Consider the following 118,138-nt stretch of genomic DNA (forward strand, 5'->3'; position numbering starts at 1 on the left):
TAGTATGATAGTACTATACTAGGAAGTATTAATAGTGGAAGTTTTAATGACTAAAAAAGATCTTTATTAAACACTTTTAAAGAGGGTTTAAAGTATTTTAAAGTTGCTGGAAATTTTTTAAAGTATTGATTTATGGTTATGTTGATATTTGGTAGACGGTGAATTCTCTTTAGGCGACTTTTAAGCTTGTTAAAGTGACCTTGCATTTTATCTACACAAGGTACGTACATATACCTATGTGTTGGTTAGATTAGTATCATGTCCTAAGGATGTGATTTATGTAGTATCATGTATAGGAAACTATTTATAGTTTCTATGTGATTTATAATCAAGTGAAATTGCATGTTTTATGTCGTTGTGTGAAACATGTTGATTTTGATGATTATATTATGTTTGTATGGATGTTGATGCAAGCATATGGATTAAGAGCTTAGTTATATTAATTCACATGAGGGATTAATAATTATGTTATTATTGGATCATGGACTAGATCATGATCCCTTTGGATTATTAATTACTTTATGAGGACCGATGACCTTATTTAGTAAGTTGATTATTCACCTATGAATGGTTGGTTAGTTGTTGACTTGGATCAACAAACAAATATGGTTATAGAATTAACATTGAAATTATTCTTTGGTTGTAAGTTGATGATCACCGTATTATCTAGTCCTAAGATAAAAGTGGAAGTTTATGTATCTTTGATGATTATATTGTTTGTCTTACTTTGTGGTCATAACAACTAAATAATTTAAGAATCACTTAAAGTGGGAAGTGAATAGTAATAGGCTTTGGACTTGTGCACGTCTGAAGTGTTGGACTGATATGAGTTGGAGTACATGGTGGTAGCCCATGACTTTTCTTGGGACCGGATTGGTCATCATGTCTTATTTTTATTTAAAAGGTTCCTCGATATCGTAGGTCAGGGAGAACGGAGTCACGTCGTACTTCATCTTTTAAATTGAGGAATGGTTTGGTTTGTACAATATATATATATATATATATGTATATATATATATGTATATATATATATGTATATATATATATGTATATATATATATATATATATATATATATATATATATATATATATATATATATATATATATATATATATATATATACAGGCCCGTAGCAAGGGGTGTGCAAAGTGCCCCTTTGCACAGGGCCCCAATCTGAAAAAAATTAAAAAATCGTTTAGTTTAGAGGGCCCAAAAGAAAATTTAGCCCACTACTTTGTCATCCTCCGCGCTTCACTATTCACGGGCCTTCAATCTTCAGATTTCACGCTTCAATATTCCCTCCACTAAATTAAGCAACTTTCTCCCTCTATCTTGATTCACGCTCTATTCTTTAATCTTCATGATTCACCTTCCTCAATTTTCAATTCTTTCAAAATTCTGTGATTCTTCTTCAATTACTTCTCAGTTTCTTAGAGCTTTTCATCAATTATCTCTACTATATATGGAAAGTTGGGGGTTTTTTACTCACTCTAATAGGAAAAAAATTATTTGTATCCAATTTGAGATTTTCATTCATTATCAATGGCAAGCAACAATTAATTTTGATTTCTCCTAAATTTTTCATCACAAACGGCTAATATTTGAGAGGTATTTTCAAGGTTCTTAATCATCCACTTCCCAATTTTCAATCGGGTTCATTGAAGATTTAAAGTAAGTAGTTTTTTATTTTGATTTTTCTGCAATTATGTGTGCTTATGCTTGAATTTGGTTCAGTTTTGAGTCGATTATTTTTCTGCAATTAGTTTTGTGTTCAATTATGTGGAATATCCTTATATCCGAATATGCTTGATTTAATTTCGATTTTGATTAGTGTAAAAGTGAAATATTACATTAATGTAGAATCAGGGGAAGTATATAACAATAATTTATACAAGACACAAAAAATTGAACTATTGGGCATTGGCAACATGAAATTTGTGGTGGTGGAATCTTATAGCTTCTTGTATGTTTGTGTTCTCGGAGCTTTAGATAAATTCATGAATTACTTGGTTGTTGAAAAAAATATTCTTGACACATTGTGGATTATTGTTCTGGGAGCAGACGAGTAGTACCAAAGTGCTTATGCTTGATAATTGTTGCCTTGTTGGTTGACTATTGCTCTACAATTGTTGCCTTGTTGCTCGATCTAATTTCTGCAATAAATTTTCGATTTTTTTTCTGCAATTATAAATCCTTGTTACAGAAATTAGTAGTTCATTATTCATATATACTTGATACTTCATAAGAATGAAATGTTACAGAATTAGATGGTTTTTAGATATTCAAGATCATGTAATTCATGTTACTATTATGTCATTTACTTATTTAAAATGCATCACATATTGGTTCTTTAACTTAAGAATAACTTGTTCCGAGTTCTGACCCTTGTCCCTGATTTTGAGTTATGCAGATGAGATAAAATGATGAGATGATTAAATTTACTTTTTCTACAACTTATATCATGTTTTGCAATAATGTGTATGTGTATTCTTAGCTATAACTATGTCAATTCCAATTTCAATTAGTAACTATGTCATGTATGTGTATTCTTTTCAATACAACTTGTTGATTTTAATTAGTAACTACGTCATGTATAGGAGTCTAGATCTTGATATGTGCTATATTATGTCGACCTTTGTAATTCTTCTAATTTTCATATTATTGAATTGGTAAAGTTTAAATTGTATTGATTTACTACTTTTGATTTGAAAAAAAATTTGAAAATTTTGGTGTTTAAAAAGATATTTGTTATGTTGAGAATATATATATATATAGGGCCCAATTTCGATTTTAGAACAGGGCCCCATAAATCACCAAGACGACCCTGTATATATATATATATATATATATGTATATATATATATATATATATATATATATATATAGGGTTGGGTTCCAGTGAGAACCATCTTATGGTAAGAACCGTGAGAACCACTTAAAATGATCAAAAATTTCCTAAAATGAGCAAAAAAAGTAACAAATGAGCAGAAACATAAAATGAGTAGAAAACATTAAGTTATCAAAAACATAAAATGTACAAAAATATAAAAGAAGAAAAACGTAAAATGAGCATAAAAAAGTTCAATGAGAAAAACAAGTAAAATGAGCAAAACGTAAAATGAGGAAAAACGTTGACAAATGAGCACAAAATTGTTAAATGAGCAAAACCATAATATAAGTGAAATAAAAAATGAGCAAAAATGTTATGAAATGATCAAAATCTTCGTACAATGAGGAAAAATGAGTGGTTCTCACGGTTCTCACCATAAGGGTGGTTCTCATATGAACTTAAACCTATATATATATATATTATATATATTATATATATATATATATATATATATATATATATATTATATATATATATATATATGCGCGTGCGTGCGTGTGTGTGTGTTTTTAGTACTTTATCCGTTCTGTTTTAAATGAAACGCAGGGCTTTGGTACGGGATTTAGGACTTAGGAGAGGAGAGAGATATGGAGAAAGAAAAAGAGGGACTCATGTGATTAGGAGAGTGATAAAGAGAAGTGAATACCAAATAAAGTAACGTTTTATTTATTTTGTAAAGGTGTAAAATAGCAACTGTTTCATTTATTTTAGAACCGAGGAAGTAAAAAGTAAAATTACATGAGATGAAATACTTCTGACCTTCTTTGGCGCCTCCCCCCTCTTTCTAAAAAGAACCTAAAAATCCCTAATTCCTTTTCCAGCCGCAAGGGGCTGCCATTATCATTTGTTTGTGGTGGTGAGCTCCTTCTTTAATTCCTTAGTTTTTAAATTGATTAGTTTTTGATAATCCTACTTCTCTTCTCTTTATGAGTGTTTTCTTCTCAATATTTGGGTTTATGCTCTCTTTTAGTGGGAGTTTGGAGTATGACTTTCTTCTCTTTTCTTATGGAAGATTAGAATTTGGTAATTGCAGTTTGCTTGAAAGATTAATCTCTTTGATTGCTCGTGTGGCGAGAAATGAAGGTTTAGGGTTTCATAATCAGTGTAAGTATCTAGAAGATCACAAAAGTATTTTCACCTAATGGATTATACATCAGTGAATCTTAAGCAGAAGTAGTGCTAACTCACATATTGTATTATTTCAAATAAAGTTTTTTTTTATCAAGGCCAGTGTTGATCAAATCTGCGATATAATTAGTTCTAACTTCTAAGGTATTATGTATCCATGTTGGAATACTAGGTTTCTTTGGAAATATTTGTAAGTCCAACTTTCTATTATCAATAAACTCTATTTCTGTAAAAAAAAAAGAAAATAGAACGGAAGAAATATTATTTCTTATGAGGTATTATGTATCCGATTGCAAGGAGGCCATAACTTCCCTTTCCATCTTTGTTTGTGTGTCTCCTTCATTTTAAGCCGGAGTTCACTTTTTGTGTTTTCACCTCAAGCTCCCCTTCTTGACTCATAACCAACCTATACTGATTGAGCTAAGAACTATGTATTTCATTGCTCACCAAATTGAATAGGAAACAAATTCCCAAACCCTTCTCATTCTCTTTTGTATGAGACTCTCTCTTGGGTTACTTCGTTCATCGGCGTTGTTGTCCTCGACGGAGTGTCTTGGCCATGTGGGGTTGCGGTTGTGCTACCTATGTTGTTGTCCAAGTTCAAGTGAGTCACCAACGTCGCTGCTCCACTCTCCCTTTTTCTCTTCTCTACGCACGTTGTTGATGCTGTTTGTGTGCTGATGGTGGTTGTTGGCGGTGCTACTACCCGTATCTTCTCTGTGCCTTTATTTTGGTTTTACTACCCGTATCTTCTCTGTGCCTTTATTTTGGTTTAAGTAAAACAATTAGGGTAAAGAAGAAGAAAACAAGAAGGGGGGGATGAAAAATAGTAACAAAAAATTACCCGTAGCCCGTGAGAATTTCAGTCACCTACCTCATTTATGGTATAGAGTGCACCTTGTTCTGGCTACGAAAGTAATAATTGGTGGTGTTTGGTACACCCGCGCTATAATTCAGGGTGTTGAGGTCAATTTTACAAATAAGAATAGTTGTGGTTAGGGATGGCAATGGGCAAGGTCTGGGTAGGGTAAGACTAGACGCATACCTATACCCTAATTTTTGGATGTAGACCCATACCCATAAGGTAAAATTTTTAGGACCCGTACCCGTAAGGTCCGATAGGATCTGGGCAGGGTCTAGGATCTAAAATGGGCCCAACACAAAAAAAATTCCACGTACATTATCACATGTATATATAATCGTTAAGCACAATTTTATATTTTAATTTTGCAATTAGCTTTTACTAGTTCTACACTTCTACTTCATTTAAAAAAACAACACAGGCAATTAGTTCTACACTTCTACTTCATTAGTTCGCTGGTGGAGAGTGAGAGACGGAGAGTAGAGCAAGAGAGTGAGAGTAGTGCGAGAGAGAGAGACTCTGAGTCTGATAGACGTGAGATTTGCGATTAGTAAGTGAGGGAGGGTCAAGATTTTAATTTATAGGAAGTCTGCTAGAAGTTGGAAGGTTATGTTTATATCTATATTTATTTTAATTTTAAAAAATAAAAAATATATATTTTATATAGATGGGTCTCTGGTAGAATCTGGGTATTTGAGGAGTGGACCCATACCCTACCCTTACCCGATAGGACCAAGACGGCAAGACCCATACCCTACCCTTACCCATAGGGTCCAAAAAATTAAGACCCATACCCTAATTTTAGGGTAGGGTCGGGATAGGGTTCTGGACCCATTGCCATCCCTAGTTGTGGTCTAATTTTGTTCACAAGGGATGGTAAAAAAATCACCTAGAAAATGGAAAATAAGACAGAGTGAGTAATTTTCATAAATTTTGGAGTTTATGGTCAATTATACTAAATAACTTAAGGCCAAGCAATACGTACATAAGTTTTCTTATGATGTTCAATTTATTGAGTTGTGTAAGCCATTAATAAATAGAGGATGTTTAAGCAAAATATATAAAATACCACAGAAAATTAAAGAGATGTATGCTATGAATCTGTATATAGGAACTTCTATTAACAATTTGTGTATATATATGTACAAATCTGCTCTCAAAACTTAGTTACTAAGGATGTTCAGAATAGTTGCTCTAGTCTTAACAAGATGCCTAAAGGAGTCTAATGTTTCATCAAGAACTTGAATTTCAGACTCCAATTTCACCATCTGACTCGTCATATTCTCTACTTGTAACATATTAACACCATTTCTGTTCTTTTGGCAGATAATTGACTCAAGAGTAGCATCAACAACATCAAATGCACTGTTTGTTAACTTTGCTTCTTTGTCACCAGTCACCACCCTGGTGCATTAACTTGTTCACTAAAGACCATTTGCTTTTCTGGGATTCGGACTTTGCACCACCAATGTAGGACAACACGGACTTAAAGATATCAAGGGTTACCCCCTCTACATCTTTCAACGCGCTCTTGATGGAAGCATCCTCTGTAGTTCTTTGGTTTGTTTCCTTGATAGTGTTTTTCAGGCACTTCTTGATCATCTTTCTTGCACTTTTTCGAGTGTTTAAGTATTGAACGATTTCATTGTTAATGTTAAGTTCACCGCTAGACCTTCTTCTTAGTACCGATTGTATGTCTTGGAGGCGTTCCTTTGACTGTACCAAGACATCTCTTGATGTGGTACACATGTCGAGAAGTCTTAGAGATCCATCCAAGACCTCCTCGACCCATTTTGAGGGTAGATTTTGTGAAACAGCTTGTTGATTAAGGGGAAGTTGAAGCAACTCATCAACACAACAATACAAATTTTTAAGGTTTGTAAGTGTTTGGTATAATGATGATGAAGTAGAGGCAGCTTGAGAAGATCTCAATCTGCTCAATTGTTGATCAAATTGATCAACAACTGGGTGTGCTATTGATGGACAACTAGAAGAACGAGCGTGGTAAGAAGCCATTTCTAGTAGTTTTTGCTTAGCTTGTTGATGCGAAGGTTAAGAAGTTGAAAAGATATGCAAGTGCTTATGTTGATGACTTCTTATCTTTGCCTTTCTGTATATATATATTAGGGTAAGAGAATGTATAAACAATCTCATAATAATTAGTGCAGAGATAATAGTGTCCCTTCCTACCCAACTTACCAGCTAAATTTAGCTAGAACTACGCAACAGAATATCGAATTTTAGATCTGATATTCGATGTTAATATATGCTGCACACTGTATGCCTGTCATGATCCTAAGAAAATGCTACCCACGAGTGGAATTGACACCATTTTTTTGCACCTTAAGCTAACAAATTAACTAATGTGCAAGATCTTTACACAGTTTTGGTGACAGTACAGCAATGTGCATCAGTTGTTAAGCTTTCTTTTCTGCATAATGCAGAATAGTGAGAATGAAAGTTTGATTATGATCATATTCTATTACTTAATATGATACTAAATGATTTCAAGTGATCATAAAACTGAAAACTTGCTTGATTGTAGGAGACAACCATTAAGAATATTATGCATTCATGCATGCATGCCCTTTGCTCCTACCAATATATCAGTTCCTACAGGCACATGGAATCTTGACAGAGTGACCCACTATATGTATAGCATGGCATATTCAGGAAATAATTGCATCATACAAAACAAAAAATATACTCCATAATATGTTTTTCTTTTTTGGAGAAATTTTTCATAAAATTATCAGTCTAAATATGTATTTTTCTTCTTTTATCCAAGTTAAATTTTTAGAGAATTTTGTTTATTGACATATCTCTTGTCTCTTCATGAAAAAGAAAAGAGAATCGTGTATTTGCTGCTTCTTGAAACTAATATAAGGCCCTGTTTTTTCGGACTTAATCATGCATTTCAAATTGTCGCGGTTTCTTATTCAATTTTGGGTGTTGAGAAATATATGTCATATTTCAAGATTATGAACTTGCAAAATAATAGTACTATATAAGAACACAAATTAGAGAAAAATGCCTATGTATATAGAACTTTCATTCACAGATCAAAATTTCTGTACAATGTTGAATTTTTGTACTGCTAGCTAGTTACTAAGGACATTGAGAAGAGTTGCTCTGGTTTTAATTAGATGTCTAAACAAGAATTCTAAAACTTCCTCAATTTCTTGAATATTCTGATTCTAATTTCACCAGTTGTGAGATGTCAACATTATTTGCTTTCTTTTTCTGGCAGATCATTAACTCCAAAGTAGCATCAACAGCATCGAATTCGCTGATGGATGCTGTTGAATCCTTCTCAGCTTTTGGCTGATAACTTTTGAGAAAGACCAGCTACTTTTTGGTGATCCACTGATATAGTATAACAATGACTTGAAGACATCAACTGTCAATGCTTGCACATCCTTAAGGACATTGGCCTCGTTAGTATTGTCGACTTCTATGATATCTTTCAAGCACTTCTTGATTATCTTCTTGGATGTTTTCCGGGTTTTTAAGTATTCAACGACTTCACTAGTGATGTTAAATTCACTGCTACACCTTCTTCGAAGCCTGATTGAATGTCTTGGAGCTGTTCCTTAGAGTGTACCAAGGCATCCCGAGATGTGGCACAATATCAAGAAGCCTTAAATAACCATCCAAGTATCCAACATCTCCTCAGCCATTGAGTTTGAGACTTTGAGTGATGGTTTTCTGACGAAGAGGCAGTTGAAGTAACTCATCGACAATCCGATACAAATCTTTAAGGCCGGTAAGCTTGTTGGTCAGGGATGAAGTAGATGTGGCTTGAGAAGACTTCAATCTGCACAAATGCTCATCCAGTTGATCAGCAATTGGGTGAAGTTTTGATGGAAAACTGAGAGAACGAGTGTGGTGAGATGCCATTTTTTCTTGTTCTTTTTAGTTTGTTTTAAAGGTAGAGAACCTACAAGATGCAAAGTTTTGTTTGATGGGTTGCTCTTCCTTCCAAGTCTGTTTATATATCAAAGTAATAGAAGACAGAAGGAATCTTATAATTAGTAATAAATAACATGATTTCATATTTCTTATTAACATTGTTTCTTCTTTTCACCTGCCAAATAATTCATTGTAACTTCTTTCCAAATGTATGTTTTTCTCTGTGATATTTCAACACCCAAGTGATTAGCTTTCATGTTTGTTTCCAATCTTAATACAATATTCTGCTACGAATTTTGTTAGAGATAAAGTACGATACTAAAAATATGATATATCCTACAGATATTTATCATATCTTTAGTATCGTACTTTATCTCTAACAAATTTCGAGTTATCTCTGATCTCTAGTATATACTGCAGACCGAGTTCTCAATGATTAGCCAGCTCTGCTGTTCATGAGCATCTGATATGAATGATTTGCATCATAAGCCCTTCAATGCAGACAGATGATTCTTATGTGGAAGAAGGTATAATTCAGACAAATGTTTCTGATGTATAATGACTTTCATCTGCTATGTAGCAAGATGTTTTTATGTCGACAGGCAATTTTCAGTTTTTTGTTTGTGATTGAAGCATGGTAATAAGTAAACATCATGCCTTAATGCCTTTGTATTAATCTTACAAAGTTCTATTAGGTAGATAGAAACTTGATAGCAGGCTAATTATGTTCATAGATGGATCTATTCTAGTCATTAAACTTTCATCACAAACACACCTGGACATAATAGATAATTTATTGCATTTGTTTTGGAGAAAGAACTATTAACCTACATGTTCACCATCTTGTTTAATTTTTTGATATAAATAGATAGAATTATTACAAGATACTGATAAAGCGAAAATTAAAAGGAGAAAATATAGATTCAAACTTGAATAGGTTTTTTCAGCAATGACTATAAGTCTAAGATGTACATACTGTGGGGAAGTTTGGCTTATGTTGGTCTAAACTCGAAAGTAAGTTAACTTCATTTATTATTGTCCCACATTGTTGGTGAACCAAGTTATATCCCAATAAGTTTAGAGGAATGTTCCTTATTGGGTTAAATGGAAGATATAGTGGAAAATCATCAGCACACCGCTGCCATTCGTCGTTGCACGCGCGTAATTTTGTCCGTTTTAATTACCTTGGTTGTCACTAGTTCCAACTAGAGCTAGTAAAATGGACCCATATCCAACCTAAGAACCGTTTTGCACACAAAAATAACAACGCGAGATAAATCTGAATCTCGAAATAACATGTCCCAATCCGAAAGCAAACAGACGCAAATACGACCCGCACCCAAAACAACCCGACAAAAAATTGAGCCAAAACATTATAATATGACCGGTACCCAACCTGTATGACCCGTTTGGCACTTCATTCTATGTCTCATATCCTATTTAGGTATGTGCCTTTTCGGAAATCTGCCTTATTATTTGTTATACTTATACTGTGCTGCCGATTGTGCCCACTAAGAGCAATGTCAATGGTGATGGGTTTGATCACCAAATTTCCCTACTTACTCATGTTTTATTCATTTTATGAATAAATGTATCACCTCCACTCCACTCATGAACAAAAAAAATCATCAAACTCCACTTTATCTCTACTACTTTTCACTACCCCACCTCAACTTTCTCTCTCCTATTTCTCTTTCCTACTTCAATAATAATATAATTTATATATTAAAAATAAAAATAAATCATCTTATGATTACTTAAAATTATAATAATTAATTACCAAAAATTAATTATCATTATTGGGTAATTAGTAAAATAATAATTAATTACAAAAAATTAATTATTATTATCGCATGATGGGTAATATAATAATTACTTACGATAATGTAATTATCATTATCGCGTTTTTTTTGTTCAGAAATATATTGATATGGGTATCATTTTATAGAGGGGAAAAAAATATGAATTTTGGTAATTTTTTTTGAAATAGGGATTTTCTGGGAAATTCCGTGAAAATTTCCATGAAATTTCTCAAAAATACACAGCAGCAGCCACGTGGCAGCTTGCCATTGGCTGACTGTGTGTCATTCTTCCCCATTTTTCTTCAATTGCACGGTGAGTTTGTTCACCATGTGAACAATGACATATTTTGTCATTTGGTGAACACTTTTATGTCACCAATGGGATCCAAGTTTTTTTTGTTCAATCCAAAATTTCTGATTTTGGTGATGGATTTGATCACCATTGGCATTGCTCTAAGTATCAGCATTTGCCATCTTTTGGAAAACATATCATACTATTAAATTATAAATTCTATCGACAAGAATTAAGTATAAACTTTACAGTAGAGGCTATTAATGGTCACTGCCCATTGTGTACTACATTACATCATTACTCACTAGTCACTACTAATGGAGGCTATTGCCAGATTGATCACTGGAGCCTGGAGGCTTACTACTTCAATTAGTTATTTGCATATTTGCAATGAAAAGAAAGCCCACTTTATCCAAATTGACCACACCCAATCAACCCGAACTAATTGAAACAGATCTGGTTTAACCCGAACAGATGTTGACCTGAGTAATCAAACCTACACATGACCCGGCCCGAAATTTTATGGACATGACCCAAATACGAACACAAAGGCGACATGAATGTGAACCTACACGAAACGACCCAACGCGAACCGACCAGTATGACCCGTTTGCCACCGACCTGTTTGCCACCGACCTGTTTGCCACCGACCTCTAGTTCCAAAACATACAAGTTAAGACAAATCCTAATGGTTTAAATTCAATTAAATAGAACACATCTTTAGAGATGAAAAACTACTATTATCATGAACATTGTCATAAAATTCAAATTATTGACATATTCAAGTAGTATTTATCCAAATCATTAGATTCAAGAAAACTTCTTATATATTAAAAAAAAAAGGCAAAAATTAATTGACATCGACTAATAAAATTGAGTGACACTGATACAATTAACTTATACAAAAGATCTTTTCCATATTGTAACATCTAAATTACGTAGTATCAAACGCGGGTGAGTGTTTCAGTCTTTTTAGATGGACGCCATGTATTTCACCTCTTTTATAAAAGATCTTTGATAGCTTGCTAGCTTTCATTATCTGCCCCAACAGGAAAGGCAGAGTGCTAATACTTGTGATTCTATGTCTCTCCACTTCAATCATGTGATTCTCATTCAATTACCTCTTCCCTTCTTTTTCTTCTCTCTTTCTCAAAAAAGATCACCGCTCTTTCTTCAATTGATTCACATCTCTATAATCTCACAACCTCCAAAAGTCACACATTATCACTTTTCTTATAATGTCCCTTTATACACTTTCTTACCATAATACTCTTACTTACTCCATAGCTAACTTCTTATCTTCTCCATTACCTCAAAACCCTCATGAAAGACCTCTCTTTCCTCTTCCTTAAGAACTTCATGGGATCGAAAATGAGGCGAGGCTTTCGCAACGTTTGCAACGATGATAACTCCACTTCTACACTAAATCAAAAACAACCCACCTCAGAAGCTCCATCACAACAACCATCTTCTTCTTATTACATGGAAAATGACATTACTAGTACACTCAACGCCGCGCCTCCTAGGAAGAGCGTAACCTTAGAAGAAATGATACTACAACTTGAGCTAGAGGAAGAAATGGCAAGAAAAGAAAAGGCTGCAATAAACAAACACACTGAAGAAATGAATTTCCATCGTAGGATGTCCTGTGTTAACAACTCTGACATCTTACGATCAGCAAGAAATGCATTGAATCAGTACCCTCGATTCTCCCTAGATGGAAGAGATGCGATGTATAGATCTTCCTTTCGTAGACATAATCTTACCCCAAGTGCATTTGATGGGTTAAAACTAGGAAGATTGTTGCACTTGCCACATAGTGTAGGAGGTGAAAATGTTATATGGTGTAAGCCAGGGGTGGTGCCGAAGTTAATGGGACTAGAGGCTATGCCTTTGCCTATTAGCAGACTTTACAGTAGCAAGAATAATTGTAATAAGGAAAGTAAGCAGAAGTTGTGCAATGCTATTAGAACTCAGAATTTGAAAAGAAGAGAGAAAAATGAGTTTGACAGACGACAACAGATGAGTAGGCATGCTATGGATTCGAATGGCTGTTGTGGCCGCGGTGGTGGTGGTGTTGGTGGTGGACGTCATTCGACTTCTTCAGTTGGGTATGGTGTTATGAACCCACTTGCTGTTGAACATGTCATATGTGGTCTAGGAGGACCAATAAGTGATTTAAGATCCTGATGAACTTGGAAGAAGACCTTATTATTAGAGTAATAGTGTAGGTAAGAATATAGTATGTACTTTTACTAGTCTTAGGTCTGTATTGTAAACACTATATTTATGAAATGTCAGGGTTAACCTAATCAGGTTAACATAATTATTCTCCACACTTGTACCCTTATAATCTTATTGTAAAAATAAAATTCAGTAAATTAGCATCACCAAATTGTAGAACTATATATGGTGCTTGTCAAATTTCACCTTTTTCAAAATTTATTGATGTCAATAGGATGATATCTCTATGTGGCTTGTAATAACTTGTAAGCTTGCTAAGGTTAGTTCAACGAAAAATTTTCAGAGCTGCGGTACCTAAGGGATAAGAGTAAGGCTTGAAATTAAATTGATTGTCCTTTGCCTTTCTCTATAATCTAAATTGAGAAAAAGAGATGCACTACAAGAAAAACATTAATCTACCACCAAAATTAACGACCATGCGGATTTCTCGTCATAAATAACAATATATTACAACGAGAACTTCGATAAACGTTACACGATTCAACAAATTATTGGGCAACATTGATAACTTAAAGAGTCCATCCTTATCCTCTCTTTTTTTCTTAGGTGATAGGTCCCGCACATGTACATATTTCATGCTCGTTCTATACCTGAATTCGTGCACTTGTATTATCTGAACTTCTTTTTTTCTTTCTTTTGATTTGTTTCGCCTCTTATTAGTTTTCACTCTTTTCATTTTATATCTCTCTCAATTGTTTATTCCTGATTTTCTCTCTCCCGAAGTTTATCTACAGAGATTGTATGTTCAGTCTAGGATAAGTTGTTGTTCATAGTATTATCGACTGAAGTTCATTTAGAATGATCATATGTTAAGGCCGCTGATTATATTAAACATCAGATTATATGATAGCAAGTTTATATATGAACATTATTTTCTCTTGTCTTTTGTATCTCTTTTTTGTTTTTTTGTTCTATACTTTTATTTCCCTCTCATGATTTGTGTCTCCACAATTTATTAGTCAAAGTGTTCATTGCATGTCAACTAATGTTTATACATAAAAGCTATATGATTTCAGGATATTTAGCGTTATGTTTCGCTAATTAATATAGTTAATTATAAGGTGGCCTTTATTCTATTTTATCACATGTTCCCCATAATTTCTCACATATTCAAATTTAAACAGCTTTTATCTATATCGTATTCAATATACTTAGTATTACATACCATGATGGCATAAAATCTTGGTGTAAAATGATTTAAGTAAATGTTTATTGAAAGTATTTAAATGTTGTTACAAACAGCTTTATATTCATTACTAAATTAGTTTTAGTGTAGCGATTATTTGATGAAATTGAACTTGTCGTTAATATTTGGTTGTTTTTTAGATGTAAATTTGTAAAAATATGGTTTTTAGTGAAATAAGCATTGGAAGTTTGAATTACTATACTCAAATCTGCATAGGAAAAACATCACATGGATTATATGATCATCTATCTATGGAAATACTTTAATGATTAATAAATATATATATGAATGAATATAGAACAATATCAAATGAACACTCTTTGTAGGTGAATTTGTGTGTTTAAATTGAACATGTATATTAGCTATACATATGCTTTGTGTCTCCCCCAATCTATGAGTCAAGTGTTCATTTTTTTGTGAACTAATGTTTATACGTAAAGTTTATATTCTCGAAATATTCAACATTGTTTATCAACGTAGTTGATTATAAAGTGATGTTCATTCTATTATTTTATCACATGTTCCCCGTATTTTCTCGCATATCAATAACTTTTACCATGATGGGGATAAAATTTGGTTTGGACTAATTAGGTTAATGTCTATAAAATGTTTTCAAACGTTGATACAAACTACATTTATGTTCTTTACTATTTTAGTTGTTTTAGTTAAGTGGTTAATTGTTAAATTAAACATGTACATTATTTTTTAGTTATTTTGAATTATAAATAAAAACATGCATTATAAGTCAAATCGCCAAGTTTCTACAAATCTGTAAACACACAAAACACATAAACAATTCGAAATACACAAAAGAACATTAACCAAGTAAACATGAATAACAACGAAATGAACAAGAGTTGGGCTTAAGTGAACAATAGTTAATGAACAATAGTTCAAATCTCTAGTTGATTTTCGAATTTTTGCATAATAAAGTACGTAAATAAGGGTTACAATTAAAGAAAACATCAAACAACAACAAAAGAAAATCAATTAAAAAAAACATGAATTATAAGTCAGGAGAATTAATTATAACCTTTTCCACCGCCACCAGTTTGGCTTGACCGCTGAACCACGAGGTGGTTGTGGACCATTTTCGCCACCAAAATATTAATTCTAGTTAAAAAACTAATAGTCAAGGGGAAAAAAAACCAACCTCATTACTCATTAGTCATCTCCATTGATAGCAAGAGTAATCCAAAAAGCTTATAAGGTGGTTTAGGGCGTTTTCGGCAACAGTTGTGGACTGTTGTAGTGGTAGCTTTTAGCTGTGAGAGTAATTGTTAGTTGTGCTGGTAGCTATTAGTAGTTGGTGTGTAGCCGTTAGTTGTTAGCTGTCCAAGTAGCGATATAAAATATTGATGTTCGATAAAAGAAGCTGTCAAAATAGATGTTTAAGAATAACTGGTTAAAAACTCAAACAAAACTTTAACAAAGTCTATACACCAGTAAATGCTACAAATTGTAGCTTTTGACGTACAAACACTACTTGTATCACTAAAAGCAACTCACACCTAAGGGTGCTTATCGAGCGAGCGGAGCCCGAATAGCACTGGGTTCGGCTTGAGCTCGTTTAGCTTTTCATGGGATCGACTCGGCTCGTGAGCTCGCCGAGTTTAGGGGAGCCGAGCTCATGATTAGAATTTGCGGCTCGAGTCGTGAGCTCGTTTAGGCTCGTTTAAAATTTGTTTTCTTTTTCTTTGTAATTGTTTTTACCTTTTCTTTTTATCTTTCTTCTATTACATACCTTAGTTAATATCTTAAAAGAAATACTTAATATAAATTTTTAATATATATAAATAATTTTTAAATATAAAATATGTTTTTTAATATAAAATATTTTTTTTAATATAAAATATTTTTTTTGTATAAAATAATAATCAAGCTGTTCACGAGCTTTGCCTAGCTCGGCTCGTTTAAGTCTCGAGCCGAGCCCGAGCTTCAACGAGCCGAGCCGAGCCCGAGCTTCAACGAGCCGAGCCGAGCCCGAGCTTCAACGAGCCGAGCCGAGTTTTGACCGAGCCGAGCTCGAGCTGCTCGCGAGCTTATCAAACTCATTATCACCCCTACAGTTACTCCACTAACTATTATTTTTTCTAATTAGTATTTTGACCAAGTCAAAATAATAAAAACTACTTTAAAAACTTATACCGAACAAATTTGGAGTCAATCCTCCTTTTCCTGGGACACTCACATGTCGTAATCGATTAAATTCAACAAACCACCATGAGTGTGTTTTTCTCTCTCTCTCCGCCTCTTTCCCCCTCCAAAGCCCACAACCACCACCTTCTAGTGCACAAACGGTTGTTTCCTCACTGCACTTGCCGCGTGCCGGCGTGAAATGGCGTAGCTGGAAGTTCTCATATTTCTTGCTTTCAATCTTGTTTAATTTATTCTGCTCGGGTATCAAATGGTAAGCTTTGCCATTTCCTTTATTTTTTTGTCTTCAAATTTTTCAGTTATTTTTGCCAAAGGTTGAACTTTTACATACCCGAAAATGTCCATTAATAAAATCAAAGAAAACCCAATATTCAAAAGTAATTTAACTTCTTTAACTTCAGAATAATTGTGGAGGGGAAGATACAGAAGAGAGGTAGCACTTGGCACCCATGTGAAAGGGAGAAACACTTCTCTTAAAAAGCTTTCGACAAGTATTTCACTTATTTTAAAACGGAGGAAGTATGATTTTTTTTACTAGTGGAAATGGGTCCCAAGTAATTTAACTTCTTTAAAATTTGATTGGTGAGTAAGTTATACTGAATAAGGAATGATCAAAAGAAGGATTTACTTTTAGCGGATGGCTTAAAGGTTAACTTATTTGTGACAATTTTTTCGTTTATGTGAGCCATTGTTTAATATAGGATGATTACCCAAAATATGAACTAAATTTAGTATATAAAGTACCACAAAAAATTAAAAGAGACAATGTATGCTTTGAATCTGTATATAGGAACTTTCATTCACAATTTGTGTATATATATGTACAAATCTGCTCTCAAAACTTAGTTACTAAGGAGGTTCAGAATAGTTGCTCTAGTCTTAACAAGATGCCTAAATAAGGAGTCTAATGTTTCATCAAGAACTTGAATTTCAGATTCCAATTTCACCATCTGACACCTCATATTCTCTACTTGTAACATATTAACACCATTTTTATTCTTTTGGCAGATAATTGACTCAAGAGTAGCATCTACAACATCAAATTCACTGTTTGTTGATTTTGCTTCTTTGTCACCACCTTGGTGCATTAACTTGTTTACCAAAGACCATTTACTTTTCTGGGATTCCAACTTTGCACCTCCAATGTAGGACAACACGGACTTAAAGATATCAAGGGTTACCGCCTCTACCTCTTTCAACGCGCTCTTAATGGAAGCATCCTCGGTAGTTGTTTGGTTTGTTTCCTTAATAGTGTTTTTCAAGCACTTCTTGATCATCTTTCTTGCACTTTTTCGGGTGTTCAAGTACTGAGCAATTTCATTGTTGATGTTAAGTTCACCGCTAGACCTTCTTCTTAGCACCGATTGTATGTCTTGGAGGCATTCCTTTGACTGTACCAAGACATCTCTCGATGTGGTACACATGTCGAGAAGCCTTAGAGATCCATCCAAGACCTCCTCTACCCATTTTGAGGGTCGATTTTGTGAAACGGCTTGTTGATTAAGGGGAAGTTGAAGCAACTCATCAACACAACAATACAAATTTTTAAGGTTTGTAAGTGTTTGGTATAATGATGATGAAGTAGAGGCAGCTTGAGAAGATCTCAATCTGCTCAAGTGTTGATCAAATTGATCAACAACTGGGTGTGCTATTGATGGACAACTAGAGGAACGAGCGTGGTAAGAAGCCATTTCTAGTAGTTTTTGCTTAGCTTGTTGATGCAAAGGTTAAGAAGTTGAAAGGATATGCAAGAGTTTATGTTGATGACTTCTCATCTGGTGCCTTTCTGTATATATATTAGGGTAAGAGAAGGTATAAAGAATCTCATAATAATTAGTGCAGAGATAATAGTGTCCCTTCCTACCCAACTTGCCAGCTAATTTTCACTAGAACTATGCAACAGAATATCGATTTCAGATCTAATATTCGATGTTATATATGCTGCAACCTGTATGCCTGTCATGATCTTAAGCAAATAATACCCACGAGTGGAATTGACACCATTTTTTTCACCTTAAGCTAAAAAATTAACTAATGTGCATGGTCTTTGCACAGTTTTGGTGACAGTACAAAGTGCATGAGTCGTTAAGCTTTCTTTTCTGCATAATGCAGTGGTTATGAAAGTTTGATTATTATCATATTCTATTAGTTAATATGATTCTAAAGGATTTCAAGTGATTATAAAACTGAAAACTTTCATGACTGTAAAGAAGACAACCATCACTACTATCATGCATTCATGCATGCCCTTTGCTCCTACTAAAATATCAGGAGTTCCTACAGACACATGGAATCTTGACAGAGCGACCCACTATATGTCTAGCATAATATATTCAACAAATAATTGCATTATACCAAAAAAAAAAACTCCATAATATGTTTTTTTTGGAGAAATTTCCCATAACATTACCGGTCTATACTCTAAATATGTAATTTCCTTCTTTTATCCAAGTAAAATTTTTAGAGAATTTTTTTTTATTGACAATTTGACATATCTGGTCTCTTAATGAAAAAGAAAAGAGAATCGTGTATTTGCTGCTTCTTGAAACTAATTTAAGGCCCTGTTTTCTCGGACTTAATCATGCATTTCAAATTGTTGCGGTTTTTTATTCAATTTTGGGTGTTGAGAAATATATGTCATATTTAAAGATTATGAACTTGCAAAAAATAATACTATATAAGAACACGAATTAGAGAAAAATATCTATCTATATAGAACTTTCATTCACAGATCAAAATTTCTGTACAGTGTTGAATTTTCGTACTGCTAGCTAGTTACTGAGGACATTAAGAAGAGTTGCTCTGGTTTTAATTAGATGTCTAAACAAGGATTCTAAAACTTCCTCAATTTCTTGAATTTCTGATTCTAATTTCACTAGTTGTGAGATGTCAACGATATTTGCTTTCTTTTTCTGGCAGATCATTAACTCTAAAGTAGCATCAACAACATCGAATTCGTTGGTGGATGCTGTTGAATCTTTCTCAGCTTTTTGGCTGATAAGTTTTGAGAAAGACCAGCTACTTTTTTGTGATCCACTGATGTAGGATAACAACGACTTGAAGACATCAACTGTCAATGCTTGCACATCCTTAAGTACATTGGCCTCGTTAGTGTTGTCGACTTCCTTGATATCTTTCAAGCATTTCTTGATTATTTTCTTGGATGTTTTTCGGGTTTTCAAGTATTCATCGACTTCACTGGTGATGTTAAATTCACCACTACACCTTCTTCGAAGCACTGATTGAATGTCTTGGAGCCGTTCCTTAGATTGCACCAAGGCATCCCGAGATGTGGCACAAATGTCAAGAAGCCGTAAAGATCCATCCAACATCTCCTCGGTCCATTGAGTTTGAGATATGGTTTTCTGACCAATAGGCAGCTGAAGAAACTCATCGACACTCTGATACAATTCTTTAAGGCTGGTAAGCTTGTTGGTCAGGGATGAAGTTGAGGCTGCTTGAGAAGACTTCAATCTGCACAACTGCTCATCCAATTGATCTGCAATCGGGTGAGGTTTTGATGGAAAACTAAGAGAACGAGTGTGGTGAGATGCCATTTCTTTTAGTTCTTTTTAATTTGTTTAAAGGTTGAGAACCTACAAGATGCAAAGTTTTGTTTGATGAGTTGCTCTTCCTTCCAAGTCTGTTTATATATGAAAGTGAGAGAAGACAAAAGGAATCTTATAATTAGTGAGATATAACATGATTTCATAATTTTCTATTAACATTGTTTCTTCCTTTCCGACCTGCCAATTACTTTATTGTAACTCCTTTCCAGATGTTTTTTTTCCATGATATATTAACATAACTGATTAGCTTTCATGTTTGATTCCAATCTTTATACAATATTCTGCTACAAATTTCGTATATACATGAGTGACATTGTAGCAATGACGAATTCTCTCTCTTGTATATACTGCAGGGTGAGTACTCAATGATTAGCCAGCTATGCTGTTTATGAGTATCAGATATGAATGACTTGCAGTGTAAGCCCTTCAATGCAGACAGATGTTTCTTATATGGAGCAAGGTAAAAGATGCCTAACCATTTTGCTAATACACTGATGTAGCAAGATGTTTTTATGTCTACAGGCAATTTTGAGTATTTTTCTGTGCTTGAAGCATGCTAATTATGTAATTCTAATTTCTTTTAGCTATCATGTATACATATAATGGCAAGATGTTAACCAAATGAACGTATACTATTCATAAAATATCTGCATGTCCTACAGTATGCGCCTCAGTTTTGATATGTGTGGTACGAACAGCTTGAGGTAAAAGCAATTAACAGTTCATCTGAAGTTAAAAAAAAAGATTAGTCTTCTCAGATATAGAGCATAATAAGGTGAGCTTAAATTAGGTTGATTAGTACAATATATCATCAGTTTCTAAAAAGAAAAAGGAAATGGCGTAGTAGAAGCAAAACAAGAAGAATAGGTAGTACATATTCCCTACATATGATATAACCAGCAAAAGTAAAGAAAACAGAACCAGTAGTGATCAAAAGGTACTAGTTACCAATTTCCTTATCCATGAAGCAAACAAAGGCGCATTAAGGACATTTTAACAAAGTCGAGGTTATAAGTCTGCAAGTTACAAGATAAATTTTAACATCATGTTTCTTTCTCTTTGTCTAAACTATAGCCAAATTTCATCCAATAACAACTAACTCAATAAAGCTACAACAACACAAATCAGACCACACCAACTAAACATATCCGCTTCTTTTTCTAGCCCTTCCTTTCTTTTTGCTGAACATTCACTTGCTGCACATATATGACACAATCCACAGTTTGTGGTACAAACACGAGTGGCAACGGCAAGTACTTGTTTGATTGCACGAGTGACTGTTTTCAAATTTTTATAGAAATGTCATTGCCTTTACATGATCCTAGAATGTAGGCAGCTGCTTCATGGTTAAAGATCAGTAAACGTCATGCCTTAATGCCTTTGTTTCAATTTTACAAAATTCTACTTAGATAGATGATTTTTTTTTTACTCTGGCTGAAAACAATTACAAACTAGTACTAAAATTAAACATAGTAGAGAGACATTTCTTTGCTAGTGAGTCTGCAGTTGCAATGTGATGACGAGGAACTTTGATGACCGTACAACAAGAGAAATTATTCGCTGTTTCTTGAATTGCATTAATGGTCCAAACCACATTAATATAGGGAGAGGAAATACCCTGCAAGATGTCCAAGTTAGTTGAATCAGTTAACGTAAGGTGCTGATCCAAAGCCCAATGCATAGCATGGAGACAAGCCTTGGCTTCCGCATGTAAGGCAGAAGTAGCAATACCATAAGCACCACCACCTATGTATGCCATATTATCCCCTGCACCTGTATCCATTATACACCATTCAATACCCATTGTTTTGTGATTTGAGTTCCAAGCACCATCAAGAGCTATAGTGTGCTGAGAAGCTCCTTGTTTGGGTTGACCAAGATTGGCCGAGCAAAACCCTGGCGGAAAAGTATTGCTAACTTCTGGTGGGTGAAGAAAACTGAGGCCCAGTAGGTGTTGCTGGGTACTCCACTTTAGGTGGAATGATTGTAGAGTTGACTAATAGTCATATTGCTCCCTGAAGCTCTGAAAATAGCTTCATTTCTGTGAATCCACGAACTCCACAAAGCTGTAACAAAATTTACCAAACGAGTGCTGGAAATACCATCCCCGCTTCTATAAAGCAGGATATGTTTAATGATCCATTCAATCTGTGAATCGGAATCATATGAGATTGATGGGTTCAGAATAGAATTCTGATTCCAAAAGGACGAAGCTGTAGCATAACACTTGAAGATATGATTTTGATCCTCAATAGAATGAATAAATTTGTAACAGTAGTGGTTCAAGTTGATCCCTCTTTTGCCCAGATTGAGCCTAGTTGGAAGTCGTTCATGAAGAGTCTTCCATAAAAAAACCTTCCAATTAGGAGAAATAGAAAGGCGCCATAAAATTTGAAGATAGCAGAGTTATCAGTTATAGACGAGGATCCCTCAGATAACAGAGCATAGGCAGTTTTAAGAGTAGATGAAATTTTGATGACAGGCTAATTATGTTCATACATGGATCTATTGTGTACTAAACTTCATCACAAACACACCCGGACAACAGAGAGAATTTATTGCATTTTATGTCACTGTTGTGGAGAAATAAATAATAACCTACATGTTCATCCTATTCAAATTTTTGATATTAATGGATAAATTTTATGATAGTTACAGAATACTGATACTGATAAAACGAAAATACAATGGAGAAAAAGTTAGATTATAAAGGATTTTCAATGAAGGTTCATACTTTATGATTCAATGACTAAGACAAGTTAAAGCTAAGCCAAGTAATATCCACTAATTTCTATATTATGATTTTCAACTCTTAGTTATATATGAGCTTGAAGAAGTATTGATAAGAACACAAGAAAAATACAGAAAGGTGTATTATGTATATATTCCTTTGTATATAAGAATTTCAGTTTACAAATTCTATTTATTTACAAAATTGATTCTTTTCTCCTTGTCAATTAATTACTAAGGATGTTTAGAAGAGTTGCTCTAGTCTTAACAAAATGCCTAAACAAGGATTCTAATGTTTCATCGAGAACTTGAATTTCAGACTCCAAATTCTGCATCTGGCTCATATTCTCTACTTGTACCACATTCATGCCTCTTTTGTTCTTTTGGCAGATGATTGACTCAAGGGTAGCATCAACAGCTTCAAATTCACTGTTTGTTGTCTCTGCTTCCTTGTTGCCATCCTGGTGCATTAACTTGTTTAGTAAAGTCCATTTCCTTTTCCGTGATTCCAAGTTCACACCACCTATGTATGACAGCACGGATGTAAAGACATTAACTGTCATCGCTTGTGCATCTTTCAACATGCTCTCAATGCCATTGGCCTCGTTAGTGTTGTCAAATTCCTTCATATCTTTCAAGCACTTTTTGATGATCTTCTTGGATGTTTTTCGAGCTTTTAGGTATTGAACAATTTCATTATTAATGTTAAGTTCACCACTACACCTTCTTCTTAGGACCGATTGTATGTCTTGGAGGCATTCCTTTGATTGTACCAAGACATCCCGAGATGAGGTACACATATCAAGAAGCCTTAAAGATCCATCTAAGACCTCCTCAACCCATTTTGAGTGTAGATTATGGAACAAAACTTGTTGATTAAGTGGAAGTTGAAGCAACTCATCAACACAGCAATATAAATCTCTGAGGTTGGTTAGTGTTTGGTTTAATGATGATGATGAAGTAGATGCAGCTTGAGAAGACCTCAATCTGCACAACTGTTCATCAAATTTATCGGCAATTGGGTGAGCTGTTGATGGGAAACTCAAGGAACGAGCGTGGTAAGAAGCCATTATTATTAGTTGTTTTTTGTCGAAGAAAAGGCAGAGAAGCTGAAGATGTTATTCTTGCTTTTGAAGACTTCTCCTTCTTGCTATCTCTGTATATATATTCTGGCAAGAGAAGACATAAGGTAACTCATATTATAATGCTATTCAATTTTTTTTATTATTAAGTTCTTCCTTAGGCTATGTTTTTTGCTGTCTTTTCTAACCAAACTTGCCAGCAAATTTGAGCTGAAACAAGCAATAATTATTTGATTTTATCAGATCTTATGTTATGCTTCTACTACACATCATATATTCATATATCTTATATTCAATGTCATATTCTGCTAATCTGCTCTTGGTATCTTCATCATGATCCGAAGTAACCGCTGTGCACGGGTGGAAATGGCACCATATATATTTCTGTTAAGGCATACACAGTACTGCAACTTGTTTAGTTTTTTAAGCTTTCTTGTCTCTTAAATTCAAAATTTATAGGTACCTTCATTAGTCCTGCAGTTTGGTTATGCTAATTCAATTATTTGCACGAGTGGCATTGAATGGTTGATGATTATTGAAACAAATTTAAAACAGACAAGTAGCCAGCATGATCCATGAAGGTACGTTAGTGCTGTGTTAAAGGACATTCATTGAACACATGCCCTTAACTTCATTTTTCAGAATTTGAAAATGGAATCATATCTTTATGTAGATTCATTCTGGTCAAAGTCCACCCAGACATGCCCTTATGATGTAGAAAATTCACCCGGTTTCGGAGAAAATACAGATTATATTACTACAGTCGTTGATGATAATGGAGTAAATTCTTCTACAACAGCAAAAAATGTAGCAAAGGGAAAATGGAGTTTATATTGGGAAACAAAAAACAACTGTTTACTAATTTTATCTTAGACTTTCAAGTCCTGAGATGTGTAGTCATAGTTGGATCATGGCTGGTTAAGAACTCAACTAGTTATATATAAGATCATGAAAAAATTATATGTAAGGTAAGATCTACTGTTTCATTAATGTAATTGAGTGTATAAATTCTATTCACGAATCGTACAAAATTTATTTTTGTCTTAGTTAGAATAATGAGAAGAGTTGCTCTAGTCTTAACCAAATGCCTGAACAAGGAGTCTAAAGCTTCGTCAAGAACTTGAATTTCGGACTCGAGTTTTATCATTTGGCTCCTCATATTCTCTACTTGTAACATATATCTACATTTTGGTTCTTTAGACTTTAGGTGGATAACTAAGTCAAGAGTAGCATCAGTAACATCAGATTCACTATTTGCTGCCATTGCTCTCTGTCACTACCCTGGTGCATTAACTTGTTTACTAAAGACCATTTACTTTTCCGTGATTTATTGTACCTTTGTTCCTCCGATGCAGGACACCAAATACTCCAAGATATTAAGGGTTACTGCATCTACATCTTTCAACATGCTCTCAATGGTATTGTTCTTGTTTGTTCGCTATGTTTCCTTCATTTCTTGATAGAGTTCCTGGCATTTTTACTGTCTACAGATGTTTAGATATTGAGCAGTTTCATTGGTAATGTTAAGTTTACCATTACACCTTCTTAGAACTGATTGTATGTCTTGAAGGCGTTCCTTTGATTGTACCAAGAAATCCCTCGACATGCTACATATGCGAGAAGCCTTAAGTATCCATCCAAGACCTCCTGAACCCATTTTGAATGTACATTTTGGGACACAGCTTGTTGATTAAGCGGTAGTGGAAGCAACTCATCCACACAACAATACAAATTTGTAAGGTCACTGAGTTTTTGGGTTGCTGAGCAAGGATGAGGTAGAGGCAGCTTGAGAAGACCTCAATCTGCATAACTGTTCATCAAACTGATCAACAATCAGGTGAGCTTTTGATCAGAAACTCAAGAAACGGGTAAGACGCCATTTTTAGTTTTGATCTTAGCTTAGCTTGTTAAAGAAAAGGCAGTAATGACTTTGATTTTTCTTCCAAGTTCGTTTATATATGAAAGTAAGAGAAGACATATATATCTTATAATAAGCTAGAACATGATTTTATGTTTCTATTAAGACTTTCCATGGTTATTTTCTATTCCAACCCAACTCACCAAGTATTAACAACACGAATGATGTTATATGCTGCTCCCTATATGTTTGTCATGATCCTAAGTAAGCGCTGCACACGAGTCGAATATTACACCATATATCAGTAGGCTTAACTAACAAATCAATTTATGATTTTGTATTGAAATTAAAGCTCACCATATGAATTTCAATGAAATAAGGAGATACAGGAAACAGATTAGCTGTTAAGTTGGGTGTTAAAAAACACAGAACAAACAATTTGAAAGGAGTTAACATTATTTAAATAATGAGCCAACATCATGTAATTAACTATTGTATAAGTTGTTATAGAACAGAATATTTCTACATATAATCTCCTCAATTGGTATACAATATGAACGAAAAAATTGGATCACTGACTAATTAATTAGTTGGCAAGTTAGCTAAGAAGAGACAATGAGGAAGAACCCCAAGGAAGACCATGTTATCTTCATTTATTTTAAGATTCCTTCTGTTTTTTGTTAGTCTTGTATATATAGAGAGGTTGAGAAAGGTGAGAAAGTCATCAAAACAGAACTACTTGTATCTTATAGCTCTTTGCCTTTAAACAAACTAAACGAAAACCTTAAAATGGCAGCTTACCACACTCGTTCTAACAGTTTCCCCTCAAAATCTCACCCAGTTTCTGATCAATTGGATGAAAGTTTGTGCAGATTGAGGTCCTCTCAAGCTGCCTCTACTTCATCAGTAACCAACAAACTTACCGACCTTAAAGATTTATACAAGTGCGTTGATGAGTTTCTCCAACTGCCTCTTAATCAGAAAAACGTATCTCAAACTCAATGCGTTGAGCAGGTGTTGGATGGATCTCTAAGACTTCTCGACATCTGTAGCACATCAAGGGATGTTTTGGTACAGTCAAGGGAACGCCTCCAAGACATTCAATCAGTGCTAAGAAGAAGGTGTAGCGGTGAACTTAACATTACCAATGAAGTCGCTGAATACCTTAGAACACGAAAAACATCCAAGAAGATCATCAAGAAGTGCTTGAAAGACATCAAGGAAGTCGACAACACTAACGAGGCCAATGTCCTTAATGAAGTGCAAGCGATGACAGTCGAAGTTTTCAAGTCAATGCTATCATACATTGGTGGATCACAAAAAAGTAGTTGGTCTTTCTCAAAACTCATCAGCCAGAAATCTGAGAAGGAAACAACATCCATCAGTGAATTTGATGCAATTGATGCTACTTTGGAGTTGATCTATCATAAGAAGACGGCAAATGTTGATATGTCACAATTAGTCAAATTAGAGTCAGAAATTCAAGAAATTGATGAAGTCTTAGAATGCTTATTTAGGCATTTCGTTAAGACTAGATCAACTCTTCTCAATATCCTTAGCAATTAGAATGTACAAAAGTTCACTATTGTACAAAATTTTGATCTGTAAAATGAAAGTAAATATACAATGGATACACAATTTTCTCTAATTTCCATTCTCCAATTTATTTTATCAAGTTCATATCTTCATATATGCATGATCACTAATTAGGCTTAAACATCAATTTTATTTTTTGTATTTCAATATTCCTTTATTTTTCATCAAATTCTCTATTTCTTTAATATGAAATTATTGGTTTTTTTTTTGGTTTAAGAAATAAGAAAAGGGTATAATTGAAATGTGATAAACCAAATGATAACTCCATGTGGAGGTATGCATAGAAATTACCCTTGAATTTGTTGCTGATTAGTTGTGAAGATTCCTTTTGTCTATAGGAGCTATAATGCATGTTCTCCTACCTTTCCTTCTAATATAATTCAATTAGTTTAACTACATAATGCATGCATTAATTGAGTAGTTAGCTTAATCGTGTCATTTCCACTCGTGTGTAGCACTTGTTTAGGATCGTGATGGACATGCAGGGAGCAGCATATAACAACGAATATTGGATTAATATATACTTCCTCCGTTCCATAATAAGTGAAACATAAGGATTGGGCACAAGATTTAATAAACATCACTTTCAAAAGCCAAAAAGTCATAATATACCCTTTTCATTATCAAAAGGAGGAGAGAGAAAAGCAAACCACACAAGTTTTTGATGGGTATTCTTGTCATTTTATAACTTTCTCTTTTCCATTTAAGGTATGTTTCACTTATTTTGAAACGTTCTAAAATAGTAAGTGTTTCACTTATTATGGAACGGAGGAAGTATATATATATATACTATAGTATAATATCAAATATCTGATAAATCTGAGCATGGAAGAACATTATATGTGGAGGTGGAGCATAACCCAAGAAAGACCTTATTGCATATCTTCTTTAGCGGAGTGCTTGCCTACCTTTTTGGATCATGTTGGCATTTGCATGTTTAATGGCCTAGTGAATTTTAAAATATCAATGTCACTCGTGCAAACTTTTTGCATGAATGCATTCGATTCAAGACAACTTACTTTCTAGATGATCCCTTTAGAAGAGGTGATTCTAACAATCTTTCTTGTTACTTCGTTTTCTATTTCTATTTGAGAGAATTTTAAGGAAAAGTATTTTGTTTTTACCGAGCTAAAACAAACAAAAAATAAAATCATTAGATTAGCATAACCAAATTGTAGAACTAAGGTGCATGTCCAATTTCACTTTTTTTTCAAAATTTATTGATGTCAATAGTGTCAAAGGACCAACTCAACCAAAAAGTTAAACTGATAGTTGGAATCCCTCATATTTGAGAGTAAATATTCCACTTAGAAAAGAGGGGGTGGATGAGATTTGAACATGTGACCTTTATATCACGCTGACTCCAATAGCATGTCAGAGGACCAACTCAACCAAAATGTTAAGCTGATGGTTGGAGTCCCAGTAATAGTTTTATACTCTATCAAATAGGATGATATCTCTATTTGACTTGTATGCTTCCTCAGGTCAGTTTTATGAAAGAATTTCAAAGTCGTGGTGGTACCTAAGAGAAAGGCTTTTTTTTAAAAAAAAACAAAGCCTTTCATTTCTTAATCAATATTGTTGAGAATATTACAATATGAAATTAAGTGTTTACTGCAATAACGGGGTGGGGAACATCCTAGTTACAATACATTCTGCATCTATGAACCTAAGCCTTGGCCAAACTATCTGATGCATGATTAAAATGCCTATTACGATGCTTAAGCAGAATCTCCGGGAACTTCTTGAGCCACCGCCTGTAAGAATTTGATACACTGAGACATAAATCAGAAACACCCTCATTAATAAAGGTCCACTGCATTTTTACAATCAGAGTAAATGATAGATTTCTAAAGCTTCTGGGTTTCCACACAATACATAGCCTCCAAAATTGCAAGTAGTTCCACTGTAAGCGAATTATTAGTATAGACTCTGCAACAAAAGAAGTATCAACAGAGAGGATGTGACAAGCCATCTCTCGCACTTCCCGAGGCCCGAAAGTTAATAATCTTGATAGGAGAAGGTTCTCTTACCTTAAAGACGCAATTATTCCTATTCTTCCAAATCTCATGGCACATATAAGGAAAGACACTTGATCAGGGGATATCCCTAAACACAGCTCTAGAGGACACATAACAATAAGATGAGCAGCATCCTCAACAAACTGATGACACCAAGGACAAGACCCATCAGCAACAATACCTCTACTAGAAAGAAGCCTCCTATGAGGATTACGATCATGCCATAGCAACCACCTCATACCATAGCAACCACAAGAGTAAGACTTTAAATTGGATGGATTGTCCTTTACCTTTCTCTACAGTCTAAAACTGAGAAAAAACGAAAACATTACAATTATTGGGATGACATTAATAAGTTTACAAATCCACTGTTATCCTCTTTTTTTCCTGAGTGATATGTCATGTACATGTACTTGTGCTCGTACTCGATCGTTGTATACCTGAATTCGTGCACTCGTATTATCTGAACATCCATCTTTCTTGTTTTCGACACATGCATCATTTGAACTATAATATACAGTGGTTTAATGTAATAGGATGGGAAGACACTTTGCTAGAAACTGTCCATGAAATCCTGAAACAAGATGGCTTTGTGGTTTACTATAGCCCAACAGGTTACTTTGTTTCGAATCGAATTCATCATGCTTGCAACCTACAGAAGCATGGTGTCATTTCCACTCGTGCATAGCGAACACTTAGGATCATGATGAGCATACAGGGTACAGAATTAAGAATATATGATACATGTAGTAGAAGCACAAGCATGTTATCTCATGAAATTACAGGAATTGCTATTAAGTATGTATATTGATTAACCCAACATCATGTCACTATTATAATGATGGTTGTCTAACACAAGATTCTTAGTTTTTCTCTTTGATTTATATAACTATATGGACAAATGCTGTGATCTTGCACTGATATATTAGTTGGCAAGTTGGGTAGAAAGAGACAATGTGTAACAAGCCCAAGAAAGACCTTCATATTATATATGAAACCATGTTAGCTCTCACTTAATTAAAGATTCCTTATGTCTTCTCTTACTTTGGTATATATAGAGGCAAAGAAGGATGGTAGAAGTCATCAAACCAAAACTTCTTCTAGCTTACAATTCTCTGCCTTTGAACAAACTAAAAGAAAAAAAAAATCTTAAAATGGCATCTTACCACACCCGTTCTTACAGTTTCCCCTCAAAATCTCACCCAGTTTCTGATGAATTGGATGCAAGTTTGTGCAGATTGAGATCGTCTCAAGCTGCCTCTACTTCATCAGTAACCAACAAACTTACCGACCTTAAGGATTTATACAAGTGCGTCGATGAGTTTCTTCAACTGCCTCTTAATCAAAAAAACGTATCTCAAACTCAATGCGTTGAGGAGGTGTTGGATGGATCTCTAAGGCTTCTCGACATTTGTAGCACATCGAGGGATGTTTTGGTACAGTCAAAGGAACGCCTCCAAGACATTCAATCAGTACTAAGAAGAAGGTGTAGCGGTGAACTTAACATTACCAATGAAGTCGCTGAATACTTTAAAACACGAAAAACATCCAAGAAGATCATCAAGAAGTGCTTGAAAGACATCAAGGAAGTCGACAACACTAACGAGGCCACTGTCCTTACAGAAGTACAAGCAATGACAATCGAAGTCTTCAAGTCGATGTTATCCTACATTGGTGGATCACAAAAAAGTAGCTGGTCTTTCACAAAAAAGAAGGAAACAACAACATCCACCAGTGAATTTGATGTTGTTGATGCTACTTTGGAGTTGGTGATCAGCCAAAAAAAGAAAGCAAATGTTGATATGTCACAATTAGTGAAACTAGAATCCGAAATTCAAGAAATTGATGAAGTCTTGGAATGCTTGTTTAGGCATCTGGTTAAAACAAGAGCAACTCTTCTCAATGTCCTTAGCAACTAGAACAAAAAAATTCATTCTTGTACAGAATTTTTGAAATGTACATGAAAGTTATATACAGATACTACCTCCGTTCTCTTTTAGTTGCAACGTTTGACAAATTGCACTATTCATGTTCTCTTATTTGACCACATTTATTGATTTATATGTTAAACAAAATATAGTCATGTGGGGTTTTGTTTGATTCGTTTCGATGTAAGCTTTCATAATATCAAATTTTTATAATTTTTACTTACATACAATTAGAGATAAAACGATTTGAAATTGTACATTGGCAAGCGTGAAAGTCAAAACGTTGCAACTAAATAAAAACAGAGGTAGTACTTGATAATATATGAATATATACAATATTCTCTAATCTGTCTTCTTCAAGTTCATATCGATCTCAAATATGCATGATTCACTAAAGTTAATTAGAAGCAATTCTATTATGTTAAAATTTTCAAATAAACCTTCAAACTTATCTTTTAGTTCTCTGTTTAATGGCATATTTCATATATGCCAGGAACTTTTTTTTTTTTGCCTTAAGAAATAATAAAAGTTATAATAAATAGAGAAGATCCTTATGATTTTCCATTGACATTGAGTATGGTTGAAAGAAAGGTGATTGTAAGAAATGCAGAGTTTGTCTTCTTGTAAGAGATCGTCTACTTTTAAATTAAAATTAGGCAATAGTAAATCCAATATTAAAAAGAGAATTAACCCAATAGTAACTAGCTTAGTTTCTTTCGGTGACTAATTTAATTCATTTAGTGACTAAGTCTACTTTTATATTAAAATTAGACCGTCTTTTTTAATAATTTTTGAAAATATAATTGTCTCGATGTGAAGGTATGCATTAAGATTCCATCTGTCTATTACGTGATCTTTAGAAAAAAAATATATTAACGATGCATAATATTACATGGTCGATGGCGACGATCTCCTACCTTTCCTAATATAATTATACAATTTGCTTATAGAGTTATAGTGCATGCATTAATTAGTTGGCCAAATTGTATCATTTTCACTCGTGTGTAGCAATTACAGGGAGCAGCATATAACATGAATATTGGAATAGTATATAGTGGTATAATTAAGAATGTGAACATGCATGGTGCGTTGTACAATTAGCTGGTAAGTCGGATAAGAAGGGACTTGGAAAGAATAGCAAATTCAACCCCATCAAGACTTGCACATATATATATATATATATATATATATATATATATATATATATATATATATATGGGCAAGATCACATGAAAATGCTCCGAACGCGGTCAAAGTTTTCACCCAAAACCTTCCTATGGGGTGCGACACGACTTAGAATGCATCTCTCGTGCTTCGCACCATCTGAATTGCTCTTGGATGCCACAAAACGACTAATTTATTATGTTGTCGTGCAGCTACGAGATGACCCCGAAAGGGTCGTAAAAACTGTTTTTATGCCCGTTTAAAGTCGTGAGAGTCCGTAATATACCATCCTATGTCCCCTCAAGGCATCCCACGACTTCGGTGAACTGGTCCCGTGGACGTCTAAAAGCGTCATTTATTGCCTTCAATTCTGACCGTTTTATGGTTCCTCCGGGCCCGATCATAATTTTCGCCAAAAACTTTCCTATGTGGTGCGGCACGACTTATAATGCATCTCGGATGCTTTGCACAATCTGAATGGCCCTAGAATCCTATCAAACCACCCATTTTTGATTTTATGGGCAAAATCAAATGAGAAAGCTCCTTACATGATAAATGAGAATGAATCTCAACTACACGATTAGATTAGAGTTACAACACTTGTTCATTATATAAAAGTGAGTTCATATAAGAATGCATACTTACATGAGAAATCAGAATGAATTGTACGCGCTATAACTCTTACGAATAAGTGATGTAACGTTAATGAAAACTTGATGTAACGTTAATGAAAACTTGATGTAACTCCAAAAAATAGAATATTAGAAGAAAAAAATTCAAATATTTTTTAGGGGGAATATAACTCTAATGAACAAGTGATGTAACTCTAATCTAGTCATGTGGTTGAGATTCATTCTCATTTCTCATTTAAAGAGCATTCTCATGTGATCTTTCCCGGAATGACCCCAAAACGGTCCTATGGGGTGGGACATGACTTATAATGCATCCCGGGTGCTTCGCACCATCAGAAACCCTTCCTATAGGGTGCAACACGACTTATAATGCATCTCGGGTGCTTCGCACCATCTGAAATACCCCAGAATGCCATCAAACCACCCATTCGTGATTTTATGGTGCAGCCACGGAATGTCCCCGAAACGGTCGTAAAAGTTATTTTTAAGCCCGTTCAAAGTCGTGGGAGTTCTTAATATACCATCCAATGTCCCCTCGACCTGTCCCACGACATTCGGTGCACGGGTCCCGTGGACGTCTAAAAGCATGACTTATAACCTTCAATATTGACCGTTTTAGGGCTCCTCCGGACGCGGTCAAAGTTTTCACCCAAAACCTTCCTATGGGGTGCGACACGACTTAGAATGCATCTCTCGTGCTTCGCACCATCTGAATTGCCCTTGGATGCCACAAAACGACTAATTTATTATGTTGTCGTGCAGCTACGAGATGACCTCGAAACGGTCGTAAAAACTGTTTTTATGCCCGTTCAAAGTCGTGAGAGTCTGTAATATACCATCCTATGTCCCCTCGAGGCATCCCACGACATTCGGCGAACTGGTCCCGTGGACGTCTAAAAGCGTCATTTATTGCCTTCAATTCTGACCGTTTTATGGTTCCTCCGAGCCCGATCATAAATTTCGCCAAAAAATTTCCTATGTGGTGCGGCACGACTTATAATGCATCTCGGATGCTTTGCACAATCTGAATGGCCCTAGAATCCTATCAAACCGCCTATTTTTGATTTTGTGGTGCAGCCACGGAATGACCCCAAAACGGTTGTAAAAGTTGTTCTTATGCCCGTTGAAAGTCGTGGGAGTCCTTAATATACCATCCCATGTCCCTCGAGCCATCCCAAGACATTCGGTGCACGAGTCCCTTGGACGTATAAAAGCGTGACTTATAGCCTTCAATTTTGACTGTTTTAGGGTTCTTCCGGGCCTGGTCAGATTTCTCGCTGAAAACATTCCTATGGCGTGCGGCACAACTTATAATGCATCCCGGGTGCTTTGCACCATCTGAATGGTTCCCGAATGCCACCAAATGACCTTTTTATTATTTTGTCGTGCAGTCGCGGATTTGTCGTAAAGGCTGTTCTTATGCCCGTTCAAAGCCTTAGGAGTCCGTAGTATACCATCCCATGTCCCCTCGAGACATTCCACGACATTCGGTGCACGGGTATCGTGGACGTCTAAAAGCGACTTATAACCTTCAATTTTGACGTTTTAAAGCTCCTCCAGGCCCGGTCATATTTTTCGCTGAAAAACCTTCCTATGGGGTGCGGCGCGACTTATACTGGGTGTTCTGCATCATCTGAATTAGCCCAGAATGCCACCAAACAACCCATTTATTATTTTGCCGTGCAGGCACGAAATGACCCCGAAACAGTCGTAAAAGTTATTCTTATGTCTCGTTCAAAGCCGTGGGAGTCCTTAATAAACCATCTCATGTACCCTCGAGGCATCCCACGATATTCGGTACACGGGTCCCGTGGACGTGTAAAAGCATGACTTATAGCCTTCAATATTGACTATTTTATGGCTCCTCCGGGTCAGGTCAAAGTTTTCACCCAAAACCTTCTTATGGGGTGCGGCACGACTTAGAATGCATCTCGCATGCTTCGCACCATCTGAATTTCCCTTGAATGCCACTAAACGACTAATTATTAGTTTGTCGTGCAGCTACGGAACAACCCCGAAACGACCGTAAAAGTTGTTTGTATGTCCGTTCAAAGTCGTGGGAGTTTGTAATATACCATCCCATGTCCCCTCGAGGCATCCCACGACATTCGGTGAACGGGTCCCGTGGACGTCTAAAAGTGTGACTTATAACCTTCAATTTTGACTGTTTTAGGGTTCCTCCAGGCCCGGTTATAAAAGTGAGTTCATATGTGAATGCATACTTACATGAGAAATGAGAATGAATTTTACGCGCTATAACTCTTATGAATAAGTGATGTAACTCTAATGAAAAAGTGATGTAACTCCAGAAAAAGAATATTAGAGAAAAAAACTCAAAAAAGAAAAAAAATTGGGCTCAAAATTTTTTAGGGGGTATAACTCTAATGAATAAGTGTTGTAACTCCAATCCAATCGAGTGGTTGAGATTATTCATTCTCATTTCTCATGTGATCTCCAGCGCAATGCTTGCCTACATTCCTGGATCATGTTGACAACAACTTGGGTTTTTTTATATTTACTCTAATAATATGAAAAATATTAGTGTTACTCAGTGCAAATAATTAATGAACATCATGTAGAACTAATAAGGACATTAGACCACAAAAAATTTGTTGGTCATCATCTTTCTTTGGTAAAATTCATTGGGTCTAATACAAGCTTACGCAGAAGGAGATTTGACCACTTATAAGGTTGGTAGGGTTTCATCCTATATGTGGAGTAAACTACCAATTTATATGTTAGTCATTCTCTCTCTATTTCTTATTCTATGTAGGACAATTACTTTCTAGCTCATATGTGAGTTAATATTATTTTTATTTTGTGATGACCATTGGCCATTATCTCATAATATCATAGAACTCAGGCATGCTCAGGTAGAAAAAAAACCATTACCAAAGTAAAAGAGACTCATTGCACATTTAACACGTAAAAGTATTCTGTCTAAATTTTTAAGCCTGCAATATCTCAAATTATCTTTGACAACTTTATATTGGTATAATGGTATGTGATAGAATATTAAATTATATATGGGACTCCAATTATCAGCTTAAAATTTTGGTTGAGTTGGTCTTGTGATATGGTATCAGAGCCAGTGTGACATATAAGTCACATGTTCAAATCTCATCCACCCCTCCTTTAATTTCTAAGTGGTGGAATATTTAGCGTCATGTATGAGGGAGGCATGTGCTACATCCACCTTCAAGCTCAATGGGCTCTCACGTTAGTGGGAGTGATCGATAGAGTATAAAATTATTTTCGGGACTCCAACCATCAGCTTCAACTTTTGGTTGAGTTGGTCCTTTGACAGTAACAAATACATGTGACAAATGACAATAATATCTCTATAATATCTTCAACATGTTTTGAATACAATATATATCAAATAGATTGATCTCGATATATACCACTCCTCGTAGCATATTATTTAATTTTTTCTCGTGTTTAGAATAAATTAAACATACCTAGACTCAATTCATGTTCGAAAATGATTTCTTCATGTTATTGTCTTTTGGCCGAGATCAAAGAAGCATGAGATATTGAGAATGAAACCCTCACATCCAAGCAATCAATTCCTATTATCTATTCTCATTAGTTAGTTCTTAATCTAAGCAAGATTTCTTAACCCAAACATATACCAAACTCCTGCTGACAATCAAGCTTATATGATCCAACACAGGCCATCTATTAATGCATGTAAAGAGACCGACAACAAAGGGTCTCTCATTTTAGAGGATCATAATTTTGAAATTTGTTGTTTGTTTTAGTCGCATGATCCTAATACTCATGCTTTAGGTATTATTTTGTAGAAGTTAATATTATATGATAATTTTATAATTAATAAATACTTATATTTATAATTACAAATAATTTTTTTAAGAAGAATTATACATAATAATTTTTAACTAAAAAACTTATGTCAATTATTGCATAGGACCTCCATCCTTCTTAAGACGATCCTGATCCAACCCCTTGAAAATAGCGACCTCCATCCTTCTTAAGTCATCCAAATTAAGCGCTGCACACGCGTGAAAATGCACCATGTATCAGTACCCTAACTTACAAATCCATCTATGATATTCAACTGGCAAAAAAATATATGGTTGGCGTGACATTTCAAACAAATTGATATAAATGAGAAGGAAATAACCTCAATCCCCCCCAACCAATAAGAAAATAAAATACTAAATTAAAATCTTTAAGAAATTGTGTACATGAATGGTGATCCAATAATACAAGCAAATGTCTGAGTGTAGGAGACCATGCAATATCATCCATGCTCTAACTATTTTATTTTATGGAGCTTCTGCAAACAAATGGCATCTTTACAACTTTTAAGCTTTGAATTCCACGCATAACTTCACATGGAGTCATTCTCTTAATCACTTATCATTCAGACTCTTCTTAATTAATAACAAGTTTTATATGCACGCAATAATGTATATTTGGATCATTAATTCTTAAGTCGATAAAACTTTTTGTTTGCAGAAGAGTCTGAATGATAAGTGATTAAGAGAATGATAAATTAATTGTGTATAAAAATTGTCTTTCTATTTAGTTTTTAATAATAATCATATTTTTTTAATCCGTGTTATAATTTCTTAAGCGATAAAACTTTTTTTACCCTATGATTAGGTAATTATAAAACAGATAATTACTTTTTGAGAAAAAAAATTATCTTGCTTTCAGTTTTTTCTTCTCTTTTCAATCTTTATAATTTCAGGTATTTTAGATTTTAAATTTAGACGCTTATGGTATATTTGGATCATGATGTAATGAAGAAAATAAGAATAGACAAAAGCAAAGTTAAGAGAATAATGTATATGAATTGTATATTTGTATATAGCTTTCATTCACAGATCAAAATTTTTGTACAAGATTGAATTTTTGTTCTAGTTACTAAGGACATTGAGAAGAGTTGCTCTAGTCTTAACCAGATGCCTAAACAAGCATTCCAAGACTTCATCAATTTCTTGAATTTCGGATTCTAGTTTCACTAATTGTGACATATCAACATTTGCTTTCTTTTTTTGGCAGATAACCAACTCCAAAGTAGCATCAACAACATCAAATTCACTGGTAGATGTTGTTGTTTCCTTCTTCTTTGTGAAAGACCAGCTACTTTTTTGTGATCCACCTATGTAGGATAACATCGATTTGAAGACTTCGATTGTCATCGTTTGCACTTCATTAAGGACATTGGCCTCGTTAGTGTTGTCGACTTCCTTGATGTCTTTCAAGCACTTCTTCATGATCTTCTTGGAGGTTTTTCGTGTTTTAAGGTATTCAGCGACTTCATTGGTAATGTTAAGTTCACCGCTACACCTTCTTCTTAGTACTGATTGAATGTCTTGGAGGCGTTCCTTTGACTGTACCAAAACATCCCTCGATGTGCTACAAATGTCGAGAAGTCTTAGAGATCCATCCAACACCTGCTCAATGCATTGAGTTTGAGATACGTTTTTCATATTAAGAGGCAGTTGAAGAAACTCATCAACGCACTTGTATAAATCTTTAAGGTTGGTAAGTTTGTTGGTTACTGATGAAGTAGAGGCAGCTTGAGATGACCTCAATCTGCACAAACTTGCATCCAACTGATCAGAAACTGGGTGAGTTTTTGAAGGAAAACTGTAAGAACGGATGTGGTAAGATGCCATTTTAAGAATTTTTTTTGTTTTAGTTCGTTCAAAGGCAGAGAACTGTAAGCTAGAAGAAGTTTTGGTTTGATGGCTTCTACCATCCTTCTTTGCCTCTATATATACCAAGGTAAGAGAAGACATAAGGAATCTTTAATTAAGTGAGAGCTAACATGGTTTCATACTTTCATATATTTTTTTTTTGAGGCGTCATACTTTCATATATAATATGAAGGTCTTTCTTGGGCTTGTTACACATTGTCTCTTTCTACCCAACTTGCCAACTAATATATCAGTGCATGATCACATTTTTTGTACATATAGTTTATCAACGAAAGAGATAAAATTAAGATCCTTGTGTTAGACAATCATCATTATAATAGTGACATGATGTTGGGTTAATCAATATATACTTAATAGCAATTCCTGTAATTTCATGAGATAACATGCTGTGCTTCTACTACACATGCATCATAACACTCGAAATACGTACTGTACCCTGTATGCTCATCCTGATCCTAAGTGTTCGCTATGCACGAGTGGAAATGACACCCATGTTTCTGTAGGTTGCATGATATATGTACATACTACTATATGTAAACTTATTGAATTCGATTGGAAACAAAGTAACCTGTTGGGCCTTAGTATTAACCACAAAAGCTATCTTGTTTCAGAACTTCATGGGAAGTTACTATTGATGTATAGCAAAGTGTTTATTAGGGCCGGATTTTGCCATGTGCATAAAGGTTTACGGCATAGGGCCACATCTTCTAGGAGCCCAACATTAAGGTTAAACCCGATTGGAAAAGAATCTAATATTTTTCTCAATCACACTGAAGTACTCCTCTCTCTCTCTCTTTGCTATTACTGACACCTCTTTCCCAAAGCTTTCCAAGTCACGCATCTACTTACAATAAGGACCTCATTTAGTTATAAGAATATGGCAACAAGAATCTAAAAAACTCCCTCATGCATATTACAGTTAAAAATGAGACTTGTGACGAAAACCATAAATTTAGCAAATAGATATAGAAGTTCAGATGGTACAAGTGGATGAATTCAGGTATAGAAAGAGTACAAGCACAGAACATGGTCAGCTATAGGACATTAAATCACTCAAGGAGAAAAAGAAAAAGAGGATAACTGTGGACTCTTTAACTTAATCCAGAGTACCTTTTGTTCTATGAATGCCCTTAGGAAACTTATTGCTATGATGTAGTTTCCCAAAAACACAGTGCTCAAAACTCAATATTTTTGACGTTATGGCCACCCAAAAGATCTGCGTAGAGAGGATTTGCTTCATCTCTCACTCATATGCCCAAGTCTTATGTGCCATAGCTTGGTCATATCCTCATTCTGAATTTCGGATGAAGCAGCAACAGCTAAACCTGATAGTAGAACCTTTTAAAACATACAAAGTACCACACTTGACCCTCTTCAATACATCATTTGAACCCTTGCAGACATTCACAATTCCATCCCCACCTGTAAAACTGAACCCCTCTTATCGTCTAACAAACTAAGTGAAATCAGATTCTTGGTCATCTGTGGAACATGCCTAACATTGTTCAATGTGCAAAATGTACCATTATGTGTCCGGATCTTGATAGAGTCAATTTTAACTATCTTGCAAACTGCACTGTTAGCCATTAAAATATTACCCCCATTTACCTGATCATAAGTAGTGAACAACTCCCTACGAGGACTCATATGATATGACGCTCCAGAATCTAAAGCCCACACATCACTGTAATGTGTTTGTTCATTAGCAACTAAAGCAAGATCATCCTCAGAATTCGAATTTTCTACTGCAACATCAGTAGAAGCATACCCAAATTTATTTTCCTGATTCTTCTTTCTAGGACGTTCCTTTTTCCAATGCCCCTTTTCCTTACAATAATTACAGGTATCATAAGGTTTAGGACCCCCTTTGAAATTTTTGGATGTCCTGAAATTCTTTTTCCCAGAATTTCCCATACATGTCCCTTACTACTAGTGGCCGCTAATCCAGAGGCCTGATTATATGTACATGTACTAACAGATGTCTTATGGCGCAATTCCCTAGTATGTAAAGATGATTTGACCTCTTCTAAGGACACATAAGCTTTACCAACAATGAAAGTGTAACAGCCCCCGTCCTAGCTTATGTTAAATATTAATTAAAAACTATACTTTCTAGCAATAGTGGAAGCAAGAGCATAATCAAACGTTACGGAGGCTGTCACCTGCTGTAGTCAACCCATTAATATGGCTGGATTGACTCTACGAGCTACACTTAAATCAAACATTCATCACACATGAAAATTAATTTAGTTATTACAAACCCAAAATAAGATTTTAATCATAAGTTTAAACAGTATTCAACGTGTAACAGCCAGTAAATAATAAATAATTAATGCATGATTAAGTAGCTTAACTCGAGAAATTTAAATGTGATCGTACGTAAGTAATACGTATGATAAGTTGTGTGTAAAAATAATTTGTGCTTTTGTGTAATTAGTATTTAGAAGGAAATCAAGGAATTATGTAAAGATAATAATACTATCAAGTTATGTGTAAACACTTAGGATCGATATATTATTTTAAGAAGTTGAGTTGTGAAAATTGAGGGCTATTGGAAGATAGAAATTATGTTCAACTATTAAGCAAATTAACGGTTACGCTTAATAGAATGGACTTTAGAATTTCATTTAGAGTATGAGGTTAGATATATCAAGTAAATTTTATGATGAGGATTATAATAAGAATAATTTTGGGGTCTTAGAATACTAACATATGGTATATTATAAGATTTGGAGTCATATTAAGACAAATGAGAAGAGCTGGAAAATTCAGAAATACAAGGTGGAATGGAACCACATTAATCAAACCAAATGGGTCTAACAAGTCTGAATTAATACACCCATACCTTCCCCACATATACCCTCACATCCTACATAAGTTTCATCACCAAACACAAACAAATTTCCTCTGCCCAAAACCTTTCTCTCTCCCTCTTCCAACTCGCCAGTTCAGGCGGTAAGAACCAGAGGTGGTTCTCTGCTTCGTTTCTTGGATTTTTGCTTCTGAACCTATGCATGCAAAGCCTGATTATTATTCACTACATATAAGAGCATATTGGGAAGAAAAAGATCACCATTTCGTGGCCAAGAAGTTCAAGAAAAAGAACCATCTTCTTCAACAGAAAACAGTAGGTATGTTGATTGTTTGGGTAAATTGAAGTACTTTCCTGAAGTCAATTCTTATGAATTTTTGTGTGGATATAAATAGGTGTTTAAGGATTCCAAAGAAGTAAAAATCTCGTCCAAAGGAGAAGGAGAAGTCGGATTCTTGCTGTTAGAAGTGAAGGTACACATAAAACAGCCCCATTTGGAAATCTAGTTTATACAAAATTTGGTAAAATCATTGAGAACGATTTTAAGGATGATTTTCTTGGTTTTAGGTGATTAATATCTACTGTATATTAGTGTTTGATAAGGATTAATCATTGAATATTCAAAAATCAAGTGGAAAAACATGTTCATTCACTACATTATAACTAGTTATGTGATTTTTTGTTTTTTTCATGAACTTTTGTTGTGATTGGAATTTGAATTGTTTTGGAATAAAGTTGGATGATGGAACAGTAGGTTAAGTGATTGTTAAGAGGTTGCATGTGTAGGTATCATGATTTTTAAGAACATCCTTAATTGATAGTTGATTTTACACTAAAAAGGTGACTAAACTACCCTAGTTTTCCATGTTTTTATGAAGTTATGTTTAGCAAATGATAAGTGGAAGTTTTAAAGGATTATCTCAAAAGTTTTTATCACTAATCTACTGTATTTTAGTATTAGAACTTGTTTAATAATCTTTCTTATTTAATGTCATACCAAAGTAGAAGAATTTCACTTAAAAAACCGCATTTTAGACACGAATGTACTTTAGTGTTGCGTGAGAAGTTGTTTAAATAATTTTCTTTACAAATGAGGAGATTTCCAGTAGGTTTAAGGTTGAAGAACTCCACTTATTAAGTTAATGTTCAATTGAGATTCAAGCTAAGTACATCTTTGCTTCCGAAACCATTCTTTTTACTTAACATAACTTAAGTTCTTTACAAAAGGGATTAGATGAGCAACTCTTGATTTTGATATGATATATTGCACCTCAAATTATCACTTAACTACTGTTATAACCATATTCAACCATTCTTATTAAAGTAATTAACAGTTTTCTTCAATCACCGAACATTGGTGACTTGTTTCGAATTTGGGATAAATGGTTTTGAACTCTTTTTGCGTATAGAAGAGGAATGTGTGTATATGTGTAAGGACATGTCCTATTAAAGCTTGCAAGCGAGTAAAAAGTATGAGTTCAACTCCGAATTGTGTGGAGGTTTGCACTTAGGTGCACCTCAATGTGTGAACTCTTCTTCTTACGCATAACTAGAAAACCGTTTTGACTTGGTGCGTGTATTGAGAAGTTTGTGATTATCTTTTAAACACTAAATTGTGGAAATTCATGATGAGATGGTGTTTTTTTAACATGGATTTTGCAAAGTAAATTTGGATTGTGAATACATTTTATTCTCAGCCACCATAATTATCTTTGGGTTGATATGTGTACCAGCGTAAGCTGATTTTTATTTCTTCTTTTTGTTCTATGAACCTGTCCTGGTGGGGGCAGATTTTTGTGCAGGAACTAGCAAACTAAGGTAATATGAGGGAAGAGCGAATATGAAGTCATGTCCCAACTATCATAGCAGATGCAAGCTTGAACATGATCACCTTTTGAGATTTACTTCTGTTTATGAATACTGTTTAACTTATGATTAAAATCTTATTTTGGGTTTTTAATAACTAAATTAATTTTCATGTGTGATGAATGTTTGATTTAAGTGTAGCTCGTAGAGTCAATCCAGCCATATTAATGGGTTGACTCCAGCAGGTGACAGCCTCCGTAACGTTTGATTATGCTCTTGCTTCCACTATTGCTAGAAAGTATAGTTTTTAATTAATATTTAACATAAGCTAGGACGGGGGCTGTTACAGAAAGATTGCACAAAAATTTCATATGACAATGGTAAAGAAGTAAGCAAAATTAAAGCAACAACGACATCCTCATCCTCCACCTTAACATCAGTATTACGCAATTCTAACAAACTCATATTTAATTGATCTAGGTGATCTCTAAGAGGTATACTTTCATTCATGCGCAGACTGAACAGACGTTGCTTCAAAAGCAAATTGTTGGTTAGCGATTTTATAATATACAAACTCTCTAATTTCAACCACATACCAGATGTGGTTTCCTCCTCTGCGACTTCAGTGATTATGTCGTCAACAAGACACAACAGAATCGTTGAATGTACCTTCTCCTCCAGAACGGTCATCTCAGCGGAAACTGAATCTGTTAATTTCTTTGCCAAGGTGTCCACAACCCTTGTTGCGTCATTAAAGCCCGCATCTTGATTTGCCATAGACTGAAATTGTTTCTTCCAGTGAATTCATCAATTTTCACATTCATCCCAGACATCTTTCTCACTCAGATCGAAAACCAAAGTTCTTGATACCAATTTGTTATAACGGATTTGAGAAAAAACAAATAATGAACAAAGAAAACAATAAAGAACACACAGATTTAACGTGGTTCAGCAACGGAGTGTTGGCTACGTCTATGGGCAGACAGAAAGAAAAGTTTATTTCTGTTTGAGGAATTCCATATTACAAATGTGTAAAAATACTAATGACGACTTTCAAACGAATTAGGTTAAGTATATATATAACCGGATACAAAATCGTCAACCTGCGTCGAAAACCCAGCCACCGGTTACCCGAGCCAAACTGTCTGGTCGGGCGTGCAAGCATATTTGACGATCTTTATACTCGGTCATTCGCCGGCCGGTCTCTAAGTCAATCAGGCCGGTCGGGCGAGACTTGCCCAGTTGACCGGGCGAACACCTGTCTCCTCCGTTTTCGCCAGATTCAAGGCACTCGATCTTACATTCTCTTTGTCAGTTTTAGATTTTAGAGAAAGGCAATTTAATTTCAAGCCTTACTCTTAGATACCACCTCCCTGAAATTTTTTCTTGGAACTGACCTAAACAAGCTTACAAGTCACATACAGATATCACCCTATTGACATCAATAAGGTAAAATTGTACAGGCACCTTAGTTCTACAATTTGGTTATGCTAATTTAATGATTTGCACGAGTGACATCGATATTAAACATGCACATTACATTACATACATGATCCAAAAAGGTAGGCAAGCACTCCGCTGAAGAAGATATATGAAACTATATAATAACATGATTTTTATTTCTGTAATAAACTCTTACATAGGTTATGCTCCATTGTATAAATTATATGTCTCTTCCTATCCGACTTGCCAGCTAATTATAACAATAACCATGCTCAGATTATCAGATATTTGATATTATGCTGTAGTATATACACTAATCCAATATTCGTTGGTACATGCTGCTCCCTGCATGTCCATCACGATCCTAAACAAGTGCTACACACGAGTGGAAATGACACGATTAAGCTAACTTCTCAATTAATGCATGCATTATGTAGTTAAACTAATTGAATTATTACAAGGAAAGGTAGGAGAGCATGCATTATAGCTCCTATAGACAAAAGGAATCTTCACAACTAATCAGCAACAAATTCAAGGGTAATTTCTATGCTTACCTTCACATGGAGTTATCATTTGGATAATCACATTTCAATTATACCCTTTTGTTATTTCTTAAACCAAAAAAAAAAAAAACCCCATAAATTTATATTAAAGAAATAGAAAATTTGATGAAAAATTAAGTATTATTGAAATACATAAAATAAAATTGATGTTTAAGCCTAATTAGTGATCATGCATATATGAAGATATGAACTTGATAAAATAAATTGGAGAATGGAAATTAGAGAAAATTGTGTATCCATTGTATATTTACTTTCATCTACAGATCAAATTTTTGTACAATAGTGAACTTTTGTACATTCTAGTTGCTAAGGATATTGAGAAGAGTTGATCTAGTCTTAACTAAATGCCTAAATAAGCATTCTAAGACTTCATCAATTTCTTTAATTTCTAATTCAAATTTGACTAATTGTGACATATCAACATTTGCTGTCTTTTTATGACAGATCAACTCCAAAGTAGCATCAACTGCATCAAATTCACTGATGGGTGTTGTTGTTTCCTTCTCAGATTTCTGGCTGATGAGTTTTGAGAAAGACCAACTACTTTTTTGTGATCCACCAATGTAGGATAGCATTGACTTGAAAACTTCGACTGTTATCGCTTGCACTTCATTAAGGACATTGGCCTCGTTAGTGTTGTCGACTTCCTTGATGTCTTTCAAGCACTTCTTGATGATCTTCTTGGATGTTTTTCGTGTTTTAAGGTATTCACCGACTTCATTGGTAATGTTAAGTTCACCGCTACACCTTCTTCTTAGCACTGATTGAATGTCTTGGAGGCATTCCCTTGATTGTACCAAAACATCCCTTGATGTGCTACAAATGTCGAGAAGTCTTAGAGATCCATCCAACACCTGCTCAACGCATTGAGTTTGAGATACATTTTTCTGATTAAGAGGCAGTTGAAGAAACTCATCAACGCACTTGTATAAATCTTTAAGGTCGGTAAGTTTGTTGGTTACTGATGAAGTAGAGGCAGCTTGAGATGACCTCAATCTGCACAAACTTTCATCCAATTGATCATAAACTGGGTGAGATTTTGAGGGGAAACTGTTAGAACGGGTGTGGTAAGCTGCCATTTTAAGGTTTTCGTTTAGTTTGTTTAAAGGCAAAAAGCTATAAGATACAAGAAGTTCTGTTTTGATGACTTTCTCACTTTTCTCAACCTCTCTATATATATACAAGACTAACAAAAAACAGAAGGAATCTTAAAATAAAGGAAAAATTGACAATAGAAGTCTGAACTTTGGGTGATAATTTTTAAAAGGTCTGAACTATTGATTAACCTGTGTAGGTCCCAACTTTAAGGGGTCTTAACTTTTAGCGGGCCTTAGTGACTTAAAACAGGCTTAATAGATTATCACTTGTAAAACTTGGGTCACATCAGAAGGGTTAATTGAAGGAGGGATGTAAAAACTAGGTGAGATTTTAAAAAAAATCTTCAGTTTTAAGTTGTCGAGGCCCGCTAAAAGTTAAGACCCCCTAAAGTTGGGACCTACACAGGTTAATCAATAGTTCAGACCTTTTAAAAATTATCACCCAAAGTTTAGACCGCTGAAGATAACATGGTCTTCCTTGGGGTTCTTCCTCATTGTCTCTTCTTAGCTAACTTGCCAACTAATTAATTAGTCAGTGATCCAATTTTTTCGTTCATATTGTATACAATTGAAGAGATTATATGTAGAAATATTCTGTTCTATAACAACTTATACAATAGTTAATTACGTGATGTTGGCTCATTACTTAAATAATGTTAACTCCTTACAAATTGTTTATTCTGTGTTTTTTAACACCCAACTTAACAGCTAATGTGTTTCTTCACTTCTTGTATCTCCTTATTTCAGTTGAAATTCATATGGTGAGCTTTAATTTTCAATACAAAATCATAAATTGATTTGTTAGTTAAGCCTACTGATATATGGTGTAATATTCGACTCGTGTGCAGCGCTTACTTAGGATCATGACAAACATATAGGGAGCAGCATATAACATCATTCGAGTTGTTAATAGTTGAAAATAACCATGGAAAGACTTAATAGAAACATAAAATCATGTTCTTGCTTATTATAAGATATAGATGTCTTCTCTTACTTTCATATATAAACTGACTTGGAAGGAAGATCAAAGTCATTACTGCCTTTTCTTTAACAAGCTAAGCTAATATCAAAACTAAAAATGGCGTCTTACCTGTTCGGCTGTTCCTTGAGTTTCCGATCAAAAGCTCACCTGATTGTTGATCAGTGATAGAGTATTAAACTATTCCTGGGACTCCAACTATTAGCTTAAGCTTTTGGTTGAGTTGGTCCTTTGACAATCAGTTTGATGAACAGTTATGCAGATTATGGTCTTCTCAAGCTGCCTCTACCTCATCCTTGCTCAGTAACCCAAAAACTCAGTGACTTTATAGATTTGTATTGTTATGTGGATGAGTTGCTTCCACTACCGCTTAATCAACAAGTTGTGTCTCAAAATGTACATTCAAAATGGGTTCAAGAGGTCTTGGATGGATCCTTAAGGCTTCTCGACATATGTAGCATGTCGAGGGATTTCTTAGTACAATCAAAGGAACGCCTTCAAGACATACAATCAGTTCTAAGAAGGTGTAGTGGTAAACTTAACATTACCTATGAAACTGCTCAATATCTAAACATCTGTAGACAGTAAAAGTGCCAGGAACTCTATCAAGAAATGAAGGAAACATAGCGAACAAACAAGAACAATACCATTGAGAGCATGTTGAAGGATGTAGACGCAGTAACTCTTAATATCTTGGAGTATTTGTTGTCCTGCATCGGAGGAACAAAGGTAGAATCACGGAAAAGTAAATGGTCTTTAGTAAACAAGTTAATGCACCAGGTTAGTGACAGAGAAGCAATGGCAGCAAGTAGTGAATCTGATGTTACTGATGCTACTCTTGACTTAGTTATCCACCTAAAGAACCAAAATGTAGATATGTTACAACTTACAAGTAGAGAGTATGAGGAGCCAAATGATAAAACCCGAGTCCGAAATTCAAGTTCTTGACGAAGCTTTAGGTTATGTTTGGCAACACTGGTTGAAATGGAGTTGAAACTGATAAGGTGGCTGAAACTGATTAGGTAGTAGCTGAAACTGTTAAGCTAGCTGATTGCATAACCGATTTGATAAAATTATTTATGACTGTAGCTGAAATATTTTTTTAGGCTTAAAAAGAAAAAAAAAATTATCTTTTTAGGATTAAAAAGATAAAAAAAAAAAAATGTCAGCGCTTGATCTCAAACGCTATATTTTACTCTAACTCAATTTCAGTCAAATTTTGGACTTAAATTTTATTTAAGTTCCTCCACCAAACACCACTAATCATATAAGGTGACTTAAAATTGTAGCACCTTATCATTTAAGTTACCTGAAATGCTTCTCCAAACAGAGCCTTAGACTCCTTGTTCAGACATTTGGTTAAGACTAGAGCAACTCTTTTCATTATTCTAACTAACTAGGACAAAAAAAAAAATTGTACAATTTTTTTTTTGGTTAACTTTTTTTTTTTTTTTTGTGAATAGAATTTATACACTCAATTACATTAATGAAACAGTAGATCTTACCTTACATATAATTTGTTCATGATCTTATATATAACTAGTTGAGTTCTTAACCAGCCATGATCCAACTATGGCTACACATCTCAGGACTTGAAAGTCTAAGACAAAATTAGTGAACAGTTGTTTTTTGTTTCCCAATATAAACTCCATTTTCCCTTTGCTATATTTTTTGCTGTTGTAGAAGAATTTACTCCATTATCATCAATGACTGTAGTAATATAATCTGTATTTTCTCCGAAACCGGGTAAATTTTCTACATCATAAGGGCATGTCTGGGTGGACTTTTTTTTTGGTGAACCATATCCGGTTTTCGAAATTCATTTTTGGATCCCGACTAATTCGGATTTGAGCCGGGTCAGGCCCCAATTGGGAGGGAAAACTCTCCCAACACACTCTGCTGCGTTCCCAAGGCTCGAACCCGAGACCTCTGGTTAAGCTAGAACAACTCTCTTACCAATTGATCTAAGCATGTGTCTGGGTGGACTTTGACCAGAATGAATCTACATAAAGATATGGTTCCATTTTCAAATTCTGAAAAATGAAGTTAAGGGCATGTGTTCAATGAATGTCCTTTAACATAGTGCTAAGGTACCTTCATGGATCATGCTGGCTACTTGTCTGTTTTAAATTTGTTTCAATAATCATCAACCATTCAATGCCACTCGTGCAAATAATTGAATTAGCATAACCAAACTGCAGGACTAATGAAGGTACCTATAAATTTTGAATTCAAGGGACAAGAAAGCTTAAAATACTAAACAAGTTGCAGTACTGTGTAAGCCTTAACAGAAATTTATATTGTGACATCTAAGAAAGCTTAATAAAGTATATATTATTGAAATACATAGAATAAAATTGATGTTTAAGCCTAATTAGTCATCATGCATATATGAACTTCATAAAATTGATGTTTAAGTCTCAATTCGGCCCGAATTCAGGCCCGGCCCGGCCCGACCAATGGGCAAATTTTGTTTTGCCGCGGCCTGGCCCATGATCACCTCTAATATGAAGATATGAACTGGATAAAATAAATTGGAGAACGCAAATTAGAGAAAATTGTGTATCCATTGTATATTTACTTTCATTTACAGATCAAAATTTTGTACAATAGTGAAACTTTTGTACATTCTAGTTGCTAAGGATATTGAGAAGAGTTGATCTAGTCTTAACTAAATGCCTAAATAAGCATTCTAAGATTTCATCAATTTCTTGAATTTCTGACTCTAATTTGACTAATTGTGACATATCAACATTTGTTGTCTTTTTATGACAGATCAACTCCAAAGTAGCATCAACTGCATCAAATTCACTGATGGATGTTGTTGTTTCCTTCTCAGATTTCTGGCTTATGAGTTTTGAGAAAGACCAACTACTTTTTTGTGATCCACCAATGTAGGATAGCATTGACTTGAAAACTTCGACAGTCATCGCTTGCACTTCATTAAGGACATTGGCCTCGTTATTGTTATCGACTTCCTTGATGTCTTTCAAGCACTTCTTGATGATCTTCTTGGATGTTTTTCGTGTTTTAAGGTATTCAGCGACTTCATTGGTAATGTTAAGTTCACCGCTACACCTTCTTCTTAGCACTGATTGAATGTCTTGGAGGCGTTCCCTTGACTGTACCAAAACATCCCTTGATGTGCTACAAATGTCGAGAAGTCTTAGAGATCCATCCAACACCTGCTCAACGCATTGAGTTTGAGATACGTTTTTTTGATTAAGAGGCAGTTGAAGAAACTCATCAACGCACTTGTATAAATCCTTAAGGTCGGTAAGTTTGTTGGTTACTGTTGAGGTAGAGGCAGCTTGAGATGACCTCAATCTGCACAAACTTTCATCTAATTGATCAGAAACTGGGTGAGATTTTGAGGGGAAACTGTTAGAACGGGTGTGGTAAGCTGCCATTTTAAGAAATTTTTTCTTTTAGTTTGTTCAAAGGCAGAGAGCTGTAAGCTAGAAGAAGTTTTGGTTTGATGACTTCTACCATCCTTCTTTGCCTCTATATATACCAAAGTAAGAGAAGACATAAGGAATCTTTAATTAAATGAGAGATAACATGGTTTCATATATAATATGAAGGTCTTTGTTGAGCTTGTTACACATTGTCTCTTCCTACCCAACTTGCCAACTAATATATCAGTTCATGATCACATCATATGCTCATATAATATATCAATCAAAGATAAAAAGATTAAGAATCTTGTGTTAGACAACCACCATTATAATAGTGACATGATGTTGGGTTAATTATTACTTATATATATTGTATTAGCTCCTTTCATGAGATCATATGCTATGCTTCTACTACACATTATGTTATTCTAAATTCTGCACCCTGTATGCTGATCTTGATCCTTACTGACCGCTATGCACGAGTGGTATGATATATATGAACTTGTTGGCTAATAGTAAACCACAAAAGCTTTATGGTTTCATAGATTTATGGACATTTTTCTTTGAAAATTGCCTTCTCATCATGCATATTATAGGTACAGCCGTATAGGCAGAAACCAGAAATTTAGCAGGATGAAGTTAAGATAATAAGAGTGCTAACAACCCAAATTAAATCGGCCAGCTTACAGAAGATTAAGCACAGCTAATCTAACGATCAACACCGGTGACATTAGTATTTTGATCATTACCTTAGCTATGAAACAGACAAATTGCTAACATGATTTAATAAGGTAGGCAAGTACCGCGCAGAAGAAGTTTCACAAGTCCTGGTATGGTGATTATGTTCTTATTTCAGAATCTGTTTATGCATCACAGTATAACACAAGATATAGGGAATAAGTAAGAGATGATATGATTGGTGATTTTATATTAAGGTCTTCCATGGGTTATGCTTCATGTATAATATAATGTCTCTTGCTATCCGACTTGCCAGCTAATTATAACATGAACCATGCTCAGATTCATTAAGAGAATGCTGAAATATCATATGTATAACTAATCAAATATTCATTGTTATATACTGTTCCCTGCAAGTTAATCATGATCCAATACAAGCGCTAAATACGAGTGGAAATGACGCGATTAAGCTAATCGATCAATTAATGTATGCATTATTATTTGATCAAATTGAACTAAATTAGAATTAAATGTAGGAGACAATATTATGTAATATCATGCAGATGCTTGTTATAGTACCTGTAGACATATGGAATCCTTAACAACTCATCAGCAATGAATTCAAGAGAGGTTCAACGCATAGTTTCACATGGAGTCATTTTGATAATTACCTTTCATTTAAGCTTACTCTTAAATGGAAATTACTTCATTTTATTTTATTATACCATTATGTTATTACTTATGAACAAAAAGGAAAATCCCATAATTTAATATATCGAAACAGAGAACTCGATAAAAGATAAAGTATATATAAAAGAAATTTGCTTAAGCTTAGTTAATCATGCATAATTGAAATATGAACTTGAACAAGGGAAATTAGAGAAAATTCAAAATTGTGTATCCATTTGTATATTAACTTTCATTTACAGATCAAAAATTTTGTACAATAGTGAACTTTTGTACGTTCTAGTTACTAAGGACATTAAGAAGAGTTGATCTAGTCTTAACCAAATGCCTAAATAAGCATTCAAAGACTTCATCAATTTCCTGAACTTCTGACTCCAATTTCATCAATTGTGACATATCAACATTTGCTTTCTTTTTGTGACAGAACACCTCCAAAGTAGCATCAACTACATCGAATTCACTGGTGGATGCTGATGTTTCCTTCTCAGCTTTTTGGCCGACAAGTTTGGAGAAAGACCAACTATTTTTTTGTGATCCAACGATGTAGGATAACATCGACTTGATCACGTCAACTGTCATCGCTTGCACATCTGTAAGGACGTTGGCTTCTTGAGTGTTGTCGACTTCCTTAATATCTTTCAAGCACTTCTTCATCATCTTCTTGGATGTTTTTCGGGTTTTTAGGTATTCGGCGACTTCACTGGTAATGTTAAGTTCACCGCTACACCTCCTTCGTAGTACTGATTGAATGTCTTGGATGCGTTCTTTTGATTGTGCCAAGACATCCCTTGATGTGCTACAAATGTCGAGAAGCCTTAGAGATCCATCCAAGACCTCCTCAACCCATTGAGTTTGAGATACGTTTTTCTGATTAAGAGGCAGTTGAAGAAACTCATCAACGCACTTGTATAAATCTTTAAGGTCGTTAAGTTTGTTGGTCACTGATGAAGTAGAGGCCGCTTGAGATGACCTCAATCTGCACAAACTTTCATCCAATTGAGTAACAATTGGGTGAGAGTTGGAGGGAAAACTACAAGAACGAGTGTGGTGAGCTGCCATTTTATGTTTTCTTTCTTTTTCTCTTTTAGTTTGTTCAAAGGGCAGAGAACTGTAAGATAGAAGAAGTTTTGGTTTGATGACTTCTACCATCCTTCCCAACCTCTATATATACCAAATTAAGAGAAGACATAAGGAATCTTTAATTAAATGAGAGATAACATGGTTTCATATATAATATGAAGGTCTTTCTTGGGCCTGCTACAAACTGTCTCTTCCTACCCAACTCGCCAACTAATTTATCAGTTGATCATCACATTCTTTGTTCATATAATATATCAATCAAAGAGAAAAATATGAAAAATATTGTGCTATGCAACAACCATTACAATAGTGACATGATGCTGGCTTAATCAATACTTAACTCATTTCATGAGATTATATGCTATGCTTCTACTGTACATCATATATACTTCTGCACCCTGTATGTTCATCATGATCCTTTCTAACCGCTGTGCACGAGTGAAAATGACACTATGTTTTGGTAGGTTCCATGGTATATTAATATTTGTTGGCCTAAAGTAAACCACAAAAGCTATACTGTTTCAAGAATTCGTGAACATTTTCCTTTATCCTGCAATAAAGAACTGACTATAAGATGAAAGGAGTTCATTCTTCAAATTAACTAGCTTTATTTTTAGCTATGTTAGACTCGGCTTTCCCTTCATCATCAGAAGTAACAGCTACCCATATCAATTGGCCAAGTGTTGAATGAAATTCTGAAATTCATAATCTATTCAGAAGCAGAACATCGCCTCACTCTTCTCTAAATCAAAACAACGACACATCAGATATCTCTTGTTTATTACCAATGGTTTTTCATCAGACCCGCCGTTGTCTCCACATCGCCTCACTCTTCTCTAAATCAAAACAACGACACATCAGATATCTCTTGTTTATTACCAATGGTTTTTCATCAGACCCGCCGTTGTCTCCACATCCTTGACATTGAAGTCCATACTCCGTGTTAGTTGGACAATCGTACTCCAAGTGCTTGTCTATCCAACCCCTTCCCTCCTTTTTCATGTCATCAGGTTTCTTATTCTCTGAGTGGTTGATAAAGAATTTTTTTGGCACAAGTAGTTTTGAACTTACATCTTTGAAAAGGTAAAATAGTTTGCATTATATTTATCAATCTTGCTCTTGGCAATTCTAGTGTCAAATGCTTCTAAAACTACTCAACCATTCAACCTAGCTCTTGATCACTTGTAAGTCCTCTTCTAGTCAACAATTCAACCTAGCTCTTGATACCCGTTCTTGATACAGCTTTTAAGTCCTATTGACTATCCCATCTAATAGAGCATAATGAACAACCATATTAAGCACAAAAAAAAACAATAAGAAAAGGACCCGATTATTTAACGTGAAAACCCGTGAACAGGGTTGAAAAATCAATCTTGTATTAGAAATCAAGATGTTCAACGATGGAGTGCAAGATCCCTCTTAAGATTTCTCTATCTTAATTTGAAAAAAATGAGCATAAACGGCTCTGCAAGCTTTTTACTAGGGCACAAATACAATCATAACTCGAAGAAGAATCATAAATCTGCATGCAACAGCGCCTAGACAAGGGAGCAGGCACTTTGTTGCCTTAAGCGGAGTGGACACTTCTAGCCTAGGAGTGAGATCTTCAAGGGTAGTATCCAACTTGCTGCAATTTGCCTCGATAGAAGCAGGCACCTCCATCATACAATGAAGGAGGCCTGCATCTGCTTTTGCAATCCTTACACCCATCATGAACTACCATCTGCACACCCTATAATACCCAACATGGGGAATAACACTAGATTATATGCTGGTCATTCTCCTGCTTATTTTTCAATATGTGACAAACTGACAACTACTCTATAACACACATGCGCGATTTTCTCTCTACCAAATTTAGGTTTGTGTGTGAGTCCTCACCTTTTTATGGATGTGGACTGCTGGGACCATGAGACAATGGGTGAGTATTCTGCTGTAAAGTTGGCATATGATTTGATTTTTGGTGCTAACTAATGTGATGTAGTGGTGGGTATTCTGTAAGTCAGCATATGATTTGATTTTTGGTGCTCACTAATGTGATGAAGCTGCTGCCAGTACCAATGGAGCTCATACTGTGTGGAACAAAACTTTTAATTCACGTGATGTTCCTCTACGCTCTGAAAATTTCTTTTGGCGTGCGTGTTCTAATGCCCTCCCAAGTCCCATCCAAGCTTGCTTTCATGTTCGTATGAAGGCTATTGATAAGGGGAGTGATATTTGTTGTTATGTAGAGGAATATGTGCTCCATGATATTGAGGAGTGACCTTTTGCTTGAGACTGTGAGAGTTGAGTAGTCTAGCAAGAGTTGCGGAGTTTAGTGGCCCTAATTCTATGGAGTAGGCTGAGAGATGCTTGGTGAATATATATGAAGGTGTTGTAGCTGAATTTTCGCCCTCGTGTTGGGTCATCTGGGGTAACAATAATGGCTGGCTTTCTGAGTCAGAGAAAGACGAGGCTGTGGAGTCCATCTCATATATTGGGGAGCTGCTCGGCTTGATGCTGCTGGGTGAGTTGCAGGGGTCTGCTCGAGCAAGTATTGTCAGCACAGTTGGTAACCCCTCACCTGCTGGTTTTATTTAGCTCAATGTTTATACGGGACAGCTGGGAGATGTGAGCACTAGTTTCAGTGTTGTGGCATGGGGCCATGGGGGGAAGATGGCTTGTGCTGTTTTTGTGCTTCAGTTCAGTTGGCTGGCTGCTGAGTGACATAAACGGACACTAAGACTATCAGGTGAGGGATGACTTTTTCTGTGGATGCAGGGTTTCGTTCCACAACCATCAAAAGTGACTGTCAAGTGGTCATTAATAGTATTTGTCTAGGAAGGAAGGTCTAAGCTCCTCACAACTGATTCTTGCTGATAAATGATATCTATGCTATGGTCTGTAAGATTCAGTCTAATTCTTTGTTTTCTGAAAGAAGTTAAGGGAATAATGTGGCCCATGAGCTTGCACATTGTTTGTCATGGGTTGAAGATTGGAAAATTTGGGATTCTGATTCCCTGCATGTTTAAAGCTTAGTTCTGTCATCTAGGACTTTCCTTTGGGAAAAACATTTAAGGTTTGTGTCTGTTGTTAGATTATAGCGAGACCAAGACGCAAAGGAAAATAATGGAGATTACTTTTAAGCCTTACTCTTAGGTACCATCTCCCTGAAAATCTTACTAGAACTGACCTGGGCAAAGTTTAAATTTCAAGTATATCCTCTTACTTTGATCATTAAATCTCGAAAAAGGTGAAATTTTGATAAGTACCTTAGCTCTGCATGCTGTTTATGCTAATTAATAGATTTGCACGAGTCACCTTGATATGCAAGTCTTGGGTGTGCTGTAAATTGTTCGCAAAATGATCCAACAAGGTAGCCAAGCACTGCGCTGCAGATGATATATGCAAAGTCTTGGTTATGCTGTTGTAATGATTTTGCTCTTCTTTCGAAATCTGTATATATCAAATAATCAAAGTATAATTAAGATAAGTTAACATATAACATCTCTTCCAATCCCACTTCCAGCTATTTATAACATTAATTATGCCCAGATCATTGATTATTTCATACTATACTATAGTATAATACTAGTCCAATGTTCATTGTTAAATGCTGCTCCCTGAAGACCATCATGATCCTATACAAGCGCTAAACACGCGTGGAAATGACACGATTAAGCTAAATGACCAGTTAATGCAAACTTTATATATTTGAACAAATTGAATTAAATTAGAAGGAAAGGTAGGAACCAAATCGTATAATATCATGCTTGCTAGAGCTCCTATAGACAAATGGAATATTAACAACTAATCAGCTATGAATTCAAGAGCGCTTCAACCCATACCTTCACATGGACTCATTTTGATAATCACCTTTCATTCAACCTCTCTTAATGAAAAATAATGATCTTATCCCTTATACCATTTTAATACTATTTAAGACACACAAAAATTCAACAATATATATTAAATAAAAAAACAGAACTGGATGGTAAAAAAACAAAGTATATCAAAAGAAATAAAATAAACTTGCTGGTTTTTTAGGAGGGGGGGGGGGTAATTTCGCATTTTTTTAGGGGTAATAAATTGCTGCTATGTTTAGTGAATCATGCATAAATTAAAATATAAACTTGAAGAACACAAATTAAAGAAAATTGTGTATCCATTTGTATATTAACTTTCATTTACAGATCAAAATTTTGTACAATAGTTAACTTTTGTACGTTCTAGTTACTAAGGACATTAAGAAGAGTTGATCTAGTCTTAACCAAATGCCTAAATAAGCATTCTAAGACTTCATCAATTTCTTGAATTTCTTACTCCAATTTGACCAATTGTGACATATCTACATTTGCTGTCTTTTTATGACAGATCAACTCCAAAGTAGCATCAACTGCATCAAATTCACTGATGGATGTTGTTGTTTCCTTCTCAGATTTCTGGCTGATGAGTTTTGAGAAAGACCAACTACTTTTTTGTGATCCACCAATGTAGGATAGCATTGACTTGAAAACTTCGACTGTCATCGCTTGCACTTCATTAAGGACATTGGCCTCGTTAGTGTTGTCGACTTCCTTGATGTCTTTCAAGCACTTCTTGATGATCTTCTTGGATGTTTTTCGTGTTTTAATGTATTCAGCGACTTCATTGGTAATATTAAGTTCACCACTACACCTTCTTCTTAGCACTGATTGAATGTCTTGGAGGCGTTCCCTTGACTGTACCAAAACATCCCTTGATGTGCTACAAATGTCGAGAAGTCTTAGAGATCCATCCAACACCTGCTCAACGCATTCAGTTTGAGATACGTTTTTCTGATTAAGAGGCAGTTGAAGAAACTCCTCAACGCACTTGTATAAATCTTTAAGGTCGGTAAGTTTGTTGGTTACTGATGAAGTAGAGGCAGCTTGAGATGACCTCAATCTGCACAAACTTTCATCCAACTGATCAACAATTGGGTGAGAGTTTGAGGGGAAACTGTAAGAACGAGTGTGGTAAGATGCCATTTTAAAGTTTTTCTTTTAGTTTGTCTAAAGGCAAAGAAGTGTAAGATACAACAGGTTTTGGTTTGATGACTTTCTCATCTTTCTCTGCCTCTATATATACAAAACTAACAAAAAACAGAAGGAATCTTAGACTAAATGAAGATAACATGGTCTTCCCTGGGCTTGCACGACATTGTCTCTTCTTACCCAACTTGCCAACTCAAATTTGACATTCCTACTGTATACAAATTGAGGAAAAAATATGAAGAATATTATGTTCTATAACAACTAATACTATAATTAACTACATGATGTTGGCTTATTAGAAAAAACTAATCCTTTCAAATGCTTTCTTTTTTTTTTTTGGTGAAAACCATTCAAATGTTTGTTCAGTGTTTTTTAACACCCAACTTGACAGCTACTGTGTTTCCTGTATCGCCGTATTGCAGTGAAAATCATGTGGTGATCTTAAATTTTAATACAGAATATTGTATCATGATCCTCAAAATATGCTGTTTTATTTTTGCCATTCGAAAATCATAAATTGATTTGTTAGTTAAGCCTACTGATAGATGGTGTAATCACACTCGTGTGCAGCGCTTAATTAGGATCATGACAGATATACAGGAAGCAGCATATAACATCACTAGTGTTGTTATTGGTTGCCCAGTTGGGTTGGGAGAGACAATATCCGTGGAAGAGCTTGATAGAAAAATGCAATCGTGTTATCTCTTACTTATTATAAGATTCCTTCTGTTTATCTAATGACTTGTATATATAAACAGACAAGGAAGAAAGAGCAAAGTCATCAGACCAAGACTTAGCTTGTATCTTGAACTTATCTGCCTATTCTTTGACAAACTAAACTCAGATCAGAACTGAAAGTGGCTTCTTACCTCACCCATTGATCGAGTTTCCCATCAATAACTCATCCGGCAATAAGTTTGATCAACACTATGCAGATTGAAGTCTTCTCAAGCTGCCTGCCTGCCTCCCTCTACCTGTTCATCACCGACCCAAAAACTCGCCAACCTTGAAGTTTGTATTTCTCTGTAGATGAGTTGCTTCACCTTCCGCTTAATCAACAAGCCATATCCGAAAATCTACACTCCAAATGGGTCAAGGTGGTCTTAGATGGATCCCTAAGGCTTCTCGATATTGGAGCACATCAAGGGATGTATTGGTAAATCAAAGGAACGCCTATAGGACATGCAATCAGTGCTACGAAGAAGCCACAGCGATGAACTTAACGTTACAAGTGAAGTTGCTCAATATCTAAACACCCAAAAAAGTGCCAAGAAGATTTCCAAATAGTGCTTGAAGACCGTGACCGAGACCGATCATGCAAAAAGGACACACCTTTGAAAGCATGTTAGAAGATGTAAAGCTGGTAACCCTTGATATCTTCAAGTCTGTGTTGTCCTCCATTGGAGGTACAAAGGTGGAATCGCAGAAAAGTAAATGGTCTCTGGTAAACAAATTAATGCACCAGGATGGTGACAAGGAAGTTATGAGCTATGACGACAAGCAGTGAATTTAATGCTGTCGATGCCATTCTTTGATTCAGTTATCTACCTTACGAGCAAATATGGTGTAGATATGCTACAAGTAGAGAACATGAGGAGCCACATAATGAGACTAAAGTCTGAAATTCAAGTTCCTTATGAGGCTTTAGACTCCTTGTTTAGGCATTTGGTTAAAAGAAGAGTATTTCTTCTCAACATTCTTAGTAGGTAAGACAATAATCCTTATGATGGAGGTGCCTGCCTCTGCTTATCCAATCCTTACACCCATCATGAACTACCATTCGCACACCATATAATACCCCACTGGAATAACACAAGATTATATGTTGGTTATTCTCCTGCTTATTCTTCTATATGTGAACTAGTCTATACCACACGTGCGATTTTCTCTACCAAATTTAGGTTTGTGCGTGAGTCCTCGCCTTTTCGTGGATGTGGTGCTATGAACTAACATAGCTTAGATACCAATAAATGCATAAATTGAGGAAGAAGATGAAGATTTGATTGATAAACTGAAAATTACAGTAATAAAGGATAGATTGCCAAGTATTCGAGTGACTTGACACACTCCCAAATGAACTCTTAAAAGCTCCCTAATATTGTCAATAATCTTCAACATACCTTCTTCTCTCTAATTAACCCTATATATAGAGTAATTTTCTTAACAAAACTACCTAGCTTATTTCCTAAGCTACTCATTAAGATAATACCTAAATTACCCTTACCCTAAAATATCAGTTCATAGCATGTGGATTGGTGGGACCATAAAAAAATGGCTTGAGTATTCTCTAAAGTCAGTGTTGAACTATGCCTTGAATAGATTATCTGGCGCCAAGATTAACCAAGCACGGCGTCTCACTGACTCGTCAGCAAGTCGGGGTCCAGGGGTGAAACAACGTGGTGGGGGCGTGGAGGCGTTGCCCCCAAAGCTTTTCAGTGTATATTGTTTAGTTATCGAGTTTGTTTTATCTTCGGATTGCCCATCAGTTTAGGTTGATTAATAGGGTACTATATATAAACCCAGTAATTAACTTCTGCCTCCATATTATGTATCTGTACTCTCTCTCCTAAACCTAATAACAATTCAGTTCTCTGTGTGGGCGTAGCTAAAAACCTAACACATTGTTAGTGAACCAAGTTAAATCCTTGTGCCAATTGTTCATTAATTTCTTTTTTTTATTGCATTCGTTATAACAGTAAGCATATTATTTGAATTTTGGTGCTAAACAATGTGATGCAGTGGTGGGTATTCAGAAAATCAGCATATGATTTGATTTTTGATGCTTACCATTGTAATGAAGTTGTTGCGAGTACGAATGGAGCTCATACTGTGTGGAACAAAAAAATTATTCACGTGGTGTTCTTCTACGCACTGAGGTTTTCTTTTGGCATGTGTGTTTTAATGCTCTCCCCAAGTCCCAACCAAGCTTCCCTTCATGTTCGAGTGAATATTGAAGGTTATTGATAAGGGGAGTGATATTTGTGGTTCTGTAGAGGAATATGTGCTAGCTATTAAGGAGTGTCCTTTTGCTCAAGACGTGTGTGAGTTGAGTAATCTAGCAAGAGTTGCGGAGTTTACTGGCCCTAATTCTATGGAGTGGGCTGACAGATGCTCGGTGAATACATATGAAGGTGCTGTAGCTGAATATTTGGGCTAGTGTTAGGTCATTTGGGGGATCAAAAATGGCTGGCTTTCTTAGTCAGAGAATGAACAGGCTTTGGAGTCCATCTCATATATCAGGAAGCTGCTGGGTGAGTTGCAGGGGTCTACTCGAGCAAGTATGGTCAGCACAGTTGGTAACCCCTCACCTTCTGGTTTTATTTAGCTCAATGGTTATGTAGAAGAATATGTGCTATGCTATTAAGGAGTGTCATTTTGCTCGAGACGTGTGGGAGTTGAGTAATCTAGCAAGAGTTGTGGAGTTTACTAGCCCTAATTCTATGGAGTGGGCTGACAGATGCTCGGTGAATACATATTAAGGTGTTGTACGCCTGTACCTGCATTTTTGGACTAGTGTTAGGTCATTTGAGTCAGAGAATAAAGAGGCTTTGGAGTCCATCTCATATATCGGGAAGCTGCTGGGTGAGTTGCAGGGGTCTGCTCGAGCAAGTATTGTCAGCACAGTTGGTAAACCCTCACCTGCTGGTTTTATTTAGCTCAATGGTGATACGGGGCTGCTGGGAGATATGGGCACTGGTTTCAATGTTGTGGCTTGGAGGGAAGATGGCTTGTGCTGCTTTTGTACTTTGGTTCAGGTGGCTGGCTGGCTGCTGGGAGGTGGCAGACACAGACACTGAGACTATCTGGAGGGGGATGACTTTTGCTCTGGATACGGGGCTTCGTTCCATAACCATCAATAGTGACTGTCAAGTGGTCGCTAATAGTATTTGTCTAGGGATCAACGTGTAAGCTCTTTGCAACTGATTCTTGTTGATAAATGATATCTATGCTATGGTCTGTAAGATTCAGTCTAATTATTTTGTTTTTGTAAGAAGGTAAGGGAATAATGTGGCCCATGAGCTTGCTTACTTTTTGTTGTGGGTTGAAGAATGGATTTGGGATTCTGACTTCTCTGCATGTTTAAAGCTTAGTTCTGTCCTCTAGGACTTTCCTGTGGAAAAAAATCTAAGGTTTGTGTGTGTTGTTAGATTTGCGAAACCAAGCGCAAAGGAAAATAATGAGATTGATTTTAAGCCTTACTGTTTGTTACCATCTCTGGTCTCCCTGAAAATCTTATTAGAACTGACCAAAGCAAAGTTTTAAGCTTCAAGTATGTCCTCTTACTTCAATCATTAAATCTCAAAAAAGGTGAAATTTTTATAAGTACCTTAGCTCTGCATGCTGGTTATGCAAATTAATGGATTTGCACGAGTCACCTTGATATGCAAGTCTTGGTTGTGCTGTACATTGTTCCCAACATGATCCAACAAGGTAGGCAAGCACTACACTGCAGATGATATATGCAAGTCTTGGGTGTGCTGTACTGATTTTGCTCTTCGTTTGAAATCTGTTTATACATCAAATAATCAAAGTACAATCAAGATAAGTTAATTAAAAGGCATAACCGCATAAGTGAGAAATAACATGATTTTATTTATATATTTGGGATCTTCACATATAACGTCTCTTCCAATCCCACTTCCCAGCTAATTATCTATATTAATTATGCCCAGATTATCGATTATTTCATACTAGTCCGAAATTCATTGTTATATGCTGCTCCCTGTAAGTCCATCATGATCCTATACAAGCGCTAAACACGAGTGGAAACGAAATGATTAAGCTAAATGATGAGTTAGTGCAAAAGCATTATATGTTTGAACAAATTGAATTAACTTAAAAGGAAAGTTAGGAAACCAGATCATATAATATCATGCTTGCTAGAGCTCCTGTAGACAAACGGAATATTAACAACTAATCAGCTATGAATTCAAGAGCGGTTTAACCCATGGAATTAAAACTCTCCCGTTCCGTTACAGAACGGCCGTTCTGTAACGGATTTTGGATTTGCCGTTCCGCGAAATCCCGTTACGGAACGCCATAATAAAATTCACGTACTTCTCGCCGCGTTGTCCGTTCCGTAACGCGAACTCGCCGCGTTAGAACGATTTTATCCCCGTTACATCCGTTCTTTTCAAACATTGGCCAATTTTTTTTTATGATTTAATTATATCGTTGAGGAAACATGATATTCTATTAGATTTGATTATATTAATGCTTCATAAACTAAAAAAATGCAAATAAGGTTAAAACATATTAATGTGAATTTTTTTAAAAAAATTCACGCCGCGTCGGCCGCGAAACGTTCTATTTCGCCGTTACAAGCCGTTCCCGCGACAACGCGACCGTTCCCGCGAACGCGACCGCGACCGCGTTTTTTTTCCATGGTTTAACCCATACCTTCACATTGACTCATATTGATAATCATCTTTCATTTAACCTCTCTTAATGAAAAATAATGAACTTACTTCTTATACTATTTCATTATTTCTTAAGACTAAAAATATCCAATAACAGATATTAAAAAAAAGAGAGAGAAGAACTGGATGAAAAAACACCAAGTATATCAAAAGAACTAAAATAAAATTGTTGGTTATTTAAGACCGGTAATTTCGCACTTTTTTTTTAGGGGTAATAAATTGCTGCTATGTTTAGTAAATCATGCATCAATTAAAATATAAACTTGAAGAACGCAAATTAGAGAAAATTGTGTATCCATTTGTATATTAACTTTCATTTACAGATCAAAATTTTGTACAATAGTTAACTTTTGTACGTTCTAGTTACTAAGGACATTAAGAAGAGTTGATCTAGTCTTAACCAAATGCCTAAATAAGCATTCTAAGACTTCATCAATTTCCTGAATTTCTGACTCCAATTTGACTAATTGTGACATATCAACATTTGCTGTCTTTTTATGACAGATCGACTCCAAAGTAGCATCAACTGCATCAAATTCACTGATGGATGCTGTTGTTTCCTTCTCAGATTTCTGGCTGATGAGTTTTGAGAAAGACCAACTACTTTTTTGTGATCCACCAATGTAGGATAGCATTGACTTGAAAACTTCGACTGTCATCGCTTGCACTTCATTAAGGACATTGGCCTCGTTAGTGTTGTCGACTTCCTTGATGTCTTTCAAGCACTTCTTGATGATCTTCTTCGATGTTTTTCGTGTTTTAATGTATTCAGTGACTTCATTGGTAATGTTAAGTTCACCGCTACACCTTCTTCTGAGCACTGATTGAATGTCTTGGAGGCGTTCCCTTGACTGTACCAAAACATCCCTTGATGTGCTACAAATGTCGAGAAGTCTTAAGATCCATCCACACCATGCTCAAGCATTCAGTTTGAGATACGTTTTTCTGATTAAGAGGCAGTGAAGAAACTCCTCAACCACTTGATAAATTTTAAGGTCGGTAAGTTTGTTTGTTACTGATGAAGTAGAGGCAGCTTGAGATGACCTCAATCTGACAAACTTTCATCCAACTGATCAACAATTGGGTGAGAGTTTGAGGGGAAACTGTAAGAACGAGTGTGGTAAGATGCCATTTTAAAGTTTTTCTTTAGTTCTAAAAAGAAGTTTAAGATACAACAGGTTTTGGTTTGATGACTTTCTCATCTTTCTCTGCCTCTATATATACAAAACTAACAAAAAGCAGAAGGAATCTTAGACTAAATGAAGATAACATGGTCTTTCCTGGGCTTGCTCGACATTGTCTCTTCTTACCCAACTTGCCAACTAATTTTTTTTATTCCTACTGTATACAAATTGAGGAAAAAATATGAAGAATATAATGTTCTATAAAACTAATACTATAATTAATTACATGATGTTGGCTTATTAAAAAAAAAGTAATCCTTTCAAATGCTTTCTTTTTTTTTTTGGTAAAACCATTCAAATGTTTGTTCAGTGTTTTTTAACACCCAACTTGACAGATAATGTGTTTCCTGTATCTCCTATTGCCAGTGAAAATCATGTGGTGATCTTAAATTTTAATACAGAATATTGTATCATGATCCTCAAAATATGCTGTACATGAATACTGGCAATGACGAGTACTGAATAAAAGAAAAAGATTGTCATTCGAAAATCATAAATTGATTTGTTAGTTAAGCCTACTGATAGATGGTGTAATTCACATCGTGTGCAGCGCTTAATTAGGATCATGACAGATATACAGGAAGCAGCCATATCAATCACTTAGTTTGTTGTTGGTTGCCCAGTTGGGTTGGAAGAGACAATATTCCGTGGAACTTGAATAGAAAATGCAATCATGTTATCTCTTACTTATTATAAGATTCCTTCTGTCTTTCTAATGACTTTTATATATAACAGACAGGAAGAAGAGCAAAGTCATCAGACCAAGAGATCTTAGCTTGTATCTTGAACTTATCTGCCTTTTCTTGACAAATAAACTAAATCAGAACTGAACAGGCTTCTTACCTCACCCATTGATCGAGTTTCCCATCAATAGCCCACCGGCAATAAGTTTGATCAACACTGCAGATTGAAGTTTTCTCAAGCCGCCTGCCTGCCTCTACCTGTACATCACTAACCCAAAAACTCGCCAAGCTTGAAGGTTGTATTTCTCTGTAGATTAGTTGCTTCAACTTCCGCTTAATCAACAAGTCATATCCGAAAATATACACTCCAAATGGGTCAAGGAGGTCTTAGATGGATCCCTAAGGCTTCTCGATATTTGAGCACATCAAGGGATGTATTGGTAAATCAAACGAAAACCCTATAGGACATGCAATCAGTGTTACGCAGAAGCCGCAGCGATGAACTTAACATTACAAGTGAAGTTGCTCAATATCTAAACACCCGAAAAGTGCCAAGAAGATTTCCAAATAGTGCTTGAAGACTGTGACCGAAACCGATCATGCAAAAAGGACACACCATTGAAAGCATGTTAGAAGATGTAAAGCCGGTAACCCTTGATATCTTCAAGTCTGCGTTGCCTTCCATTGGAGGTACAAAAGTGGAATCGCAAAAAAATAAATGGTCTCTGGTAAACAAATTAATGCACCAGGGTGGTGACAAGGAAGTTATGAGCTATGACGGCAAGCAGTGAATTTAATGCTGTTGATGCCACTCTTGATTCAGTTATCTGCCTTACGAGCAAACATGGTGTAGATATGCTACAAGTAGAGAATATGAGGAGCCACATGATGAGACTTAAGTGTGAAATTCAAGTTCTTGATGAAGCTTTAGACTCCTTGTTTAGGCATTTGGTTAAAAGAAGAGTCTCTCTTCTCAACATTCTTAGTAGCTAAGACAATAATCCTTATGATGGAGGTGCCTGTCTCTGCTTAAGCAATCCTTACACCCATCATGAACTACCATTCGCACACCATAAATACCCAACACTGGGAATAACACTAGATTATATGTTGGTTTTTCTCCTGCTTAATCTTCAATATGTGAAGTAGTCCATAACACACGTGCGATTTTCTCTTCACCAACTTTAGGTTTGTGTGTGAGTCCTCGCCTTTTCGTGGATGTGGACTGCTGGGGCCATGAAAAAATGGGTTGACTATTCTGTAAAGTCAGTGTTGAACTATGCCTTGAATTAATTATATGGAGCTAAAATTAACCAAGCACGACGTCTCGTTGACTGGTCAGCAAGTCGGGGTCCAGGGGTGAAGGGGGAATGGGAGCTTTGCCACCAGCCCACCAAAGCTTTTTAGTGTATGTTATTTAGTATATCGAGTTTGTTTTAGTTTCGAATTTAGGCCCATCTGTTTAGGTTAATTAATAGGATACCATATATAAACCCTATAATTAAAATCTGCCTCCATATTCTGTAATATGTACTATGTACTCTCTCTCCTAAACCTAATAACAAATCAGTTCTCCGTGCTGTGTGGACGTAGCTAACAATCTAACACATTGTTAGTGAACCACGTTAAATCCTTGTGCCAATTGTTCTTTAATTTCTTTTATTTATTGCGTTCGTTCTAACAGTCGGCATATTATTTGAATTTTGGTTTTAAACAATGTGATGCAGTGGTGGGTATTCCGTAAATCAGCATATGATTTGGTTTTTTATGCTAACCATTGTGATGAAGCTGCTGCCACTATTAATGGAGCTCATACTGTGTGGAACAAAAATTTTATTCACGTGGTGTTCTTCTACGCACTGAGGTTTTCTTTTGGCATGTGTGTTCTAATGCCCTCCCAAGTCCCAACCAAGCTTGCCTTCATGTTCGAATGAAGATTGAAGGCTATTGATAAGGGGAGTGATATTTGTGGTTATGTAGAGGAATATGTGCTATGGTGTCCTTTTGCTGGAGACATGTGGGAGTTACGTAATCAAGCAAAAATGCAAAGTTCACTGGCCCTAATTCTATGGACTGGGCTCACAGATGCTCGGTGAATACATATGAAGGTGCTGTAACTGAACTTTTGGACTAGTGTTAGGTCATTTGGGGGATCCAAAATGGCTGGCTTTCTGAGTCAGAGAATGAAGAGACTTTGGAGTCCATCTCATATATCGGGAAGCTGCTGGGTGAGTTGCAGGGCTCGAGCACGTATTGTCAGCACAGATGGTAACCCTTCACCTGCTGGTTTTATTTAGCTCAATGCTTATGTAGAGGAATATGTGCTATGCTATTAAGGAGCGTCCTTTTGCTCGAGACGTGGGAGTTGAGTAATCTAGCAAGAGTTGCGGAGTTTACTGGCCCTAATTCTACGGAGTGGGCTGACAGATGCTCGGTGAATACATATGAAGGTTGTTGTGATGAACTGACATCACTAGGACAGATTAGAGAAGAAGATTAAGAAGTAAAATGGACTTGATTGATAGTTCTCTTGAAAAACAGTAAAACAAGTTGATAATTACAAGCTTTCGAGAGGCTTGTTCTCTCCCATTGAACTCTTAAAAGTTCACCCAAAATATCTCATATTCAACCTCCTTTCTCTCTCCCTATTCCATTCTATTTATAGAATATTACTCCTAACTCCTAGCTTATTCTTCAAGCTACTACTAAAATCTAACTAATTATTATAATACCAAAAGTACCCCTCTCCCTAGGTTGATTCATTACAGTTGTGTAGCTGAATTTTTGGACTAGTGTTAGGTCATTTGGGGGATCAAAAATGGCTGGCTTTCTCAGTCAGAGAATGAAGAGGCTTTGGAGTCCATCTCATATATCGGGAAGCTGCTGGGTGAGTTGCAGGAGTCTGCTGACAAGCACAGTTGGTAACCCCTCACCTGCTGGTTTTATTTAGCTCAATGGTGATACGGGGCTGCTGGGAGATGTGGGCACTGGTTTCAATGTTGTGGCTTGGAGGGAAGATGGCTTGTGCCGCTTTTGTGCTTTGATTCAGGTGGCTGGCAGCTGGGAGGTGGCAGACACGGACACTGAGACTATATGGAGGGGGATGGCTTTTGCTCTGGATGCAGGGCTTCGAGTAAGCTCTTTGCAACTGATTCTTGCTGATATATGATATCTATGCTATGGTATGTAAGATTCAGTCTAATTCTTTTATTTTTGTAAGAAGGTAAGGGAATAATGTGGCCCATGAGCTTGCTTACTGTTTGTCTTGGGTTGAAGATTGGAAATTTTGGGATTCTGACTTCCCTACATGTTTAAAGCTTACTTCTGTCCTCTAGGACTTTCCTGTGGAAAAAAATCTAAGGTTTGTGTGTGTTGTTAGATTATAGCGAAACCAAGCGCAAAGGAAAATAATGAGATTGATTTTAAGCCTTACTGTTAGTTACCATCTCCGGTCTCCCTGAAAATCTTATTAGAACTGACCAAAGCAAAGTTTTAAGCTTCAAGTATATCCTCTTACTTCAATCATTAAATCTCGAAAAAGGTGAAATTTTTATAAGTACCTTAGCTCTGCATGCTGGTTATGCTAAATCACCTTCATATGCAAGTCTTGGTTGTGCTGTACATTGTTCCCAACATGAACCAACAAGGTAGGCAAGCACTACACTGCAGATGATATATGCAAGTCTTGGGTGTGCTGTCCTGATTTTTTCTCTTCGTTTGAAATCTGTTTATATATCAAATAATCAAAGTACAATCAAGATAAGTTAATTAAAAGGCATAAGTGAGAAATAACATGATTTTATTTATATATTTGGGATCTTCACATATAACGTCTTTTCCAATCCCACTTCCCAGCTAATTATCTATATTAATTATGCCCAGATTATCGATTATTTCATACTAGTTCGAAATTCATTGTTATATGCTGCTCCCTGTAAGTCCATCATGATCCTATACAAGCGCTAAACACGAGTGGAAACGAAACGATTAAGCTAAATGATGAGTTAGTGCAAAAGCATTATATATTTAAACAAATTGAATTAACTAAAAAGGAAAGGTAGGAAACCAGATCCTATAATATCATGCTTGCTAGAGCTCCTGTAGACAAACGGAATACTAACAACTAATCAGCTATGAATTCAAGAGCGGTTTCAACCCATACCTTCACATTGACTCATATTGATAATCACCTTTCATTTAACCTCTCTTAATGAAAAATAATGATCTTACTTCTTATACTATTTCATTATTTGTTAAAATTATAAAAATCTCCAATAACAGATATTAAAAAAAAAAGAGAGAGAAGAACTGGATGAAAAAAAAACCAAGTATACCGAAAGAAATAAAATAAAATTGCTGGTTATTTAAGGGCGGTAATTTCGCACTTTTATTTAGGGGTAATAAATTGCTGCTATGTTTAGTAAATCATGCATCAATTAAAATATAAACTTGAAGAACGCAAATTAGAGAAAATTGTGTATCCATTTGTATATTGACTTTCATTTACAGATCAAAATTTTGTACAATAGTTAACTTTTGTACGTTCTAGTTACTAAGGACATTAAGAAGAGTTGATCTAGTCTTAACCAAATGCCTAAATAAGCATTCTAAGACTTCATCAATTTCTTGAATTTCTGACTCCAATTTGACTAATTGTGACATATCAACATTTGCTGTCTTTTTATGACAGATCAACTCCAACGTAGCATCAACAGCTTCAAATGCACTGATGGATGCTGTTGTTTCCTTCTCAGATTTATGGCTGATGAGTTTTGAGAAAGACCAACTACTTTTTTGTGATCCACCAATGTAAGATAGCATTGACTTGAAAACTTCAACTGTCATCGCTTGCACTTCATTAAGGACATTGGCCTCGTTAGTGTTGTCGACTTCCTTGATGTCTTTCAAGCACTTCTTGATGATCTTCTTGGATGTTTTTCGTGTTTTAATGTATTCAGCGACTTCATTGGTAATGTTAAGTTCACCGCTACACCTTCTTCTTAGCACTGATTGAATATCTTGGAGGCGTTCCCTTAATTGTACCAAAACATCCCTTGATGTGCTACAAATGTTGAGAAGTCTTAAAGATCCATCCAACACCTGCTCAACGCATTCAGTTTGAGATACGTTTTTCTGATTAAGAGGAAGTTGAAGAAACTCCTCAACGCACTTGTATAAATCTTTAAGGTCTGTAAGTTTGTTTGTTACTGATGAAGTAGAGGCAGCTTGAGATGACCTCAATCTGCACAAACTTTCATCCAACTGATCAACAATTGGGTGAGAGTTTGAGGGGAAACTGTAAGAACGAGTGTGGTAAGATGCCATTTTAAAGTTTTTCTTTTAGTTTGTCTGAAGGCAAAGAAGTGTAAGATACAACAGGTTTTGGTTTGATGACTTTCTCATCTTTCTCTGCCTCTATATATACAAAACTAACAAAAAACAGAAGGAATCTTAGACTAAATGAAGAAAACATGGTCTTTCCTAGGCTTGCTCGACATTGTCTCTTCTTACCCAACTTGCCAACTATTTTTTTTCATTCCTACTGTATACAAATTGAGGAAAAAATATGAAGAATATAATGTTCTATAACAACTAATACTATAATTAATTACATGATGTTGGCTTATTAAAAAAAATAATCCTTTCAAATGCTTTCTTTTTTTTTTTGGTAAAACCATTCAAATGTTTGTTCAGTGTTTTTTTAAACCCAACTTGACAGCTAATGTGTTTCCTGTATCTCGGTATTGCAGTGAAAATCATGTGGTGATCTTAAATTTTAACACAGAATATTGTATCATGATCCTCAAAATATGCTGTACTGAATAAATTATTTATTTTTGCCATTCGAAAATCATAAATTGATTTGTTAGTTAAGCCTACTGATAGATGGTGTAATTATACTCGTGTGCAGCGCTTAATTAGAATCATGACAGATATACAGGAAATAGCATATAACATCACTAGTGTTGTTATTGGTTGCCCAGTTGGGTTGGAAGAGACAATATCCGTGGAAGAGCTTGATAGAAAATGCAATCATGTTATCTATTACTTATTATAAGATTCCTTCTGTTTTTCTAATGACTTGTATATATAAACAGACAAAGAAGAAAGAGCAAAGTCATCAGACCAAGACTTAGCTTGTATCTTGAACTTATCTCCCTTTTCTTTGACAAACTAAACTCAGATCAGAACAGAAAGTGGCTTCTTACCTCACCCATTGATTGAGTTTCCCATCAATAACTCATCCGGCAATAAGTTTGATCAACACTATGCAGATTGAAGTCTTCTCAAGCTGCCTGCCTGCCTCTACCTGTTCATCACTGACCCAAAAACTTGCCAACCTTGAAGTTTGTGTTTCTCTGTAGATGAGTTGCTTCACCTTCCGCTTAATCAACAAGCCATATCCGAAAATCTATACTCCAAATGGGTCAAGGTTGTCTTAGATGGATCCCTAAGGCTTCTCGATATTGGAGCACATCAAGGGATGCATTGGTAAATCAAAGGAACGCCTATAGGACATGCAATCAGTGCTACGAAGAAGCCACAGCGATGAACTTAACGTTACAAGTGAAGTTGCTCAATATCTAAACACCCGAAAAAGTGCCAAGAAGATTTTCAAATAGTGCTTGAAGACCGTGACCAAAACCGATCATGCAAAAAGGATACACCATTGAAAGCATGTTAGAGGATGTAAAGCCAGTAACCCTTGATATCTTCAAGTCTGTGTTGTCCTCCATTGGAGGTGCAAAGGTGGAATCGCAGAAAAGTAAATGGTGTCTGGTAAACAAATTAATGCACCAGGGTGGTGACAAGGAAGTTATGAGCTAGACGGCAAGCAGTGAACTTAATGCTGTTGATGCCACTCTTGATTTAGTTATCTGCCTTACGAGCAAATATGGTGTAGATATGCTACAAGTAGAGAATATGAGGAGCCACATGATGAGACTAAAATCTGAAATTCAAGTTCCTTATGAAGCTTTAAACTCCTTGTGTAGGCATTTGGTTAAAAGAAGAGTATATAATCCTTATGATGGAGGTGCCTGCCTCTGCTTATGCTATCCTTACACCCATCATGAACTACCATTCGCACACCATATAATACCCAACACTAGGAATAACACTAGACTATATGTTGGTTATTCTCCTGCTTATTGTTCGATATGTGAACTAGTCTATAACACACGTGCGATTTTCTCTACAAAATTTAGGTTTGTGTGTGTGAGTCCTCGCCTTTTCGTGGATGTGGATTGGTGGGACCATGAAAAAGTGGCTTGAGTATTCTATAAAGTCAGTGTTCTATGCCTTGAATAAATTATCAGGCGCTAGCCGCTAAGATTAACCAAGCACGGCGTCTCGCTGACTGGTCAGCAAGTCGGGGTCCAGGGGTGAAACGCCTTGGTAGGGGCGTGGAGGCGTTGTCCCCAAAGCTTTTCAGGGTTTATTGTTTAGTTATCGAGTTTGTTTTAGTTTCAGATTTAGACCCATCTGTTTAGATTAATTAATAGGGTACTATATATAAACCCTGTAATTAACTTCTGCCTCCATATTCTGTAATCTACTCTCTCTCCTAAACCTAATAACAAACCTAATTTAATTTCCGCGCGGAAATTGAACGGGCGAGGGCTCGGGGTAAAATCCCTTATGTGATCAGTTCTGCGTGATGTGTGGACGTAGCTAACAACCTAACACATTGTTAGTGAACCACGTTAAATCCTTGTGCCAATTGTTCTTTAATTTCTTTTTTTATTGCATTCGTTATAACAGTCATCATATTATTTGAATTTTGGTGCTAAACAATGTGATGCAGTGGTGGGTATTCCATAAATCAGCATATGATTTGATTTTTTATGCTAACCAGTCTAATGAAGCTGCTGCCAGTACGAATGGAGCTCATATTGTGTGGAACAAAAATATTATCCACGTGGTGTTCTTCTACGCACTGAGGTTTTCTTTTGGCATGCGTGTTTCAATACCCTCCCAAGTCCTAACCAAGCTTGCCTTCATGTCCGAATGAAGATTGAAGGCTATTGATAAGGAGAGTGATATTTGTGGTTATGTAGAGGAATATGTGCTATGCTATTAAGGAGTTGAGTAATCTAGCAAGAGTTGTGGAGTTTACCGGCTCTAATTCTATGGAGTGGGCTGACAGATGCTCGGTGAATGCATATGAAGGTGCTGTAGCTGAATTTTTGGACTAGTGTTAGGTCATTTGGGGGATCAAAAATGGCTGGCTTTCTGTGTCAGAGAATAAAGAGGCTTTGGAGTCCATCTCATATATCAGGAAGCTGTTGGGTGAGTTGCAGGGGTCTGCTCGAGCAAGTATTGTCCTTCGAGGGCTCCCTCACTTCTTGGAAAGCAGTAGCAACAGGATCAATAAATCCAATTCTTTTCTTTAGGATCGAGAAATCAAATTCTTTTCTCTCTCGAAAACGTTAAAATGCGCATTTAATAATCCATACAATATTTTCAAATGGCTCATGGGATACCGGTGGTGAACTAGAGAAGTAGGCAGCCTTCGGGGGGGACTGTGCTGAATCCATCCCAAGCCACTAGTGGGCCTCATGATGCCAATTCCCAGGATTTATCAATTCATCACTGCAACCACTGCGGTGTTCAACAGTCACTTACGATATTCTTCCACCTGGCTTGAGGAAATGACCTGACTTCCGGGGCACAGTTGGTAACCCCTCACCTGGTTTTATTTAGCTCAATGGTTATGTAGAGAATATGTGGTATGCTATTAAGGAGTGTCCTTTTGCTCGAGACGTGTGGGAGTTGAGTAATCTAGCAAGAGTTGCAGGGTCAACTGGCCCTAATTCTATGGAGTGGGCTGACAGATGCTCGGTGAATACATATTAAGGTGTTGTAGCTGCATTTTTGGACTAGTGTTAGGTCATTTGGGGGATCAAAAATGTCAGAGAATGAAGAGGCTTTGGAGTCCATCTCATATATCGGGAAGCCGCTGGATGAGTTGCAGGGGTCTGCTCGATCAAGTATTGTCCGCACAGTTGGTAACGCCTCACCTGCTGGTTTTATTTAGCTCAATGGTTATGTAGAGGAATATGTACTATGCTACTCCCTCTGTTTCCTAAAGATCTTCCTTCTTTCCGTTTAAGGGTGTTTCCAAAAGATCTTCCCTCTTTTGCTTTATTCCTTATTTGGCAAAACAAATTTCCCTATTTACCCTCTCATGTCACTATCATATGGTCCACCATTACATTATTAATACAATTTTACTCCCTTTCTCTCTCCTACTTTAACCCCTTTTTATTTGTTTATTTACCTTAACCCCTTTCTCTCTCCTACTTTACTCACACCATGCCCACACAACTTGATTTTCCTTGGTATCTGTAGGAACAGTAAGTGGGAAGATCTTTAGGAAACGGAGGGAGTATTAAAGAGTGTCATTTTGCTCGACGTGTGGGAGTTGAGTAATCTACCAAGAGTTGCGGAGTTTACTGGCCCTAATTCTATGGAGTGGGCTGTCAGATGCTCGGTGAATACTTATGAAGGTGCTGTCGCTGAATTTTTGGACTAGTGTTAGGTCATTTGGGGGATCAAAAATGCCTGGCTTTCTGAGACATAGAATGAAGAGGCTTTGGAGTCCATCTCATATATCGGGAAGCTGTTGGGTGAGTTACAGGGGTCTGCTCGAGCAAGCTGGTTTTATATAGCTCAATGATGATACGGGGCTGCTGGGAGATGTGGGCACTGGTTTCAATATTGTGGCTTGGAGGGAAGATGACTTGTGCTGCTTTTGTGCTTTGGTTCAGGTGGGTGGCTTCTGGGAGGTGGCAGACACGGGCAATGAGACTATCTGGAGGGGGATGAGTTTTGCTCTAGATGCAGGGCTTCGTTCCATAACCATCAATAGTGACTGTCAAGTGGTCGTTAATAGTATTTCTCTAGGGATAAACGTGTAAGCTCTTTGCAACTGATTCTTGCTGATAAATGATATCTATGCTATGGTATGTAAGATTCAGTCTAATTCTTTTGTTTTTGTAAGAAGGTAAGGGAATAATGTGGCCCATGAGCTTGCTTACTGTTTGTCTTGGGTTGAAGATTGGAAATTTTAGGATTCTGACTTCTCTGCATGTTTAAAGCTTAGTTCTGTCCAGCACTTTCCTGTGGAAAAAAATCTAAGGTTTGTGTGTGTTGTTAGATTATAGCGAAACCAAGCGCAAAGGAAAATAATGAGATTGATTTTAAGCCTTACTCTTAGTTACCATAGAACTGACCAAAGCAAAGTTTTAAGCTTCAAGCACTACAAAAATTAGAGCATTATAGAAACAAATTATGGCAACAAAAATTTGAATTGTTGATAGATAGCAACATATATTATTTTTTTGTTACCTATTATAAAAGTGATGTTTTTTACTCTAATTTTTCAACAAATAACAACATATTTTTGATTTGTTGCTATTGGAAACTAGTTGTTTTAATATTTGTTGCTAGATAGCATCGTATTTTCAATTTGTTGTCATATAACAACAAACTACGACAACAAATATTTGGTTTGTTGTCATTAGAAACAATTAATTTTACTATTTGTTGTTAGATGGCATCATATTTGCGATTTGTTGTCATTTAACAACAAATTACGACAACCAATTGTGGCTCTGTTGACATTAGGAACAATTAATTTTACTAACTGTTACTAGATGGCATCATATTTCCAATTTGTTGCCGTTTAGCAACAAATTACCAAAACCAATATTTCATTCGTTGATCACATTAGAAACAATTAATGTTATGATTTGTTGATAGATGACATCATATTTTCATTATGTTGCTATTTAGAAACAAATATGGAAATAGATATTCGATTTGTTATCATTGGAAACAATATATTTTATTATTTGTTGCTGAAATAACATCAGTTTTTCCTAAAAATGTGTCCCACATAGAAGAAAGATTAGCCAAACTACCGCTTTATATATCAAAAAAATTCATACACTATTATCAATTTCTATTAGTATCAGTATGTAAATATCATTCAGAATTGTAAGTGGACTGACTCTCCTTCTCTTTATTGATTTGCTTAAATGTATTTATCAAATTATCAAACAATTAAGAAAAAATATAAGGTTAACCCACGTTGTATGAAGAGTGCATTAGTCAAAGTGTAACTCTATAACAATCAAAAATTTGTTGTTTTTTTTTTAGCAACCAATATCAATAATTTGTTACTAATGTCTAGCAACAAAATATTAATAATTTGTTGCGATAAGTCGCAACAATCATTTTTTAACTCGTTACTAGAGTTGGCAACAAATTCGCCAAATATAGAAACTAACATGGCAACAATATTTCAATAGATGCTATGTAGCAACGAAAATGTTTCAGATTTTGTAGCTAAAATCATATGGAAACAAGCCTTTTAGCAACAACTATTTTTTGTTTCCAATTTGTTGCTAACGCGAGTTAGCAACAAATTTCTTATGAATATCAACAATTTTTTACTGTTGCTAAATTGATTTATTTTTGTAGTGAAGTATGTCCTCTTACTTCAATCATTAAATCTCAAAAAAGGTGAAATTTTTATAAGTACCTTAGCTCTGCATGCTGGTTATGCAAATTAATGGATTTGCACGAGTCACCTTGATATGCAAGTCTTGGTTGTGCTGTACATTGTTCCCAACATGATCCAACAAGGTAGGCAAGCACTACACTGCAGATGATATATGCAAGTCTTGGGTTTGCTGTACTGATTTTTGCTCTTCGTTTGAAATCTGTTTATACATCAAATAATCAAAGTACAATCAAGATAAGTTAATTAAAAGGCATAACCGCATAAGTGAGAAATAACATGATTTTATTTATATATTTGGGATCTTCACATATAAAGTCTCTTCCAATCCCACTTCCCAGCTAATTATCTATATTAATTATGCCCAGATTATCGATTATTTCATACTAGTCCGAAATTCATTGTTATATGCTGCTCCCTGTAAGTCCATCATGATCCTATACAAGCGCTAAACACGAGTGGAAACGAAACGATTAAGCTAAATGATGAGTTAGTGCAGAAGCATTATATATTTGAACAAATTGAATTAACTTAAAAGGAAAGGTAGGAAACCAGATCATATAATATCATGCTTGCTAGAGCTCCTGTAGACAAACGGAATATTAACAACTAATCAGCTATGAATTCAAGAGCGGTTCAACCCATACCTTCACATTGACTCATATTGATAATCACCTTTCATTTAACCTCTCTTAATGAAAAATAATGATCTTACTTCTTATACTATTTCATTATTTCTTAAGACTAAAAATATCCAATAAAAGATATTAAAAAAAAAAGAGAGAGAAGAACTGGATGAAAAAAAACCATGTATATCGAAAGAAATAAAATAAAATTGCTGGTTATTTAAGGGCGGTAATTTCGCACTTTTTTTTAGGGGTAATAAATTGCTGCTATGTTTAGTAAATCATGCATCAATTAAAATATAAACTTGAAGAACGCAAATTAGAGAAAATTGTGTATCCATTTGTATATTAACTTTCATTTACAGATCAAAATTTTGTACAATAGTTAACTTTTGTACGTTCTAGTTACTAAGGACATTAAGAAGAGTTGATCTAGTCTTAACCAAATGCCTAAATAAGCATTCTAAGACTTCATCAATTTCCTGAATTTCTGATTCCAATTTGACTAATTGTGACATATCAACATTTGCTGTCTTTTTATGACAGATCAACTCCAAAGTAGCATCAACTGCATCAAATTCACTGATGGATGCTGTTGTTTCCTTCTCAGATTTCTGGCTGATGAGTTTTGAGAAAGACCAACTACTTTTTTGTGATCCACCAATGTAGGATAGCATTGACTTGAAAACTTCGACTGTCATCGCTTGCACTTCATTAAGGACATTGGCCTCGTTAGTGTTGTCGACTTCCTTGATGTCTTTCAAGCACTTCTTGATGATCTTCTTGGATGTTTTTCGTGTTTTAATGTATTCAGCGACTTCATTGGTAATGTTAAGTTCACCGCTACACCTTCTTCTTAGCACTGATTGAATGTCTTGGAGGCGTTCCCTTGACTGTACCAAAACATCCCTTGATGTGCTACAAATGTCGAGAAGTCTTAGAGATCCATCCAACACCTGCTCAATGCATTCAGTTTGAGATACGTTTTTCTGATTAAGAGGCAGTTGAAGAAACTCCCCAACGCACTTGTATAAATCTTTAAGGTCGGTAAGTTTGTTGGTTACTGATGAAGTAGAGGCAGCTTGAGATGACCTCAATCTGCACAAACTTTCATCCAACTGATCAACAATTGGGTGAGAGTTTGAGGGGAAACTGTAAGAGCGAGTGTGGTAAGATGCCATTTTAAAGTTTTTCTTTTAGTTTGTCTGAAGGCAAAGAAGTGTAAGATACAACAGGTTTTGGTTTGATGACTTTCTTATCTTTCTCTGCCTCTATATATACAAAACTAACAAAAAACAGAAGGAATCTTAGACTAAATGAAGATAACATGGTCTTTCCTGGGCTTGCTCGACATTGTCTCTTCTTACCCAACTCGCCAACTAATTTTTTTCATTCCTACTGTATACAAATTGAGGAAAAAATATGAAGAATATAATGTTCTATAACAACTAATACTATAATTAATTACATGATGTTGGCTTATTAAAAGAAAGTAATCCTTTCAAATGCTTTCTTTTTTTTTTTTGGTGAAACCATTCAAATGTTTGTTCAGTGTTTTTTAACACCCAACTTGACAGCTAATGTGTTTCCTGTATCTCGGTATTGCAGTGAAAATCATGTGGTGATCTTAAATTTTAATACAGAATATTGTATCATGATCCTCAAAATATGCTGTACTGAATAAATTATTTATTTTTGCCATTCGAAAATCATAAATTGATTTGTTAGTTAAGCCTACTGATAGATGGTGTAATTACACTCGTGTGCAGCGCTTAATTAGGATCATGACAGATATACAGGAAGCAGCATATAACATCACTAGTGTTGTTATTGGTTGCCCAGTTGGGTTGGAAGAGACAATATCCGTGGAAGAACTTGATAGAAAAATGCAATCATGTTATCTCTTACTTATTATAAGATTCCTTCTGTCTTTCTAATGACTTTTATATATAAACAGACAAGGGGGAAAGAGCAAAGTCATCAGACCAAGACTTAGCTTGTATCTTGAACTTATCTGCCTTTTCTTTGACAAACTAAACTCAGATCAGAACTGAAAGTGGCTTCTTACCACGCCCGTTCATTGAGTTTCCCATCAGTAGCTCGTCCAACAATAAGTTTGATGAACATGATGCAGATTGAAGTCTTCTCAAGCTGCCTGCCTGCCTGCCTCTACCTGTTCATCACTGACCCAAAAACTCGCCAACCTTGAAGTTTGTATTTCTCTGTGGATGAGTTGCTTCAACTTCTGTGTAATCAACAAGCCATATCCCAAAATCTACACTCCAAATGGGTCAAGGTGGTTTTAGATGGATCCCTAAGGCTTCTCGATATTTGAGCACATCAAGGGATGTATTAGTAAATCAAAGGAACGCCTATAGGACATGCAATTAGTGCTACGAAGAAGCCGCAGCGATGAACTTAACGATACAAGTGAAGTTGCTCAATATCTAAACACCCGAAAAAGTGCCAAGAAGATTTCCAAATGGTGCTTGAAGACCGTGACCGAAACTGATCATGCAAAAAGGACACACCATTGAAAGCATGTTAGAAGATGTAAAGCCGGTAACCCTTGATATCTTCAAGTCTGTGTTGTCCTCAATTGGAGATACAAAGGTGGAATCACAGAACCCTAAATGGTCTCTGGTAAACAAATTAATGCACCAGAGTGGTGACAAGGAAGTTATGAGCTATGACGGCAAGCAGTGAATTTAACGCAGTTGATGCCACTCTTGATTCAGTTATCTGCCTTACGAGCAAATATGGTGTAGATATGCTACAAGTAAAGAATATGAGGAACCAAATGATGAGACTAGAGTCTGAAATTCAAGTTCTTCATGAAGACACCTTGTTTAGGCACTTGATTAAATCGAGAGCAACTCTTCTCGACACTCTCAGTAACCAAGACAAAAATCATTTTTGTAAACATCGAGGGTATATGCCATATGGTGAATTTTGAAAACAACGAGGGTATATGGTGAATATAAAAATTTGTGGGGAATATATGGTGAGAAATCCGTAAATAAAAACATAGTTAAGTGGGATTTTGTTAGATTCGTCTCAATGTGTACTTTCAAAATATCAACTTTTTATAATTTTTACTTGTGGCGATTAAAGATATTGATCAAAGAAACGCACATGAGTTACGTAAAAAAGTGAACATTACCGTAATTTAGGAACGGAGGAAGTATATTTTGCGTTCTTATCATGGTGTCAAAACAAGGCCGCGTCGTATCGTATCGGCCGTGTCGTAGAGGTTTTCAGATCTATCGAACAAATAAAACCCGCATCATAAAGGTGTAAAAGTATCGCGTTTTAGGCAGGTTCAAAGGATATATCTTGGTGTGAGTCGTTATTTGGCGGTACGCCAACTGCATCGTCTCCATTTCCGCATCACCGTGACCATTATCGCGATCGCGACCGAAACCGTCGAACTATGGTTCTTATCTATAATTGTTTGAGTGCTTAACCAACCATGATCACAACAGCATCTCATAACTTAAAAGTCATAAGACAAAACTAGTAAAAGATTGTTTTTTCTTCCCAATATTATCTCCATTTTCTTTTTGCCATATAATCAAACTATATAGTATTATAATGAATTCCATGATAATCAACAAAACGAACTGATTCGAATGTATTAACAAGTAATAATATACTCTGTATTTTCTCAAAGATGGGATGAATTTTCTGTGTCATAAGGGTTTGATTGGGTGGAATTTGACCAGAATGAGTTTACACAAAGATATGGTTTGATTTGTTTGTTAAACGTGTAGGTGTCAGCGTGTAAGATTCCATTTTCTCACTATAAAAATTCTGAAAAAATGAAGTTAAGGGCATGTGTTAAAATCGATTACCTCCAACACAGCGGTTGCCTACCTTCTTGGATCATGTTAGCAACTTGGTTGTTATAAATCTAGTTCAATAATTATCAAAATGTCAATGTCACTCGTGCAAATTATTGAATTAGCATAAAATTAAAGGCAAAACTAGTAAAGCTTAAAAGACTAAACAACTTGCAGAATCATAGGCCTTAATAAAAAAATATACCGTGTCATTACCACTCGTGCATGGCGATCACTTAGGATCATGATGAAGACATGAGCAGAATACGACATTGAATATCACATATATGATGTATAGTAGAAGCCCACCATAAGATCTGCTGAAATCAAATAAGTTAAGTTAGTTTCACATAATTTGTGCTGGCAAGTTTGGTTGGAAAAGACAGCATAATACAGCCTAAGGAAGACCTTCATAAAATTATAACCACGTTCTCTCTTGCTTCAATAGAGTTTCTTTCTGTTCTCTTGCTAGAATATATATACATAGATGAAACAGTGGTCTCATGTCAGACCATGAACCTAACCAGACCACTAAATTTTAGTGCAGCTCTCTTAGTTTTAACTTTTAAGTACTAACATTTTAACTTCTGAAATTCTTTTCTATAGATTTTTCACGGATTAACTGTTGAACTGTTTTCTGTAACATTTATGATCTGTAATGGCCAGGATGTCTAATACAAATTTTATGTAGTTTATATAACCAGTGTCTAGTGGTGGATACAGATTTATATTAGGGTATGCAAAATTATATAGGCACAAATTTATAAGTTCTGTTAATCTATATTGCTCATTTATAACGTCTTTGCTTGTTAGGATTCACAAATCAAAATACTCTACGAAGGAGGTTGATCAAGATACCATAAATCAGCAGCCCCTTTCACTTACCTTAGCAACTATATTGTTGGTCTTGGTAGCTTGATTGAACATTACTTCACCTCTCTAGACTAGGTTTAGGTCCGTTTAATATGGTGCGGAGCACCCAAGGGTCGAGGGCTCAAATTTTCTAAATAAATCAAGCAAAAAAAGTAAAACCCATTACTTTGCTCTCTCATGTCACAAGGTGAGCTTCGTTTTCTCGTAACCTTATGATGATGGATTATATTATGAAGTGGATATATTAGAAAATTATGTTATTTTTCATTATTGTAAGTAAAACAACATTAGCATAGGTCCAGCCAAATTTTTAGGACGGGCTAGAATCTACGTCGGAACAAGTATGATTTTATAGCATTTTGAGTCAACCTTCAACAATAAGACGGCTTGTAGGTAGTCCACGCAGGGGGAGACCTATTAAGGGTCCTAGGTGACATAGGCCCCAGCAAAAAAAAATCAATTCTCCTTTTTTTTCTTTTGAACCTCGGGCAAATTTTTACATCGAAAAGTAAAATTAACTCCCGCCCTATAACTAGATACAATGTACCTTTGTGGTAAACTTACTAACAAACATGCAATACCATGGGTGCCAATTTTTTTTTTTCTTTCTTCTTTACTTGATGCCTTGTTCTTTGTTTGTTTATTTTACTTTTACTTCCTATTTCTCTTTTCTCTTTTACCACTTTTTCTTTTTTTATATTGGATCTTCATTTCATTATCTTGAATAGTATCCCTCTCTTAATTTTAGCTCTAATTTTAACCAATATTTTGTGATATAACGATTATTCTCCTTCCGTTTTCAGATAAATTCAGCAATTTGACTTTGTGCACTATTGCTATATTAAGTATGACCAAAATATATTTACAAATACTTAAAAATTGTCTCTATTTACATTTACCAAATTTATATCAATTCCCTAAAAACTTTAGGAACAAATAATTGAAGATATTAAAGGTAAAAGTCACGTCTGTTCATGAGTGTAAAAGTCAATATGTTGAAAACTTAAAACTAAACTTCACATATGTTATTATGATCATTGTCTATCTGCTTGGTTTAGTTAGGACTTAGGACCCCCCATATTCAAACTCCTAGATCAGCCTCTGAGTCCAAGTCAAACATAATTCTCTTCCATCATTTTGCCTTTGCCTCACTACTACTTATGCCATCCCACGACTTGGTTCCTTCTGTAATACAGTCTGCCTTGAGCACAATGAACTGTGAGAATAGCCTCGGAAAAGCCAGTTGGTCTTTTTCAACCTATTTCTCTTGGTTCTAGTGTGCATTTTTCCATTATTTTTTTACTAACATACTCTAAAATCGTCTTGCTATGTACCATTTCAAAGAAAATTAAATAACTAATTAATGTTCTTCACTTCAGATGAGGTTCAGCGATTTTATTATGTCACCTGCTTTTATCCCATCAAGTCGTCTTGTATATTGAATATCATTAAAGTACATGAAGGACGAAAACTTGCACAACCTTAGGCTTCAAGCAACCTCCTTTTATTTTGCACTCTCTTTTTTGGTATTGAATCTCACAAGTTCCATACAAGTCTTAAAATCGAAAGTTCTGGTACATACATTCATTTTGTGAAAAGTCTCGCGATTAACTAATCACATAATAACTTTTAGAGAAATAGATAAATAAATAAGAAAGAACTAGATTTAGGTAATCAGTATGCGTTAAGAACAAAAAGATAATTTTCCTGTAGATATAAAATATCTTACTACCTAAGTGTATAAGCAAAATGGTTAGTCATACGATACCTTCTTCTACATGGATATATCTGCCTGCTTTGTAGCCTTGTAGGACTTAGCTAGCCACTCGTGTGCATAGTGGTTTATCAATTAAGCACCAACCACCAAGCCTGCAGCACATTATATGAGAAATAACTCATCATTGACACTCATGTAAAACGCATTTTTTGTAGCAGAATATTGCATTAGGATTGGCATCAAACATGATAGCTGGTAAGTTGGGGTGGTATAAGAACACAGAACAAACAATCGAGAAGGACTTACTATAAAAATAGTTGGCAGGTTGAGTGAGAAGAGACAGCATGATACATAGGCAAAAAAAAAGACCCTAATAAAAAATATGAAATCATGTTCTCTCTTAAGATTCATTGTCTTCTCTTATTAATTTGATATATAAAGAGACATGGAAAGAAGATCAAACTTCAAAGTCATCAAACAAAACTTTGCACCTGTAAGTTACCAGCCTCCAAAAAAAACATTTAAACATGGCATCTCATCACACCCGTTCTCTAAGTTTTCCATCAAAAGCTCACCCAACTGCAGATCAATTGGATGAGCATTTGTGCAGATTGAGGTCTTCACAAGCCACATCTACTTCATCACAGACCAACAAGCTAAGCGATCTTAGAAATTTGTGTGTGTCGATGAATTCCTTCAACTGCCTCTTAATCAGAAAACTGTATCTCAAACTCAATGGGTTGAGGAGGTGCTTGATGAATCTCTAAGGCTTCTCGACATTTGTGCCACATCCCGGGATATCTTAGTAGAGTCTAAGGAAGGGCTCCATGACATTCAGTTAGTACTAAGAAGAAGGTGTAGCGATGAACTTAACGTCACCAATGAAGTCGCAGAATACTTAAAAACCCGAAAAACATCCAAGAACAAGAAGTGCTTGAAAGATATCAAGGAAATCGACAACACTAACGAGGCCAATGTCCTTAAGGATGTGCAAATGTTGACAGTTGATATCTTCAAGTCATTGTTATCCTACATCGGTCAGAAAACTAGTTGGTCTTTCTCAAAACTTGTCAGCCAGAGAGCTGAGAACGCATCCACTAGCAAATTTGACGCAGTTGATGCTACTTTGGAGGTAATGGTTTGCCAGAAAAAGAATAATGTTGATATGTCACAACTAGTGAAATTCGAGTCAGAAATTCAAGATATTGAGGAAGTTCTGGAATCGTTGTTACGACATCAAATTAAAACCAGAGCAACTCTTTTTAATTTCCTTAGTAACTAGCAGAGAAAAAAAAAAATTACCCCTGTACAGAATTTTGACCTGTGAATGGAAGTTGTATATACATGAATATTTTTTTCCAATTTGCGTTCTCTTCAAAGCATTATTTAGCAAGTTCATAATTTTCAATTATGCTATAACTTCTGAACACCAAAAAATGAACAAAAATTAACTGAGACAATTTGAGGGCATAAACAAATACAATAGCTTAAAAAACAGCTAATATATGGAATTCATTAATTTAAGTGATTCTCCTTTTTCAAACAAATATGTCAATGGAAAAAAAGCAATTTCTTAACATTCAACAAGCAAACAAAATATTTACTGTCAATGGAGTACATAGATTGTATTACGTGATATTTTTTTACTATGCAGAGATACCTTGAATATGGTATGCTAGATTCTATGTGTCTGTAGGAACTCTGTAAATTATGGTGGAAGCAGAGGGCATACATGGTATTAATAGTTTTTCATGGCTGGTCCTACAGTTGAGCAAGTTCTCAGTTTTACAAGATAAGATTACATCCACTTCATATCCTTCAGGATCTTACCATGCAGTTGCCATTATGCAAAAAGAAAGCTTAACATATCATGCAGTTTACAGACATACAGTACTACAGCAGTACAGCCAGCAGGTTCTATTCTTTCGATCCTATTCAGATTAGTTTACAGATTCATGCAAATAATGATCATATGTTATCTTAATGAAGCTAAAAACTTGGTGGCATCTCCATTCGTGAGTAGCATTTACTTAGGATCATGACACACATACAGGGTGCAGCATATGATATTGAATATCAAATCTGAAATCAATATTCTGCGGTGCAGTTCTAATCATTCTTAGCTGGCAAGTTGGGTAGGAAGAGACACTATGATTTTTTAATTTATTGTTCGGAGATTCTTTCTATCTTCTCTGATCTCTTACCCTAATATATAAACAGAAAGGCAGGAATTGAGAAGTCATCAAAATCAAACACTTGCATATACATTCAACTTCACCTTTGCATCAACCATCTAAGCTAAAGAAACTAAAAATGGCTTCTTACCATGCTCGTTCCTTAAGTTTACCATCAACAGCTCACCCAGTTGCTGATAAATTCGATGAACACTTGAGAAGATTGACATCTTCTCAAGCTACCTCTACTTCATCATCATTAAACCAAACACTTAAAAACCTAAAAGATTTGTATTGTTGTGTGGATGAGTTGCTCCAACGGCCTCTTAATCAAAAAGCCATATCTCAAAATCTACACTCAAAATGGGTCGAGGAGGTCTTGGATGGATCTCTAAGGATCCTTGACATGTGTAGCACATCGAGGGATGTCTTGGCACAATCAAAGGAACGAATTCAAGACATACAATCAGTCCTAAGAAGAAGGTGTAGCGGTGAACTTAACATTAACAATGAAATTGTTCAATACTTGAACACACGCAAGAGTTCGAAGAAGATGATCAAGAGGTGCTTGAAAAACACAGTCAAGGAAACTAACCAAACTATCGAGGGTGATGCCATCAAGACCATGTTGAAAGATGTAGAGGCCGTAACCCTTGATATCTTTAAGTCCGTGTTGTCCTATATCGGTGGTGCAAAGTTGGAAACCCAAAAAAGCAAATGGTCTTTAGTAAACAAGTTAATGCACCAGGGTGGTGACAAAGAAGCAAAGTCAACAAACAGTGAATTTGATGTTGTTGATGCTACTCTTGAGTCAATTATCTGCCAAAAGAACAAAAACGGTGTTAATATGTTACAAGTAGAGAATATGAGGAGTCAAATGGTGAAACTGGAGTCTGAAATTCAAGTTCTTGATGAAACATTAGACTCCTTGTTTAGGCATTTGGTTAAGACTAGGGCAACTGTTTTGAACATCCTAAGTAACTAAGTTTAAAGAAAATATTTGTACATATACACAAATTGTGAATGAATATTTTTATATACAGATGCAAAGCATACATCTTTCCTTATTTTCTTGTGCCTTCTTCTCTACTCTTATTTCAGTTCATATATATGGGTTAACAGTCTCAATTAAACAAATGGCTTACAAAATTCAGAAATCGAAGATCATAAATAAAATTATGTAGATAATACTTCGCCCTAATTTGTTTTAATAATAGGATCATGAACATACAAAATCTGTTACAATTATTCCGTGTCTCTTTTTCCACTTCCTCTGTGATATTACACCACCCTAAAAATGAAATTTGACAACTACTACTTTTCATCTAGTTCTTTTTCCAGAAAAGATACTTACATGAAAACACTACTGCAAACAAATCTAATAGCATATCTTACAATATTAAATTTTTCTGTAAATTCTAACAAGAAAGTAGTCAGAATACAGTATTAGAATTTGACCACAAGAAGTCAAACAGGAGGTTAAACAGAGATTGAGATAGTATTCATCAACGTTTTTTTACCCCTCAATTCTATCTCCATTACATTTTACTATATCACAATATACTAATATAGCAATATTCTTTAAGAATTTACTCCATTACCATCAACTAAATATGATGAAATCTCTTCATTATCAAAGTGATATTGGCTATAAGTTGACCAAAATGAGTACATGCATGTAAAGATATGCTTTGATTTGCTTGTTGAATAACACATAGGTTTTCGCCTGTAAACATTTCTATGAAGTAAAGGGTGTAATACAAAATGATCTCATATACCCAACCACTTATTAGAAGTCTTCATAATGCTCCCAGGAGCACCTAGTTTCAGGTGATCCCTCTCGTATTTTCGCACATTTTATACTTATACAGTTTACATTTTGTTCATTCGAGCAAATTACATGACATTTGCACATTTTACATTTTGTTCATTTGAGCAAATTATATGACCAATATGCAAAAAATAGGCTTGAAAGCACATAGTTCTACGTGCCCCAAAAGCACCTAACAATTCGAACTTATTAAGGGACCTACATTGATGCAACGAGTGTCACTTAACACCCCAAATAAAATAATCAAATTACCAGTCCTAAAACCTATAAATAACACCTCGAAACGAAAATCCTGGATCCGCCACTAGATCATGTTTGCCACTAATGTGTTTGATTATTAGTACGAAAATAATATTACAATGTACACATTTTAATGTCAATCGTGCAATTCATTCATGAGAGAGAAACACACACAACAGAGATCAAGATTCGAGCATAATATTGTTGTAATCTTATTCATCTACCAAGTTGCGTAGAAAGAAACAATATTTTAAAATATAGCACAATTTTTAATCACTAATTGCTTCATATATAAGATTAAACAATAATTAATTAGAGATTTTACTCTTACCAGTTAACACATCCGTTGTTTTTGATAATCATCAAAAGCTCACCCAATTTTTGATCAATTTGACGAACAATTGAATAGATTAAAGTCTTCTGAAGATGTAAATAGTTCATCAACAGTAACCTAAAAACTTCAAAAACCTAAAGATTTATATTTTAGTGTTGATGAGTTGCTCAATCTTGACCTTTCGAATGCGGTGGAAATTATACATGGCAATCTTGCACTTCCTCTTTTTTTCCTTTTTTTGATGGCCAATATTTTAGTGGTATTAATGTTTTTTCGCAATTAGTTATTTATTAGTATTATAAAAAAATTGATTTCAATATATAATTATAATTATATTATATTTTTTTTAAATATGTTTTTCTTAAATCAATGTTTCATTAGTTTTTTTAGTTATTTGTTTATTATTATCAAATGTAGTAAGAAAAAGATATGAATAATCCCAACATTCACCGATTTTTCTCAAAATAATCTCAATTTTGGATTATTCCCGAATAATCTCAACTTTTGAGAGAACTTTCTCAAAATAATCCAAACTAATAATTTTCTCCATTCGACTTGTTTGGACCTGGTTCACAGTAAAATTAGTGTGCACCAGGCTCACGCACGTGAATCGGGACACGCAGTACTATAATACACATAAACCCACTATATCACAAACAGATACACTATATAAGAGAGGAATACACTATATTATAACACAAATACACTATAACACAAAGAAACACTATCGATAGAAAAAACCCGATGAGAGAGAAAGAGCGAGACAACAAGAAGGCGAAAAAGAAAGCGAAAACCAAAACCATTGAAACCCTAGAAAACCAGCATCATAATTCAGCTCAAAACCGTACAGTAAATCCCCCATCTCAATGCTCCAAGTTTCAGGCGACTAGTCTCTTCGTTATCTGCGCATGGATGAGTGTCCTATCTCTAGTTATCTGTTGCTTTGCTCATAAAGTATTGTACCCTTCCAATTTAGCCCCAATTCAATTTGAAGACTTCTTTGTCATAGCTAGTCCTAGTACATCATTAAGATTTCAAAAGTTCCTCCCTAAAGCAGATTCTAGAGCTACTCAAAGCTCTAATTCAAAGCAGAGCTTACTTGCGTGGCTAATTAGATATAAAATTCTTCAATTTTGTCTCAACCCAGCTGGTGATTCTAGGGTTTTGGGTTTCAGAGCATTAAATGCTAACCCTCATTTTCTCTCTAAAGTTGAGTTGGTTAATCAAAAGTGGGTAAGAGTGACTGTTCAGAGGTGTAATCCGGCGCATGGTGAAGCTTATTTTTTATTTTCTGCTCTATCAGTTCTTCAAGAAGGTATAATTTCATTTGTCAGTGCATTAAATGTGATAGAACTTCTCCCTATGGATATTTTACTGGTCTTCTATCATACCCACCCCTTGGTGAAGGATTATTTCGTCTATAAAAGGAGAATTATGGTGAGTTATTACAACACACCAAAAATCTCCTTTATTTATAGTTGTGTTATTCCTGCTTGTTTCTTGCAAATTAATATGAGTACCCCTCCCTCTTTTAAGAATGCCTTGCTTGGTAGCCCTAAACCTATAAATAATTTGCCTTCTGGTGGTTCTTTGAATGCAAACCTTAGTCAAGAAAATGAGTCTGTTGGTATGAGTCCAGTTCAATTGAATGTTGCTGCCACTCCCTTAGATTTGTCTTCCCCTACTGTGCAAGATCCCCCTTCTTTCACAGAATCTTGTGTCCTAGATGACCTCCCTCAGGTTCAAAAGGATATCTCTGAGTTATCAAAGTCTTGTTTATTAGCTAAAATGCTGTCAGCTCCCTTAGATATTCGTACTATAATTTCTCGAACTAAAGCTGATTGGAGGGTTGTGAAAGGGGATGTGGATTATTTGGAGATGGGAAATGGGTGGATTCTCCTGAGATTTGCCAATCCCCAGGACCTAGCTCTAGTTTGGAGTGAACGTCCATGGCATATCCAGGGGGACCTGCTTGTTCTCCAACCTTGGAAACCATCTTTTGACCCATACCTTGAGGAAATCAGGTGGGTGGATCTTTGGGTGAGAATCCCTCGATTACCCACTGAGCTTCTTAATTTTGATTCAATTGCTAATATGTTGGCTGCTAATGATATTGGAGCTTTGATCAAACTTGATCAAAGGTCCCTGTTAAGAAACAAAATCAGGTTTGCTCGTGCTTGTGTCCGGGTAGATATTCAAGGTCCTCTTTTGGAATTTGCTGAAGTAAGTAGGAGTGGTGATATTGTGCATGGCTATGTTATTTGGTACGAAGACTTCTCCTCAGGCTGCTCCTTTTGTGGTGAGATTGCTCATTTAATTGATGTTTGCCCTTTGTTGAATTCCCCTAAAAAAGATCTTACTATCCAACTCTTGAAGAATCCTAAACAGCATACTCTCTATAAAACTCTTGCTATGGCTGCTGGGCAAGTCCCTAACAACACCACTGCTGAGCCAGCAAGAGTGGTGTGTGTTAAGCCTAAGCACCTTAGCAAGAAGCCAGCTGCTGCTCCTGTTAAAGCAAAGAATGTGTTGCCTTCTAATGCTTCTGGTATCCTCCCCCTTCCTTCTGGGAAAAACTCTAATCATGGTATAGTGATTAAAGATTCTGTTGGCCATACTTCTATAGTGCCCCCCCCCTCCTGTGTATGGGAAAGGGAAAGGTAAGCTTGTGGTGTCTGAACCATTTGTCTCCAGTGATTCCTCTGATGATGAGGCTTTATTCTTAGACACTCATGTCTCTTCTCCTATTATTGCTGCTGTTTGTACTATGGAGGGCTCCATAGATGTGGGAGTGCCCCCCTCACTACCTCTGTCTTCTATGCATACAAATATTCCTGCCCACAACAATGCTGATGAGTCTCAGATACTTCCCTTGGTCAAGGGGGCCAACTAGGTAAGTTTTAGCCCTGATGACAATCTGGAAAATGAGAATACTTATCTTCTGGATGATGTTCAATCGGATGAGCTGGGTGAGCTCAATGCTTTTGCAGAAAATTCTTTTCATTCAATTCAGTCAGATAGCTCTATTGTGAGGCAGATTCAGCATATGGGGATGGATCCTTCCTTCCCTGTGGAGCTCTCCTCTCATTCTGGTTCAGCAAAACGGAGAATTGAAGACAACGAGTGTGATGACGATGCCTCTTCAGCCCTGAAGAGGAAGAGGAACTAACCCCAGCCCCCCTTATTGTTTTAGACATGGTGTTATTTTTAGCAAAATTTGTGTGATGTATGAGCTGTATTGTAATTATCCATGTCTATAGGTTTTTGGAATATCAGGGGTGGAGTAAGGAAAAATGCATTAGAAGAGTCAAGGGACTTTTGTGTTAGTAACAACATTAATATCTTAATGTTGTGTGAGGTTAAATCTCAGATCCCCCCTCCCAAGCAACTGCCAGTAAGGCTGGTTTTCAATATTTTGATTCAATTCCTACGCTTGGGTTTGGTGGGGGTATCTGGCTCTTTTGGAAGAATTGTAATAAATATCCCTTCTCATTATCAGTTATTTATAAATCGTTGCGGTTTTTAGCTTGTGAAATTAGCCTTTTAAATTTAAATATCCAGTATGTTGCCATATTCATTTATGCTCCAGCAAGAAAGGAATGGAAGCTAGAATTCTGGAAAGAATTAATTGATTATGTAAATTCATTATCCCTCCCTTTTATTATCTTAGGCGATTTTAATGAAATTTCGGATGTATCGGATAAGATGGGAGGAGCTCAATATAATTCCTCCAGGTCGTTAGTAATGCAGAATTTACTTAGTAGTGTTCCATGCATTGAAATAGCCTTCATTGGCCAAAGATTCACTTGGAGAAAGAAAAAAGCAGGCCCCAATAATATTCTTGAACGTTTGGATAGAGGAGTAGCAAGTTCCTCTTGGCTTGGTATTTTTCCACAAGCCAAAGTTAAACATCATATTTTCACCTCATCTGATCATTGTCAGATGTCCTTAGAGTACCTTCCTATGGAAAACTGTAAAGCCCCACCCTTTAGATTTGAGAAAATGTGGTGTTCACGGAAGGATTATGATGTGCTTGTTAAAAAGACTTGGAGTCGAAGATTCAATGGATCTCATATGTATAACCTAACTCAAAAGTGTAAGCTATTAAAAACCAATTCTAAGAATTGGAATAAAACCAAATTTGGTAATATTTTCCGTCAAATGCGGCAGGTGGATAGTAAAATTCTTGAAATCCAATCTCTCCTAATTATTCACCCTGAAGATGAGAGCCTCCAAACTAAGCAAGACATCTTTTTAATGAAGAGAAATAAACTATTGGAGTATAACCTTGAGTACTGGAAACAAAAAAGTAAAGCTAATTATATGCTTCTAGGTGATACCAACTCAAAATTCTATCACACTCATGCAACGATAAGGCGGAATCGTAACCAAATAAAAGAGTTTGTAACGGCAAATTCGCAAATTATCTCTCAGCCTTCTGTAATAGCACATGAAATCACTAAGGCTTTCAAGGAGCGTTTTATTTCTAATTCTAGTTGCCACTTTGATACGCATGAGGATTTTCACCTCATCTCTCCCATTGTTTCAAGTGAGGATAATAGTTTGTTAATAGCACCTGTTGGTAGGGAAGAAATAAGAGAAGCAGTGTTTGACCTTGCTCCGGATAAGTCTCCTGGCCCTGATGGTTTTCCTCCATTCTTCTTTCAAAAATACTGGGTGTTAGTAGGTAATTCAGTATGCCGGGCAGTCCAAGCTTTCTTCCATTCAGGGCACATACTTAGGGAAATTAATCATACATTTCTTGCGCTCATTCCTAAAATTGATAATCCCTCTACATCCAACCATTTTAGACCAATAAGCCTCTGTACTACGATTTATAAAGTTATCTCCAAAGTTCTTTCTAATCGGCTTAAAGTTATTTTGGGGAAGATTATTCACCCTCTTCAAGGAGCTTTTGTTCCAGAGAGATTGATCCAAGATAATATTCTTATTGCACATGAGGTCTTTCACTCTTTTCGGCATAAATCAGGTAGAGAAGGCTGGATAGCAATTAAACTGGATATGGAAAAAGCCTACGATCGATTGGAGTGGGGCTACATTTTAGCAACGTTAGACAAATTAGGTTTTAGCCCAGTTTGGATAAATTGGATTCGGAGTTGCATTACGTCAACGTCGTTTTCAGTTCTTGTTAACGGTATTCCGGGTGACCGATTTTTTCCATCAAGGGGGATCCGTCAAGGTGACCCTCTTTCTCCGTACTTATTTATCCTTTGTGCGGAATTACTTGCGCGTGAACTTTCTCAGGCTAGTGATTGTCCAGAGAAATTAATAGGGGTGTCGATTGGTAGATCTAAGGTGAGGATCCCATTCCTCACTTTTGCGGATGACACGATGATCTTTGCTAAAGCTACAGATAATAGCTGTATGAAAATTCGCCAAATTTTGGACAAATATTGTTCCATGTCAGGTCAGCTCGTAAACTACCACAAATCTGCCTTTCAATGTTCCCCCAATGTGACGGATAATAGTAAAGCAAATTTTGCTTCTATTCTTGGAATGACAGAGACTCAATCAATGGGAGATTATTTAGGTTGCCCAATCATAGTATCAAAGGTGACCAAGGAGACCTTTGCAAGGGTCATTGATAAGTCGACAGCCCAACTGGCTAAATGGAAAGCTAATTCCTTGTCACAAGCTGGTAGAACAGTGTTAATTCAATCTAATCTAGCTTCTAAAGCTAGCTTTCAAATGCAAAGCTTCTCGCTGCCTAAGCAAATTCTTGTTAAGCTTGATGCTACGTACAGGAATTTTTTTTGGAATAAAGCTAATTTGGCCAAATCTGCCAATATGATAGGGTGGAACAAAGTCTGCCAACCGAAAAGTGCGGGGGGAGTAGGCTTACGCAAAGCTGAGGTAAATAATGTTGCGCTGCAATTGAAATTATTATGGAGGCTTATCTCTTCAGATGATAATATGTGGGTGCAACTAATGAAAAGGAAGTATGCTTGGAATAAAGATATTATTAATTATAAAACTCCTATTTTTGCTTCCTGGCAATGGAAAAAACTCCTGGCCCATAGGACGGTATTTGTCCAAGGGCTTAGGTGGACGATTGGGAATGGTCAAAGTATAAAGTTTTGGTCGGACAACTGGGTATTCCAGTTTCCTCTTATCTCAAAGTTCACTCCCACGGTAGGGTCGGAAGATCTAAAGGTTAGTGAGTGCATTTTGGAGTCTGGTGTCTGGGATTATGGTAAGCTTCTCACTTTAGTTCCTCCCTACATTTCCAAAATTATTTCCTCTCTTTTTATTCCCCTGTCTCCCCAAAATGATAAATTGGTGTGGGGTCTTACGTCGGATGGAGAATACTCTGTAAAGTCAGGAGCCGACCTTATTCAAAGCAGTTCTGGTATTAACTCCCAGAAAGTTGAGTATAATTGGATATGGGGGTTATGTGTCCCCCCAAAATAAAAAATTTCCTCTGGAAAGCGTGCAATGATGGGATTGCTACCTCATCTCGGCTGGAAAAAAGCCATATTTTTGTTCCCCAGAACTGTTGTTTTTGTGATAGCCCCTCGGAGACTTTATGCCATCTTTGTTTTGAATGTCCTTTCACAATTAATGTTCTAGCTTGCTTGGTAGATAAATTTCAGTGGCCTTCTCTCCCTTTTTGGATTAACTCTTTGGAGCTCTCTTCTTTTCGGTCCATTTTAGAAGTGTGCCACACGAATCTTTCATTATCAGATCTGACGTATTTTATATTTGTATGGTGGCATATTTGGTTTTTTAGAAATAAAGTGATTTTCAATAATGAAAGTACTTCCTTCACCCAAGCTAGCCATATTATTAACTCTTATGTAAAGAATTGGGACAAAGCTTCCTGTGTCATTTCTGTAGAACATCCGGTCCGCCTTGCCCCTTCTTCAGTGAAGAAGCTTCCCCCCCGCACAGGCGTTAATCTGCTTTGGGCCCCCCCTCCAGACAATTTTTGTAAACTTAATTTTGATGGCTCCAAGCTTTCTAATGGGCAAGCTTCATATGGGTTTGTCATTAGGAATAGTCTAGGTGAGGTGCTTATGGCCTCTGCCAAGGCTTTGGGTGATCATTTTAGTATTCTAATGGCTGAGGCTATGGGTCTTTATGAAGGCATTAAAGGAGCTTTGTCTCTCCAAATTAGAAACTTAATTATAGAGGGCGATAATATTGCGGTTATTAACTCCATCAAGCACTGTTCTAATCCTCCTTGGATAATTGCTAATATTATTTGTGATGCAGATGTGTTTCTCTCTCGGTTCGATGAGGTGGTCATCCATCACTGCTACCGTGAGGCTAATCGTGCGGCGGATTTCATGGCGCATAAGGGTCATCTCTTCCCCAATGTGTTAAATTGGACTCCTCCTTATTGTATTGATTTTTCCCTTCTTATCCGTAAGGATATTTTAGGTTGGCCTCCCCATTAGGGCGGGTAGCTTAAGGTTTTTCTTTCCGTATCAAAAAAAAAAAAAAAAAAAAAACAAAGAAACACTATCGACTATCACATATAGCTCTTGCCATAAAAAAAAACTATAGCACAAAAAAAAACACTATACCACATACAAACACACTATATCGAAACTGACAATATTATTCTAATATATAACAGGTTCAATTGCACAATCAACTATAATACACAGAAACACACTATATTACAGACAGATATACTATATCATAAAGAAATACACTGTATCACAAAACATCGATGAATTCTTCTCTATAATTATGGATTTGCAAAACATCGATGTTGACATTGATGATGAGAATATGACTATTAGGTTGTTGTGTTATTTACCACCTTCATATAAACATTTTCGGGATAACTTATTATATGGTAAAGATGATTTAAGTTTGCAGGATGTTAAGAATGTCTTAACTAAGAGAGATTTGATTGACAATAAATTGGTTAATAAATCTAATAATTCTGCTCACACAAATGCTTTGGTTGCTCATGGTGAAAAAAATTATGGCAAAATATGTAACCATTGTCATGTCAATGGTCATATTAAATCTGAGTGTTGGAAATTAAAGAAGAAAAATGGAGAAAGGTCCAATGAGGATCAATCTGCAAATATTGCCAACGCTATTCTTGATGATGATCTTGCATTTTAGGGTTACAACATTTGGGGCTACGGTACGGTTTCTACGATCTCTTTATGTTTGGTGCCCTTTTGAGATCTCTTGGTAAAACGAGAAACTGTGTGGATATTTTTTTTGGAGTATATGATAGATTGCTTTTGAGTTTGTAATAAATTAGCAATCTTAGTTATGCATTAGATTTTTGTTCTAGTTATGTTATTTCTTATCTCAAATTTGGTACTTTGTATTTATTAAGTACAATTGCAATTTGGAAATTATTGTTGTCATTTAGTTTTCTAAAATTGCCATTGAGTTTGTTGTTGAGATGAAGAAGTGTTTGAAGAGATTTGGTCAATTTGTTTAGGGGGCTTTTTGTTCACAGAGGGGAAAGGGTAATGGTTTAGAAACGGAAACAAGGAGAATGGGAAGGCAAACCCTTAGATTTACTATGTTGTTTATTTCAAGATATCTAAGGAAAACCTTAATATATCACTACCTATCCAACTCCACCACCACCACCACACGTTTACTTCAAAATAAAATCACTTCGCTGCCACCCCGCCCCTTCTTTCGGCGCCGCCTCCCCCATCGCCGTCCTCTCCTTTCAGTGGCGCCTCCCTCACCACCTTCTTCTTTTGGCGTTGCTACCCCCACCCCCTTCTCATTCCTTCGGTGTCGTTGCCCCACCCCTTCCCTTGTTTCGCTATTGATTGACTCTCTCTCACCTTCGCTGCTGATGTGGTGATGCTTATAGGTGGTTGGGTGGCCTTTGGGTGGCGGTGGAAGAACTTTTTCGCTCTATTTCTTAGATCTACTTATTGGGGCGGTTGGTTTTTCATGGGTCATGGTTCGTTTGTTCTGTGAGTATGGCTGGTTTTCGGGGTAGATTGTCAAAGGTGGATTGTCGGGGTGTGGTAGTGGGTTTTCAAGAATACGGGTGGATTTTTGGGTGCGGTGGTGGTGTTTTCGGGAATGGGGGTGGGTTTTCGGGTTTATGGGGTGGATGTTCGGGTGTGGGGGTAGGAGAATCTCTTGTGGGCGGTTGGCGTGGGGCTGGTGTCGGTGATTGGCGGCGGGTGTGGTTTTGGTGGTGAGGGTGGCGATGAGAGGTGGTGTCGGTGGCTGGGGGTAGTCGGTCGGTGGTTGGTGTGGTGGTTTAGTGGTTGGGGTGGTTATTCTAGTGGTTGGGGTGGTGGTCAATCATTAGTTATAGTCGTTTGGGGTAGTTGCTAGTTGTCTACTAGTAACTATTAGTGATTAAAGTAATTGTTTAATTAGAAGTGTTAGGCAAGAGTAACTTTTGAAATTATGAAACACAATAAATGACATTTACTCAAATATGAAACTAAGTGTAACAATTTCATATGTTCGTTCAATAATTAAATTTAACTTTTTTTTAAAAAAAAATTACACTAAAAAGAGGATCAATTGACCAAATTGGTAAAATTTTTTTTTTGAATGTTACTAGTTCATTGTAGTTTTTTCGAAGACGAATTTGATGTAACCTTGTTTGATTGTATCTTGTTTTTCCTTAATATGCCGTTTGGCCTTCAATTAATGAAATTTCTCCCAAAAAAAAAAGAGTTTGAATGTTAACAACAACTTGATAAATTAAAAAACCCAGACGACAAATTGCTAATGACTGTAGTCCAAATTTATAGGGTTTATCATTTTTGTCATTTGCGTAGTAGTTGCGTTTCTCATCTCTTTCAAACCGTCACTTTCTCTCACTCCTACCTTCTTCACTGCGCACGACTATGGCGTCAAATGGAGAAGAGCGCAGTCATATTCTCGACAAAATCGAAGCATTGAAATCTCAAAAGAGTGAAATTGAAGCTCAAATTTCTTCTCTTGAATCTCAGCTTCGAGAAACTTCTATCAACAAACAACCTCTTTGTGACGGTTCTTGTCCTTCAATCTCCGCCGTTGATTCCAATCTCAGCCGCCATGGATTACCATCCGATGCTATTTACCGTTACAGTCGCCATCTTTTACTCCCCTCTTTTGGTGTTCATGGTTTGGCTTTTTCACTTTTAATTTACTGATATACTTCACTTCGGTTTTTACTAGTTTACGCGTTTTTTTGTGTAGAGTTTTAGGAGAAATAGTGTTGCGGGACATAGAAAGAGAGAGAAGATTAATTTACATTAAAGTTGAATTTGCGAATCCTGGAAAGTTAGTGACCCCATTTCAAAAATAGAAATAAAAGAAATGGGTAAATTAATAAGGCACATCCATAAATAAACACGGATAAATTAATAAAAATCGGAGGGAGTATGTTGTTTTTTAGGTTAATTGTGGTTGAAGTAGATGATTTGGTTACTAATTAGTGTTTATAATGTTCAAAGTGCTTAAATTTTATGTTTATAATGTTCAAAGTGCTGAAATTTGATGTTTATAATGTTCAAAGTGCTGAAATTTGGTGTTAAGTGCTGAAATTTGATGTGCAATTTCGAGATTTTGGATGAGAGCTAGCTAGATTTTAATTTATGCTGTATAATTTCTTGAATTCCGTGGCTAATTTTGAAGTTATTTAATTCTTCAAATTTGGGTTGAGTACATATAGTTGATGAAAGCTTGGGACTTTTTACTATGCAACATTGCCAGGAAACTGGCATTTTCTGTTGTTTGCTTAGTTGCTTATCGAATTTTTGTGTAGTTTCTGGCTCAAAAATAAGGTAAAATAGTTGAATATAGGCTGGTATAAACTTTAAAGTATTGATTTTTTTTATATACTTATATCTGCTTCTGTGTGGTGAGGATGTGATGCTAGAGCCTGTTGTTGTATATGTGTTTGTTTCGCGTAATCATGTAAGCAAAGGTGCCTGGGAGCCTGTTAAGTGGAGCAATTTGAAGACCTTACTAGAGTTGAAGTGATAATCGATTGTTTGACATTTTATTTTTGGCATTATTATTTTACCCAAGGTATTGGTGATTTTAGGAGATTTCTGATTGTTGTAGGGCAGTCTAATCTGTTGAAATCATCGATGCTGGTTGTGGGAGCTGGAGGTTTGGGATCACCTGCTCTTTTGTATCTCGCAGCATGTGGAGTCGGTAAGAAGTTACTTTATTTGAAAATGTAGCAAAAGGTTTTTTTCGGATCTGGTTCTTTTTTTCCCCTCATATGTGATATGATTTGCTTCTTTAGAAAAGCTGAATTCTAGTGGGACCAACATTTTCTTTTGGAATGCCTTTTAGGTCGAATAGGTATTGTTGATCATGATGTAGTTGAGCTTAATAATATGCATAGGCAGGTTTGCTCCTTTCACTCTGTTACTTGCGATTTCTGAGAGATTCTTATCACATTGTGAGTTCTGGCGTTGTATGTTGTACCATCAAAAGTTAAAACTGTCCAAGTATATGAATTTCATTTGTTTGATCTGGTCTGATTATCAGGTTATCCACACTGAATCCTACATTGGCAAGTCCAAAGTAGAATCTGCTGCTGCTGCCTGTCGCGCGTGCGTAATTCTCTAGTTTTTACCTTATCTTGATTACTAACTGATAATGATAATTGAATCTTTGTGCTTATATTGGTCTTGCTTCGCCTAAGGGATTGAGTTCTTTTCTTTTGCCTGATATTGATGTTTGTATCAGGATCAACTCGACTATTGAGATTGTTGAATATAGGGAAGCATTACGAACATCAAATGCTTTGGAGATCTTTAGCAAGTATCTATCCTTCCCAGACTAATTTACATATATCTATTTTCCTTTACTACTGGCTCTCAGTTTGATCAAGACATGAGAATTCTCTTGACTGATGGCAATCTTCAGATATGATTATATAATTGATGCGACGGACAACGTGCCAAGCCGGTACATGATTAATGATTGTTGTGTTGTATTGAAAAAGGTAATGAAGGTCTTTGAGGATCTCAAGTTTAATAATTGGAATGGTTGACTTAAATAGACGATTAAATTCCTTATATGTGCAGTTTGTTAAATAAACTGTGTTAATAGGAGTATACTAGGGGAAGTTTAATATTTTGTTGATCTTACCAGAGAAATGATATATTCCAAAACTCACTTAGAAGTTTTAATGGCCAAGTAAAAGGGTTTTAAATGTGTTTGACAACTTTGTTATAATTGTAACCATAATAACATGGAGCTTGAACTAATTTGACTAAAGAGATTTACATGATATGGACTGATCATATGCAGCTTTATGTGTAATGAATGAAGATAGACAGAAATGTCTGATATTTGAGTCTCAGTGTAGAATCATGTGTAATATGCATATTTTATAGCCTTCTTGGGCGTCCAATATGGTTGCATTTTTTACATTTCATATTTCTGTTTATGCAGCCACTTGTATCAGGTGCCGCGCTAGGATTGGAAGGGCAGGTATGTGCTATCTGATTGTCTTTATTCTCAACTCAAATTTATAGCTTATGTCATTTTGTGATGCGAGACATCAGCTGGCTATGTTTATGAACTGATAGAAATTCATTTGCAGCTGACTGTTTACAACTACAAAGGTGGCCCATGCTATCGGTGCCTATTTCCAGCCCCGCCACCAGCAACAGCGTGTCAAAGATGTGCTGACAGTGGTGTTCTTGGAGTCGGTGAGTAGTCTCAACTCTCAACTGTCTATTTACCTGTGTATGGTGCTATTTGTGAATTGCATTTCTTAATTTATAGCATGAACTTAGGTATTGAAAGAGTATGTAGAAGTTGAATGAAAAGGCAATGGTTTGTCATAAGCCATAAGTAGATTTGTAAATACGGCAATGGTTAATCAAGATTGGTATTTGTCCATCTCCTCGAGTTGCTGATTTTGATGATAGTATAGAACATGTTTGGTCTTCTCAGGTCTTGCGGATTACCCTTTGCTTTTTTCTTATCTCATTTCCACCTAATGCTTACCATACAACTGTGCAAATATTTGTCCCTAATGCTATTAATTCATGTTTTGCAGTTCCTGGAATTATTGGGACTTTACAGGCCTTAGAGGCTATAAAAATAGCAAGTAATGTTGGCGATCCACTCTCTGGACGGATGCTTATATTTGATGCCTTGTCTGGAAGGATTCGAGTGGTATGTCCCTACTCCCTGCTATATTAAGTTCTCTTTTCTTTGTTAAACATTGCCTTTCTAGTCTCCTTTGTGTATTGTACCTGTTTCATTATGTACGAATATAAATGGTTGAATTGTTGTGTATCTGTGTACTTTGTTGAACGATTAGTGCTAAAGAAATATCTGGGCAATAATGGGCTCTTTGAACTCATGAAATAGCATTCCTTTACTTTTAATTGTTAATCATTGGATTTAAGTGTATCTACGACACATCAAGCTTTTTGTAAATTATGCAATGGTCAACAGATAAGCTTATATGTTGGTTTGTGCAATCAAAGTAATTTTTATTGGTTGAGCGACTTCATAATCAGAAGGACAATGAGAGTGTTGAGCATGGCTGCTGACATGTGTTTGTGGAGGAAACTCTTTTGTACGATTCGTTTATCTAGTTGTCATTGTTTAAGCATTTCCTCTTGCAGTCGTACAAGTATCAGCCTATCTTTAGAAATCTATTGAACTGAGAAAATCTTCAATTAGTTTTGCTAATTCTGTTTTCTTTTATTTGCTCTTAACTCTCCCCCTGGTTCACATTGTCAAGGTCAAAATACGGGGACAATCACCACAATGTGAAGCCTGTGGAGAAAGATCTACATTCACCCCTGAAAAATTTAGAGAATTTGACTATGAGAAGTTCACCCAGTTTCCTTTGTCAACGGTAAGACCTTTTTATCTGCTCTTCCTCCTTTTAATTTTATTTTATCCCGAGCTTAAAGTTCTCAAAAGCTATTAACACCTAATGTTTTTGTTTAACAAGAATTTTATTGGACTTGCTACTGCTGTAGTGTGTGTACTCTTCATGTTCGTTTGATAGATCAATTGATTATGATTTTTAGTCTCTCAGATATCTCCTTTTCAAATAATATGTTGCTGCGTATGATATTACTGTAGTATAGTCCCATCATCATCATCTTTGTATTTTGGGTTTTCAGAAAGATGTCTATCGTTAAGTATGAACTGAAATCTCATGCATTTCTTTTGAAGTTGATATGCTTTACGCAAAATGATTGCTCTGATGATGTGTTTCAAAATTTACTTGGGAGAACCTGTAATGAGCTTGGTTATCTTAATTGTCGAATTGATCACAATTCAGTGCATCATCAATACATGCATTTGGTGGATGATGATAAAATTGCTGCTCATGCTCTGCTATCTTGATGATATATTGTATACTATTGTGTGGTGTAAAATATAAACTAAAAACTTTAAGTATTTGACATAAAAGGGGTGGTTAAACTTATACACTTGGCAATCGTAATTATGTATTATAGGGATAGGAGATAGAAGCCTAAAATTCTAGGAATTGTTGATAGTTAGAAGAGATTCAAAGATCAGGAAGACTGACCATTTTTAGGTGAAAGAGAATTCACATCTACATAACAAAGATATATTGACATTTGGACCCTTCGTCGCTCTACCATTCTTTTTCGTAAGGGTAAGAATGTCAATAGACTTATTTTATCTATTTAATATGTGAGAACGCTTAGGTGAATAACTTTCCTCATTTCTATGAAGCTCCTTTTTATGTCTTCTATGCATGCCGCCGCTGAGTGTATCAATTAGCTGTTTACTCTGTCTATCTTATCTGGGTGCAGGCTCCACCCAAGTTGAATCTCATTTCAGCAGATTCAAGAATAAGTTGCAAGGAATACAGTGAGAAAGTTGTCAATGGAGAAGCACATATTTTAGTCGATGTTCGACCTTCTCATCATTTTGACATCATATCACTTCCAAATTCAGTCAATATTCCACTCTCAACTTTGGAGACCCGATTGCCAGAAATTGCAGCGGCTTTGAAGGAAGAGGAAACACGTAAAGGCGTTTCAGGTGCTCATTTATACACAGTTTGCAGAAGAGGCAATGACTCGCAGAGAGCTGTCCATCTTCTACATAAGCTTGGTTTCACCTCAGCAAAGGACATTGTCGGGGGATTGAGTTCTTGGGCACAGGAAGTTGATCCTAAATTTCCTGCTTACTAATGGCATGCACGCATGCGAAATCTTCTTGTGATCTAGTTGTAGACAATGTATTTTTTTTTTTTTTTATCCTGGTTCAAACCCTTGGAAATTTGAACTTACAGTATGAAACAGCTAAGTTGAACAACATAAGTGTAACAAAATACCTCAGATTTTTTGAACTTAAAAATGATCCATTGATTTAAAGTTATATGACATTGTTTAGGGCTATGTCTTGTTTGGCAAAAGCATTTATGTTATGGTAACAATAAGCTGTCATACTAATTGTTTAGTATTGTCAAAATAACTCTTAAACATAATTTGTTCAGTAGTTAAATTAGTAATTAAACAAATTATGAATTGCAACACTCTCAAGTCCCAAAGTTCTGGTCCAAAACTAATTGTTCTAGATATACAACACACTGTGGAATGCTGCAAGAAGAAAAACAGTGAAACAGAATCATAACTTGGTGCATATTATTCGACGATTTTCAAAAGCTTGATTTTTGATCTCAAAACTTTTCCGTGTTGAGCCACCAATATCACACTGATCTGACTTGAGTGTAGTATGATCTAAATTACTCCATACGTAACCCAAAAACTTTCTTTTAAGATGTCAAAAATTCCAATAGCACTTCCTTCAGAAACAAAACATTCGCGTAGATTTGTAATAAAAGCATGCTCTCCACCTTGCTCCTACTTGACCAAGGCTTTAGGTCACTAACAATCTCAGCACCTCAGAATCTCTAATCTACCATCCAAGAAGTAGAAGTTTCAATAAAGCCATACGGATATATAGGCCATTCTTTGCTTGTCTGAAGTAGGCTGCCCTCGGATCTTCATCCACATCTACAGTTATCTGTATCAAACCCAAATAAATCATCAACCAAGTTAGAGGCTGGTAATTTCTTGCTCATAAATCATCTAAGTTGGAAGGAAAACCATAATTATTTGCACCCCTTTTCGACGGTCACTAGTAAGGGTTCAGATGGTTACCTCATCAAGCCGTGGAAGAGGGTGCATAACTACAGCATGCTTCTGCATCACATTCAACACATTTCTATTTACTATGTATTTCCCTTTCGCTTCTTCATAAAGATCGACTCTTTCCCCAAAGCGCTCTCTCTGAATACGAGTCTGATACACTACATCACATTTAGAAGCTACTTCCATCAAGTCCGCACTTTCTTCCCATTGGATGTTCTTTGAGGTTAGATACTCCTTAATGTCATCCTGAAGATGCAACAGATTGCAACTTAACATTCTAGAATGATTGCAATCTACTTTTCTCTGTTTGATTACTTTACCAATATAAATGTAGTAAGTTACATAGTATAAATGATCATACATTAAACATTCACTAGAGACATACCTTCATTCTCACCACTTCTGGTGCGACAAAGTATATCTTGACATCATTATACTTGGCAAGCAGATATGCCAGTGAACGAACAGTCCTTCCATTAGCAAGATCACCAACCAAGGCAACACTGATGCCATCTAGCTTTCCTATCTCTCTTTCAATGGTATACACATCTAAAAGAGCCTGTCTCAAATAAAGGAACAGATTAGGGACCAAATTCGTTGTTCATGGCATTTAAGACCAGAAATCAAGATATGCTACTATATCATATTCTTCTTATCTTTATCATCATATAATTCCAATTATTAAGAAAATCTTGAGATAATCAGAAAAGAAAGACAGGATGTTGCATATCTGAGATACAATTGAGAAGGTAGAACCAAAAAGGTTCACTCATTTTGTCGAAGTGTTGTAATCTCAATCCAAGGTATTAGTGCACTGATGGAGTGCTTTCAGGTCCTCAACTCCCATCAGGCCATCACTAAGCAATCAAGCCTTAAGCCACATAAGCAGGGTTGGTGACCTGGCTATATAATTGTGGCTCACTGCATAACATTAGGAATCCTGTCTGACCAAAGGAATCCACTTCCTTAAATCTATGACCTTAGAACGGCCAGTTATAGATTACTGTTTTACAAGGACAGCAATTAGGTCCGTCAAAAACAAGACAGAAAATTTTCAGCAGATATCATTAGCCTCTAAACAAGTTATAGAATAAACTCATCATATCAGTCTTTGTTAGCTTCTCTATTATAGTCACTTATTTAAATTATTGCAATTATAAAGTCTCCATTCATGATGGAATTAGCCCTCACCTGAGTTGGATGCTGCCCTGGACCATCTCCTGCATTTATGATGGGAATTTCTGCAGTTGCAGCAGCTCTTCTTGCAGCACCGCTTTCAAAGTGCCTCATTACAATTATATCTGAGTAACCTTCAACGGTTCTGATAGTATCTGCATATATAGGCAACATATATTACATCCAGACCAAACACATAAGAGAATTGCCAATTACGATAATGGCAAAACTAGTGATACACTGATACCTACCCTCAAGTGTCTCTCCTTTGGCTGCTGATGAAAACTCCCTTGCATTCTCAGTTGTCAAGACTTCCCCACCTAAACGTTTCATGGCAGATTCAAAAGAGAGCCTAGTTCTGGTAGAAGGCTCATAGAACAAAGTGGCCATTAAGTAACCCTTCAAAACCTGGCTCCCAGGCGAGTTTTTTTCAACCTTCTCCATCTCCCGCGCCACCTCAAAAATGGCATTAAGAGTGTCTCTATCAAACTGCTGAGCTTCCAGCACATCGTTAAGTTGAAATTTCTGACCCACTGAGAATAAATTCGTACTCTTAACACCAACTACACGGCAGGGAGCTCCAAACTTGGTCGAAACTTCCCCGTTCGATTCCCACTTTACAGGTTTCACACCAAAAGAACACCTTAATGGCGTAAAGTCGGCAGATGAGCAAATTGGCATGGAATTAACCAACTTTTTGCCAAATAAATCCGGGGAACAGCTCATAAAAACCTTTTGAGTTTTGCTCACATTACAAGCACCTATGACCGCGTTCGATGCACACATGTTGAGTGAGGATGGAGTGGCCATTGAAATAAATAAAAACTACCTATATAGTATGCTAACACACCTGAAAGATGTCAGAAGCTAATGTTACAACATGAATTACACAAACATGTATACCTCAAATTTTGCAACAATTAACAACAATGGGGTCGTCGTCGTGGCAGGAAGTTTATAGTTAGGGTTTCAAAATTCAAACTCTTTCTCCTTCCTTAGTTCCTTATTAGTTTCTCTGTTTCAAAATTTTGTAACATGGGCATCTATTATTTTGACATTCCAGCAAAACCCATGATTTGTTGAATGTAATTAAAATCTCCATAACTCAAAAGAAACATTCTTTCACAATACCCAGATAAAGTTATAAAGAATATACAATAATAAGAATAAGATAGCATAATTTTTAAGCAAAAGATGAAGAAGAGAATAATAAATATACAGAAAAACATTGAGACACCTGAAATTTCAAATGAACAGAGGAGACACCGAGGAGGATGAGAGCGTGAGGAACGACTGACGAGGTATCGGCGTGAGTGAACGGTGAGGAGGGGTTTTGGGCGTCCTTGTATGGGTTTAGCCTTTTGTTACACACCACTTTTGTAATAGATGCTTCATTCTCACTTGCATCCTTAACATTACGATTATTATCAAAAGGATGTCTTCGCCTAATGGATAAGACTACTGAGTGTTGTGATTTGTGAACGATAGGTCACAGCTCACAGGTATGAATCCCCTCCTAATGATCATCACTCAAGCTTAGGCACCCGCTCGATCCGGTTTAAGAATCAAACCTCGCAAATGGTTCTGCTGGACGGGATTTCACCTCCCTAAATGGAACAAGATTCCCACTTGGATACAAAGCTTTGCCTTTTCTTTCTATGGATTTTTTATCCCTTTCGCTAATGGCTTATAATAATCCATAAAATATTTTCAAATGGCTCATGGGACACCGGTGGTGAACTAGAGAAGTAGGCAGCCCTCGCGGGGGACTGTGCTGCAACGACACCAGATCAGAGCGAGAGACGAGAAATGCGATTAAACTTTTGTAAAATTACAAGTCTCATCTTCATAGGTTTCCTATTATAGTTAAGAATATGTTTATGTTGAAACCTATATATAATGATCAACGAAAATCACTCTAATGAAGGGATCAAAATAAAATATGTGAATAGTGTTAAAGTTAAAATGAAGCGTCTTTCAAAAAACAGACAGAGTATTTTTTTTAATAATTTGGTAGTATATATGAGGAACTAAGTTCCTAATAGTTATAAATGGATAGGAAAGAAGTTATCTAATAAAACGTCTTCAAACTACCCAAATTACATCTATAATTGTTACACTCTTTTCAAAAGACCCTTACCTATTCCTTAATCCCCAAAATCTTCTTGTCAAAAACAAAATAACTGAAATTAGGAATTAGAAAACTTTTTTGACATTGTCATTTGAATCGTACTCTAATTAAGAATTAAAGTATGGTAGCAAGCTTAGTTTGACCAAACAATTTGGCCTAATTTAAAATGAAAGTTATCGAGGAAGTCATCGAAACGGTACACTCAAACGACGTCGTACTTTAGAGAGGAGAGAGAACGAGTGCATGCTCAATTTTTTATGTTAGAGTGAGGGTATGAGGGTTCGAGGAGAGGGCAAGAGACAAAGAGAGTGAGGAGAAGCGGCAAAACGAATGGGAAAAGAAGGTTAGAGTCCAACAAGAAGGAGGGAGGTTTGATTTATTAAAAAATATAATATCTTAATTGATTGGTGCGGCTTAGGTTAATTTCACTCTATATTTATTTTTCTCGTGTAGTTTATTACTTTGTATGGTTAAAATGACAACAATTCAATAGCAATAATAAACTAAACTTTTACTAATATTAATTACCATTGATATGAACATCTTCTTTTGATATATATATATATATATATATATATATATATATTATATATATATAATATATATATATATATATATATATATATAATTTTAAGACTTGTGCGATAGGCTCAAGCAACCCAATATAAACCCACAAATATGTGACTTCAAAATAGAATTAACTAATATCTTTGATAAATATGAAAATAAAAGGTAGAATAAAAGAGAAACTAAAGACAATCAACTATCATAAATGAAATTAAATGGAAAGTAATCAAGTTAAGGACAATCTCACTGGCTTGCATCACTAAATATCCATCAAGAGGGTCATGGGCTCACAACAAAAGAGTTTTTATATATGATTGCTTTAGTCACATAACTAACTAGAAATTCAAGACAATTACTATTCCAATATAATCATCCAAAACCTTGTGAATAGTTCCAATATTGTGACCATAAAACAAATACCAAACACAATTAGGTAAGAAACACAACTATAAAACTAAGATAATACTACTTGATAGAGGACCATCTAAAAGACTAATAAGATGGAATTAAGTCTAAATGCAATTAAAAAACATAAATTAACCATGTCAATGCCTTGAATCTTAGCTTTTACTCTTTCTTGAACATCTTTTGACTAGTTTGAGAGCCAGGAGATCCAGGCATTCCAGGAGGTAAAGGAAAAGGGAAAGGGAAAGGAGGGCCAGGCAAAGTTGGAGGCAACGGGAAAGGGAATGGAGGAAAAGGTTGAGCATAACCACATAAGCCATACACACATGGCCTTCCAAATCCACACCTTCTATAACATCCACCACAATGGAAAGGATTAATGTTGATATTAATACATACTCCGTTACAACATTGCCATGTAAATGGACATCTCATGCCACAAAAACCGCAGTTGAGAGGATCCGACATGATATCAATACAACGATTCATGCAACATAGTCTCCGTGGGGGAACTTGACCTGGTGGCGAACAAATCCAAGGCCTATTCCAACATCCTTGTGCTTGAGCTCGCGGATTTGTTATTCTTCTAAGCCATGGAGAAGAGGTGGAGTTATTGGTGTTGGTGACATTTAATCGTGCTTCACTATTGTGCTTTGGACTCGCTTCTACCATTAGAATTAGTAACAAGAGGTAAATGGTAGTATGAGCTAAATGATTCATTTTAAGTTGCATAATCATTGTGCATCACTAGCTTAAAAGAGAACCTTTTTGCTATGATTTATATAGAGAATTTTAAGTAACCAAATTGCACTTATTCATGTTTTTCTTACATTGATTAGTATACTTAGTTCTCGTGGATGTAGTGATGCATATTATGCCTAAAGTAACTAACTTATGGGATCTAATTATGAGGATCACCTTGCTTTATTTGCTAGTAGGCATTAAAATGGAGTGAGTTAGCGGATTAGAGCACATGTAACGGCATGGAGCAGTCTTTTCTTGCTCTCATACACAATTTTTGCTAAGGTTTAAGCATGGAAAGGCTTTGGTCGGCCACTCTTGATTACAAACAAGAACTAAAAAAGTTGTCATTTATTCTCATGTCATCAGGAAAATCAAAAATTATTAAAATAGATTGTCTAATTTTAATATAAAATTAGATCTAGTCACTAAATGAATTAAACTAATCATCGAAAGAAATTAACCTAGTTACTATTGGGCTAATTCTCTTTTTAATATTGGGTTTATCATTGCCTAATTTTAATTTAAAAGTACGCGGTCTCTTACAAGACAAACTCCAGGAAAATATCTCCTACAACTAGTGTATTTACTACGTAGTAAATCTTTCCCAACTAAACCAAATATTATTAGAAAAAATTCCATGAATCACCCAATATCTCCCTTTTTCAGAGGTTGTATTATCATGTGGTCCAACAATTATATGAGAATCCAACTCCTAGTTCTTTGAGTTTGAGTTTTGAGGGGAAAAGTGCAGAACATTAGTATTATGATAAGGACATAATGTCCATAAGCACATAAGGAGCTACATCCAAGGGAGCATGACATTCTCATCTTTGCTCAACACCAAAAGGAACAAGTCTTGCTAGGTGATGCGCAACACAATTGTCATCATGTCACACATGAGACCATGACACAGAAAAAAAAACTCTTTATTATGAAAAAAGGTATCCTGAAAAAATAGTAATTTATTAGTATATATAAGAGCTAACAAGTATTAAATATATCCTGTATTACTTCAGACATTGATCGGTGTTATTTTACTTAGTTATTAATAGGATTTTTTGTCTCATACTACTCTAACTTTCAAGTTTTTGCGAGTAACTAACTTATAAAAAAATTGTTATCCCAAACTACCTTAGTTTTACCATTTTGTTGTTGGCAGCTACCTATTGTCGATTTTCGCGTTGGCTTTTTTCCGTTCATCTAATGTCACATGATAGCATGTGATCTCTTCAAACCATAATGTTTGCGTTACTCGTGTCGATATTCTCACTTCCGCTTCGCGGCACAACTCTCGTTGATGCTTTTCCCTAACGCGAAACTCTCCCCTACCAATGATCTTTTACATCCCATAGCTTCGGCAGATCGCTTAGCCCCGTTCATCTTCGACGCAAAAGCGCTCGATTAATGAGTTATTGTAACACCCCCAAAATCCACGCGCGCCTACCACTGCTGCGCCGCGTTGACTTTGGGCGCGTTACCGCCGCGATGGAACGCAAGGCATAATAAGAGTTAACGATAACTTAAAACATTAACTTGAAAACTAAAAAGCAGCGGAATTAAAATATAAATACAACTCGGGAATCATCAATGACCCCTTTCATTCAAACCACAAACCATATATAAGTCTTAGAAAAACCAATAATACTTATTTCAAAATGCTTTAATGTAAATACCAAAGCCTAATCCCCGTATGCTCGAGATTATGCAGCAACACCAGCAAACCTAGTCTGCTCCCCATTGTAGCATCAATGGTTCATCGCAGTTCATCAAACACATAATAACACACAATCAGCTATGCTGAGTACGTAATGAACCATTGAATACATGTAAACATAAATGATGCACACATGAACAATCTTAAGCATGATGCTACACTATGTTACATCCTTTAACCTTTAATCTTTAATCTTTAATTGGCATCGAACGGGCACCGTCATCTTACTAGAATCATACGGGCTACTGAATCCTTAACAGACACTAGGTCTGTTAGATGAAATGCAAATACGGTTTCGAGCCGTCTCACACCCATCACCTTAGTATGCATACCCCCAAGATCGAACGGAACCTTCCGCCTACTTGAGTGTCAAAATATAAGGACACTACTGTCGTCACAGTAGGCCTGCGTAGGAGCGTAGGACAAGTCCCACACTCCCCCCATTGTTCATCACTTGTAGGGAGTCCAGCTACAAGATATTGCCATAATTCATTTTAATATTAACCATTCATTTCATAACCACATATCGTATCTCTTGTAACACTCTTGTTACACTATGGATACATAGAATCAATTACCTGTTCTCTTCATTAAAATGCTCAAATCGTATCTCTTGTAACAACCTTGTTACACTATGGATACATAGAATCATTTACCTGTCCTCTTATGCTCAAATCATATCTCTTTAACCTTGTTACACTATGGATAGAAATGCTCTTTGAAATACTACGATAGAATTACGCATTCCATGCAACATATCAATTTCAATTACAAATGTCTAACCAGACAATCTCAATCAATCAAACATTCCCTATCATGCTTCTAGGTTCCAATAACATAGATTGCAACCTAATCATGATACTAATACTTGGGATTAAACTGGTACGCGTACGTACCTTATAACGGAGAATTTTCGCTGTCTTAATCGAACGTTCCGCTTATGAAATTGGACCTAAACCGTTAAATAAAAGCTTTAGTGCTACGTCGTTGGTAATATTAACAACTACTACGTAACCAAGACTATACGGTTTAATAATTCGAAATAAACGATTAATAAACCCCCTTGTTTAAGAATTTTCGTTACTTTTCTTATTATAAAGAGTTTAACGTCTTTTATGAGTCAAATCTAGTGAACATATTAATATTAGTTAGTGACATTAGTCCACTATCTTTACCAAACCAGTTAAATGAGTCCAACCATGTTTTATGTCCAAATCTTATGTCCAAAACTCTTAGGTCCAATCCAGTATTATGTCCAAACGTTATATTCGCAATTATAGTCAGAATAATAAAATAACTAATTAACTTGAATTATTAATTAACTGATTATACTTAACATAATTATGAAAACAGAATTTATTAATAATTTAATACAATATATACCTATTGGTTTTGAACCACTAGACTCGCCGGCGGGGCAACTCCGGCGACCCTCTAGCTGCGCACCACCACAGCAGCCTCACGGCCCGGACCGCTCGCACACCACTCTCGCGCACGATCCGCTCGCGCTCGTCGCGCAGCCTTCGCACAGCACTTCGAGCTTCGTCGCTCGTCTCGAAACACCGCACACACACACGCCCTTAGCCTCGCTCGTCGCGCACAGCGTCGCAACTCGCTCGCCCTCGCTCGCACCCTCGACTTCACTCACTGCACAATACTCGCACGTCGCTCGCACCCTCGAGCTGACCTTCGAACGCCACTCGAGCTTCGTCGCTCGTCTCGAACACCGCACAGCAGCGTCACTCACTCGCACACCTCGACGATGATCCGCGAAGGGACCCGGCGAAGGAGACGAAGAGAGGAACGATTGGCGAGAGAGAGAGAGAAGATGAAGAGCAGCGAGAGGGAAGGGGAGAACAGCGAGAGAGAGAGAGAGAGGGAAGGAGTGACGGCTGAGGGAGAAAGGGAACTTAGGGTTTCTGAAATTTCTCCTCTTACTTTCCCTTTTTATACCCTTCCAAAAGTGGTAACCCTAGATCGGGTGAACTCGGTTTAACCTTTATAAATCCGAAATTAACACAACCGACTCGTATTAATATTATTATATTCTTATTATTCTGTAAATAATATTAAAATACCTTTTTATTAACTTCTTTATATTTCTTAATTATTACGAATTAATTCCAAAAATACGGAGTATTACAGGCTTTCCCCCTTAAAAGAAGTTTCGTCCCGAAACTTGGAGGTAGCCAGTCTTAACGACGATCTTTTGCACTTCTAAGTCCCAAAATTCCATAAGCGTTTTCTAACGTTCGCACAACAGATCAGCAATAATTACAAATAACTATCATAATTAACATACTTTAGGGTGAAAGCGCGAAATTCTATCGCATTCTTCCCCCCTTAAAAGAAAAGTTACGTCCCCGTAACTCACGTACCTCTTGAAAAAGCTCAGGGTACTTCAGACGCATTGCATCTTCGGCTTCCCAGGTGGCTTCTTCAGTATTTTGATTTCTCCACAACACTTTGACAATTCTGATGTCCTTATTCCTCGTACTACGCACTTTGCGGTCTAGATTGGACAGGTTTCTCCTCATAGGATAAGGTTTCGTCTATTCGACATTTTCCGGTTCAAGTACATGTGACTCATCGGTACGTATCTCCGGAGTTGGGATACGTGAAACACATTATGGACCCTTTCTAAGTTATTGGGCAAATCTAGGCGATAAGCGACTTTGCCTACTCTCGCCAGAATTCATATGGTCCTATGAATTTAGGGCTTAGCTTCCCCTTTTTCCCGAATCGCATCACTCCTTTCATTGGAGACACCTTAAGCAATACTTTTTCCCCGACTTCGTAATTCTCATCCCTTCGCTTCTGATCCGCATAGGATTTCTGCCTGTCCTGTGCAGCCTTAATCTTTTCTTGAATGAATCGCACCTGATCCACTGTCTCCTGAATCATTCAGGTCCTAACACCACAGTCTCACTAATGTCGTTCCAAACAAAAGGGCTACGACACTTTCTCCTCATATAGTGCTTCAAATGGTGCCATCTTAATACTAGCATGGTAGCTGTTGTTGTATGAGAATTCTATGAGGTCCAAATGGTCTTCCCATGATCCTTGGTATTCTAAGGCACACTCTCCAACATGTCCTCTAAGGTCTGAATAGTTCTTTCGGTTTGACCGTCTGTAGCTGGGTGAAAAGCTGTACTCATCAATAGCTCACTACCAAAAGCTTCCTGAACCTTTTTCCAGAAATTCGAAAGGAATCGCGAATCTCTATCTGATACTATACTCGTGGGTACTCCATGCAATCGAATGACATTTTTCACATAGGCCTTGGCTAAGGCTTCCATACTCCACGTATCTTTCATAGGTATGAACCTTGCTGTTTTGGTTAGTCTATCCACTATCACCCATATGGTATTATTGCCTCCCCGACTCCTAGGTAAGGCTACAACGAAATCCATGGATATCGAGTCCCATTTCCATGTCGGAATGTCTAAAGGTTGAATCTTTCCTTGAGGTCTCTTGTGTTCACTTTTGACTTTCTGGCACGTTAGACATTTTGAAACAAATTCAGCTACTGCTCTTTTCATCCCAGGCCACCAGAACATCTTCTTGAGGTCCTTATATAACTTATCTCCCCCTGGGTGGACGGAATAAGTCGTGTTATGACCCTCACCCATTATCTTTTGTTTCAATTCTTCACATTTTTGTGGACACACCACCTACCCTTATATCTTATGCTTCCATCCTCATGGATCGCAAACCCTTCTGCTTTTCCCTCCTTAAGCTTTGCTTTGACTCGCTCAAGCTTCACATCCCCAGGTTGATTTTCTCTTATTTCGTCTAGAAAGTTGGGCTCGATGGTTAAGGCACTCAGCAATCTTTCTACCTCCCCTTCATGAACAACTTCTAACTGGAGTCTAGAAAATCCTCACAAAGTTTGTCGGCAACGACTAATGTATCAGGCTATGGCTAGACTTGCGACTTAAGCATCAGCAACGACGTTGGCTTTACCCTCATGGTACTGGATGTCTAAGTCATAGTCCTTGATGAGCTCTAACCATCTGCGCTGTCTCATATTAAGGTCTTTCTGGGTGAAGATGTATTTGAGCTTTTGTGATCAGTGAAGATTCGACAAGTCACCCCGTAAAGGTAGTGTCTCCAGATTTTTAGGGCAAACACTATTGCGGCCAATTCTAAGTCGGTGTTGGGTAATTGACTTCATATGGCTTCAACTGCCGAGACGCATAAGCTATGACCTTCCCTTTGCATAAGAACACAACCCAACCCATTCTTGGACGCATCACTATAACATCATATCCCATTCCCATTGGCAAGGTTAGGACAGGGGCTGATGTTGACCTTACTTTGAGCGTTTGAAACGCTTTCTCACTGTCCTCATTCCAGTTAAACCTACAATCCTTCTTCATCAAATTGATCATGGGCTTTGCTATTTTGGAGAAGTCTTTCACAAATCTCCTATAGTAACCGGCTAAACCCAAGAAACTTCTTAGTCTGTGACATTCTTTGGAGTAGGCCATTCACTCACGGCTTTGATCTTTGCAGGATCGACTGACACACCCTCCTTGGAGACAAAGTGACCCAAAAATGACACTCTTTCCAACCAAAATTCACACTTCGAAAACTTCGCATATAGTTGGTTGTCCCTAAGTGTCTGCAAAATGACTCTCAAATGACCCTCATGGTCCTCCTTGCTCCTAGAATAGATCAGTATATCGTCTATGAATACAACGACAAATTTTCGAGGTAGGGTCGAAAAATCCGATTCATAAGGTCCATGAAAACTGCAGGTGCATTAGATAACCCAAAAGGCATTACCGTAAACTCATAGTGGCCATATCTAGTCCTGAAAGCAGTCTTAGGTATATCATGATCAACAATCCTCAATTGATGGTAACCTGACCTTAAGTCTATTTTGGAGAACATCCCCGCACCCTGAAGTTGGTCGAACAAGTCATCAATCCTAGGCAATGGGTACTTGTTTTTCACAGTGACATTGTTCAACTCTCGATAGTCTATACACAACCTCAAACTACCATCCTTCTTTTTCACAAATAAGACAGGTGCTCCCCATGGTGACATGCTAGGTCTAATATACCCTTTGTCAAGTAGTTCCTCCAACTGGTTTTTCAACTCGTTCATTTCTGCTGGAGCCATTCGATATGGGGCTTTCGAAATTGGTCCAGTCCCAGGTACTAGGTCAACGGTGAACTCTACATCTCTCCTTGGTGGCATACCAGGTATATCTTCAGGAAAAACATCCTGAACTCTCGGACTACTGGCACATCCTCAGGTCTTAACGGATCATCCTCAATTCTTCTCACCGAACACATAAATAGAGGCCATCCCTTGTCTACGTAGTTCTTAAGTTGTAAGGCATTGATCACCTTAATCCCGGGTTCTCGAGGTATTCTCCTATATGACACTCTTTTTCCCAAAGGATCTCTCAGTTCCACTTTCTGCGCATCGCAATCTATCTTAGCCATGTACTTTCCAAGCCAATCCATCCCCAAAATAATGTCTAGGTTTGATAAGTTAAACTCTATCAGGTCAGAAGGAAAGAAACTCTCTCCTATTTTCAGTGGCACTTTTAGAAATCTTTTGAGCAATTAACAGTCTACCAGACGGAATGACTATAGGCATAGAAATCGACTCAGACTCGATCAATGTTAAAGTCCTAACAGTTGAATGGGCAATAAATGACAATGATGCTCCAGAATCAAACAATACTTTAACAGGAGTGGAGTTGATAGAAAATGTACCCGAGACAACATCCCTTCGAGCCTCTTGTTCTCTAGTCGACATCATATACAGCTTCCCCTTGCCCTTATCTTGGGAATTGGTTGCATTGTTCCCATTAGATGTCTGATTATTGGTGTTGGTTAAGGCTTGGAGTAGTTAGAATTCCCATTGTAAGCACTTCCCCCATTTCCATTCCCGTTTCCATTTCCATTTCGGGTTGTCCCCATAATTCCCATTCTTTTGGCCATGGGGTTCAGTTTGTTCTTCGAGTAGCACTCATATGCCCTATGTCCCAATTTCCCGCATTCTCGACATTCCACCTTGTTACCCTCACAGTCTCTACCAGGATGGTTGTTAGGGCACTTCCTACACCTATACACACGCTCAGATCTGCGGTTATTGGTGTTGTTATTGCGGTTATTGTTGTTGGGATTAGTTGTTGTTATTGGGTCCCTTACCGAAATTCCTTTGAGGGTCTTGATGGTTTTGGTTCCCATTATGCTTCTTCTCAAACTTCTGGACCTCAGGGTTTGGATTATCCTTTCGTTTCTCACCCTGCTTACCCCCTTCCTCTCTCTTCCTGATGGCATAAAGATGAGCAGCTTTGCCAAACACATGATCTAAAGAGGTGAATGTATCTCCCCCCAGTCTTCCTTGCAGGTCAAGGGTAAGTCCTAGTTCGAAACGTGAGGCTTTAGATTCCTCAGTAGGTGCTATTTCCGGGGCAAATCTCATCAGCTCGATGAATTTCCGGTAGTACTCCTCAACAGACAGAGTCCCTTGTTCCAACATCATAAATTCCTGGGCTTTCTGCTTCTTAAGGTATGGAGGGTAATATTTGTCCCTTAAGGCC

At 36.1% G+C, this 118,138-nt stretch overlaps 14 protein-coding genes and 2 long non-coding RNA genes across 20 annotated transcripts; 5 read left to right on the forward strand and 11 right to left on the reverse strand.

Annotated features, from left to right (window-relative positions):
- Positions 1-1,214: 1,214 nt before the first annotated feature.
- On the forward strand, positions 1,215-8,950 carry LOC125496830 (uncharacterized). The gene is made up of 3 exons (XR_007273136.2): positions 1,215-1,673; positions 6,209-6,886; positions 8,133-8,950. It is a non-coding gene; the product is annotated as an uncharacterized LOC125496830 (long non-coding RNA).
- Positions 8,951-11,986: 3,036 nt separating this feature from the next.
- Positions 11,987-13,232, forward strand: LOC109134805 (hypothetical protein). Its single transcript, XM_019249158.3, has one exon. It carries the CDS (start codon positions 12,212-12,214, stop codon positions 13,076-13,078), a length of 867 nt encoding a protein of 288 aa, XP_019104703.2. The 5' UTR covers positions 11,987-12,211; the 3' UTR covers positions 13,079-13,232.
- A 4,085-nt stretch (positions 13,233-17,317) lies between these two features.
- LOC125496263 (uncharacterized) lies at positions 17,318-18,166 on the reverse strand. The gene has a single exon (XM_048641691.1). The coding sequence runs from the start codon at positions 18,164-18,166 to the stop codon at positions 17,318-17,320; it is 849 nt and encodes a 282-aa protein (XP_048497648.1).
- A 1,080-nt stretch (positions 18,167-19,246) lies between these two features.
- Positions 19,247-20,032, reverse strand: LOC104891929 (hypothetical protein). The gene has a single exon (XM_010677717.2). It carries the CDS (start codon positions 20,030-20,032, stop codon positions 19,247-19,249), a length of 786 nt encoding a protein of 261 aa, XP_010676019.2.
- A 2,969-nt stretch (positions 20,033-23,001) lies between these two features.
- LOC104891928 (uncharacterized) lies at positions 23,002-23,844 on the reverse strand. The gene has a single exon (XM_010677716.2). The coding sequence runs from the start codon at positions 23,842-23,844 to the stop codon at positions 23,002-23,004; it is 843 nt and encodes a 280-aa protein (XP_010676018.2).
- A 2,659-nt stretch (positions 23,845-26,503) lies between these two features.
- Positions 26,504-27,280, forward strand: LOC104891712 (hypothetical protein). Its single transcript, XM_010677447.3, has one exon. It carries the CDS (start codon positions 26,504-26,506, stop codon positions 27,278-27,280), a length of 777 nt encoding a protein of 258 aa, XP_010675749.3.
- Positions 27,281-30,437: 3,157 nt separating this feature from the next.
- LOC104891927 (hypothetical protein) lies at positions 30,438-31,414 on the forward strand. The gene has a single exon (XM_010677714.3). It carries the CDS (start codon positions 30,486-30,488, stop codon positions 31,248-31,250), a length of 765 nt encoding a protein of 254 aa, XP_010676016.3. The 5' UTR covers positions 30,438-30,485; the 3' UTR covers positions 31,251-31,414.
- A 6,530-nt stretch (positions 31,415-37,944) lies between these two features.
- On the reverse strand, positions 37,945-38,709 carry LOC104891926 (hypothetical protein). Its single transcript, XM_010677713.2, has one exon. It carries the CDS (start codon positions 38,707-38,709, stop codon positions 37,945-37,947), a length of 765 nt encoding a protein of 254 aa, XP_010676015.2.
- A 6,965-nt stretch (positions 38,710-45,674) lies between these two features.
- On the reverse strand, positions 45,675-46,454 carry LOC125496264 (uncharacterized). The gene has a single exon (XM_048641692.1). The coding sequence runs from the start codon at positions 46,452-46,454 to the stop codon at positions 45,675-45,677; it is 780 nt and encodes a 259-aa protein (XP_048497649.1).
- A 3,627-nt stretch (positions 46,455-50,081) lies between these two features.
- On the reverse strand, positions 50,082-50,861 carry LOC104891925 (hypothetical protein). The gene has a single exon (XM_010677712.2). It carries the CDS (start codon positions 50,859-50,861, stop codon positions 50,082-50,084), a length of 780 nt encoding a protein of 259 aa, XP_010676014.2.
- A 1,632-nt stretch (positions 50,862-52,493) lies between these two features.
- On the reverse strand, positions 52,494-53,273 carry LOC125491575 (uncharacterized). Its single transcript, XM_048641694.1, has one exon. The coding sequence runs from the start codon at positions 53,271-53,273 to the stop codon at positions 52,494-52,496; it is 780 nt and encodes a 259-aa protein (XP_048497651.1).
- Positions 53,274-56,545: 3,272 nt separating this feature from the next.
- LOC104891708 (uncharacterized) lies at positions 56,546-89,003 on the reverse strand. Of its 3 annotated transcripts, XR_007273137.1 has the most exons (9): positions 88,740-89,003; positions 86,933-87,156; positions 84,215-84,315; positions 81,779-81,890; positions 81,586-81,644; positions 77,127-77,307; positions 69,136-69,299; positions 62,616-62,795; positions 56,546-56,729 (listed from the first exon to the last, which is right to left on the reverse strand). It is a non-coding gene; the product is annotated as an uncharacterized LOC104891708 (long non-coding RNA). The 3 variants fall into 3 exon arrangements; XR_007273139.1 differs by lacking the exon at positions 81,586-81,644 and having other exon boundaries at positions 81,790-81,890; XR_007273138.1 differs by lacking the exon at positions 81,586-81,644.
- LOC125491592 (uncharacterized) lies at positions 57,358-60,554 on the reverse strand. 2 transcript variants are annotated; one of them, XM_057393842.1, is made up of 2 exons: positions 59,158-60,554; positions 57,358-58,057 (listed from the first exon to the last, which is right to left on the reverse strand). In XM_057393842.1, the coding sequence occupies exons 1-2, from the start codon at positions 59,164-59,166 to the stop codon at positions 57,593-57,595; spliced, it is 474 nt and encodes a 157-aa protein (XP_057249825.1). In that variant the 5' UTR covers positions 59,167-60,554; the 3' UTR covers positions 57,358-57,592. The 2 variants fall into 2 exon arrangements, with proteins under 2 accessions (XP_057249825.1, XP_048498511.1); XM_048642554.2 differs by having other exon boundaries at positions 57,358-58,219.
- On the reverse strand, positions 69,994-77,092 carry LOC125491560 (uncharacterized). Its single transcript, XM_048642553.2, has 2 exons — positions 71,785-77,092; positions 69,994-70,837 (listed from the first exon to the last, which is right to left on the reverse strand). Exons 1-2 carry the CDS (start codon positions 71,791-71,793, stop codon positions 70,121-70,123), a joined length of 726 nt encoding a protein of 241 aa, XP_048498510.1. The 5' UTR covers positions 71,794-77,092; the 3' UTR covers positions 69,994-70,120.
- Positions 89,004-98,463: 9,460 nt separating the features above from the next.
- LOC104891707 (adenylyltransferase and sulfurtransferase MOCS3) lies at positions 98,464-104,057 on the forward strand. 2 transcript variants are annotated; one of them, XM_010677442.4, is made up of 11 exons: positions 98,464-98,831; positions 99,777-99,869; positions 100,014-100,069; positions 100,212-100,276; positions 100,413-100,487; positions 100,593-100,671; positions 101,124-101,162; positions 101,275-101,383; positions 101,737-101,855; positions 102,433-102,549; positions 103,487-104,057. In XM_010677442.4, the coding sequence occupies exons 1-11, from the start codon at positions 98,573-98,575 to the stop codon at positions 103,868-103,870; spliced, it is 1,395 nt and encodes a 464-aa protein (XP_010675744.2). In that variant the 5' UTR covers positions 98,464-98,572; the 3' UTR covers positions 103,871-104,057. The 2 variants fall into 2 exon arrangements, with proteins under 2 accessions (XP_010675744.2, XP_010675745.2); XM_010677443.4 differs by having other exon boundaries at positions 98,616-98,831; positions 99,782-99,869.
- A 99-nt stretch (positions 104,058-104,156) lies between these two features.
- On the reverse strand, positions 104,157-107,411 carry LOC104891706 (aspartate carbamoyltransferase 1, chloroplastic). The gene is made up of 6 exons (XM_010677440.4): positions 107,247-107,411; positions 106,261-106,859; positions 106,025-106,164; positions 105,219-105,392; positions 104,843-105,079; positions 104,157-104,705 (listed from the first exon to the last, which is right to left on the reverse strand). Exons 2-6 carry the CDS (start codon positions 106,817-106,819, stop codon positions 104,598-104,600), a joined length of 1,218 nt encoding a protein of 405 aa, XP_010675742.2. The 5' UTR covers positions 106,820-106,859; positions 107,247-107,411; the 3' UTR covers positions 104,157-104,597.
- Positions 107,412-118,138: the final 10,727 nt, after the last annotated feature.

The sequence above is a fragment of the Beta vulgaris genome, chromosome 4 (assembly GCF_026745355.1).
Source record: "Beta vulgaris subsp. vulgaris cultivar EL10 chromosome 4, EL10.2, whole genome shotgun sequence".
NCBI classification, from domain to species: domain Eukaryota; kingdom Viridiplantae; phylum Streptophyta; class Magnoliopsida; order Caryophyllales; family Amaranthaceae; genus Beta; species Beta vulgaris.

Bases quoted from the DNA above. Each gene is read 5' to 3' on its own strand.
- LOC109134805 (XM_019249158.3), top strand. From the start codon at position 12,212: ATGAAAGACCTCTCTTTCCTCTTCCTTAAGAACTTCATGGGATCGAAA.
- LOC125496263 (XM_048641691.1), bottom strand. From the start codon at position 18,166: ATGGCTTCTTACCACGCTCGTTCCTCTAGTTGTCCATCAATAGCACAC.
- LOC104891929 (XM_010677717.2), bottom strand. From the start codon at position 20,032: ATGGCATCTCACCACACTCGTTCTCTTAGTTTTCCATCAAAACCTCAC.
- LOC104891928 (XM_010677716.2), bottom strand. From the start codon at position 23,844: ATGGCTTCTTACCACGCTCGTTCCTTGAGTTTCCCATCAACAGCTCAC.
- LOC104891712 (XM_010677447.3), top strand. From the start codon at position 26,504: ATGGCAGCTTACCACACTCGTTCTAACAGTTTCCCCTCAAAATCTCAC.
- LOC104891927 (XM_010677714.3), top strand. From the start codon at position 30,486: ATGGCATCTTACCACACCCGTTCTTACAGTTTCCCCTCAAAATCTCAC.
- LOC104891926 (XM_010677713.2), bottom strand. From the start codon at position 38,709: ATGGCATCTTACCACATCCGTTCTTACAGTTTTCCTTCAAAAACTCAC.
- LOC125496264 (XM_048641692.1), bottom strand. From the start codon at position 46,454: ATGGCAGCTTACCACACCCGTTCTAACAGTTTCCCCTCAAAATCTCAC.
- LOC104891925 (XM_010677712.2), bottom strand. From the start codon at position 50,861: ATGGCAGCTTACCACACCCGTTCTAACAGTTTCCCCTCAAAATCTCAC.
- LOC125491575 (XM_048641694.1), bottom strand. From the start codon at position 53,273: ATGGCAGCTCACCACACTCGTTCTTGTAGTTTTCCCTCCAACTCTCAC.
- LOC104891707 (XM_010677442.4), top strand. From the start codon at position 98,573: ATGGCGTCAAATGGAGAAGAGCGCAGTCATATTCTCGACAAAATCGAA. The intron at 98,832-99,776 runs GTTTGGCTTTTT...TGATTGTTGTAG, and splicing joins CCCCTCTTTTGGTGTTCATG to GGCAGTCTAATCTGTTGAAA. The intron at 102,550-103,486 runs GTAAGACCTTTT...ATCTGGGTGCAG, and splicing joins CCCAGTTTCCTTTGTCAACG to GCTCCACCCAAGTTGAATCT.
- LOC104891706 (XM_010677440.4), bottom strand. From the start codon at position 106,819: ATGGCCACTCCATCCTCACTCAACATGTGTGCATCGAACGCGGTCATA. The intron at 106,165-106,260 runs GTAGGTATCAGT...CTATATATGCAG, and splicing joins CAAAGGAGAGACACTTGAGG to ATACTATCAGAACCGTTGAA. The intron at 105,393-106,024 runs GTGAGGGCTAAT...TATTTGAGACAG, and splicing joins CAGGGCAGCATCCAACTCAG to GCTCTTTTAGATGTGTATAC.